Source organism: Polyodon spathula, chromosome 15 (genome assembly GCF_017654505.1).
Source record: "Polyodon spathula isolate WHYD16114869_AA chromosome 15, ASM1765450v1, whole genome shotgun sequence".
NCBI classification, from domain to species: Eukaryota; Metazoa; Chordata; class Actinopteri; order Acipenseriformes; family Polyodontidae; genus Polyodon; species Polyodon spathula.
Window position 1 is genome coordinate 35,206,616 of NC_054548.1, and position 144,179 is coordinate 35,350,794.

Below are 144,179 nucleotides of genomic sequence, written 5' to 3' on the forward strand. Positions count from 1 at the left end.
CCCTCATTATCAGACCCAGGTAGTTGTAACAGGTGCTATGCGCTAAGGGGGTGTCCCAGAGTGAAGTGGTACCTGTTTCCCTGAGAGCTGGCTTTCCTCTGGAATACCCTAACCCTGGTCTTGTCCAGGGTTTTTTTTTTATTTTTTATTTAGTAAGTGGCAACAGTAATATCATTTTGTCCCAATTTTGAATAGCCAGCTCACTGCTGCCATCCCCGGCTGACTCCGAAGTGGTGAAGACAAACACATGCTGTCCTCCGGAGCGTGTGCTGTCAACTATCTGCTTCTTTTCATACTGCAGACCCACCATGCAGCCACCTCGGAGCTACAGCGTCGGAGGACAACTAAGCCTCTGAGGCAGCTTACAGGCAGGCGCCCAGCCAGATTACAGGGGTTGCTGGTGCGCGGTGAGCCTAGCCTACTTAAGATCCCCCCCGCCCCCATTTACAGAGATGCAGTACCTGTTTCCCACTCTTGTTCACTACGCTGCCATAGTGTTTCTCTGTGAAGTGATGGGTGTGTGGTACAAAGGGATCTGTCCAAACATGTGTCTGTCACCCTCTGTGCTGATCCTGGCATTGAGATCTCAACACAGCACAATGCCCCTAGTCTGGAAGTAGGAAATCTCTGTTTTGAGAGCATCCCTCCCTGTGATTCAATTGGTGGCATATAAGCTGCACACAAATATGTGTCTGTTTGAGATAGTAAGATTTATTTATTTATTTATTTTCAATTTTGAGCCATAAATGTGTCTTCCCCTCATAATGAGAGCCCCTTTGTACCACACAGTCTGGGTGAGGCGGAGGGCAGTCTGGAGACAGGTGATGTGTGTGTGAGAGGAAGGGGGGGGGGGGTGGCTGGTAGGCAGGCAGGCATTGTGTCAGGGAAAGGTGGGGCAGGTGTTGTGCAAGTACAGGTAGCAGGTGCTGTGTTGTCCCTCGGGAGGAGTGTGCAATTGGAGCAGCTGGTCTCTCAACCCTTGTAGTTCTCTGTGCACACTCCTCACATCGCTGTGCTGGGCTGTCCTCTGCAGCTCCTTAGTCACACTCCCTTGCTTCGCCCTTGGGGCCTGGCGGTCCTGCTGTAGCTCCCTGACAGTCTCTCAACTCGGACACCGATTTCTGACTATCTTTTGGATCTTGTCTCTGTGCTGGGCCAGAGTTTGTTCTCTGAACTGATGTGTATCACTTCTGGGGATAACGGGAGATGGGGGAGCTATAGATGGGTTGGTGTCTTGCTGTGCTGTCCTCAGGGGCTGTTCCCTGTTCTGCGCCGGCCACTTGGAGCAGTGCTGTAGTGACAGGGTCTGTGGTGTGGGGGGCAGGCTTTTCACTTTTTTTTTTTGCTCTGTTTTTGCTCTTGTTGTGGGCTTTCTAATTTTTTTTTTTTATGCTCACGTAGACCTGTAGGACTAGTGCTTGTTTTCTATGTATATAAGATCCCCCCCACCCCCTGGTTAAACACACTGTGAAACATTTTTTTCAAAATATTTTGGGAACTGGAATCGAACTCCAAAATACCCAGTTCCAGTGATAGATACCCAGTTCAGACATATTTAAAAAATCTCAAATGCACATCATTACTTGTAACAGATACCAACTTTTTTTCCCAAATAATGAATAGACAGATAATGGACTTTGTATCTGTGTCTTTGCCCTCTAACTACCATTTCCTTACAGACTGCAATTAGTCTGCTGAAGTGTCTGTCAAGTCTAAAGGGAGAGTAATTCTGCCAATTACATCTTTGTGGGGGTTTGAACAATAGTGCTAATTAACCATCTGCCGTTTTGCATCTTTCTTTACTAGTGTGGTCAAAGAAGATCCACTGCTGTAGACAGAAGCAGGCAGAGAAATAAACATGACTTAGTTTTCATTTAATTTAACATTTTATTTCCTACAATTTTTTGGAAAGCTCGACTAGTATTTTTATTTAATTTGAAGAGCTGTGTAATTCTGTAATCTTAAATCAGTAGTTAGCAAGGCTGTTTTAAGAACAGTATTCAGTTTTCACATATAAAATGTATCTCTCTCTCTCTCTCTCTCTCTCTCTCTCTCTCTCTCTCTCTCTCTCTCTCTCTCTCTCTCTCTCTCTATATATATATATATATATATATATATATATATATATATAATATATATATATATATATAATATTAAGCCCCGCATATAATATTACTATATATAGTAAGTGCCCATTTTTTCACAAAGCACACTCTCATTGCTCCACACAGTATTACAAGTTCAGTACTGTAGCGCCAGGGCAACCGCAACAATATATCTCCCATGGACTGAGTTGTGGACTAGAGAAGGGGTTGGAACTTTTGTACTGTACCCATAATGTGACCTGTGTTGTGTGAATCTCTTTCGCTGGCTAATTACTCCCCTCTATCCTTGTGCAGCTTGCCTGTCTGTCTGTTTCTATGTGTGTGTGTTATTTTCTGAATTTAAATAGTTTTGGGTTTGATTATTTGAATGAAAATATTTTGTATTCCCAATGATATTTTGCTTTAAGTGTGCTGTGGCTCCTAAAAACACAAAGCATTTCTCTCAAAGCATACCGTTAGTCATAAAATATACTTGCATAAGCAATGAAATAATTGTATATAGTAAAATAACCAACAAGAAATAAGTGCACGTTATATAGAATTTTGATGCATCATGTCCAAAGACCTAATCAGACTCAATAAGTAAAAGAATGCACACTAGATTCTCCAAATAATTACCATGAATGTCAAATAAATGTTTTAAGACAATCTGGACAATGGATCAGGAAGCCATTTTAGACAGACCTCTGGTTTAGCCCCACGACTTCCAGATGTGCTCTGAATAATGAATCTGAATATGATGTGCTCAAATACAGATACAGATAATGGATCCTCTACACACCCCTAATGTTTACTTTTCGTTGCTAGGTGCTATCGTCAACAGAAAGTACCATGTACTTTCAATCTATCTTGCACATCACCAACAAGTTACAGGATCAATAAAAATAATGGCAGCATAAAATAGTGTGAGCAGAAAGATTTTTAAATCTAGGGTAACTAGCCACAGCCTTTACTGTTATTTCTAGGCCTAAATGATACTGTTACTGTCCCGCTGTAGCAGTTGTAGGCTGATGGACTTGTGTAAAGCAATTCAGCTAGTTTGTCATGAGGGATTGATCATTTTGTACAAAAGTCCCTTTTTTATATCTTCGCTGTCACTTACAAAACTTCATTTAAAATTATGTTTATACTTTACGCAAGTCCTCCCGATGTAGACATATTTATATTATTCTAAGTATAACACAGAAGTTTGAATGGTGCTCCGACTGTCACAACACGTCCTTCGAGGCGACCAGCACTCCTGTCCTGTGTCAGTTTAATTCAAGCTTACTGAGATGAATGTTAATTTCAATATTTTGTTTGTAAACCATTTAGGATAACCATGAAATGATGTTATGCAGACCCACGATGTTAAAATTTACAAATACAGATAACATCAGTAGAGATGTATTAGATGATTGTTTTAATGTGCGTTTATTTGGAACAGTGAATAGAATTTTAGTGTAGTGATGTGTTAAGTTAAATTTGTGTTATGAGGTGACAGCCAGTGGTGTCCTAGAGATTAATGTACCTCTTCTAGAGTGTCGCTATCTAATTGCAGTGCTCCTTCAAACCACATAGTTGCATAATATAACACAGTAAGTAGTAGGGGAGCAATAAATAGTGTTGCTGGAGTTCAAGCATTGTTCACTTAATACAGAACAGTGAATAAAGCTAATGCATCTTATTTTATTCTGACCTGATAAAGGAAGAAGAATCACACCAAAGCCAAAACAGAAATTGAATCAAAATCGTCTGGTCAACATCATTCGCAAATTGGATTTTGAGTGCATGATTGCTTTATTCTGTTGGGCCAATTTCAAATGGATGTATTTGTACACATTAAGTGTTTGAGCTTGACTACCTCTAGCAAACTTGAGCTGATACTATTTCTTCTTTCTGTCTAAGTTGATCTATTACTGGCACAAAACATTTTAAAGCACTAGATATTAGTGCTGGGTCCCAGGGGTTGATTTCGCTAATCTTTTACACCAAATTGTTATTGGGTAAAAACACAAATTACAACAGTAAATTATTCAGTAATACCCAGTTTAGACTTAATTACGCCTCGAATACCATATCCATGCTACCATAATAATGTGCGTGAGTTGAGATCATTGGATTGCCACTTCCTTCATTCACAAATATGTTTTTACTTCTTGGTCGTATGAATGGCTAGGTTGTTTGTGGTTTAATAAATTATACAGGCTCATTAACCACTTCAAGTCCAGATGTAAAAATGAAACCCTTTCCCAGGTACCAGATTTTAAAATAATGTTTTCAAACCTGTAATTGCTAAAAATAAAACCCAAACTATGTTTTTCATTAACCCTTTATGCTCATGTGTAAGGCCCGGTGAAAATCACGATTTCACGGGCTGCACGGAAAATGTGAAATTAGCCCAAGACCGTGATTTTTACAATATACTTAAAAATAAAGAAATAAGAAATAAAAATGTCATAATTTGTATTTTATTAAAAAAAAGCACATAAATGAAACTGTACTGCTCTGCTATGTGCCTGCGTGTAATATTTGAATGTTTTAAACCAATTCATTACAGGAAAAATCTTTTGTAGCAAAAGTTCTGCTTTTGTAGATGAGGAAAAAATGTTACAAGAAATAGATGCCTACAATTTTCAGCAATTTAATTTCACGTTTAATACAAAATAAACAAAAACAGAAATAAACACCTAGCTCCCTCGGAGCGTCAGCTACACATGTACGCAGGTCCCTGACTAGCGCGCAGGGCGGCTAAGCCATTTACCTGGCAGAAAAAAACATTTCTCACAGCACTATAACAACATAGGTTTGCACAATACCTTTGTGTAAGATTTAACAACACATAGTCGGGCTCTCCACACAACAGCAGATCTGAATGAACTAACTCTGGGGTTTATGTGCCCCAGAGAAACAGGTACAGTACAGGCAGCTGGCTCTAATTTACAATGATGAGGCCAGCTGCCAAAACAATTAAACAATTAACAAATTAATCACACACATTTGCACGTGTTTTGGCAGGGAGGATTTTAACCCCCTCCCTGCTCTGTTATATAGGGTAATGTGATGGAAAATAAAATAAAAATGTTTTTAAAAAGACCAAATTCCCTTTTGTCTTATTTATTTATTTTAATTATTGATTTTTTAAAAGTATTTTTGTGTAGGACAGCTACTATAAGATTATTACCTTTATTAAGAATGTGCATAAATTAATCAACTAATGCCCATAAATTAACCAATCAAAATGTCTAATCAAGAGACAGCCCTAGTTTTTGCCAATTTCTAAATGCTAAAGATGATAATCATTTCTAAAATTGTGGGCTTTAAAGGGAATTCAAATAAAAACCATCAAAGTATGAGTATTATGATTATTGTGTATGCTTACTGAAGCATTTATACTGCTAAAAAAAATGCAGAACAATTGTGATTCACTGATTTAGTATTCAATCATATGAAGACTTGAAAACTGCGAAGTTCATGAGCAGCACATAGCAGAACTCCCACCCTACTATGTATAGGTCATCTGGTTGACCCTTAGCTGTTGAGACCATAAGTACCACACCATGTATGTGCTCCAGTAGTTAAAAGTTGCACTCCCCTGATGACCATGTCACTCTCACTTAGGACTATGGGATATAGACATTGGTGTCTGTTAAATGTTTTCACATCGCTGTGTTATAAAGATAAATAAATAAATAATTGAAACCTCATTTCACATACACTCAAACAGAAAATATGTAGACTTCATATTTCGAAACTCTTGCCAGATTTTGTCAGAATACTACATGTCTTTTTGGTTTGTTATTTATGTATTTCTTGTTTATTTAATTACATTAAAATTCTATAATGTATTAGTAAAAAAAATAATTTAATAGGTGGGGTCGCACCTGACAAAAGGAGGCCCCAAATAAACAAACTCGGAGAACCTCTGGTTTAGATCAGTTGAATACTAAGCATTAAGGTGCACCATAATTGCAACTAGTGTGCATGTTTATGATTTCCGTCCTTACTATTGCAACTGTATTCATTATCATGTGAAATAGTGGGCATGTTATGGCGACACTGATTTTATTGTGCTACACTATGGTAATAAAAATGGATATGTGATTTAGTATGTAATTCATGATTATGTGTTTAAATGAGGCAGCCCGCTCTGAATAACGAGATGAACTTTGTTCACAACGTATTTACAAAAGGGCAATAATCGTAGTGTGCACCTTAAAGTGAGCGATTAATTTGTTTGTTTAGAAACCAGGCTTTAAGCTCTGATAGGCACACAATATGAAACCTGTTTTTCTGGGCTGAAATCTATCTGGCATCATGGAGGTAAATTTTTGATTTACGGTGCACGCTAGGCTCACTACTTAATGCGCAGGTGTAACGGGGTGCCCACCCCTTATGTATATTTTATGTATGATTATGTTTTTATTTGTATTATTATATTATATTGTACTTGTGTGCCGTACAACATTATTATTTATTATTTTAGACCGGCGAAAAGACGGTCTTGTAAAATGTAGTTGGCTTGGATGGGGTTAAATCCTCACCCCGAGAAGCTTGTGGAAATGTGGCTGGAGACTTAATAAAGTAATTGTTTAATGGGTAATTAAGGCTCCAGCCACAGAATATAAAAGTCCCACTCCAGCTCATTGAGGAGGAGAGAGTTTAGAGGAGTTGAGAGCGAAAGCGAATGCTACCAGTGAGATCCAAAAGGTACCAGTTCTCTAGATCCATTTTTTTTCTGTCAGCCGTAATCACTCCCAGTAATTTTAAATTTCCCACAAACTGCAGCAGTACAGTTTTATGATAATAAAATAAGTCAGGGTTGTCGTGGTTTTTTTAGACTTTTGTAGACTAATCCTTTGGATAAACTTTAGTCTCTACTGGTATAGAATCCTCAAGGGGCTTTACATCGTTTTTATTCGGTACCTGAAATTACTATAAACAGATATGTTGTGCACTGTTGTGTAACATACTAATCATGCATCATAACAAAATGTATTTAGTTTGTTTACTTTGTAATATAAACATTGCACTAAAACAGAAAATGTCAATATAATTTGTATAGCCCTATAGTGATTTTCATGAAAAACAAATCGCAGACTTTTTCAGGTTTCTCTTCTCAAATAAAAGGTATAGTCCATTACAGTTGTTACAAAGCGTGAACTAAAATCATGAAAACATAGTTTACAAATGAGAGGAGGCCATTCAGCTTGTTTGGTTGTTAGTAGCTTATTGATCCCAGAATCTCTTCAAGCAGCTTCTTGAAGGATCCCGGGGTGTCAGCTTCAACAACATTACTGGGGAGTTGGTTCCAGATTCCCATGATTCCACTTGTGACCCCTTGTCCTTATTTCTTTTTTTGTGTCGAAAAATTCCCTTGGGTCGACATTGGCAGGGTTTACATGCAAGTTTTAATCACGCTAATATAGTGCATTCATGACGTGTGACGCACACATGACGCATGATTGTGCCCGTTCCAGAAGTGCACGGCAAAAAAAATGTGTAACTTAAGTGTTATTCCACTTTGGTAAAGCACGGTAGTGTGTGGTAATTAGCCTAATTAGTCCCATAGCAACAAACTTGACAGTTGTATAAAATACTTCATGATAGACTTTCATGAAATACCACGATACCTCTTCCACTTTCCCTATATAAAAGAACGCTCTTCTCTGGGAACATTCTTTCCACCCTGTTATCCTCCTTTATGGCATAAGATTTTGCTTATCCCAATCTTACTAATACAAATCCATCCATTATTATCAATCCGCTTCTCCTGGTGAGGGTCGCAGCTAAATTCTATATAAATTGTATGTAGAGATTTTGATTTATACCAATACAATGATGTCAACAGTTTATAACATTATTCATTTCAGTGTATTATGAATAGGGCTGGGATTTAGTCACGGTGGTTGCAGGCGTCACTGATTCCGTGACTGTTTTGCTGGTGTCCTCGATTTTTGCTGATGTGGGTAACTTGCGGAAATGTTGGTAAATTGTGTTCAATATGTATGTGATTTTATTAGAAAGTGTTTCTCATTAGCATTAAATTTCACATTTAAAAACAATGCATTTATCATTTATTAATTCTAATAAATAATTGCATATTTTGAACTAGCTCCAACACCGTACATGTCCTTTTTTATTTAATTTTTTTGGAGAGGAAAAAAAATCTGAATCAAACTAAACTCGTCGATTAAATACTTCTTGAAAGTTATGTTAACAGTTCATAAATTCAGTGTGTGTACTATACTGTCAGCATTTGCTGCGGGACATACATTGAACAGTTTCCTCTTTTTAATTGAAATTATTGTTCCACTTGTGTTTTAATTGTTGTGCGGTTGCACTTAATTTAATATACATGTCTCTTGTCAGCCCACACCCTCTTTGTGTGATCCTCATGTGTATTTCTCGCCCCCAGTGTGTTACGCCTGCCATCTCTTACCCTTTCCCGTTTGCGTCTTTATTCTCTGCTTAGTTCAGCGGTTATAAATGCTACTGTTAGTTAGTAGTCACTGTTGCAGAGCAAATAAAAAAGCAACAAAGTGAAATTTCATTTGCTTGTCTCATCCTTCTTTGCTGAACCTGTGCGCACCAACTCAGCAATATGCTTTTATTAAAGACAGTTATTTAATTTTTTATCCCCCATGACTTTATTCTCCCTCTGTCATTTTCTCCGTGATTTGCAGTCCAACTTTTCCGTGACAAACTCCTAGCCCTAATTAGGAACGATGCATCAGAACTACTGGATCATTATTACCAGCATTATTATCATAATAATAATAATAATACTATGGAATATGTAGCGTTTTTTCCTCGCAAGATGTTTTAAGCTTCCACCCCTTCTGACAGCACTCAACACCAGGTCCGCTGGACGGATGAGGAAACTCGTTCCCTGCTCCAAATTATTGCGGATCTGGGGGTTGCAGATAAACTGGATCAACCTCGCCAAAGAAATGCCACCATTTTCACCAGTATTACCGGTGCTCTGGCTGAACTTGGTATAAACAGAACGCTCCTGCAGTTGGTGCTACCCACCATGTTTTCCCATTTTATGTGAGGGAAGCTGATACAGTCAACCATACTATGCAACCATATTTATCACTGCGACAGGAAAACTGTGTTTTTGTAGTGATGTGAATGCTTTTGCAAGTTCAAGTTATCCCACTAGAGGTCAGTAGCGCCCTATATACTTACCCTCTCCTAGGATACCGGGGGGGGTTGAGGAAGTCCTTAGTTAGAGAACACTAATGTGTAGGTTTCAACAGAGATTGTTCTAGTAAAAACACTGTGATTAAAGTTATACTCTTGCATCTTGGATCTCGGGTTATTACATATGGCGACGAGGAAATCGGGCAACTTGTCTTAGGTCGTTGAAAACGGAGACAACGAAGGAGAAGAGACATGTGTAGCTGCATAGCTTCGGCCCCACCTGCTAACGTTAGCGAGAGAGTTCACAGACAACGGAACATGGCTGCCACGGTAGGAACAACCGCGCCGTTTGATAGTCAACTACAGACATGGGAGGAATATTGCGAAGTGCTGTTGCATTTTTTTGAAGAAAATGAGATTGACAACAGAAATAAAAAAAAAGGGCGATTCTCTTAAGTTCGGTGGAAAGCCAAACATATAGTCTGATGAGAAATTTAAGCCCAGATAAGCCAGGGGACAAATCATTTGACGATTTAGTTGAACTGTTGAAAATGTACTATAACCCAAAGCCCAGCGAAATAGTTCAACGCTTTAAATTTAACTCGAGAAACAAACAGGCAAATGAGAGTGTGAGAAGCAAATGAGAGAACTGTCTCAACATTGCAACTATGGAGACAGGCTAAAGGAAATGTTACGGGACAGGCTAGTCTGTGGTATAGACGTTGATCGTATTCAGCATAGGCTGTTAGCAGAAACCGAGTTAACATTTGAAAAAGCACTGAAGCTTGCTCAGGCATTGGCGAACAAAGACGTTCAGGATTTACAATGGCAAAGCAAAGGAAGCAATGGTGCTAACTGGAAATATGCTAGCCAGGCTACAGTGCAAAAGCTAAAAACGTGGAGGGAACCACGAACTGGCGGAACTATGAGGGCATGTTATAGATGCGGTGGTGAGCACATGGCGAATGACTGTCGTTTTCTTAAGGAAATGTGTCACAGATGCGGAAAAAAGGGGCACAGGGGCACATCAGGGGCACATCAGGAAAGCGTGCAGGGCGAACTCACCTGTGGAGGAAACCAAACCTAGAGGGGGAGGAAAACAAAAGCAGGGAAAATTGAAAAAAAAACATGGGGCTCATCACATTAGCGAAAATCCTGAAACAGATGCAAGTGACGGTGAAGACGTGTTCATTATGAATAACATAACAGAGACAAGCATTCCCAAGGTAGCGTTTATCACATTACAGTTAAAAGTCAACAAGTCGGATGTGCAATTTGAGGTTGACACAGGGTCCAGTGTTACAATTATGAATGAAACAGAGTACTCAAAACTAAGGAATGGGGCAAAAGTACCTGAGCTAAAGACATGTTCCCTGCATCTCAGAACCTATACAGGCGAAAGAGTGAAAACATTGGTTGCTGCAAACTTAACTGTACAGTACAGAGAGACTGTTAAACAGCTGCCAGTAGTAGTAGTGTCTGGCAAAGAACCAAACCTCCTGGGCCGCGGTTGGATTAAGGAGTTGGAATTAAACTGGGGCACTGTAAACCAGATCGGTAGAGACAAAACAACTCTCCAGGGTGTGTTGAAGAAACATGAAAATGTATTCAAAGAGGAATTGGGGACATCGCGAGGCCCACCGGCTAAAATATATGTTGACAAAATTCAGCAAATTGGACATGAGTCATGCCTATCAACAGGTAATATTGGATGAGGAATCAAAAAAGTACGTAACTATAAACACACACAAAGGGTTATTTACTGTAAACTGTCTTCCATTCGGGGTTTCTTCCAGTCCAACTATCTTTCGAGGAATTATGGAGTGTTTGCTGCAGGGAATTCCCCATGTAGCCATTTACCTGGACGACATCATGGTGACGGGCAAGAATGATCAGGAGCCCCTGCAGATGCTAAGTGAGGTACTTCAGAGAATGGAGGAGGCAGGCCTACAGCTAAAGAAAAGTAAATGTACCTTTCTGGGAAGTGAGGCTGAGTTTCTGGGTCACAAAGTGGATGCTACAGGACTACACCCACTTAAGAACAAGGTACAAGCTATCCAAAATGCACCTGCACCTACCAACATACCAGAGCTTAAGGCTTACTTAGGACTGTTGAACTATTATAACAGGTTTTTACCTATCCTATCAACACTGTTGGCTCCACTGCACAAATTGTTGAGAAAAGACACAAAATGGCAATGGAAAAAAGAGCAGGAGGCTGCTTTTGAGAAATCTAAAAAGCTCATGCAATGCACAGATATACTTGTGCATTACGACAGAGCTGATTCTGTCCTGTGACTCCTCCCCCTACGGGGTAGGCGCAGTACTTTCACACCTCTTGCCGGATGGGTGGGAGAGACCCATAGGTTTTATGTCAAGAACACTCACATCAGCTGAACGAAACTACTCTCAGCTGGATAAACAGGGACTGGCTGTGATTTTCGTGGTGCAAAGGTTTCACAAGTATCTCTATGGTAGAAAGTTCACCAAATGCACAGATCATAAACCGCTTCTTTCACTCTTCAATGAAATGAAGGCTGTTCCACAGATGGTGTCACCGAGGATCCAGAGGTGGGCTGTGACACTGCGGGCGTATGAGTACGTGATAGTCTACAAGGCGGGTAAGGACCACGGCAACGCAGATGCCTTGAGTCGTGTGCCACTGCCGGACACTTCCCAATCCACAGGTCTGGAAGACAGAGTGCTGATGATGGAAGACATAGCGATGGTGACCGCAGAGGAGGTGAGAGTGTGGACAGGTAAAGATTCCATACTGTCTAGGGTGAGAGAGCACGTTTTAAGGGGGTGGCCACAGCAGAGGGAAGGAATAGATTTTACACCTTATTCTGCTAGGAAGACAGAATTGAGTGTGCAAGATGGTTGTGTCTTGTGGGGGGCACGTGTCATCATCCCACAGCGAGGACGACAGGCTGTGTTGGAACAGCTGCATCAGTGCCATCCAGGGGTTTTGCAAATGAAGGCTCTGGGCAGAAGTTATTTCTGGTGGCCCAAACTAGATGAGGAGATAGAGACACGGATAAAGGCATGTAGCAAGTGTCAGGAACACCGGAAAAAAGCGGCCACAGCCGCTCTACATCCCTGGGAGTGGCCAGACAGACCCTGGAAGCGACTATACCTAGATTGTGCAGGACCATTTATGGGGCAGGTGTTTTTGATACTCATAGATGCTCATTCCAAATGGATGGATGTTTACCCGGTAACTTCAGCAACATCAGCTGTTACAATTGACTGTTTGCAAAAAAGTTTTAGCAATCAGGGATTACCAGAAATGGTAGTTTCTGATAACGGCACCTGTTTGTCAGCTAAGAGGTCAAGGAATTCATGAACAAAAATGGCATTGTCCATGTTACATCAGCCCCGTTTCATGCGTCTTCCAATGGTCTCGCAGAACGAGCCATTCGAATATTCAAGACGATGATGAAGAAAGCGGGAGAAGGAAGTATGTCAACTAAAGTGTCAAGGGTACTATTCAACTATAGGTTAACACCTCAAACTACCACAGGACTCTCTCCAGCAGAGATGCTACTAGGGAGGAAACTTCGGTCTACGCTTGATTTAGTGCATCCCGATTTAAAGAGGAAAGTGGAACTTAAGCAGAATAAACAAAAGGAACACCACGACAAGCACACAAAGGGGAGGAGTTTTGGAGACGGAGACTCTGATGACAAGAAACTTCAGTTACGGTCCCAAGTGGATACCAGGAGTCATTGCAACAGTGACTGGTCCTGTATCTTTCAAGGTAATGCTGGGAGATGGCAGAATAGTACGCAGACACATAGATCAGATCCTGTCTAGACAACAGGACAACACCATTGGGTCAGAGGATATTGTGCAGGACACACCTGCAGAGGTTCTACAACCACCAGCTAGAGTAACCATGCCAGATGAACTTGTTCCAAACAATGCGGACACTGTCTCAGAGCAGCTTGCTTTGAAAGCAGAGGAACAAACTGGGAGTTCCCCAAAGGTGGGCAGGGACAATCAAAGCATGGCACAAGCTGTGCGTCGTTCCCAAAGAACTGTCAAAAAGCCTGGTTACCTGAAGGACTTTGACTTGTAAATAATTTTTTTTTTTTTTAAAAAGTTTGAAATTAAATGTTTATGTACAGTTAAGGATGGACTATTGTGTGTAGTTGTTGTTACAGCAATAGTTCAGAGACATCTAGTGTATTAGTGTTACATTTTGTTTATAACTGTGTTTAACTGTTTCCAAATTTTAGAGAAGCTGAAATCTTAAGGGGGGGGGGAGAATTTAGTAATATGAATGCTTATGTATATAATGCAGTTCAAGTTATGCCACTAGAGGTCAGTAGCGCCCTATATACTTACCCTCTCCTAGGATACCGGAGGGGTCGAGGAAGTCCTTAGTTACAGAACACTAATGTGTAGGTTTCAACAGAGATTGTTCTAGTAAAGACACTGTGATTAAAGTTACACTCTTGCATCTTGGATCTCGGGTTATTAGTTTTATATGACACATTTTAAACTTTTATTTTTATTTATTTTTTACCTCAGGTACCATAATTCCAGGTTCGCACGTTCAGGTTCTTCAACATTACTATTGTCACGCTTAAAATACGAGTCCATTTTCTTTGACATTTTTTAGAAAGTGCGAACTGCCTGTTTCATCTTATTTTGGCTTCTGTGCAACACGTGTGTTTACTGCGTGAGAGAGAAAAAGAGAATGAATTGTAACCATTAAGTGTGTGCACCGCTAGAAACTTTTGGCGGGTGAAAAATGCATATTTCTGTAGTTCTGCTGTGTGAACTGTACAAAACTTCAGAAATCTCTTCTACAAGAACACTTTCATTAATTTATGTACTGCCCTTAAAGTAGCACGGCTGTAAAGAAATTCTCTATTTTTGTGAGGTCGTAAATGGCTGTTTCGCCTCAGTTTAGCCCTGCAGTTACCTGTGTTTTGAATGAATTTCCCTGGTCTGTAGTTGCCTCTGCAGCCATCTCTGCCACATATGGTGTCCTTCATGGGATAGTCAATGCCTCCAGAGAGTCAGACCAAGGAAGGACTGTGTTATTATTATGAAATTTAAAATACATATGTATATATATAAATTATAACATTTATTCTCTATTACCGTTGCTCGGCTCTAGAGAACGACTGGTATAAACAGAACGCTCCTGCGAGGACGTGCTACCCCCACGATGGGTTTACAAAAAAAAAAAAAAATACACTCCCTTCGAGCTATACAGTCAACCAACTGATGCAACCATATTTATCACTGCAACAGAAAACTCTTTTTCCTTTTCCCTCCCAAAAAAAAAAAACTTTTTTTTAAATAAAAATTATATTTATATATATATATATATATATATATATATATATATATATATATATATATATATATATATATGTTTGGTGGGAGCAAAAAAGTAAGAAAAATGGGAAAGCACAACCGCAGACAAGAGCAGCAATACCAGCCGCAGCCAAAGTAACAGCAGCCTGGGTGTCAATGCTGTGCTGAGCAGGGGCATTCCAGCATGTACACCACCCCGTTCCCCCCTCTCCACATCTGGCTTCTTCACCTGTGGGATCGTCTGAGACCAGCCACCCAGACAGCTGATGCAACTGTGGGTTTGCACAAACGAAGAATTTCTGCACAAACTGTCAGAAACCGTCTCAGGGAAGCTCATCTGCGTGCTCGTCGTACTCACCAGGGTCTTGGTCTGACTGCAGTTCGTTGTCGTAACCGACTTCAGTGGGCAAATGCTCACCTTCGTTAACCACTGGCATGCTGGAGAAGTGTGCTATTCACGGATGAATCCCGGTTTTAACTGTACTGGGCAGATGGCCGACAACGTGTATGGTGTCATGTGGGCGAGCGGTTTGCTGATGTCAGCGTTATGAACAGAGTGCCCCATGGTGGCGGTGGGGTTATGGTATGGGCAGGCATAAGCTACGGACAATGAACACAATTGCATTTTATCGATGGCAATTTGAATGCACAGAGATACTGTGACGGGATCCTGAGGCCCATTGTCGTGCCATTCATCCGCCGCCATCACCTCATGTTTCAGCATGATAATGCACGGCCCCATGTTGCAAGGATCTGTACACAATTCCTGGAAGCTGAAAATTTCCCAGTTCTTGCATGGCCTGCATACTCACCAGACATGTCATCCATTGAGCATGTTTGGGTGTTCTGGATCGACGTATACGACAGCATGTATCAGTTCCCGCCAATATCCAGCAACTTTGCACAGCCATTGAAGAGGAGTGGGACAACATTCCACAGGCCACAATCAACAGTCTGATCAACTCTATGTGAAGGCGATGTGTGGCTCTGCATGAGGCAAATGGTGGTCACACCAGATACTGACTGGTTTTCTGATCCACGCCCCTACCTTTTTTTTTTTTTTTTTTTTTAAGGTATCTGTGACCAACAGATGCATATCTGTATTGCCAGTCATGTGAAATCCATAGATTAGGGCCTAATGAATTTATTTCAATTGACTGATTTCCTTATATGAACTGTAACTCAGTAAAATCTTTGAAATTGTTGCATGTTTCATTTATATTTTTGTTCAGTGTAGATGTGGAAATCGATTAGAAACAGACCCAAAACTTATCTACCCAAGTGCATCTGGAATACTTAAAGGCAATATATCCAGCAAGTTCGTTGTCATGTTGTTTGTCCCATCCAATAATTTCTTTTATTAGTACCAAGTCAAAACAAAGAAAACATGCCTATTTTGGTTATAAAATTCCAACTGCATTTTAATATGTAAGCAGCAGGTTGTTTGAAGTGAGGTGACTGTGCTAGATCTTACCTGTAGTATTGATTTAACTTGGCTACAACCAACAGGAACACTTTTTGTCTGCGCTGACCTTCCAGTTTGCTTTCTGAAAGTTGTTTATTCTTTGTTCTGTTCAGCAGCCTCTGTAGTATACTTTTCGTTAAGAAAGCTTATTTTCTCCAAAGACATATTACAAGCTGTGCAAAATAATTACCTCCATCTGCATGTACAGTTTCTTTGGGAAATATCTTGACACGATCAATCACCAAAATATACTTTGCTTTTTTTGCTTTGTCATCCATTTCTAGTATTTTACCTCCAATGCTGAAAACTAGATTTTAGCAAACTAAATCAAAACAGTGCAGCGCTGACTTTGTCCCACCCCCTATTGTAGGTCACAGAAAATTCAATGCAGACACACTGATAGACTGATTAAAACATCATTGTTGTTTGAACAGTAAACAAGAACGTTAACCATTTTGAAGAATTTTTTTGTAAATGTTATTTGTCCAAGAAGGATGGTGAAAGAATAAAAATAGCCTATCTACAGAAGGAAAATCCGTAGTTTGCGTCTCTTGCATTATGCAGTATTTCACTTAAACAAGGTTTCTTTTTTTCTATCTCCATACTTGTCCGGTATGCATTGGCTCCTAAAAGAGGTGAATTTCGAGGTGATCCCTCAATTTCACAATTTCCGCGAAATCGTGATTTAGGTAGACCCCTACCTGCATGTCGCCACCCGGGTATGCCTCCCTGACACCGCCCGCAGATGCCTGCATGTCACCTCCCAGGGATGCCTGCCTAACATCACCCGGGGTGGTGTTAAATCCAGCAGCAGCCTTTGAGCTGCCGGAAAGTTGAACTTGCCCGCCGGAAAGGTGGGGGCCATGTGTCACCCTCCACAGCACTTCTAGCACAACGGCGGAACCGGTCCTGCCGTTGGCCAGGGAATTCCCTCCCAGGTTAGAGGGGGGGGGGGGGGGGGGGGGGGGGGGGGTGGGGGGTGGGGGGGTGGGGGGGGGGGGGGGGGGGTGGGGGCCCCGGGGGTCATGAGTGCTGCGCACAAGGGGTGGGGACCCCTTGTGTATATTTATTTTATTTATTATTATTGTTATATTGTATTTGTGTTCAGATGGACAAAAGCCATCCAACATTAATTATGTTTGAAACCGGCAAAAAGCCACAGAATATAAAAGACCCACTTTGTTATTATTGTTTGTTTATTTTGTTTCAGCCAGTGTGACTTTTCTTTTTGTGGTTTTATTTAAATCTTTTATTTGTTTGTCAATAAAAAGCCGAGTGCCATTGTGCTTCATTTTCGGTCCACAGTTACCTGTGTTTTCATTTAATTTCCCTGGCCTGATGTCACCCCTGCAGCCATCTCTGCCACTTCATGTCACAGCTACATTTAGTGACCTTTTGTAAATGAAGTCCATTGAGTTTTATGTATAGATTGTCAAGCTACAAAAGTTAACAGATAATGTCCCTCCCTTTCCCTAAGGGAATTGAGACAGAACAGACAGAAAGCAGGATCTGTTTTATTTTTTATTTTCTCCAGTTTAAGAAATGGCATGATCCCCCTAATCTAATGAACAAAAGAAGGTGGGGCAGTTTCTTTTCAAATCAACAAGATCAACCATCTAACCGAAAGAGCAGCAAAAGCCAGAGAGTTGGACTGTACAGTGTTCAGGGAGGAGTCATCAGAAAACAGCACAAATATTGCTGTCAGAGGTGATCACTCCAAGGATCGCTGCAAGATTTTGGAAAAAGCCTAAAAGATAGAGCGCCAGTAGGAGGCCAACTTGGGGCAGGACCGAAACAGGTTGGGTTCAAATCTGGCTTAATTTTGGATAACCTAACTTTAGACCAATGGAGGCAATGCAGAATTTTAAATTGAATTAGTCCATGCCAAGCGTATGCTGAGGAAGAGTGGATCCGCCTCAGAATAGCGCCCCAATCTGCGTCCGAGAAGAACGTGTTCAAGTCCTGTTCCCACAGGCCTTTCAAGGACACTAGGGAATCAGAATGGAGAGCAGAGCGTTTTGAATATATACTGTCAATAGCACCCTTGCAGTGGGGCTTACTTTGAGACTAGAGTTCACAGGGAATTTAGGTGGACGTAAGGGGAATTGAGACATTTTGTCGCGAAAAAGTGAGTCTGAGGTACTGTATATTATATTTTTGTACAAGCTGATCAAATGAAGCAAAATTGTTATTGATATAAAGATCATTAAAGGAGGTGATACCCCTATTATGCCAAATGCTTTATGCCCGTCTTCCAAAGAGGGAGGGAACAAATGGTTGTTACCTATAACAGCAAGTATTGAGAGAGCATCGAACTTAAAGGCCTGCCTGCACGTTTTTCAAATTCCAAGTGACTGACAGACTGTGGGGGTGATTGTAAACTTGGAGATAGACATTTATAGAGGGAGGGGGAGCATAAAAGGGCTGGTAAGGATGATGCATGGCAAGACAAAACCTCCATGGGTAACCAAGATTGGGCTTCAGGTCCCTGCTGGGAAAGTCACCAGTAGGACATAATCCCGTATGTTGGCTGACCAGTGACAGTATTAAAAATTGGGTAGGGCCATACCTCGTAGCACTTGAGGTCTCTGAAGCAGTGCCTTGCGGATACAGGGAGGCTGCTTGTTCCAGATAAAAGTGGAAACAATTTTATCTAGGGAGGTACAGTATTTCATGTTAAAAGACTGGGATACATTGGATGAGGTATAAAAATTTAGGCAGCACATTCATTTTGATTGTACTAATTTGGCCAGCTACTAAGAGGGGCAATGTAGACCTGCGTAAAAGGTACACTCCAAAAATATATTTTAAAATCATGTGCATTATCAATACCTAAATAAGTAAGCTTCTTTGGGGCAGTTCTAAATGGTAGGTTTTTGAAGGAGCACTGTACTGCTGCAGGGTTAATAAGGAGAAGTTCACTCTTATGAAGACTTAACTTGTAACCAGAACATTTGCCAACATCTTTGAGTAGATTCAGGCTGAGGCTGATCATCCGCCAAAGACTTTATTTTCCTGACACAACCTCCCCCCCCCCCACCCCACCCCATGTCATGCCTACTACACAGAGCAATAGCTATAGGCTTAATAGCAAACAAAAAGGGGAGAGAGGGGGCAACCCTGTCTAGTACCACGAGGAGGGAAGAGAACATAACTTTAATCCATTAAATAGTTTTGGCCAAAACATGTGCATTCACCAAAATATAAGGGTTATCATGAAGTCTACTTATAACTATTTTACATAGCGGCCCCTGGAGTCTGCATTGACCATAGAGACAATAAAGGGTGTAGACAGAGGATTTTTAATTGCTTCAATCAGCAGGAATATGCATCACGGCTACATATAAATGCCTGACCACCCTTGACACTCAAAGGCAAACACTTCATTAAATGTGTCTCCTAGGCTGGTGTGTTTGAGCTACGTAATTGGGCAATACTAAAAAGTTATAACATTTACAACTCAACATAGGGAAATTCTGAAAAATAAATACATTTTAAACTATAATGAAAAAACATCAGAAATTGAGGATGCAAATCAATAATCTTGAGGATCAAATTTTGTTTCCCAAACCTCAATTTTATGAGCTTTTACAGTGACTGAGGCAACATGCTATTTTTATCAATAGTATACCTATCTGTGTACTTGATTGTTTTACGTTTACTCATTCTGTTTTTACAGGCGGCATTTTTGAAACCTTGGAGAATGAGCCTATAAGTCTTGAAGAAATGGCCTTCAAATTTGCTGTCACCAATATAAACAGAAACAGGACATTAATGCCAAATACCACATTAACCTATGACATCCAGAGAATTAACCTCTTTGATAGTTTTGAAGCATCAAGAAGAGGTAAGAATTTTGGAAAATTTGCTTTGGTCCTGTGTATGTATAGTGAGGACATTTGTTTTACACGTGCAAGGAAATCATTTACATAATTAATTATTCCTTTCTAAATGACACATTAATATGGTGTGATTTCTCGTGGTGTGCAGATACTTATATCTCCTTTTAAGAATATTTTTGTTGGCAGATATTAATTGGAATCAAACAAGCCTAAATTATTTTCACAAGAAAAAATACCTTTCTCACCTTTACAATATAGTATCAGTCAAAGGCAATTATAAAATGACAATCATCTCCAATTTAAATGTGGAATCCGAGAAAACCTTTTTTTTTTTAAATAATGCAATATTAAACAATATAAATATAGCCCTTCTGTTACATTTGCTGTGCTCCAGGTGTGCTGCTAGTGGTCATCCCATGATGACTTAAAACATTTATGTGATGTCCCAAAATCTGTTATTTACAGTATAACTTTGAACACAGTTCTGGGTTCTCTTTGGTGGATAAAGCACCAAAAAAGGATAGGTTTAAACAGGATGATACCTTTTGTTTATTTATTTGTTACACATTGTTCTTTTAACAAACAATACACAACAAAAATAAATCCTAGCGCCTGTTTTGGAGCACTGACTAAACTTAACAGGATCCCTAATTTTCAGTCAAATGCTAATCCAGTTTACTGGCTTTAAATATGTTATTCACAAATCACAGATTTAACATACAACATATTCCTTTATATACACAGATCCTTTACCTTCACACATACAGCTACTGTCTTTGAAACCTGTCCTTTTTCATACCTGCATGACTTATATTATTACGAACAGGTGTTAAAGTTTGCCAGTCAATCTGTAGTCTTGGATGGCGATGGCATTCTGGGAGATGTCATTTTTTTGTTAAACAGCAAGAACTACATTTCTTTTTTTATTTTTACCTACATTTTTGTATTTCACATATCTTCTGGGCAGCTTCAGGAACAATATCACATTCCTGATCACTTTGTAAATTTCCATAAATTACACAGATGTTAGATTCAAACTCTTTCCTGGGATTTCAAACTCAAACTCTGAGAAACTCATGAAAACATCCCCGCAATGTGAAAGACTGTGGCAAAATGCCCAACCTCTGGGCTATTTATTTGTGTTGTATGTTTATGTGTAGTGTGTTAATGTTGGTGTATAGTCATTGGTACACGGGATATAAATGGGTCTGTGTAAAACAAGTGTTTAAAGTGTATATTTGTATTTAAGCACGGCAAATTGCACTTTTATTAATTCACAGGCAGTTGTACCGAGACTCCAATTGAATGATCGAGTCTCGGCAGCATGTTTTCACTCACTCGGGGTTGTGTGTTTGGTGAGTGGAGAACGAGATTGGAGACGGAGATAATAATAATCAAAGTAAAGCTCATCGTGTTTGTCTGTTCGTCCGCTGTTTGTTAGTGTCTGTTTCGTGTTGTGTTAATCAGTTTTGTTTGTCTGTTTATTTTGGCCTCAAGTGCCGTGTGCTGTTTTTTGTTTAACATTTTATTTTCTGCTCTGTTTAGTTATTAAATGATGAGCGAAAACAATCGCTCAGCTTCACCAAACTCCACCTCTCTGTTTATTCTGTGTTTATTCCTGGTTCTGGTCTGACGTCACCCACTGCAGCCGTCTTTTGTGACAGAGACGAACATTTTAAGTAGCGAAAACCAAATTCAATTACCAAATGAACACTCAATTAAATCTCGTTATCGAACAAAGTATCAATTAGCAGTAAGAAAATAATCCAGTTTCTTGTGCCTAATGGCACTCGAAAAAAGCTGTTTTTATCAATTCAACACTTACCATTGTTAATCCCATACACAATCCACTTTAATTATTGTTTTAGCATCTGCAAAGATCGAAATACAGTACTAAAGTAAATATTGCATATTTCCTCAGTTGTCCAGGGTGTGAGTTCTCCAGTAGTGCATATCGTAAAAAGTTTAAAAGTAAAATCACAGTACTGTATCTCGTATTTGTAATTCCCCTTAGAAAAGTAATTTTATCACATTTAAGATCAAGACAGTGCAGCCATATTTCTGCTTCTATTCCACATGCCCATGCCATACAGTCAGTTAAAAGGTCAAAGGCTACAGTAACCCCAGGAACAGAGTCAGGTGCAATAGGAACAGCCTCTTGGTCCTTCTTAAAGTTATACAGTTATGGCCAAACATTTTGCATCACCCTAGAATAATCAAATTCAAAATGTCGAATGAAACCTGTTGAATAATATTACATTTTAACATCTTAAATTACATACCGCTTTGTACTTTTCCATATACTTAACAAAAAACTGACAAAAATAGAAAATGTGACTGTAACAGGGCGAGCAGCCCTGCACAGTGTTTATTGTAGAACGGGGTCTTCCCCTCCGCCCCTGTGTTATTTTGTATTTGATTATTATTTTGTATGACGGCGCAGCCGTGCATTTTTGTGTTATTGTTTTAAAAATGTATTTGTTTATAAATGACGGTGAACCGCCGTGCGTTTTGTTTTGCAGCGTGGGTGGGAAACCCCATCCACCTTATTAAAACCCGTGCAGAAGGTGGCCGAATTAATTAAGTGTTAATTTATTGCTAATCTGGAGATGGTCACCTGTATAAATACCTGCAGCTCTCTCCATGTTAAGCGTGTGTGTTCAGAAATGGAGAACGGGAGAGCGAGAGGCGAGAGAGAGAGATATTTAAAAAAGAAAATAAGGATCAGTGAAGGCAGTTGCTCAGCCTGACCTTAGCGTTTATTTTTGGGTTCATGATTTATTCTGTACGAGTCCGGTGTGGAACGCAAATAAAAACTTTGAGTTCCAAATTGTTTTTATTTCTGCTATGCAAAGCAAGTGTTTATAACGCTCGTTACACACTTTTTCAAATTTTTTTTTTTTTTTTTTTTTTTTTTTTTTAATTAATTATAAAATAAACGGCGCACGCCACGCGCATGCGCCACTGCACCATACATTTTGGTAATGCTTTCTTCTGGTCTGGGTCCCCGCAAAGCCATTAACTGCCACAGTGACATTTTGAAATCAAACAGAAAAAAACATGATTTCCAAAATGACATCTGTGACAAGATAGCGTCACGGCCCAAGCTGTTACCGACAGGAATGAGAGACTCAGCGATAGAAGTTGCAGTTTAACCCAAGATCAGGCGTTTTTTGGCTGTGTTTGACTTTCTTCCTGTAAAAATGGGGAACATTATAAAGTACTTCAGAAAACTGCTCTCTTTATTTCAACACGATTTTAGTTTTTTTACTATTAAAAATGTTAGGTATTTTTTTCTATTATGTATTCTGGTTTGTATTTTCCAAGAGATACATGTGTAGAAATGTGTTATTCTATGACCTGAGACCTAACAATACTCCCTGAAAGTTTTGTGAAACGTGTTTGAATGTTTCTGGTTCAAAATTGCTCACTTAAACCCATTGAATTTTATTTTATTTTTTTTTTTTTTTTACACATTTTTAGCTGACTGACTTTTTATCTTTTGAAATTAATAAAACAAAATCTATTTTTTTTTTTTTTTTTTTTTTTTTTAAATATTATTCAGTAGATTTTGGCGTTATGGCCTACTTTCATGTTTTATAATCTATAAGATATTGATTCTTCTTGGGATGTGACTCCCTTCCAAAATGTCTAAAACAGATTTTTTTATACCCGAAAGTAGGGCACTAAAATTAGTTAACTCGTAAACGAGTTTTTTGTTTGCTCAAAAACAAACACACACACACATGTGGGTGTGTGTATTATATATATATATATATATATATATATATATATATATATTATATATAATATAGGTTCTTAGATTTCTATATATATATCCCAGTATATTTATAAAGAAATAATTCTTTATAAGCAATAATGGACACTACTTCATTATTTTCTCAAAATAAATATTTGAAAATAAAATAGTTCTTCATTCCATTATTATCAGTAATAATGAAAAAAAAATGTTGTAAAAAATATATATTAAAACACATGAGATAGAATGAATAAATGTCCTAATTTATAATTGTGACAGGATAGCCAAAGTGTGGAGTCGCAGAGATGGAAGGTGCAACAAATAAAATACTTTTAATTAAATAGTAAACACAAACAAAAACGTACAATGGCCAAATAAACAGAACAAACACAAAACACTGTTAACAATAAATTCTAAACACAAAATACACACACTCTCACACACAGGTACTCACTCTCTCACACAGGTCTTCTCACTCTCACAAACACACATTAGCTAACACTCCCAACCACTCCCTTTTATACAGGTGCTGCAACTAATTGGGCAATTCGCACCTCATCAGCTGTAGCACCTTTCACACATTCCTCACACAAACTCATTCACTTAGATCCACACAGCAGACTCACATCCACTCTAAACACCACAAAACACAAAGACAGGCTGCACCCTGTCACAATAATACATTAGATATACAGTGTTTTTACATTTCTAAAAGTAATTTTCTCAGAGTTCCCCTTCAGCTGTTTTGGAAACCAAGGTGAATTAAGAGTTTGAATATGCAAAGGAGAAAGATACAAGCCAAACTGTACCATCCCAACGACGAAGCATCAGGAAACACCTTATCTATGGATGCTTTTCTGCCAAAAGCACATGATCTCTACACATTTTACTCAAGAAGACAGCTATGACCAAGGACGTACCTGAAAACACTTCAAGACCACCTCCTCCCTACAGCTCAGAACCATTTTCCCAGAACCGTGAGTTCTGCTTCCAAGATGACAGAGCCCCTTGACTTTGAGCCAAATAAGTGAAAAAACGGTTGAAGACAACCGTATCATGCCACTTCAATTTTGGCCTGGAAATTCGCCAGATCTCAGTTCTATGTAGAATATTTGGGGTCTGACAGAACAGGAAATTTGTCAAGAACAGGAAAAAAGTCAACCATGCAACCAAAATAAACTGGAATCAAGTGTAAAGGCTGCATGGAGGAATCTAAAGGATAACTCGACCCCACAACGCCTCATCGAGTCCGTGCCTGAGAGGACTAAGGAAGTCTTAAAACACAGCGGAATGTATTGCAAATACTAAGTACTGCTATTATGGCTTCCCGGTAGACTTTTGCAATATCATTTTGTGGTTACATGAAGATGAATAAAATATCTAAATGATGTCTGTCTTAAAATTCTTGAGAGATGCAAACCTTTTAGCCATAGCTGTACAATGCAAACATTTCTTCATCCAAAGTCTTTGCATGTCTTGTGATGAAGAGAAGTTATGTCACCTCTCCTATTTCATCCGTGCCTCTGATCAAGTTAAACTTTGACGATAGGGTACAGTTTTGCATTTGCAAGCACACCATTGAAGAGCACATGATAAAGAGCACTGTGGATAAGAGGTCATGGATTTCCAGAAGCTGGAGAAAATAAAATGTTCCATTTGTGGATCTACTCAAAAGTTTTATACAGTATGGCAGCCCATCATTATTTACTTTGACACGCTGTCCCTCGACTCCACAATTTAATTATTTATATTCTGTTTCTGTCCTTTTCTCCTTTCCACTTTCCTTTATTTAATTTTACTATTGCTGAGCTTGTGTATGCTGTATGTCTCTTGTTACTATGAAAATGATAAAGTATTTATATATAATTTCAGCTTAAGTTTACAGAATTTTGTCCTACATTCTTTACTATCCTTCAGACAGAACTCTGTGAAATATTAAACTAAAGTTTTTTTTTCTTTTTCTGTTTTTATTCCTGTACTTAAATTATTTCATTATAGTATTACAGTTTGCCCCCCACCCCCCTCAGTTTTCTGTAAGGTTTGGTTAAGTATCCCTGCAATTAGCTATTGGCCCTGCTGATCACAAAATATTGATAATGAATTATTGATTCACTAACAAGAAAACTAAAACAAGGAGATGAGGAAATTTAAGAAAATTAGGACTCTGTCCACCCCTCCCATTACAATAAGCAAGCATGTACAGGACAACACACGATCTTGCAATAAAAAGATGAGTCACGAAAAAGATATGCAACACTAACATTCAATGAAAAAAACAATTGAAAACAAACAAGCAAAAAAAAAAAAAACCTGGAGTGAGGTATGTGGAATTTAATAATCCGCTCTGTCCTGTACTTTACACAAATACATATCGTAAATGCTTAAGAACTCCCCTGCTCTTATTTTCATCTGACTGTGCATTGTACAACACCACCTAGAGAACTCTCATGTGTGGTACTCACTGAAGCCATATAAATGACCCTGGTTCAATGATGTTGAACCTGAGAAAAGCAGAAGTACTAATATAAAGTAGATCTACAAACCATTCATAAGATCTACTGCTGTTCATATTCTCACCAATGGTGGGATTGAATCATACGGAATTATACCCATAGGCTGTCGCAGAAATGAAGCATCTATCAGAAGCAAGCAAGCCACAAAGAAAGAAATACTCTGTCCTATATCCCTACTGGTAGGGGCAGCTAACTCAACAACAGCTAACTCAATAGCAACAGGAGCTAACTCAACAACAACAGCTAACTCAACAAAAAAAGCAGCTAACTCAACAACATGAATTGTTATATTCAAAGTCGATATCCAATATTCTATAGTAAAATGTGTATCTGTTAAATAAACATGGAATGAATAGTTATTACTATTTGTAAAATAATAAAAACATTTAGTTTTGTTCTTTCTTGCCAAGTACTTCAGTTGACTATTGTCTCTCTATCTCTCTCTCTCACACACACAGCGCTGCTCATCTGAACACTACACACCACTGAAATTCATTGTAAGTGCTTAATTGGTAGGTTAGTAATTAGCAATTAAATGTTCTTGTATAATCTAATTCTGAAATATCACAACGGGGGTGTTAACAGGATGGCGAGTGGTGCAATAAACAAGTGAAGGTCTAGACAAAAGTTCACTCCCAAAAATGTCCATGTTTTATTTTGCAAAACAAAATAATAAACCAGCAATGGTATAGGGGGAGGAGGCTGGGCACGGCAGGTTTTACAGTCCTGAAAAAAAATCACACTACTAAACCACAATCCTCAGTGCACGAAACTGCTCCTTTTCTCCAGGATTGCGGTGAGTGCTGATGCTGTGCTGTGAGGGACATGCTCTGGGTATAGTGCTGGTTCCCTGGCTGCAGCTCCTGACTCTTACTCCTCTATCAAAACACAAACAACAACAAAACACAGGCTGCAGCTGGATTTCGTCAGTAGCGTAAGGCCCAGTACTGAGGTAGCTGCTTCCCCTTTGTACCCAAAAACTCCTCCCTGCAATCAATCTATTGCCATGGTTTCTCCAATAGAGGGCCGCCCCGCAGTTGTTTGCAAGGGAGTCCTTCCAGGTACGTGCAACTACGCGCCCCTCCTAACATGGTCACCTTCCAGTTTCCACCTACCGACAAGACAGTCCATCTGAAGGAAGCATACCATCAACCTTACACAGCGCCTTTTCTGGTTGGGAGGGAGATTTACAGTTTGAATTTTTCCTCTCTCTCACAGGGGGTTATAGGTACTCGTGTTTCGTAATTCCCCTCGTCGTTATTAGAGACAATGTCTTGTCGTATCATTATTCTTAATTCTTAATGGACTTAATGGATTAAGTGTCTTAATGGACACTTTTACTGCCAAACTTAGACCATAAACTGACAATATGTTGCAAAACTAGCAAATGGTAGTGACATACAGGTGGCTATTCCATAGACCTAATTTAGGAGCTGCCTCTGTGCACACTGGGAAGTGTATTTCTTAGTCAGGTGTAATCAGAGGTTACCTCTTGCCCAGGACTACAATCCTACAATTCACTGTACAGATATAACATGCATATCAAAGGGATAAAAGGTTAAAATATGAGTACTTTTAGTTAATTTGATCACAATAGGTTATATAGTAAACCGCACTGTATGATTGTTATTGATTGGTACTGAATAATTGTGTAGCTATTATTCCATTTAATTAATACCTGCCAACTTCTTAAAGGGAATTACTAACAGCACACCCCTAGTTATTTAAATTGTATACTTGTTTTAAGAATATGTTTTCCAATGGAAATTCACTATACATTACAATTGACGGTTTTGAGTTTAATTTTAGTTAATTAATTTTGCTTTACGGGATGCATGCTTAATAATGTAATCCATGATTAGAAACTTTATATACTGTAGATTTTAATGCTTTTTATACTTTCTCCCCCTTTTTCTTAAGCTTGTGACCAGCTTGCTCTTGGTGTAGCTGCTGTGTTTGGTCCATCTCACAGCTCATCTGTAAGTGCAGTGCAGTCTATCTGTAATGCATTAGAAGTACCTCATATCCAGACCCGGTGGAAACATCCTGCAGTGGATAACAAAGACACATTTTACATCAATCTCTACCCAGATTATGTTTCCATCAGCAGAGCTATTTTGGACATTGTGCAATATTACAAATGGAAAACAGTTACAGTGGTATATGAAGACAGCACAGGTATGTTACAATTTTTTTTTTAATTTAGTTTGGGTTAAAAATCTCTCTTATAAGCAAGGCCCTGTGAAAACCGCGATTTCACGGGCTGCGCGGAAATCGTGAAATTAGCACAATACTGAGATTTTTACAGTATTCTTAAGAAATAAACATAATTTCATAATTTTGTATTTCATACAAAAAAAAAATCACGTTAACGAAACTGTACAGCTCTGCTATGTGCTTGCGTGTACTATTCGCCGTGCACACAGTGCTGTGCAGTGATTGTCATGTGATCAGTCTAAGCGGGAAATTAAAATACGACACAATGTAAACAAGAAAATGGATGTCTCTAAAAAGGCGAAAAATTAGTCTGCAGCAGTTCACGTAAAGCAGTATCCAGCAATAGTTTTACACAGCGATGGAGGTAAGCTCTTCTGTACATCCTGCAACATTACTGTAGATCACTACCAAAACTCGTCTGTTGACAGGCATTTAGATTCACTGAAAAGAGAAAGGCGGAAATCCAGAGCAGTACTCTGACTGCTTTACTTGCAAAGAAACAAAAAACGGTGACTTCCATATTCCAAAAGTCCACTTAATAAATTTTGACCTGACAGAGGAGTTTGTTTGGGCAAATATCCCTTTTGAAAAATTGGACAACCAAAAGTCACGGAAATTCTTCAGACAGAGAGTAACAAGTGGTGGAGTGATTCCTTCATCAGCCCAGCTGAGACGTGAATACTTACCTAAAGTTGCCGAGCATCACAAGCAGGAGATTATGGAATTGGTAAAACAGTCTGGTTGCTTGTCTGCAGTCACTGACGAGTCGACTGATGCCCAGGATCAGTATGGCTTACACATTTTATTTGTTTTGCAAGACCTAAATGGTGAACATTCACCTGACGTACAGAACTGAAAGCTGTCCTTGGATACACTTTACCTACAGGCTATTAATTATAGCACTGTTTCACAAGCTATTGTAAAGGGCTTGAGTAACTTTGATGTTAATGTTGAGGTCAGTGCATTTAACTGTATATTTGCGTTTTGTAAAAAAAAAAAAAAAAAAAAAACCAATAATCTGTACATTTATATTTCTGTGCACATTCCGCGAAATACGATACTTTACCTGTGACAATACCATGAATTTTAAAGAAAATTTCCACAAATTCTATTCCGAACCCGACCTTGTTTTAAAAGCCCAACGGTTGTGTCAGCAGAGAGCAGGAGAGATTTTAATTTAATTTTAAATATGTTTCTGAAATTGGAGGGTAGTGGTCTGATGTATTGTTGTGTTCAATAAAAAAATTGCATACTTGCTAGTCAGTTTTTAGTTTAATAAGTAGATGCTGCTGCATATGCAGTATATTACATGCTGAGTGAGACTTGCATGGTGATTTTTCACATGGCTTTTGAATAGTGTTACTGCTACTGCTTGCCTCTGAGTTTTCTTTGTTTTGTTCCCTGACTAAATAAATATCACAGTATATTTGCCAATGTTTCTGTAATTCTTAGTGACAGAGATGAAAAAAAAAACTGATTGAGATCTTAAAATAGATAATGGTTACTATTAAGGCATATTAATATTAATAGGTCATTGTGGAAGGGTGTGGGTATTCACTGACACGGGAGACAGAACGGTGTACTTGGAAGCACCGCACAGGTGTCCGGTTTTATTTTCTTGGTGCAATGCTTTATTTTAGCCTGTAGAGGGTGCTGCTGTCCGTAGCCTGGATACTGCCAACAGTAAACAGGACCACGGGTTTACCAATCCAGGTACAGGGTCCAGTGCCCATGCAAGTGCCGAAATAATAAAGAAAACAAAAGGCGAAAGAAAAAGGGAAAATAAAACACAGTAGTAAAACTATAAAACAAAAGTGCTACACTCGTCAGTGTCACCCCAACCATCGCTATCCGCACGGCTCAGGTCTCCGTCCTACACTATTGTGTTCCCTCCACATACACACGTTCGGGGTCTGCCCAGGAATTCCCTGGTCTCCACACTCTTTCTCTTTTTAACCTATTCATGGTTCTCAGGTTTGTTTATTTGTTTTTATTTCACCGACCGTGCTTGGTCCGGCAGCCGAGCCTCCGCCAGCTGGCTCGTTTCGTCTTAATGGGGGCAGCCGGAGGGAACACAGAATGTAATCTTCATAGGGCCAGCAATCCCCCAAAGCTCACATCTCAGCCACTTGGAGACAGGGAGAGCCACACACCCTCTCTCCCACCTCTCTGTGTCACTGCCATGACCGACAGGCGAATATTGCAAGGCTGCTGCCGTCCTCCTGCAGCACTATGAATGCTCCGGAGAGTCAGCACAGATCTCCCCTGTTACAGTCAGGTAAGTAAGTTTGTCTGTGATGACATAGCTGTAAGACAATTATTACCGCACGGTCATGTGATCTTGTTCAGCCAAGCGCAGCACTTCATTTATCAAAGCCATTTTATAATAATGCTGTCCCGACACCAAACTTACACAGAAAATCACCCATTTTTAAAAAGTGCTGTAAAAACTACCAGACAGAAACAGAAAACTTGTAGAAAAAGTTCAGCTTACCAGTCAGACCTGAAATCCAAAATGGAAGGCAAATTGATTGAACTTAACCCCACTTTTGGAGCTGCACGAAATAGGGGCTTATAATGAAAAAAAAAACATTGCAACCTTAACTGTGGCAGGACTACTGTCCTGCCGTTATATACAGTATATATTCAATTTATTGTGCTATTAGAGGAAAAACACCCCATAGAAGGATATTAACAACTGCGTGCTTGACAGTAGGAATGGTGTTCTTTTCTTTGTACGCCTTGCCAGACTTTCTTCAAACGTAATGACCATCACCGTGACCAAATAGCTTGATTTTTGTTAAATCACTCCACAAAACCTTTGAACTGAACTCATATCCATCATTCAAATGCTGTTTTGCAAACTTTAAGCGATTGTCCTTGCGACATATTCCTAAGAGTAGCTTTTTCCTTGGCCTGCAACCATGGAGACCTTCACCATGCAATACATGACCTATGGTTGAAATGGAAACCCCAGTCCCACTTGTAGCCAGTTCACTCTGAGTATCTGGCAGCCAATCTCGGATTGCTATTAACCTTCCTCAGAATTCTTTTACTTGTTCTTGTTGAAAGAAACTTCTTTCTTCCAGACCGAGGGAGTGTTGTGACAGTACCATGAGTCTTGTACTTCTTGATAACAGAAACAATAGTTGAAATTGGGATACTCAAATACTTGGAAATCTTCATGTATCCTTCTCCAGCTCTATGACAATAAATAATTTTCTGCCTCTTCAGATAGCTCTTTACTTTTTTCCATATTCGCTGATTGGTAATGACAGCAATCATCCCATGCCGAACCCTTTTATACACTCTAAGAATGTTTACCTACAATCCAGAATTTTCTAGACTTTTCTAGAATTAGGTGCTGTATTATCATATTGAAATTTCTAGCACCTTTCTGGACAATACTATCATAGCATCAAAGGGTATGAATACTTTTGAATTAGCATTTTTTAAGTTTTGCAAAAAAAATTCTGAAATCTATTTCTTGTAACTTTTTTCCTCATCCACAAAAGCAAAAACTTTGCTACAAAAGATTTTTCCTAAAATTATTTGTTTTCAAGCAATTTTTATAAGTTATAAACTTTTGATTACAACTGTGTGTGCGTGTGCGTGTGTGTGCGTGTATATGTAATTATTATAAAAGGTGCTATTTTCTGAGCAGTCCTGTATTGTGGTGCATGAGCTGAAATACAGAGTATCAGCACAGCCAGCACAGATGTTCTACTTTTGGCACAACAGTCAGAAGTGTAAAGGCGGAGTCAAATATCTTTGTATGTAGAATATCGTTAGGTTATTACCATAACCCTGGTTAAGTGAAAAAGAATGACAACCATTATCGAATGGGAAGAGCCCTCTCTGACTGTCAATCACTCAGCATATATAAAAAAGCTGCCCTATCAGGGCCCTGCTGTGAGGAGGAAGTCCCTCCCACCTTCTGCTGAAGAGGGTCCTCCTCACAGTAGTATATCACCATTTTTTTCTAAATCAGAGGTCAGCTGGGGACACGACCTCGAAAGGTAATGGTTGTCATTCTTTTTCAGGGAACCATGGTTATGGTAATATTCCCCTTCAGTGGAATGACAACCATTACTGAGTGGGAAGCTGTACCAAAGCTGTTGTGGCTCCAAGTTACCGACAATACAGCCTTGCGGCAATAGCCACAGAGCCCTCATGACACCTAAGGGCATGCCAGCTGCAACACCCTAGAGCCCAGAGAGGGGGGCCCGTTCGGTTTGCAAAATCAAGGCGGTAAAAACGCGCAAATGTCTGACAACCTGTCCATGTAGCAGCATTGCAAAGCTCATCCAAGGAGGCGCCATGAAGGAAAGCCCACAAAGTTGCCTGGCGCCTGGTAGAATGGGCCGTAATGTCACCCAGTAAGGGATAGTCCGTCTGTTCATACACCAAGCGTATAGCATCTGCCACCCAGTGCTCTAGACGTTGCTTCGATAGGGCCTGACCTCTAGCGCGGGACCCATAGCAGACAAACAGCTGATTGGACTGTCTCCACGATGCCGTCCTATTCAGGTAAAAGCGCATAGCCCAGACCGTGCAAAGCATGTGCTGTCTACAGTCCTCCTCTGACTCATGCGGTGGAGGTGTGAAAGTTTCCAAAACCACTGGTTGGTTAATATGGAATGATGAGACCACCTTTGGCAAAAAGGATGGATTTGTTCTTAATGTTACCCGCGAGTCATTTCCAGTGAAAGCCATGCATGTGTCATCGATGGACAGCGCATGAAGCTCACTTACTTGTCTGGCAGATGTAATGGCTATTAAAAATGCCACCTTCAAGGAAACAGGGTGCAGCTCTGCTGACGCCATGGGCTCAAAAGGGGTCCCATAAGGACCCGCAATACCAGTTAAAGATCCCACCTGGGGACCATGCTTTTCATGGGAGGACGAAGCCTCCGAGCCCCTTTAAGAAATTACATTGCCAGGAACTGTGCCCCAGGGGACACAGAGTCAATTTTGTCGTGGCACACCGATATTGCTGCCAGGTATACCTTCAGAGTGGACGCAGATTTTCCCACATCAAATAGGTGTTGTAAGAAGTTTAATATTGTCTCAATAAGCCAGGTCAACAGATCATGACCTTCAGCAATGCACATGTTTTGGAAAACTTTCCATTTATATGAATACTGAGCTCTAGTGCTAGACCCTTAGCCGACTGTAATGTCTCTACCACTGCATCTGGTAAACCTCGTCTGGATAGACGGCTCCGTTCAATGGCCAGACCCAGAGTTGGAGCTGGGCTGGGTCCGGCTGCCATAATAGTCCCTCCGGTTTGCTCAGGAGGTCCTTGTATAGCGGGAGCTGCCACGGTTAACCCGACAACATGTTGGAGAGGAGAGCAAACTAGGGGTGCCTTGGCCATCTGGGTGCAACCAGCAGAACCTGTGCTCTCTCCACCCTGATCCTCTCTAGTGTCAGGGGTATTAATGGTAGCGGAGGGAATGCATACAAGAGCCCCTGTGGCCAGGGGTGAGCTAGCACGTCTTCTCCCAGGGGGCCCCTGTCTCTCTCCATAGAGAACCATAGGGGGCAATGAGTGGACTCGGTTGTGGCAAAGAGGTCGATTCGTGTAGTACGAAACCTCTCCCAAATCTGTTTCACCACATGAGGATTGCCGGGACGGAGCCACCACTCCAGTGTCTTCCGGCATTGTCTGGACACTCGCACCAGCCGGTACCGATCTCGAACCGGGTGCACCTTGAGTGTATTTACCCAGGCTTGAAGCGAGCGCATTCTCAGCAACCCTAGTGGAAGGAATGGCAGCAGCCAGCAGCCCCAACAACCTTTGATATGTTCTGACCTGTGAAGAGCATCCTCTCTGAATTGAGAAAATGTGACTTCCAACGATCGAATCCTGTCTTCCGTCAGTGAGGCAAGTATCCTCACAGAGTTCAGTTTGATACCCAGGAACACTGTGGACTGAGACGGTACGTATTTGCTCTTCTGTTGAAGTATGGAGAGCCTTAACTTCGTCACATGATCTATGACCTGCCTGGTGTCCGCCTCGGCACGTGCTTTGGAACGAGTGCAAACTAGCCAATCATCCAGATAGTTAAGGATCTGAATACCTCGCAGCCTGAGTGGAGCCAGTGCTGTATTCATGCACTTTGAAAATGTGGGGGCACCAGTGAGAGGCCAAATGGCAGCAAACAGAATTTATACTCGTTGCCTTGAAAGGCAAAGTGCAGATATTTTCTGTGCGCAGGACGGATTGGGACATTGAAGTAGGTGTCTTGCAGGTCGATCGATGTGAACCAATCGCCCGACTGGACAGACTGTTGAGCTTCCTTTGTTTGTGGAACATGTTGAGGACCCTGAGGTCCAGAATAGGTCTGAAACCGTCGTCCCTCTTGGGTACCAGGAAGTACCTGGAGTAGAAGCCGCTGAGGGCATCGCTTGGGTTTACCAAGTTCACAGCGCTCTTCTGTTGAAGATTGGCGATCTCCTGTTGAAGGTGAGTCGCGCTCGCTGGTTTAACGGTGGTAAGGAGCTCATTGTCGATAGCACCTAGGAGTCCTGGGTGCATCCTTGCCATTGGTCATGTCCGTTGGTCAGTCCGGTTGTGAGGGGGGTTGGTGGCAGCCGGGGCCCCTCAGGGGTGGTGTCCCTTGGGCTTGGGAGGGGCCGGGTCTTTCTTAGGCCCCTGCCTCGGTCTTCAGCCGGAGAACCGGTTACCCCTAGCCGGTGGTGGTCCCTTGCCTCCCACTCTTCCTCTGCCTGCTTGTTTGTTCTGGGGTGGGGTGCTGCGTTCAGGCCCAGTTGCCCCTGCAGGCTGTCAAGGCCCACCTTGGGCACTGGAGGTAGGCAAGAAGGTGCGAGAATTTCGAAGCGACCTCCGTGGCCTTGTGGGACCTCTCAAGGCTCACATCAATGGTCGTTCCGAATGTCTGCCCTGGTGTAATGGGTGTATCTAATAGCGCTACCTTCTCGGTCGCCTTTGAGCAGCTACCAGCTCCGCTTGAGAACTGTCTGATACCTGACCTAACTCCGCCATTAGGTTGGTCAATGCCCTTGTTACCGCCATTAGCTCCCCTGTGTCCGTCTCTTTTGCCCGCTCCTGCAGCCTCTCAGCCAACTGTGTCTGGTACAAGACCAGTATAAACATGGCATTAGCCACCCTGGTTGATAGTGCCGCTGACAAATATGCCTTTTTTAGGATGGCGTCAGTTGTTCTACACAGCTTCTACACGAGCCCGCAAGGTCACCCTACAGCACCACAACAGCTCAAACAACGGCAACAAAGAACTACATGAGGTAGTGAAAAGGAGAGAGTAATGGCTGCTTGCCAATCTCCACAAGGGGTCGAAACCAGCTCTAATCAGCAAACTGACACAAGACTAAGGCAAGAGCACTCTCAATAAACGCTCGAAAGCGTAATTTTACCATGTAATGATATAATTTGAAGGTTTAAACCAACAAATCAGACAAATTCGGACAAAGAAAGCACGAGGCAATCTGTGACCTGTCTCAGTGAAGTGAGAGAGAAAATGGCGATATGCTACTTTGAGGACAACCCTCTCAGCAGGAGGTGGGAGGGACTTCCTCCTCACAGCAGGGCCCTGATAGGGCAGCTTTTTTATATATGCTCAGTGAACAGCATATTAGGAATATGAAAAGGAATATTCCACCTCTGCCTATTCAGAATAGTAGAGGTGGCATATTCCACGGAATTCTAGTATGCAGAATACTAGTGGGATATAAAGCCGTGTAAACGGCATATTCCAACCTAAGCGTAACCCACAACAAACACGCGCAATAACAAATACAACAGTAAATGACGGTGTCACAGGAAATAAATTAGCTTTTGCCTTTTTGACCCTCTCTACGCATGCGCGCGAATATTAGCGGTTAAAGGAAAGATTAAGCCGTCGAGTTTTTCTGTCTGTGAGCTTTAATTAATAAGTCTGTTGTTGCGGTCTTTCCAATGAGTCTAGTTAATTGTTTTACTTTTAAAAATGTTGTCAGGATCTTTATTAAAAGCTACATTATATGTGGTAAAAACCGAAACACGTTGTTGTAATATTAATAACACGTTTTTCATATTATTATTTAATAATAGGTTAACTTTAGGCTACGTAGTTTACAAATATTACATTTAATTGCTGGCAACTTTATATTATAGGTTTTCTTCGTGCATGTACTTTGCAGTATATTTGCAAAAGAGAAATAAATACAATGCATGCATTATTTTGTATATGGGTTATGACATAAGCAGAAATAATTTATCATTTGTTGTGCAATTTATTTTTATGTGCAATTATATTTGTGTTTAAAATGTAATAATAACAGTTTCTAATACAACATATTATGTATTATTTAATAATAGTTGTTAAGTTTAATTCCCAATTTACAAAGATGTTGCAAACTCATCAGAGTTGTTATTTTAAATTTGTAATTGGCACGGATATTTATATTAGATTTTCTTCGTACAAATAATACAGCGAAAGAGAAATAAATACATGTATAATTTGTATGTGTTGACATACTGTATCAGAAACCATATGCATTTGTCTTGGGATTTATTTTGATGTGCAATTATATACTGCGGTCAAGCTATCAACCAGTTTTGAAATGCCGGTCAAGCTATCAGACACTTATCTTGTATAGATAGTTTCCCTGTTTCAAGCAGTGAAATTCTTCACTCCGAGAGATTTAGAACTGCACTGGAACAAAATGTGCAATGAAAATGAAATTCCCATGTAATATTTAAGAAGTATGAAAGAAATCTCACTAATAGCTTATTGTAACACAGTCAATGGACAATTCCATGTTGTTTAAATTATTGATAACAGACATTTTTGCTGCTTACTATTAAAATGTATATGACCAAAAACGTGTTTCACATAATAATCTACAAGTAAAAAGTCCAACCTTTGATATGATGTTTTAGCTTTCTTGAAATATATAACGACTGGTGTGTGGGGACTTTCATTGTAGAAGTGAGGATGGGTGATTTGCACAGGGTACTACATTACATAGGAGAATTATTAGTACAGTATTTGGTGCTGTGCGAGTACATCCACCATGTCAACTAGGATTACAGATGTTCATATAAATATTGTAACTGCACTTTAGGACGGTATGTATAGGAAGCTAATCGTTTTATGCTTTTCTCAAATTATGTTTACACCTTAAAAACACCATCATTCATTAAAAATGTGTATGTTTTCTATATAACAGGTTTAGACTTGATTACAGCGTCAAAAACATTATTGTCTACATGAAGAAATGTGTTTGTACCCACTTTCCCACTCAATTTATTGAAAAGATTCAAAGTCACCAAGCAATTTACCATCTAAATAATACAACTTTATTAAAGTGAGCCTATGTAAACACTTATTAAACATTGATTTGCTGGACAGTGTATGACATTGTCCACAAACAACATTTTTGAAAGGAAATACACATTTGGCAAGTAGTGATTTTAACTATGCACAGACATAAATTATACCTACAAAAAAACTAAAACACGGTGAGCAATTTCCTGAAGATGAAATGTATTTATAATACAAATTAAACGTAAATATACATTACAATAAATGCCACCTTTTTAAACACAAATTACTGTCTGCAATGCAATACCTGTTTTCATTTCTCAAAAAATACAAATGGTGTCTTGTCACTTTGGATGACTCTCCACAGAGAACTTTGCCTTTTAAGTTCTACGATTTATGCATACGTAGAAAGGCTCAAAAAGGCAAACGCTAACGTATTTCCCAGCTAACTTATTTCTTGTGACACCAGCACGTGCAAGAAAACAGCTACTTTTGGTCTGTTGAGGAAACATCAGTTTTATTAAGTATTTTAAAGTTGTAAAACACCTTGATGGCAAGAAACAGATATGTGCAGAAGTGTTTAAAAGGCTGGTAGAAAAATTCATGAAGGGGGATTTGAGAGAACCGGATCAAGTTCGTCATCGATGTGAAGTTTTAAAAGCACAGCACTATAAAGCAAATTTTTTTTTTTTTTTTTTAAAGTGAGGTGGATCTATCAATTTTTCCTTAATTCAACCTTATGAATGACATACTGGGTAATCACCCTTTGTCTTCACCAACCTGGTGTAGCATGCGAAAGTGCACCCCTTCAGTGCAGCAGTGTGCCTTTAACATGTGCACGTCATGCAATGCAAAGGGAGATGGAAAAAAAAAACTTGTTTAACATTTTAAAACTAGGAGAACAAACAAGCACATACTGTACATTTTCCTCTTTGCAAGCTTTTCACACATCTGTACTTTTACTGTAGGTGTGTTTATTCACTCAACTTGAAAATTGATGATAAGTGTATAAAAAAAAAACGTTTTATAAAGCGTAGCTCTGCACATAACTAGTAAGTAGCAAAAATTACAACACAAACATTTAAGATTTATTTATTATGTAAGGGGTGCACTATCACTGCTGTCTTGGTCACTGATGCTCCTGCCAAACGCACCCGAACAATCACCCCTCTTTCAAAGTCACTGAGGTCTCTTCTTGCAGCCATGTTAGCCATAATTATAGGCAGCCAGGCCTGTCTAGCATTTTTATACATGACCCTAAGCATGCTGGGATGTTAATTGCTTAATTAATGCATGAGCCACACCTGTGTGGAAACCTTTGCTTTCAATATACTTGGTGTCCCTCATTTACAATGTTAAAAATACAGTGTACGATGACAAACCAACAAACTGATTTTTCTGTCCCTAACCTATATATACTGCATCAAAAAATTAACTATATATATATAATAATGGGCAAAATAACAGATACTCAAACACTAATAAAGCAAAAACAAAACTCACAAAAATAAAGTTTCCAGGCGGGGCAATGCCTTCACTGGAATTGGAAGCCCTTGCTTTCAATATACTTGGTGTCCCTCATTTACCCAGGTGTTTCAATTTTTTTGTCCACTACCTATATATATATATATATATATATATATATATATATATATATATATATATATATATATATATATATAGACACACACACACACACACACAGTATTTGTTTTCTTTATTTATTATGGCTATTCTACAATACATTTGTTTACTGTAGGCTCTGTTGATGATATGCTTGGCTAAACAGGGGCAACTCATCTTCAGTCTGTCTCCTTGTTATATTAATAAATACATAAGCGGGCATGTCTGCATGAACACACTGCACTGAATTCCACACGCATCCATAATCTCAAAATATCAGATTCCGTATATGAAAAAACAAATAACAGAAATATACGTCCACACCGGCAGTTCTTTACAATGAACAAGCTAATCTACTACAATCAGCACTCTTTTGGATTGCAGTGGGAAGCAAGGTGCGAATGCGTTCATAGCAAAAAAGGAATATTCAGTTTACCATGGAAGCGCGGAATACGTAAGGAATAAGAGAATTCCGCCTGCATGTACTGAGCATTCACAATATTCTAGTATTCTGAATACCTAATATTATCAGTTTAATTTGTGAGGTAAGTCACAATGGTAAATTATTAAAATATTTTGAAATTACCTAAAAAATAAAAGTATAATTTCTACCATATTGCAGTAATAAATATCAGGAGTAATCACATATTAAAGAAAGAAGAGAAACACTCATTTGTACAGTTGAATGATTGTTATTTATTTCAGGCTTAAGTTATGCATTGGTTTCTTATGCATCATATCTTTTAACAGTAATTTATAAATTCTCCTAATGAACAAATATGAACATGGAAATTTTTGCCAACTATTATAGTTCATGCAATGTTTGTTATTTGACTATTTGTCCCAGCACTGAGTTAAATCTGAACTTATTAACATAATTCAATATTGGACCTAGCTTTGTGAATGGAAAGGTGTGCCTTTCGGAACAATGTCTTGCTTTAAGGTGAGGATGAAAAAAATACAAATATTCAACTCTGCGAACTGGGCATATACTGTAGACTGTAAAAAAAAAAAAAAATCATACCCAAGTTAGAAAGAGAGCTGGCACATATGGGACTAGAGGCTTTGTTGTATCAATAGCAACTTTATATTGAAATTTATAATAATGTGTCGTTTTGTAATGTGATACTTTGTAACAACTGTAGGTCGCTCTGGATAAGGGCATCTGCGAATAAATAAATAATAATAAATAGTAAATAACAATAATACTATGCTTTAAGGTAATACAGCGTAACTTGAATGAACATAGCCAGGAAGTCATTTTCAAAAGTTAAGTTGATACATTTCTATGTGTGTGCTGTCCATTTATATACAATGTTTACAGGCAATATGTTTTATATACTTATAAGTTCAATGTAATTATCTTCTCAGATGCAAGCATTATGGATGTGAAGGTTTTAAATTCAGATTTTGAGTTGGCAGCTTCAAACTTGAAATGTTCATGTGCAAAACCAGAAGATCTGTAAAACATCTGCTAGTTTTGGCCACTCCCCTTTCAGTGGTACCATGTCTACTTCAAGTGGACCCTGCCTTGCCCCTTACTGAGGTATAGGTGCCTTGACTTATTGTCATCTACTCCGTAAGAAACACCTATAACAGAAGTGTCAACTAACCAGACGGGTGCATCAGTAGGTCAACAAAACAATTAAAAACAATACAAAATAAGATAACTATGCAAAACCCTACAAATTCAAACATGTTCCACAGTAAATCTGCATACCAACTTTAAAGTATGACAAACAACATAGGCAGACTAAGCTTACGAGGTATGATTTCACTGTTATTTTATCCCTCAAAAAATCAGACTTCACTGTGATGTTGGTCAGAGCATGACGTGTGCTACAATTAGCCTTTTAAGTAAATGAAGCTATAGTAAAAAAAAAAAAAAAAAAAAAAAAAAAGAGTTCTAAAAAAAATACCATGCCCTTGCTCTCTGCTTTTCTATGGGCACACTAGACATTTAGATTGACCGTTTTGCATTTGAATGGTCATAAATATTCTTTTACTTGCTGTACTTGTCCTGATGCTTTACAGGCCTGCTTCACCCATATTTTCCAGTGCAAGCATTATTAGTGATGCATCTTTGTCCTTGGTATACACGTTCTACAGTTAAGTGGTTGCAGTTAAACTGCCATTAAGGATAGGTTATTGTTTTCATTAGTGGCAGCTACATCGAATGTTAGCAGTTTCCTCAGAGGGAATTTACATTTAAGTTTAATTATGTATTGCAATTGTATAATTGTGGGTTAATTTACCTGTGTCTGAGTATACGTGCATTTTGGTAATGCACACCCCCATATCTTGGGATGCAAGAGGCACAAGAGCCTGCTGTTAAATCTAGGTTACATAGTATAATTATAAAATCAAAGACAAAGTATCTGAACATTTATGTTCTTTACAGAAATGTTGATCATTGTTATTGAGAAAGACTGGGCTTAGAGTCTTGTGCAGGTCAGATTTAAGACCAAACCCGCAACCCTCTGCAGCACCATCTTACCCACGACCCCGACCCGCTTTAATATGACCTGCAACCAGACCCAAACCTGCAAGTGTTTGTCCTTTATCTGTGTTGACTGACTGACTGACTCTCTCACGCTCTCACATTCACAAACAGGTATATCTACCATTCTCCACAGATTTTAGGCTATACAGCATGGTAGTTCGCACTAGTGGTCTGGATATATTTTAACCTTATAACATATTAACTATCTACTTACTTTACTATAAATACCTGTATATTATTTTCATGCCACCGGTTGAACGGGAGCCACATCTGTGCTTTCGCAGAGATGTAACATTATTTTCTTTCGCTAGGATTCAAAAAAATATTCTGATTTACCTCTGAAAGTATTATCCGCTACATAATAATATTATTAACCTCGTCCACAGACATTTTTGTATCACCAAGCAGATATGATAAGTATCTTAAGACATATCCAACAAGCGGCAATACAAACAGAGAATATTGCTTAGTCAGCTGACTCCTCCCTACTCCTGCTTTAGTGCTTGGAGTACCAGTACATTTACATTCTGATATGTTATTTGGGAGAGGGTTACAGATGAGTACGCTGAAAGGACAGAAAACATTTTTTGTGATTCAAACATACCAACTCGAGCCCGACCCACTTTTGCGGGTCATCTGAGGGTACCCCAACGCAGTGCAGGACTCTAACTGGGCTCCATTCACAAAGATTTAACTTTAAATAATGTTACGAGTTGCTATGAAAACATATTTGAAGTTTGATTCATGAAATGTTCTCATGCTTATTTAAAACAATCCATTTCAATAAACGACAACATTCATGAACATCAGCATTTATTTAGAAAAAAAAAATTGGAAAAATAACTTAACAGTTTGTCAATTAGGCCTATATGTAAACTGAAAAGACATGAGGCCTTGTTTTGGATTTTGCCTTTCAGGGTTAATTCGCCTGCAGGAGCTTATCAAAGCACCATCCAGATATAATATCAAAATTAAAATCCGGCAACTCCCCACAGTGAGTAAGGATGCCAGACCTCTATTGAAAGAGATGAAGAAGGGCAAGGAGTTCTTTGTAATATTCGACTGCACACACCAAACAACTGCAGAGGTTCTTAAGCAGGTGAGTGGCAGTAACTGTTTTTGTCAATTGGTATGAGTCTTTACTTGCATGCACTTCACATAGGAATCTTTTTTTTCTGGTAGATGAATTTGTTATTGTAGAGCTCAATTTAGAAAAGACAAAGGGGGGCAGTCTTTTTTATGATGTATTAAGACATTATGGCACTAAAGATCAGAGCAGTGCAGGAAGCTGTGTTAAGGGACCCAAAGTAAGAATAGAGGGGCTTTGCACAGATATGTATATGTTACATTGACTTACATTGGAATTAATATAAATGTATAAATAAGTTTGAGAATTCCTGGTAAATGAAATGTGAAACACTGCTTGTTACATACAGTGGTTTGCAGAAGTATTCACCCTCTACCAATAATGTCACATTTTGTTGAATTACAAAATAAGGAAGCACAGTTTTTCAAACTAACTTTTTTTATTCAAAGCTGTAGTGGTTAAATTGAACACTGTTATATAAGGAGGAGGTTAAATGTCAGCAAAACTTGCAAAGAATGTACAAAATGAAATTTATTGGTTGCATAAGTATTCAGCCCCTTAAGTCAGTACGTGGTAGAAGCACCTTTTGCAGCAATTACTGCTATGAGTCTTTTTGGATAGGTCTCTACTAGCTTTGCACAGTAGGATGGTGACATTTTTGTCCATTCTTCATGGGAAAATTGCTCCAGTTCTGGCAAGTTTGTTGGGGATCATTGTGGATGGACTGCAAACTTCAAGTCTCGCCATAAATTTTCGATTAGATCAAGTCAGGACTTTGGCTGGGCCACTCAAGAACATTAATTCTCTTCTTGTTCAACCACTACAGTGTAGCTTTGGCTTTGTGCTTTGGGTCATTGTCCTGCTGAAATGTGAATTTCCTCCCCAGTTGGCTGACTCAAACAAGTTTTCCTCAAGGATTCACCTGTATTTTGCACCATCCATTCTCCCCTCTATCCTGACAACCTTCCCCGTCCCTGCTGAAGAGAAGCATTCCAATAACATGATGTTGCCACCACCATGCTTGACAGTTGGGATGGTGCTGACTGGGTGATGTGCAGTGTTGGGCTTGCACCAGACGTAACGCTTGGAATTTAGACCGAAAAGTTCAATTTTTGTCTCGTCTGACCACAAAACCTTTTTCCACATGTCTGCAGTATTATTTACATGCTTTTTTGTAAACTCCATACATGTTTTAAGATGAGGCATTCTGAGTAATGGCTTCTTTCTTGCCACCTGTCCATACAGACCAGATGTGCTTATTTTGATGTGTGAACACTGACTCCCATCTCAGACACACACTTTGCAAGGTCATTGTTGGTTTTAGGGTGACATCCCAAACCAATTTCCTGCTTGCCTGGCTGCTCAGTTTGGGAGAGCGACCTAATCTGGGTAGTGTCTGGGTGATGGACTTCACTGTGCTGAGAGGGATAATCAGCGCCTTTTGAAATTTTGTTTTACCCTTCTGCTGCCCTATGCCTCTCAACCACTTTATCCCTGACTTATTTTAAAAGCTCCTTGGTCTTCAGGTTGCTTTGTTGGATCATTATATGAGTTGCAGCTTGAAAGTCTTTATATACCTGAGGGAAATTATGTACAAGTTAAACCACTTTGAGTACACATAGGCTGAAGCCATTTCACTAATTGTGTGACCTTTCAAACAAATCATTTGCACCTGACTTGCTTTAGTTGAATACTTTTGCAACTGAGATTAATCTCTTTGTTTATTTTGATTTAATCTCTGTAATTATATTCTATACACATTTTTTAACTTTATCAATGTGGAGTAGTTTGTGTAGATTCTACATGTAAAGTCTAATTTGAAAGCGTTGTAGAGTACGCTCAGGTGCCAACAAAATGTGAAAACTTTGCAGGGTTGGGGGTGAATACTTCTGCAAACCACTGTATTTCAGTTAGGAACTCAAAGAATAGTTTGAGACTCAAGCCCTTTATGTAGGGTAATAAATGGCTTGGAACAGTATGTGTTATATTCCAGAAATTATGGTAAATAACTACAGTGTACATTTACATTTTCTTGACCAAAAATAGCTCAATGCAATGCAGCAGTAAATCAAAGCCCTTTAATCAAACACTATCCATGTTACTGAATTCTGCTGAGTCAACGCCCAGGGGCCGTAAAGTTGTTGTTGAGGCAAAAGTGTGTGGGGGGGGCGTTGGCTCAGGCAGTAGTGAAATGAATTCTTCTTCAGACACTGTCTAGTTCTGTAGATTCAGAGATGCCAAGGTTTGATGATCTCAAAGAGTGAAGGTGTATATCACTGATGAAAATGCACATGAGATGACAAAACCAGGACAGTTTTAAACTGAGCTGTTTACTACTATTAAACCAAATAGAGATAATGTACAAACATTCAATAGTACTGAACCGATTAAAAGTAGTACTTAACTGTCTATTATTGGATTTTGCAATGCCCAACCCCCCCCCCCCCGATCTATATCTCCAGTTATTGTAGTTACATTGTGTGCTTGCTTAAGAAGTTCAACTACAACAGTGAATTAGTACTTTTGAAGTTCAGTGGCTGTTTTACTTTAATCACACATACAATATTACATTTTATATGAAAAAATAGTTTATGCAAATAAAATATAACAAAATATATACTACTACTGTGACTACTACTAATAATAATAGAAAAAATAATAATGATGGAAAGATTGGTGCAAATGTGTATTAATTAGACTTGGTATGGAAAGTCAAATGGCAGTTTGTAGATGGACAGAAGTAAAACTATACTGCCTGTCTGTTGCCTCTCTCTGTCTTATAAGCCCAGGCTGGATCCACTGGATCATTCTGTAAGTATATAGGGAGACGAGACCCAACTCCGTACTGTTATGTTGTATTTTGGAGAGTTTGTATTCATTGCCTGTTGTCTATTTGTAGATCCTTTCCATGGGGATGATGACTGAATACTATCACTACTTTTTTACCACACTGGTAAGGCATTATGTTACTGTTTTATAAAGAAAAAAAAGGTCCTTTTGAATCATTACATCAGGGCTGTATTTTTTCAGGGTAAAAAATAACTTACTTCACAGCATTTTGACGGTCTAAAAATAAGTAGTTTACGCTTAAACATATTTATTAAAGCAGAAAAAGTAGCATTGTCGCATTCAAAATTATTATACAACAAATGTGCCTAAATATTTAAATGCTTACCTGAAAAGCAGTACATTGTAGAATATTTTCTTTTTTATGTCCACCTTGGAAATAAATTAAAACAAACAAATGTTGTTTATTGTTATAAAAGTACAGTAATCCCTCGCCAACCACAGGGTTACGTTCTTGAAAACCCCCATGGTTGGCAAAACTGCGGTTGGTAAATACTAGAGCTTATGGGAAAATAAGCGGTTAGGTTCTCCACGGCCGAGGTTACACTTATCAAAACCTATCTAAGTTGCATTTTCCTTCACTAAACACAAATGACAAACACAGTAACATAAAAGCAATGCAAATGCTATAACATACTGGGTAATGTAACATGTAAAAAGTAATACAATTATAACATAATAAAGAGAATCCTTGAATCCTTAGAGTTGAAGGCCAGGGTGTTGTTGACTCGTGATAGTTACGCTAAGTTAACAAGGAACAATGAGACCGCGTGCGCACACTACTATGACTAGTACATGAGACAAAGCTAGAGATGATGCTAGTACTGGTAGGGGAGATGCTGACGAGATGGGAGCGCGGAAGAATACACAGGGTGCCGCGGAAGCAAATGTGGATGTGTCATATGTTTCCGTGCAAAACCGCATATACACAAATCTATGTGCGTGTATACATTAATTCCGCGGTTGGTAAATATGCGGTTGGTGAAGGATTGATATACTTATTTAAAACAGGTCTAGAAAAATGTGTCTTTTCAATGTGTGTTGCCCGAGCAGTAATGTAATTACAGTAGATGCTATCTTCGATTTTTGAAAATGTTAGAAAATCTGCATTATTTCTTTATAATTGCTATTTAAGTTTTGCTTTAGTGTTCTTGATTTATTTCAGCCTGCCACAGGGAAGTAGTTCAGAGCAGTCATGAACAGCAACTTAACAGCACCTATCTATGATCAGCACTATTTCATTTCTGAGAGAGGGATGTGTCACACAGTTCAGTGGCAGACAGACAGGCATGCTTTCAGTGTGCACAGCCTTTACTTTTGCTGGATGATAACATGTTTTACAGCACGAGAAACTGACTACTTTTAAAATGGGACATATACAGAGAACCGCCAACAATAAAATAAAATAAAACAAGGCAAAATGTTGCATTATTTCTGCAGGAGCCCCTCTCCACAGCAAAGGAAAACACTGGCAACTTTAAATGCAAAGGCTTTAATAAGCATAAGCATTGCTCAATGTCTTAGTTGCAGCACGTCAAATCAGAAAAAATAGGATTCAGTACTATTTATTGACACCCTGGTGCTGCTCCCGCATCGCCTGTGGTGTGAACGATACTTATCAAAAGTATAAGCTTTTTTCATTTTGACCCATCGCTTCACAGTTCCGCTTGCCGCATCGTGTCTGGTAGGTAGCAGCCTTTAGGGTGTGATAGTGAATATTTCTATATTCATCATGTAATGCTGCCGAGTGAGACCGATAGCCCGAAAAAAAAGGTCTGTATCTGAGCAATACACATAGCCCCTGTACAAAAGAGATAATACGGGCACAAGCAAAGATAGCTTCTTCCTCATCCAGCGCTCAAAGAATACTACAGAGATTTGCAGAGCTTTTTGAGATGTTATAGTAATAAAATAATGAGTTGGATCGCATTATTGAGTAGTTCAGTAATAAAACAAGTGATCAGGAGAGGATTTATCAGTATGCACGTCTATGAAGAGATAGGAATGAGGCAAGGCAGGAGCAGGGTACTGATGGGAGGGAGGAGGCTGGGGAGGTTGGGGATGAGGAGGAGGATGACTTGGCTTCCCTGTCACAGCGGCAGCCAGTGTCTGCAGAGGCTGGGGAGCCTCTGAATGTGATGGAGCTGCCAACACCACAGCCGAGGCTGAAGAGATTCAGTTGTGGTCTTTCACCAAACGAAGTTACTAGAAAAGAAACTAAAAAGAAAATAATGAAGAAGCTGCAGATCTGCCTAACAGCGAGCAGGGAACGGAGCAGAGCCCCAAGCCTGGGCTGGAGGGGAGCCTGCCTCAGGCAGGGTTGTCTATCCCTCCTGACATGGAGGGAGAGGGGAGTGGCATGGAGACGGGCTGTGGACCGGCGCTGTGCAGCTCTCTTCTCTCTCTGAATCCCAGCAGGCAGAGGCAGTGGTGGTGGCTGTGTATGTGCTGAGAGGAGAGCGGAGCAGAGCCATAGAGACAGTGAGGATGGAGAAGGAGAAATGGAGAGGGAGCTGTCTGACTCCTCGCTCATCTCTGACATCCTGATACAACCGAAAACCATTTTTTTTAACTTGAAAAAATTAAAATCCAAAAATAAAAAAGAGGGATTGAAATTGAAAACTTCTTCCGAGATTTGCGATTATGCCTCCACTCAGTGCACATCGTCACTCAAAACGCAACATTAAAAGAATTTGACCAGCAAAAAATGGCCTTAAGAAATATGCTCAAGTGATTAAGAAAAAAGATTGATAATGTTGCTAAATGTTAAGTTTAAATAGATACCTCTTATAATAATTTTTGTATCGTCGCTTGTTTTACTTTGTCAGTTTTTTTAGCTAGTATGGAAAAGTGCGTTTTTATTTCTTTTAACGTGAATGACCGCAGCTGTGTGAGTTTTTAGAGCAGAAGCGGACAGGGGTAGCATTAACACAGGATATGCAGTCAGACAGGGAGAATGAGGTGGTGTGGCTGGCAGAGTGGAGGGGCAGAGCAGGAATTAGCAATATTATTTAAGCCCAGCCTAGGAGCAATGATTTTAGACATTGAAGAGATTGAAAAGAGTTTATTAAAAGTGAGGGCAAGGTTGAGTGACATTTTATATGTTTTTATTATTATATTTATGCACCAAATAAGGGGAGGGAATTAATCTTAATTTTTACCAAACTAATGCAAGCTCTTTTAAGTATTGATAATGATGATGTGGTGGTAGTGGGGGAGATTTTAACTGCACCATTGATTTTAACATGGATAGGAACAATGAGGAACCCAGTCCCCAATGCTCGAGTGAATTAGCTGCAGATTTTTTCAGTTCAGTGGCCTGGTTGATGTCTGGAGGTGACTGCGCCCTAATGCAAGACAATGCACCTGGTCTCATTGTCGCTCACAACAAATATATAGAGCAAGGTTAGACCGCTTCTACATGTCACACGCTCATCTGAATACATAAGAATAAGAAAAACTGCACTATAAAAATATGAGGCAGTGGTGGGACATCAGAAAAACACAGATTAAAAACTTTTGCCAGCAATACACACTCAACTCAACTGGGTCACTGAACCCAGTTTAACTAAAAATGAAAAACACTGTAAAATTATTAATGGAATAAAATGTTGCAAACAAGGGTTGTTAATTGCTGTGTTTACAGTTTTTTTACAGCGTAGAAATACTTCAAAATAAGTTATTTTAGTAATCACCACGTTTTCAAGAAGTGCTTACCACCAATTAATGGGTTATTTAACATAAGACAGTGTTGTTCTGTGTTATTAATTTGAACAAAAGTTAAAGAGCAAGTAGCGGGGTTTCGAAAAATATACTCCCCACGTGCTGCTACAACTGTTTAAATAATGTACCTGTATATTTTTTTTCTTTTCATTAACATCCTGACAAGTTTTTACACTTAGAACTTTAATTAAAGTCTATTTCAAAGCTATTTTCAAATGAGGGCAAATGGTTCTGAAGCCTTAATTAACCCAGCTAATCAGAGGCCAAACCTCATGCAAAAGTAACTCCCAATGATAAAGCTTTGGACAGCCTCAAGCTCTTGTGCTAGTAAATGCCCATACCAGGTTTCATTAAGTGAATGAGCAATTCTCAAGATATACTGTATCTATGCTGAAAGCCTAACCTGGATCTAGCCGAGTAATGGGTAGTATGGCATTTCTTGATTTCTGTGACTTCAAGCTGCATCATTGAAGTTAATTTAATTGTCATGTTTTATGGCGTTTAATGGATTTTGTGGCGGATCTTAAACCATAACATTTTTTTAAACACTTTTTGTAACGAATTTATGATAGTTTTTTGACTTTATTGTACAGATGAGACAGTTGCTATAGCATTGTGATCAATGTAAAAGCAAAAAATAAAACTGAAATGACATGCACTCTTGCATAACCCCTTGCAAATGACTTATTTAGAAAGTAAGTGGAGCACAAGGAATTTAGCTTTAAAAAGCCACTGTCAAGAAGCAAGTCAAATAGCTTTTGCAATAGTTTACAATCTTGCTTCATTAGTTTTTTATTCTATAGTAAGATTGTATTGCAAACAGGCATTTAGGCCATATATATTTATACTGTGTTTTTATGTTATACAGGACCTGTTTGCTTTGGATCTTGAACCCTACCGATACAGTGGAGTCAACATTACTGGATTTCGACTTCTCAACATCGACAATGCGCATGTGGCTTCAGTTGTAGATAAATGGTCGATGGAACGTCTCCAAGCACCTCCCAAACCTGAAACTGGCTTATTAGACGGCATTATGACAGTAAGTAAGAATTGGCAAATATCATCGGGGGAATAAGGGCACCAGTTTACAATTTCAAGAATTTACTTTACACAGGAAATACTAATTGTCATTATCTTACTTTGGTGTACCTCCATCCCAAAAAATAACCCATCATCCTATTGCCGATAATTTAAAAGGGTTTGAAAACATTTTTGTTCCTGTTGTTAACAAGTCCTTTTAACATTTAGTTGTACAGTTTTAATTTAGTTAAAAAGCTTAATTTTTGTATGTTTTGAATGTATTTGTTAAATAATCATTAAATTACTTTTTGAATACATAAAATGTATTGTATGACACAGATTTAACCATGTCAGCTTCCTGGAACCGAGAACCCATCAGTGTGACGACTCTGAGTCCAAATAAGTGAAGATCAGAGTACTGTTATGATCTGATGGTACAAACCTTGGCCTCTCCCCTCTGCCAAGCCAGTGAACCACATTGGGTACCAGTGGATATGTTGAAACAGTGTATGATTGTTTTATGATGAAGTATTATATAATGGAATCTAAAAACGTACTGCTCCTTTAAATCGTTAAACTTTAGTAGTTTGTCCTGTTTGAACCAGTTATTGTGTTGTGATTAAAAGTTTTTAAACACCCAAAACCTGGAAAATTCTTGCTAACCTTTTTTTCATAGTTACCCAAATACAGCATGCTGAAAGTATTTTCAGACTTAACTGACAAGCAAATTGAGTAGTTATAAGAGCTATGGTCTTCATTTGAATTAGTTTTTTGTTCACTTTGCTTTTCAGACAGAAGCTGCCCTAATGTATGACGCTGTGTACATGGTAGCTATGGCTTCACAGCGTTCCTCCCAAATGACAGTCAGCTCTTTGCAGTGTCATAGACACAAACCTTGGCGCTTCGGACCAAGATTCATGAACCTATTTAGAGAGGCAAGTAATGTATTTTTGTGAATCTCAAACATTTATTCAAGCAAAAATAGATGTCAATCGGAAAAATAGGAATTATTTTGGTTCATAAAACATAACGTTGTGCATTTGAACATGTTGCATATAAATACAGTGCTCACCCATTATAACGCGCCTCGTTATAGTGTGGAATCAGTTATAACACGGTAGGGTCATGGCTCCCATTTGCTCCGTAATGCCATTACAGTAGCCCTTTTATACTCGTTATAAGGTGGAACACAAATAGCATGGTCTTGTAACTATGGCTCCCCATTATAGTGTTATAAAGGGTGAGCACTGTATTAGATAGCCTGATAAGAAATCCATTGCAACTGCTTAAACGTGTCTGTTCTTTTTTTTTGAACTGTGGTCAAGATGTTTACCAAACACCTGCTAGTTCAAGGAACAATTCATTTGGAACCAAATAGACTTTAAAAATTATTTATTAAACTTTTTACTCCAGATAAAAATGTGTGCTATATTACATGAAGGCAAACATTTTAATGATACTAAATAAATAGCTATAAGTTATAGGGGGCTGCAGGGGCAAAATACTGCATTCTGATAAAAGAAATTGCTTTGCACATCCTACTAATTGTAAAAAACTGCAGATTTTCTAAAACAGTTAATGTACTGTACATACAGAGGGAGGCTTTGTTGATGCTGCCGTCTAAACTTCATCAAAACGAGTATTGATTAGAGGAACAAATGAGTACAGCCAGCGAGATGTAATGTTTTGCCCAGGAGAAAGCTGTCTGTTGTTTGTGACATCAGTTGCAATTAAAATAGATAAAATTGGCTTTGGAGCACTGTGAGTGGTGAAGCGCTGATGCGTGGATTTATTAAATAAAATAATTAAACAAAAACAAAACACTTTCACAAAACACAAACGACACGTTGGCCAAAATAAACAGACAGTACATTTAAAAAAGTAACGTGCTGGTTCATAGCCAGCATGAGTAGCAATTGTTTGTATTCTTACTTTGTATAGGCCTCTCTCTCTTGGGTCTGTGACAATTCATCAGGGACAATTCATCACCAACAATTCATCACCAGCAGTTCATTACCAGCGACAGTTCATCATGGAGGGTACATTATCATATCACAGCTGTTTAAAACGCTACAGGTGAAAATGACCGGTGCAGTAGTTTGAAATTTCAGTGCTTCTAGTGTTAAAATAAAGGTTTGAAAAGCAAACTTGTTATTTTTGTTTAGTTTTTTTGCTTGTTTGTTTGTTTGTTAGTTGGGTGGTCACAAACTAGTAAAAGTTAGTATATTTTGGGTTTCATTTATGTAATTTGTAAGTGAATATGTACTGTATCTGTTATTTATGATTTATTATAGCTCTTTGTTTTTAACACAGTTTTTATGATACATTGTGGCCATAATCGGTGAGTTCTTGTCCATGATGAATTGTCGCTGGTGATTAATTGTTGGTGATAAATTGTTGGTGATGAAAAGTGTTTGACAAATTGACGATTCTGCAAGTGAAGTGATTTGGCAGGGAAGGTAATTAACCCTTCCCTGCCAACCTAAAACAACAGTGTCCAAACACATACATTTTAAATAATAACAACACATAACACAAATGCAAAATAATACATATAAACACAAGGGCAGGGTGTACATCGTCACAAACACCCACAAGTGAGCAATAATGTGAAACAGACTTTACATACATTTCAACAGAGACAAAATAAACATAAACCAAAACAACTCTAATATAAATATAGAAATAAAATAGCACTTTGTATCCCATACTCCTCCGCACAAAGTCTGATGTGGTTATTGAAAATCACCCAAAAAAAAGAGATATATATGAGAATAGCCAAATATAGTGGAAAAAGCGCACTACTTTGGTGTAGTTTTCTCCCCCAAAAACATCTTCTGTTGTTGGTTTAATAAAAAAAGGGTTTGAAACATTTTCATACCTGTCATTAACAAGTCACAACATTTGGCACTTCAGATCAAGATTCATGAACTTGTTTAAAGAGGCAAGTGATGTATTGAAGTTCAAACATTTGTTCAAGCAAAAATAGAGGCTAATAGGAAAGCAGGATTTATTTTTTGTTCAGACAGCATGGCGTATAGCTTGTGCATTTGAATGTGTTGCATGTAAATATTGAATAGCCTGACAAGAGCGCTCTCTGAGGATCTTTCATTGTTTTAACCAGCCCTCTATTAAAAATGTTTTATTCAACCCCCTTTAGTGACTATAATAACAACTGTAATTTGGAAACTGCAGTTACAATAGTACAAATAATTAAGTAAGAGGTTGCTGTAAATCTTTTTTTTCTTTTTTATATACATTTATTTCCCTTAAGTAAAAGCTTTTAACATTGTCATGTTAAAGCAGTTAACAGCTAGTAAAATTTAGTACGGTAGTCAATTGAACCAATTCAATGCATAGTAGATGGGGAGAAAAGATTCAGTGGGCAGATTTCTCAATGCTTTTTGCTTTCTGAAAGTGAAAAAAAAAACAAAAAAAACAATTACAATTTGAAAACTAAAAGGGAACAACTTCAAACACTTTCAAGCCCCTACATTAATTGTACACGTACAGCATATGATCTGTAGGAAAATGCATCATTCTGATTGTCAGCTGTTGCATTTAAGATTTATATTATTGTTTTGTCATAGCATGTTTATTTTCTTACTATTGTCTTTAGATACTTTTTTTTTTTTTTATTGTTTTTACTCAGGCACAGTGGGATGGATTGACCGGACATATCACCATTAATAAATCAGACGGTCTGAGGAAAGATTTTGATTTGGAAATAATCAGTCTTAATGAAGAAGGGATGGAAAAGGTGAAGACTAATCCAATGCTTTATTTTATTTTGTGATCAGCAAGATATGCTCGAGATATATATATATATATATAAAAGGTTTATTATGGTGAAGTACTTCAGGAATTGACTACAATAGTAGAAAGTGACAGCTTTACACAATAAGATTTCTTAAAACGTGTGCTTCATACACATGCTTCTTTTCTTCCTTTTGTTCTATTTATATGTATTTTATTTCTGTTTCACAAGCTTGCTGGTAATCCCACTCACCGTCTAAATAAAGTATGGAAAAAGGTTTGTAGCACAACAAAATCGGTCGCCAAACCCTGTTGTGTTTCTTGTTTTCATCATTGTTAGTCATATGTTAGTAAGGCATCTTATCCCTCAGTGTTCCTCTCTTACATGTACTACTCTAAAAGACCACTGACAGTTGTTGTCTCTCTAAATGTGTTGTACACTGTTACTGTTTCTTGCATACGTCTTTCTTTGTACTTACTGTACAAGAACATCATCTTTTGTATGTACAAAATTTCTTTTCGGTTTCACTCCAAGGTACTGTGGCTATCTTGAAAAGGTCTTGCTCTTAGATATTATTTCTTAAATGTTGACTCCTGATTAGATATAACTTTCCATATAAAATTCATTTTATCTTCTGTGCACTGTTCTTTGTCGGAAAGCAGACTTTTGTTACATTTCCCAAAGGTACCCTTTGAAACATGCTCGCCAGGGATTCATTTACCAGGGGATCAGACTCAATTAAAGCTATTGTGAGTCCCTGTTAACATACAGTTGTGCATGACTGTGAGTCCTTGTTTGAAACCACCTGGTGGTGATTTTATTAAAGGTTTCTCCATAAAGAGAGAACCTTAGCAACAGGTAATGAATGACACATAAAACATGAAAGAACAAAGAGAAAGCGCCTGGTCTCTTATACTCAAAAGATTAAATAATTCTTTTTATATGCCATTCATAGAAAATAAATTGCAAAAGTGCATCCCTTTTCATTGCTAGTGTTATTATTTCCAGAGGACTAAAGTGGAGGCACCAGTAGCATCAGTAAACACATTTTGTGCAGAAGAGAATGACACTGCATGCAATTGTTTGCTTTTAGTAAAATTAGAAAAAGTAATTAATAGACTTGAGCAAAATAGTAGAACCTTGTGTATTTTTTATTGAGAGAATTTTTCTTTCTATTTGTATTTGTTGTAAATCCCTTTTTTAATATAAAATTTATATTTTCTTTAGATTGGAATTTGGAATTCAAATGGTGGCCTTAACCTGACTGATAGCAACAAAGAGAAAACAGCTAATGTTACAGACTCGATGGCAAATAGAACACTTATTGTAACTACTATTCTGGTAAGTGTGGCAGAAAATGTAATATAAGAAATATTAATAAAATTAGCTTTCTTGATTGTTAACTTGTTGTTAATAGATAGTCTATTATAATTTATTTACAGGAAGACCCATATGTAATGTATAAGAAATCAGACAAACCATTGTATGGAAATGACCGATTTGAGGGATACTGTCTGGATTTGTTGAAGGAGCTTTCGAACATTCTTGGTTTTACTTATGAGGTGAATCTTGTATCAGATGGTAAATATGGAGCCCAGAACGACAAGGGTGAATGGAATGGAATGGTCAGAGAACTTATAGATCACGTAAGTAAGCTCATTGTATATGCAAGAAATAACTCACGACAGGGTGTGCGGTAAAACAATTCTATTGTATTTGCTTTGTCGAGTTTAATCGAAGATTACATCAATTCACTGCCAATATGAGACGCATTTCTAAGAAGACATTTTAGTCATTGATTTCATATCAAAAGGATAAAGGAAAGTAGTAAGACAAATAGTCATACAAACTATAAATGGAATGGCTTTCGTTTTTAGTTCAGCTTAGTCACAGTAGGGTTTATAATAAGTCACACTGCCAGATTGTTATTGATTGGTACTCAATGATTGTGTAAACAAGAGCAATCCAGGAAATATGTGGTTTCGTGTAAAGTAATTAACATGCTTTGTTGCATTAAATTAATACCTAACAACTTAAACTTTCTTAAAACGAATACTGTAAAACAGAATTTATTTGCGGCAACTTAATTTTGCTAATGGCCTTCAAGGTCAATTTTTGCTGCAATAAATGTTCACATGTACGGCACATGCATGAATAATATATTTCACATCACATTAATTTTGTGGATTTTTAATAAAGGTGAAATTAGCAATCATTTCTTGCTCGCAAAATGTTCTTATTTTACAGTATCTCGGAAAATATGAGTATTGGCACACCCCTAGTTATTTCTAAGTAAAGATGAAGCTATTTCCCTCCTGTGCAATTTAATAGACTTTACTTTCACTAATATGTTGTTTCTGTTGTTGTTGTCATCCATTTTGCATGTTATGGACAGGTAAATATGATTTCAATGGGGAGCTATTCAACTGTAGTCTCATACCCAAGGTAGTTTTTGTACTGTAGGAAAGTCTTTAAATAAGAATGCACTGTATTAACAGGGTATAATAGCATAACCAATATGCAATATCCAGCTCAGCCCATGTATTAATTTGCATTGGAAAAGCAACCCTTTCACATGAAAACAGAACAAGAAGATATAAAGATATATAAACATTAAATCTAATATCTAATGCATCGCCATTCATTACATAAGTGTAACATTTGCTGATTTGAAATATTTACAGGTCAAATGTAAAGAAGTATTTTGGTTTTATAAGTAATATATTCTCTTAAATTAACAGAAAGCTGACCTGGCTGTGGCTCCTTTAACCATAACCTATGTGAGGGAGAAGATGATTGACTTTTCCAAGCCTTTCTTGACCCTGGGGATCAGTATTTTGTACCGAAAACCAAATGGCACAAACCCTGGTGTATTCTCCTTCTTAAATCCTCTCTCTCCTGATATCTGGATGTATGTTCTACTGGCCTGCCTTGGTGTCAGCTGTGTGCTGTTTGTCATAGCAAGGTAAGGCACTGTTAAAGTGCTGGAGGAAAGAGAATGCTTGCTATTACACTTTTTTGGGACAGGTTACCATTGTACTATAAACATAAGTAAACTGCAGTGGCCTATGACTATTGCATTGTAACGTTACGGTTCTACTGTACATGGAAGAGGAGCATTTATATCGGTAGACATGCAAGTGAAGAGAAGGACAGAAAAACATAGGTAATCAGTATTGGTTTCATGTAATGAAAAAATCAAATTTATAACTAGTCTTTTTCTAAACATTTTAAATTATGTTTTTGTTAGTCAGTTGGTTGAAATATTTAAATGTTATACTTAGTTGACCAGCTTAAGATGGCTTCTAAACAGCGTGACCGGGAGTTCCCAGGGGGCGGCGCACAATTGGCAGAGCACCGCCTGGGTAGGGAGGGCAATCCACGGTTCACCGCGCACCAGCGATCCCTCTGGCTCATAGGTCTGTGTTGTCTTCCGGCATTATAGGTCTGGTAGCTTCGCTGTGGATCTGCAGTATGAAAAATGACTGCTTGGCAGGACCACGTTTCAGAGGACTCGTGTTTCAGCCTCTGTTTCCTGAGTAGCCGGGGCATTGAACCGGGATTAAAAATAACACAAATAATTGCCGATTCCAAATTGGGGAGAAAACGAGGGTAAAAAAATCATTGGCAATGACTACATTTTAGAAAAAAAAAAAAAAAAAGATGGCTTCTAAACATGGACCGGTTTAGTTATAGGGTCTGTCTCTGCTACTCCATTGGGTTAAGTTCAGTCACTTATGAGACCTGGAACATGTATACTATAAAAAGCATTACATTAATATCTACCATTAATGGAACTTGGAATGTTGTTGCAAATTAAATGTAGATATAATGAAATGGTTAAACTTGCCTATTAAAGTATTGTGCCTGACATAAGTAAATGTAGACTGTTTCTGGTTTGGTTTAAACATCAACTGAAAAAGTGATATTTATATGGCCAAGTATCTGTTAGTCAGCTGTCTAAAAATAAACCGTGAATTTACCACAGCGAAGGAATAAAATATTTGATATAGACCTATTTTGTTGCATTGTTCTCCTACATAATTTCAGTTTGTTTTTCATAAACTTTGCTGGAGCCCTGTGCTTTAACATGATGTTTACAGTTTTGTTTTTGTTAATTATCACAGGTTTACACCTTATGAGTGGTATAACCCCCACCCATGCAACCCTGACTCGGACGTGGTGGAAAACAATTTTACTTTGCTAAATAGTTTCTGGTTTGGAGTTGGAGCTCTCATGCAGCAAGGTACACAGGTCACATATCAATATTGCACACATCCCACAGTCTGCTGAGATCTTCTGTGCTGGTAAACTCCATCTTCACTAAATATACTGTCTACTGTAAAACCTGACCAGTGCTTCCTTTGTAAATTAACTGTATCAGCATGTGATAATTCGACCAGTGTGTTTTGGGACTGAAATTTGAATAATGACAAATATATTAATTAATACACATATTTTCACAATTAGAATATTGCCATTAATGTTTTATTCCATTTATGATTTAAATCACATTTTGATTTAGAAGGGTTGATAAGGTGAATACATAAATATATATTCTTTCCTTTGGACCATTAGTTGTGTGCTGTCAACACAAACTTTACATGTAGCTGAAAGCTCCTAATCATCAGTTACATGGAACGGTGTAACAGTGGTTATTACATCCACAGGAACACAAGTACAGCACAGTGTAACAGTGGTTATTACATCCACAGGAACACAAGTACAGCACAGTGTAACAGTGGTTATTACATCCACAGGAACACAAGTACAGCACGGTGTAACAATGGTTATTACATCCACAGGAACACAAGTACAGCACAGTGTAACAGTGGTTATTACATCCACAGGAACACAAGTACAGCACAGTGTAACAGTGGTTATTACATCCACAGGAACACAAGTACAGCACGGTGTAACAATGGTTATTACATCCACAGGAACACAAGAACAGCACAGTGTAACAGTGGTTATTACATCCACAGGAACACAAGTACAGCACAGTGTAACAATGGTTATTACATCCACAGGAACACAAGTACAGCACAGTGTAACAATGGTTATTACATCCACAGGAACACAAGTACAGCACAGTGTAACAATGGTTATTACATCCACAGGAACACAAGTACAGCACAGTGTAACAATGGTTATTACATCCACAGGAACACAAGTACAGCACAGTGTAACAGTGGTTATTACATCCACAGGAACACAAGTACAGCACAGTGTAACAATGGTTATTACATCCACAGGAACACAAGTACAGCACAGTGTAACAGTGGTTATTACATCCACAGGAACACAAGTACAGCACAGTGTAACAGTGGTTATTACATCCACAGGAACACAAGTACAGCACAGTGTAACAGTGGTTATTACATCCACAGGAACACAAGTACAGCACAGTGTAACAATGGTTATTACATCCACAGGAACACAAGTACAGCACAGTGTAACAATGGTTATTACATCCACAGGAACACAAGTACAGCACGGTGTAACAGTGGTTATTACATCCACAGGAACACAAGTACAGCACGGTGTAACAGTGGTTATTACATCCACAGGAACACAAGTACAGCACGGTGTAACAATGGTTATTACATCCACAGGAACACAAGTACAGCACAGTGTAACAAGTGGTTATTACATCCACAGGAACACAAGTACAGCACAGTGTAACAGTGGTTATTACATCCACAGGAACACAAGTACAGCACAGTGTAACAGTGGTTATTACATCCACAGGAACACAAGTACAGCACAGTGTAACAGTGGTTATTACATCCACAGGAACACAAGTACAGCACAGTGTAACAATGGTTATTACATCCACAGGAACACAAGTACAGCACAGTGTAACAGTGGTTATTACATCCACAGGAACACAAGTACAGCACAGTGTAACAGTGGTTATTACATCCACAGGAACACAAGTACAGCACGGTGTAACAGTGGTTATTACATCCACAGGAACACAAGTACAGCACAGTGTAACAGTGGTTATTACATCCACAGGAACACAAGTACAGCACGGTGTAACAGTGGTTATTACATCCACAGGAACACAAGTACAGCACGGTGTAACAGTGGTTATTACATCCACAGGAACACAAGTACAGCACGGTGTAACAGTGGTTATTACATCCACAGGAACACAAGTACAGCACAGTGTAACAGTGGTTATTACATCCACAGGAACACAAGTACAGCACAGTGTAACAATGGTTATTACATCCACAGGAACACAAGTACAGCACAGTGTAACAGTGGTTATTACATCCACAGGAACACAAGTACAGCACAGTGTAACAGTGGTTATTACATCCACAGGAACACAAGTACAGCACAGTGTAACAATGGTTATTACATCCACAGGAACACAAGTACAGCACAGTGTAACAGTGGTTATTACATCCACAGGAACACAAGTACAGCACGGTGTAACAATGGTTATTACATCCACAGGAACACAAGTACAGCACAGTGTAACAGTGGTTATTACATCCACAGGAACACAAGTACAGCACGGTGTAACAATGGTTATTACATCCACAGGAACACAAGAACAGCACAGTGTAACAATGGTTATTACATCCACAGGAACACAAGTACAGCACAGTGTAACAGTGGTTATTACATCCACAGGAACACAAGTACAGCACAGTGTAACAGTGGTTATTACATCCACAGGAACACAAGTACAGCACAGTGTAACAATGGTTATTACATCCACAGGAACACAAGTACAGCACAGTGTAACAATGGTTATTACATCCACAGGAACACAAGTACAGCACAGTGTAACAATGGTTATTACATCCACAGGAACACAAGTACAGCACAGTGTAACAGTGGTTATTACATCCACAGGAACACAAGTACAGCACAGTGTAACAGTGGTTATTACATCCACAGGAACACAAGTACAGCACGGTGTAACAATGGTTATTACATCCACAGGAACACAAGTACAGCACAGTGTAACAGTGGTTATTACATCCACAGGAACACAAGTACAGCACGGTGTAACAAGTGGTTATTACATCCACAGGAACACAAGTACAGCACAGTGTAACAGTGGTTATTACATCCACAGGAACACAAGTACAGCACAGTGTAACAGTGGTTATTACATCCACAGGAACACAAGTACAGCACAGTGTAACAGTGGTTATTACATCCACAGGAACACAAGTACAGCACAGTGTAACAGTGGTTATTACATCCACAGGAACACAAGTACAGCACAGTGTAACAATGGTTATTACATCCACAGGAACACAAGTACAGCACAGTGTAACAATGGTTATTACATCCACAGGAACACAAGTACAGCACAGTGTAACAATGGTTATTACATCCACAGGAACACAAGTACAGCACAGTGTAACAATGGTTATTACATCCACAGGAACACAAGTACAGCACAGTGTAACAATGGTTATTACATCCATAGGAACACAAGTACAGTATGTGAACTGCAGTTTTGTTTTTTTTTGTAGCCAGGTTGGCATTTTAGAAGTGAAAAAGCATGACTCTAAGAACAGTATTGCCAATCTCCACTCATGCAAGAGTTCACTGATTTCTGTTATTAAACATACTTCTATGTGCAAAAGAAATCACCACTGTTGCTAGTAATCACATTACTTGCATTGTTGTAATGTGTGCTGTAGTTCGCATTATAAACAAGTACCCAGTAAAACCCAGTAGTAGCCAATTTTACAATATCAGCCAGGTGTGTGTTTGTGTGGCTGGCTCATGTGTGAATGCTCTGAGAGCTGATTGTGACCATAGCTCCTGGTAAATATCCTGCCGACTGGAGTTTACCGCCATCCACAGCAAGCAGTGGGATGCAGTGTCTGCTAGTTACCACTACCTTGGGTACATGACAGTCAGCCCCAATCAGATTCTGCTTGTCTTGGCACAGAACAATAAGCATTTGTGAGCAGATAAATGTTTATTCGTACAAAGTCAGGTTATTGGTGAACATAAGTGCACTGTCTTATCTCTTTAGAAACTAATTTAGGAAAGGATTAGCTAATTAATACTAACCCATTCAACCGTAGCTGTGTTTTCTTTCTTTTGTGTTAGAAAATCTTGTGGTCGTGTTGTGTAGAATTTGGAGCCTTTTTTGTTTAAAATTAATTGTGGTGATCAGACTTTCTCTTTTCTACAGACCGTGAGCAAAGTCTGGATCAGGCTTGGCTGTCATGTCTGCCATAAGGCACTAATGAGACGCCAGCAAGTACTGTCTCTGACCCAGATTTTTGCTAGTTGCACATTGTTCTATCGAATGGTATATTTTGGGTTTGTAACATCGTTTGCATCATTCAGTATTGTCTCTGATTTTAGTCTTTTTCAGTATGTACCATTCTTCACACTATCTAAAGTGTGACATAAAATTAAGATCTGCTATGGTTACATATTGAGGGAAAATTGGCAAATGTTAAATACAGTGTATATACCCACGTTTTATAAAGAAGCAAAAACAGTAGGAGCACTCATTTCATGCTTCATTTCAGGACTATTATTGTCATTTTTATGTTGTGTGCTTTCCCTTATCTATACATTCAACAAAGACATGTATTGTGTACCTTGATAGTAAATTAAACATTTATAAAGAAAGCATGTTCCATTTTAAGAAATGGATGAAGATTAAAGACTAAAACATTATTTCATAAATCAAGAAATTCTGCTGTAACTGTGTTAAAAATAACCAAATATTAAAGATGATGATGATGATTTAAATCCAGAGCCATTTAACATTAGGGGTGTGCCGAGTACTTGGATAATACCGGTAGGTATTACAATTATGAGCATTTTTCAGAAGTATAAAGCCTTTAACCCTTTGCGGTCCATTAGGTATGATCAAAATCATACCTAACCATCATAACAATACAATTCTGTAAAACTTCACGAGGAGACTATAGATTAACTTTAAAATGTATGATATACTATTATATAATTGAAAAAAATATACTGTATATTAAAATAATCCAGATACACTCACAGTCTCATCCAAAACTTACATTTGGTTGCCTTTTATAGAGATACTGGATCAAACTTTTTATGATCTAGTTGTGAAGGCAATTTTTTTTTAAACTGTACTGCGGGACGTTTTCAATCTAGCATGTTGATAACAAGAACTCCTCTAAACAGCACCAGTCAGCTCAAAAGATTTCCTATTGAGAGAAGATTTGTCTGATATGAAATCTTCTGATCCAGAAGATAGTGTTTAAAGATTTCTACAATTAATTTAATTCAGGAAGAGAAACTTTTTCTCCAAAAGACAATTGTTTTAAAAGGCTATCTGCCCAATACTGCAGTACACTGATGAAGACAGAAAGCTAAAATGCTTGCTTATTGGACTAAGACGGTTTTTATTAACTTATGTTTAGATTTTTTTGATTGAATGTGATCTAATAACTCAGCTAAAGTAATAAAAGTAACTGAACAAAATAAATAAATAAATTGCAATTCAATTTTAGGTCACATTTTTAATATCAATTATCTGAGACCTAATATTGTGTTATAGCCAAGATAGTCATTTATATCTGTATTAATTTTGTACACTTTCATACAATGTGTCAAACATATTTCATTTTTACTCTGTGAACATACATGGCTTAGACTAGTGTGTTTCTATGTAAGTTTTCGCCACTGTCCTTTTGTTAAAATGTCACAGTACAGTAATTCTCTAACCGGTTGTTGTTGCTGCTGTTGTAACAGGAACAGAACTGATGCCCAAAGCACTTTCCACAAGAATAGTTGGTGGAATCTGGTGGTTTTTTACTTTAATAATCATATCATCCTACACTGCTAACCTGGCTGCCTTCTTGACTGTTGAGAGAATGGATTCACCAATTGATTCTGCAGACGATCTAGCCAAACAAACTAAAATTGAATATGGGGCTGTCAGAGACGGATCAACCATGACATTTTTTAAGGTACAGTATTGTTCTTTATGCTTGTTTAGACGAAGCTTTTTTTTTTCTGGGCCTTTTCCACTGTAGTACAAATGTATGTGTGATATTTGCTATAAATTCACTAAACTAACGCACACATATTGCATTTCCACTGGTTCCTGAAAGGCTGGTGTGTGTTAAAAGCATGCTTGCGCTGTACATTTACAAAGCAGTACCTTCCCCTTTTGTATCACAGTAGATTTGTTGCAAAAAGCCCCCCCCCCCACAAATTCCAACACATTCAGCACTGCATATTCATTTCTGACACAGATTAATCATCATGACAGGTTCTTGTTTAATTGTACTGCACATTTTATCAAACACCTGTGAAGTGGGTCAGTTGATACTGTGCAAGATTACTTTTTTACACTTGTGACCAGTAAATGTTTTCCATTTTCACATAATTGAAATCTAACAAGGCCAAGTGCATCAGTTAGATCATCAACATTCCAAATATAATCTGGATGTGCGTTCCAGTGTAAAGGAGTGTGGATGTAAACAGGATGTGAGTGGTGCGGTAATAAATCCAATGCCCAGACAGGATTCTCCCAAAAATGTCCATGTTTATTTTTACAATAAAATAATAACAGTCCGCCCCTCTACCAACTATGGTATCGGGGAGAAACACTGCAGGTTTCAGTCCTGATAAATAATAGACACTCCTTAACCACAATCCTCCGTGCACGAAACTGTGCTCTTTTCATCCAGGGATTGGGGTTGCATGTTCGGTGCTGTGCTGTGCTGTGAGGGATGTGCTCTGGGGTTTGTGCTGGCTCTGTGGCTGCAGCTCCCAATTCTCACTCCTCCTCTAGAAAAGACACAAAACATGAGACAGACAATAACACATGTATATTCACTCCGGCTGTCAATTCAGCACAAGGGGGAGTACTGATGTAGCCTTTGTACCCAGAAACTCCTCCCTGCAAAAAACCTGTCACCATGGTTTCTCCACTGCAGGGCCGCCCCGCAGCTGCTTGCAATAAAGTCCTTTCATGTATGTGCAACTACACACTCCCCCCCTAATATGGTCACCTTCTGGTTTCCGCTTACCGTTAAAGCGGTCCATCTAGGAGGAAGCATACCACTACCCTTACAGATGGGAGCATGATTACAAAAATTTAAGGTGATAAAGAAGAGAGAGCCAGAGGGAGCACACTAAATATCAGAAAGCTCAAGCCAAAATTCACGTCTGTACTCCCTCTCACTTGCTGATTCCGCTCCCTATCTATCCCTGCCTCCATTTCCCTACTTCCAACTCCCTCCACACTGCCCCCAGCCAATGAAAAATGGTTAACGTGAACCATTTTACTCTGGAGGGGACTTGCTGTGAGACAAACCACCTCGCGAACAGGAATAATGAACCGCAGATTGAACAACATGCATGCATATAATCTAGTAGCCCATTGTGGCACAGTGGTTGCAGTGACATTACGGTCCCAGGAAGAAGCAATACAAAACAAAGAAGGATAGCATGCGCAAACAGTGCTGCTGAGCTTATATTTTAATTGAATGAAAAAATTAAGATTTAAACAAACAAAGACACAAAGCAAAAAGGTGTGCTGGCCAAACAAATAAATAATAACAGTAACAAGTTTCGTGCTGGTTAACAAACCAGCATGTCTAGCAATTGTTATTTCTGATTTTCCCAACTTAGACTCACGTCTCACCTGTGACACTCTCCGCCTGATAAGCCTTGAGTGCGTCTTTTATAGTCTGGCTGGAGCCTTAATTACCTCATTTGATACAATAATTACCCTAAGGCTCCAGCCACATTCCCACAAGGGTATTAGGGAGATGTGGCTGATGTGTAATATTCTGGAAAAAGCGACCAGAGGTTTTGTCGTTTTATTCTTATTATTGTATTTACAGTATAATCGTAAATCTCGAAAAACTACTCACTTCTAAATCTTTTATAGTCATCTTTGCATTACTTTAGTATAAATACATGTTAATTTGGGTTCATGTGTTGTTTTTTTCTGACTTTATGTGATCGAGATTTACGATTATACTGTATTTATGTGAACGAAAAGACACACATTTGCCCATTTTCCCATTGGAAATAGTGATATTTTGAAATATCACTGTCCTGGTCCCAAAAGCAAAGTTTGTGGGGAATAATAGCCATTTTCTATAAGTTTGAAGCATAAGCAATTAGGAAATAACACTTACTACCCAGGAACAAAAAAAAAAAAAAAAAAATTGTTACACAGTATAATAATAATAATAATAATAAACAGAGGGGTAGGCACTTTGCCACACCCATATATTCAGTGTTTAGGTTTCTAATTAGCGTACAGATTGTCACCAACTATAACATCACCCACTTACATCTGCTCCTACACTCGCACACTTCAGTCTCACGGCGTCTTCAATTGTTACCTGTGATGCCTCTGCAGTTACATGATGGCATAGAAAAACCTGTGGCTTTTGATTCACGCGCCCTCACTCGCCTACAAAAGTAACATCGGAGGCCAAGAGGGAAGCTTTGGAATGCATTTGGGCATGTGAGCGCTGAGATCTCTACCTCCTGTGGTAGAGCCTTCACGCTGCAGACAGACCACTAAGTTCTCACAGCACTACTTGCCACTAACGGCTCGGGACATAAACCTCTACGGTTATTCAGGTGGGCATACCGTTTAAACCAGTACAGTTTCACCTAGAATTCATGCCTGGACGTCAGAACGCAGTGGCTGATCTGTCAAGAGCAATAACACCAATGACCTGTCAGGAGGTGAGTGGTGTGGGTGACAAAGTGAATGTCCAAACATTCTTATAATTACGAAAATAGTCATTTTAATTTATAATAATGGCTACACTGTGTTATTATTTTGTGAAACCATTTTGCTTGGGACTGAAAACCCACTGTTTTTAACATGCTGAAAATCATGTTACAACTGAGTGGTTGGAACAGGGTGTGATCACATTATCCCCTAGAGAAGGACAGTGTGTGTGAATTGTGAATGTAGCAGTTTTTAAGTTGATGTAAGATTATCCCAGTAATACAACGTTTTGTCCACTAGACATCTATCATAAAATATTTTAGTATATTTGAGTAGTTTTATATTTATAGAGCTCTAAAGTCACTACATATCACAAAAGACAATAAAACCCTTCGCATTAACCCTTTCAGGAACAAGCATTTTTCAGTGAGATGCTCTTCCTATAGAACATTAAGGTACTTCGGAAACCATATAAACCATACAAATATATTTTAAATGTAAAGTATTTTTTATTATGTACACCACTAGAATGAGATGCAAGCAAAGACACACACACACACACGCAACCGTCTTTTTAAATGGTAGATCTGTAACTGGCATTTCTTGACTAAACATTCTCAAGGAAACCAGGGCCCAAATCAAAACAACAGCATTTTAAAGTTGTTATTAAACATGTTTTGGTGGCAGTATTGTTTCAACCACTGAAGTGCAGCTATGTTTCAAACTGTTGGCGAAGGAGATATTTTTATGTCTAGTAGACGTTCACTATGTAGCTATGTATAATGTCCATTGTATTCTCTTTCATCACGACTTGACTTAAGCTAATATTAACTGTCAATTAAACTTTAAGTGGAATTCACCTATTTACACAATGCATATGATGTTAAATAATGTGTCTACAATATTTGCTAATACTGAAAATACAATCAAGCTTACGTTTTAGTGAAACCACTGAACTTGTGTCTACACTTGATAAGTACAGGTAAGTAATGCAAAATAATGTATAGAAACGCACTGGCTAATGCGTGCATCTGTTTTTGAAAGTCAAGGTAAAAGGTAATCGATCACTTACAGAATACATACAGCATAAACATTTACAAATCCCCTTCCCCCACTTGCACAGCTGATGACTTCATAGTCCTTCAGGTTTCTCATTGATCCATTCTCGTAACCCTTTGAGTAGTACGAATGTACCGGTACGTTCACTGCTCTCTGGTCCCCAACTTTCAACTTGAATTACTGTGTACATAACCTCTAATCACATAATAGTATAACACTAGGTTTCTGTAACACCTTTTATTGGTCTCTTACACCCCCTGCCAGATATTGACTGAATTACATATAATAAACCCAGTCACAAAAATGTCAACAGTGTTTGCAAGCCAGCAAAAATTGCTCTGTGAGAAAGAAGTATTAGTAATAATACTGAATTCAGATTCTGATTTAAATTCAAATACAGTGCTTTGCAGAAGTATTCACCCCCTATCAATAATGTCACATTTTGTTGAATTACAAATAGTGTGCACAGTTTTTCAAACAAACTTTTGTTATTCAAAGCTGTAGTTAAACTGAACACTGTTATATGAGGAGGAGGTTAAATGTCAGCAAAAGTTGCAAAGAAAAAGTACAAAATGAAATATACTGGTTGCATAAGTATTCAGCCCCTTAAGTCAGTACTTGGTAGAAGCACCTTTTGCAGCAATTACTGAAACGAGTCCTTTTGAATAGGTCTCTACTAGTTTTGCACAGTAGAATGGCGACATTTTTGTCCATTCTTCATGGGAAAATTGCTACACCTGATAAGTTTGTTGGGGATCGTCGATGGACTACAATCTTCAAGTCTCGCCTTAAATTTTCAATTGGGTTCAAGTCAGGACTTTAACTGGGCCACTCAAGAACATTAACTCTCTTCTTGTTCAACCACTCCAGTATGGCTTTGGCTTTGTGCTTTGGGTCATTGTCCTGCTGAAATGTGAATTTCCTCCCCAGTTTCAGAGTCTTGGCTGACTCAAACAAATTTTCCTCAAGGATTTGCCTGTACTTTGCACCTTCCATTCTCCGCTCTTTCCTGACAAGCTTCCCAGTCCCTGCTGAAGAGAAGCCTCCCCATAACATGATGCTGCCGCCACCATGGTTGACAGTTGGGATGGTGTTGACTGGGTGGTGTGCAGTGTTGGGCTTGCGCTAGATGTAACGCTTGGAATTTAGACCGAAAAGTTCAATTTTTGTCTCGCCTGACCACAAAACCTTTTTCCACATGTCTGCAGTATCACAGTATCACATGCTTTTTCGCAAACTCCATATTTGATTAAGATGAGGTTATTGTTGGCTTCAGAGTGACATCCTGAACCAGTTTCCTGCTTGTCCGACTGCTCAGTTTGGGAGAGCGACCTGATCTGGATAGTGTCTGGGTGGTATGATGCATGTTCCACTTGTTAATGATTCACTGTCCTGAGAGGAATAATAAGCACCTTTGAAATGTTCTTGTACCCTTCTCCTTCTCTATGCCTCTCTACCACTTTATCCTTGACTTGTTTCGAAAGCCTTTTGGTCTTCATGGTTGCTTTGTTGAATCACTGTGTGAGTTGCAGCTTGGAAGTCTTTATATACCTGAGGGAAATGATCTACATGTTAAATCACTTTGAGTACACACAGGCTGAAACAATTTCACTAATTTTGTGACCTTTCAAACAACTCATTTTCACCTGACTTGCTTTAGGGCTGCAGTAGCAAAGGGGTTGAATACTTTTGCAACTGAGATTAATCTGTTTCTCTCTGTAAATCTTATTTATATTCTATATACATTTTTTAACTTTATCAATGTGGAGTAGTTTGTGTAGATTCTACATGTAAAGTCTAATTTGAAAGCGTTGTGGATTACACTTACGTGCCAACAAAATGTGAAAACGTTGCGGGGGGTGAATACTTCTGTAAATCACTGTACATACAATTCTTCCACTGAATCGGATGTCAGCGAGTGTGTCAGTGAAGACATAAGCGAAGAATATTTACCATCAACATCAAGTGACAGTGAAGAGGCGGTGCCAAGCTTTGTGCGTTGCTCCATGTTTCAAGGAGTATCATACGCTGAAGCATTAGACACTGTCACTCCCTCCGCCCCCACAACCTGTTCACCTGGATATGACTTATTCATGTCTCTCTCTCGCTCCTTCTCTCTAGTTCAGCCTTTTTTTTTTAGGACGTGTTGTTGTGGTTGTTCCGCCCCGTTGTTTATTGCCTACCTGTTATTTTTTAGTCAAAACCTTTCCCTACGACTATGTCACTCTGTTTTCCCTTGATATGCTTGATTGCATATCCATTTTAGGCATTATTACACAGATTGGAAATTAAAGTCATCCACATTGTTCAAAATTATTCCTTTCTTATAGAAATCGAAAATTTCTACGTTTGAAAAAATGTGGGCCTTTATGAGTAGCAGACAACAGACGGCCTTGGTAAAGAATAATGATGAAGGAATTCAACGAGTACTGACTACTGACTATGCGCTGCTGATGGAGTCTACCAGCCTCGAGTTTGTCACTCAGAGAAACTGCAACCTTACACAGATTGGAGGGCTCATTGACTCAAAGGGTTATGGAGTTGGGACACCCATTGGTAAGGAATCTTATACTAATCTGCAAATAACAGCAGTACAAACCTGTACAGTTTTTACAATTGCAAAAGAAACTAACATGTAGTAGCACTTGCATATCCCAGGTGCCTAGGATATATTTGAGGTGCATGTATGTAGTGTATATGACACTAGATAAGCGTAATGGCAAACTGAAGAAGGCACTAGCCAAAATGTTTGTCTACTTGACTTAATTTCTTATAGTTTTACTTTAGAATTTAGTTTGAGAGTAATCTGTGGCTATAAGGTAGCACCGGTCCATGTCACATTTATATGTATACTGTACATATTGTGGAGGAAAACATATCTACATTTCTATGATACTGACAGCTCAAATTTTGTATTTACATATTTGGTGGGGATGTTTAGAGGAATACTGTCGTTTAAAGCTACATGGTTAATTAACACCATTAAGACAGAGTCCAATCTCACAGGCCAGGTGAAGGACTGACCCTCAGAATTAATTGTGCTTCGACAAGTGGTAGGCACAGCATTTGGGTACTTCTGCGACAGGGTCTTTTTGTATAGCACTGTACTCGACCTGTTGTAATGACAAGACTCTGGTATGAAGTTAGGTCTGTGAGGTGATACCCAAGTTATTTGTATATTAATATAATGCTCTTGCTAGCAAATATCTTAAAACAGATTATGTGACATAGTGGGGGACTATAAAAAGAGAATGACATTGCAAACCTGCATCCTGTGACACAAGTTTTGGCCATTCTAGCTACAATAAACAACATAATATCTCAAATGTGTTTCTTCTTTCTTCATAAGGTTCCCCTTACAGGGATAAAGTCACTATTGCAATCCTACAGTTACAAGAGGAAGGCAAATTGCATATGATGAAGGAGAAATGGTGGCGTGGTAATGGTTGCCCTGAAGAAGACAGCAAAGAAGCAAGTGCTTTGGGAGTGGAAAACATTGGAGGGATTTTTATTGTACTTGCAGCAGGACTTGTGCTTTCTGTCTTTGTAGCCATTGGAGAGTTTATATATAAATCCAGGAAAAATAATGACATAGAACAGGTGAGTGTGGGCCAGTGTGCATGGCACAACAGATACTAACATTTAATTGCACTGGCTTTATGAAACGGCAGTAATCACATTAATAACATATTTCTATAAAAACACTAAAATATGTACACAATATGTATATAATATTGTATGTAACAGTACAGTCAAATTTCAGTGGATAATGTTTTTAATATATTTATACAATATATGGATGTTTAATTTGTCATGCAAAATTTGGTGTCTGATTGATTGCATCCATTAAACACATAGGGCAGGATTTTCGAAAGGTTGTGAATCAAAACTCCGGTGTTAATCAATAAATCAGTATGTAGCATTGATTTTGGCATTTTCAAGTGGTCCTCATGCCTATCTCGTTATTAAATAATCGTGCTAATGTGGTTTCTGAAATTGTTGATTTGCGAAGTAATGTTAATATCTTAACGAGTAGTGCTTCTTGCGACTATTTATTTTGTTTGTCAGAATTTAAAAGGAAATCTATTAATTGGCATAATTTATCAGGAGTTAATTTGCACTTGGAAAAGGAGGGTTTTAATTAACAAAAAAGTATATAACTCACCTTGAAACAGTATTTAAGTTTTTTGGTGTTAAAAAAATAAAATAACCAAACTACAGTATGGATTTGCTTGGAGTTGCAGCAGCAGTCGCAGCCAATGTAATTTTAAAGTTTGAGTGCGAGCCTGAGTGACAGACCCCAGCTGCTGCGCCAGTGATACAGAGAGAGGGGGTACAGGACCGGGGTTATTTCCTTAGATTTACCAGGTGACGATCTAAAAACTCATTTGTGTCTGGATAGGGCATTTTGTCGAATTGCCTATGAAAAGGGGCTGTGCCCTACCCCTGCATATGAAGGTGTTTGCTTGGCAGCATTGTCCTTCTATGTCTCTGGGTTATTTCAAAGTGGCACGGATGACTTGATAAAGAGGATTAATGATTATATCAGTATCCCACTTAATCAGGAGCAGCTACAAAACATGAAAAGAATTTTATGACATTGCTGGATTTCCCAGAGTAATGGAAGCCATTGATTGCACACATGTTACACTCAAATCCCTGCAGTACCATGCAAATACACATGTGTCCGGGAAAGGGTTCTATTCACTAAACCTGCAGGCAGGGATGTAGTGCTATATTTAGAAGTGAAGGGTTGCTATTAAGTTCCCCCCCCCCCCCCCCCCCCCCCCCCCCCCCCCCCCCCCCCCCCCCCCCCCCCGATCCCATCAACACTACCACACCCCCTACCGTCCCAGTTTCCCCACACTTACAGAACCTCAGTTTATCACTCTACAGTAGTTACATAACTTGAACTTGCAAGTTGCAGTGGTGAATGTATAATGAGTTTTATCTCTAACTTTAGCTCTACTAACAAATGATGCACAGTAATATCGCACTGTTTGAGTGGGGGACTACAAAGTGAAATAACATCACTTATACAATTATGCACGACCTTCATGCAACTTATTAACTTAAACATAAAAATAAGGATTAAATCTTGAAATTATTATTATTATTATTATTATTATTATTATTATTATTATTATTACTATCCGTAACATTCCCCCCGTATATTGAATGGTTTGATCCAGAATTGGCTCGCCTCACTGTCCTCCTGTTGCAGCCACTAATGAGATTGATTTGAAAGAGAAGTGCATCCGTTTGCAAAAAGAGATTTGTGTAAGGTCACAGACAGGTACCCTTTATTTGTTTGTTGCGGTTGAGTTTTATCTTTTAAATCAATGTGTAACTTATTTTATCTACTTGACTTCTGATATATGGGTCTAAAAATAAGAATTGTTCCAGTTATTACATCTAATTGTAAAACGCTGAGACCTTAGCAAGCGTTGATACAGGCCCCTCCACCTCTCTTACTCATTAAAGGGTACATCAGCTCTACATGAAAGATAAAACATAAACTATCCCACCTTGCTGCTCCCAATGTATTTGGTCATTGTATAATAATCCCTATGCGCCCAAACATGTTCATATTGCCACACAGCTATGTCCAAAATCACTGTTCTCAAGCTGAGCCACAAAACATGACTTCCGCATGTACCCTCACATGTGCTCTGAAACATACCGGTGCATGACCAATTTGATGTATTATTATGATTAATGTTGCATTCAATAAAAAAAGGCTGTGCTGTGTAAATGGTTACAGGGAAAAGAAAACAAAGACTTAATCAACTAATCAGAGAGCTCATAACTCACCACGTGCTCATCTATGCTTAGTTATGGTATCCAACTGCCATAACCTCTGACAAACAAATACCATATTGACAGTTTCACAATGTTACGGAATCCGTTTTTGTTAGTTGGCGGTGAACAATGGTGAAAAGGAGTGCCTGGGCACTTGCAACGGCGACGCAAGGTAAATGGAAAGTTTGGAAGGGGGAATATATTGTATTCCTTCCCAAAGCCAATGACTAACTTTGAAAAATGTGTGCTTTGGATCAACCGCAAGATCACCTGGGCATAAAATGCCTCGGTAAAGACACCTACGTCTGCTTCAAGGTATGAAGCCCAAAATGGACAATGTGTGGTGAACCTTTTAAAAGATATTTAAACTGTCAAGACTTTATTGTTTTCCTAAACCCTGGAGTGTTGTTTTAATGCTGTATGTCTGGATATCGCTGTTCACCACTTTAAATAAAGACATTGCAGTTTTTGCATTTGTGGACTCTTGTGGACTCTGGACCTGCTTTATGGACTCGGTCTTCAAAGGCTCCTATTTTCAAAGTTTAGTAACTGTTAATAATTTAAAATATATCTCAGAAACTGTCTGGAAAAAACTGTGGAGACAATAATACAATTTAAAAAGAAAATAGTTCACACACAGTTTAAACCAAAATTTGTCAAAAGGGAGTTCAACACAGATTAATTAAAATAAAATAAATAATGAACTTCTACATCATTCTGGTTCTTTTAGACACTGCGAACAAACAGCACATTTGTATTTTGGAATAAAAATGTAGTTAAAGAACATTTTTGGAAACAGTCTGTCACACTTTGACCGTAGATTAGATTAGGATTAATTTGTTAGAATACTAAATAAATACATTAATCCGCTGTTGCCAACAACTGTAACAATATAACTGACAACGACAATACTCTTTGTCATTCAGGAAACACTCCCCTATGTTTGAACACCCCTGCTTTATCTAATACATTTGGGAATACTCTTACCTCGTTTTCCATGCTCTCTGAGACTTCCCTTCTATTTTGACAGCATGGATGTACCCCTCAACAGTGTACTGAAGCCCGTTTTTGTTGACTGCAGAATCAGATTTTGTCAGTTTTCCAAAAGGACGCTGTAATGTTATGTTTTAATTCGCAAAGTCGAACACTTGAATTTAGCGTAGCTGTCATTATATCTCGGTAGCTTGGCCGACATAGCAACAGTATCTAGGGCGGGACATGTGGGCACGGCTAAAGTCGTATTTGCAAACGGTCAATTATAGCAGCACTGTGTTATTTCAATATACATCCCCAAAGTCTTAGATATAGCTCCAGCTGATTCTGACTGTTAGCAGAATGGATACATATCAAATAAACAGCAAAAGAGATCCGGGAACTATGTATTTCCTTTCGGAATGAGGTCTCTGAGGAGGATCCAACATTAAATAAATAATGTATTTTATCATCCTTTGTATTTGGTTTTCATTTGCATTTCCTGACACAACACATGCACAATCATCTACACACCGTTGAGTGGGAAAGTCGAATTCAGCCACAAATTCCAGCTCCCTATCAGTTTCTGAACAATTTTGATGTTGAAATATTGTCTGGCATTATTTCGGATGTTCCCTGTGTACAGTCACACTGTTTCTGAGGAAAATTTGAATTTCAACTGTTAATGACACAACTTCGATACGGCAGTGGAACGATATGTTTTTTTTTTTTTTTCTGTTTATAGATTTTTGCTTGCCATTACAGTTGCCAATTGAGCTTGAGTTTTTAAACATTGCTTTCATTTTTTGAGAGTTGCGAGTTATGTGAGTGACTGGTGTCAATGTATATGCACATCATTAGAATTTTAGAATCATCCTATTGCCACCAGTTCAACTAAGAAAAAGTAGAACTACTAAAAAAAAAAAAAGGAATGTGTATAAACACCCCCACTCACTCCCCTCCCTCTGAAATGGATTGGGCTTGTTTGGGCTTGTTTTGAAAGGCAGTGCCGCTTTTTTTTTCTCGTGAGACTTGGTAACACTGCTTGCCATTGTAACTGTGTCTGTTTGGGTGTTTTTGTTATCAGACACCTTGGGGTACACAGAAATAAAAAAAACACCCAAACAGACACAGTTACAATGGCAAGCAAAAAATCTACAAATGGAATGAAAAGCATGCTGCTCCACTGCCAAGGCCTAATTGAAGCCACAAACATTATTATAATGGAACCTTACACCATATAGTAAATTATGCATCATGTGCGCTTTCATTGTTAAATATAGAACTTGTGTCATTAACAGTTTAAATTAAAATCACATTTGCTAGTTTATTTGATACTGTCCATTCTGCTAACATTTTCAATCAGCTGTAGCTATATCTAAGACTTTGGGGACGTATATTGAAATAACACTATAATTGCGGGCAGGTCCCTTCATTAGTTGGAAATGAGAACAACTCCGTCTTGGGTTTTCTTTTCCCCACAACCACTTACACAGCACAGACTTTTTTTTTTTTAATTGAATGCAACATTAATCATAATAACACATCAAAATACAACATGTGTGAAAGATGTCAACTACGCAAAACGAAAGCAGATACAAGTTCCTTCCTTATGGACAATTTAACATAGGCTAGTGTGTTTCCACACAGAGGTAATATCACTTATACAACACTTCATTGTTTTAACCTTTTGTAACTTTACGGAACGTTTGTTGTATTGCTAAAGTGATATACCATTATTTGCACCCAGTGTAATGTTACTACAATGAAATTACCAATGCAACTGTAGCCTAGCAAATAAAAACCTAAGAGTAAATAAGGAAATGTTGGTATAGAAAAAGGCATACTATTACAATGAAGTTTCCTTACAGGTGATTGCGAATTTGCAATCCATCCTTGTTAGGGAGTTCTATTGTAATTTTAAAAGCTTCATAAATATATAATGAAGTGTTACAATCATGGTATACATGTATATTAACTAACAACTACAAACATAAATGACATTTCAGACGTATTTATCTATAGCCTACAATTGTACATACTAAAATACATACACAAATAAATTCAAACCAAGCCTACATAGCCCCATCCCATAAAAAGGTATTTTTTTTTTCTTTTTAACCAAAAGGAGATTGAAAAATATACATTAAAAGAGTTGTATGTAATACACTATGGAAAAATGTCCACTGAATGAGGGTAAATGACTAGTGGGATTTAATTATGAATGAATTTTTTTTTACATATTAAACAGACAATCGTAAACAGCATTTTATATGTGAAGTGTTCTAAATAAATGTATGACAAAATGCACATTTTTAAATTAAGTTTACAAGTTATACACAAAATCGATATTCCCGTTATTTTTTATTTCCATTTGGCTGCTGCTCGTAGTGGGGAGAGCTGTCTCCCTGTACGCCAGTAGCTTCCATAACAGTGAATTCTACTTCTTGTTAACATGCAATTTGATTAACAAGTTCCCCTTCTCTAGTCACTGAGACAGGAAGTAATGTAGGTGACTTGCGACAATTAAGCTTTTTAACAAGAAATGCGTTTATGAACAACCTCATCAACTCAATTTCAAAGCATTAGCAGATTAATTTCATTAACAAATTTCTTTTGAAAATCACGTTACTAAAGCTGTCGTTACTATACCATGAGCTTTATACAGTAACACTGTTTTTTGAAAATCCTGCCCATACTATTTTATAACAATATATTTCTTTTTTATTAAAAAGGTGAAAAATGGCATCACCAGAAATGCTATTTTGTGAGAGGATTCTTATTTTGTTTCTCATAGTCATATCAACATTATCAGCACACCCCTAATATATTGGGTTAGTAAAATGTTCAAGAACACTGTTAGAAATAACAGAAATACTAACAAGGTTTTATGCATTTGTTCTGTGACTCTGAACAGGCTTTGATTGAACTTGCTTATTTTTGCTGATTGCTCAAAATGCTGTATTTGCATCTACACTTGAGTTAAAGCAAAGGCAGCTTGTAAGCTTATTGCTTTGTCGTGTAGTGAATGTCTATGTTGGAAATGCATTTTTTTCTGTTAATATTTTCATTTACTTTTTCTATGTGACACATGATGCATGTTTTTCATTTTCTTATTTTGCTATGGCTCCTTTTCTGTTGTTTATTCTGCATGCAAGGCCTTTTGTTTCTTTTATAGATTGCAGTGCAAGCAAACACATCCCTCCAATTCCACCTCTGGAACACTTATCAACGGAGTTAGAGTGTGGGAAGCTAATCTGGGAAGAACTGGGGATGGGAACTCGGCAATCAATTCACATTGTGTAGTCATAAAAGTGTGAGGTGTGTCTGTCTACACCCTGCAGACGGGTTATACGTTGTATCAAGACAAGGGTTGAGGACCTGCAAAGTAGATGATATGTAGTTGATATTACAATAAAAACGCAAGCCTCACATAGGAGTAACACAATATTTTTTGATTCTGGTTTTGTTACAAACGATGCTAGTCTGTGGTCAGGCTTCCATACAGTAACCATTTTGTATGTCAACCTCCTTTGCTCTGTTTATATTATATTCTAAATCAGTTATAATTCTAATGGTTCCAAATATATAGGTAAGGTTACTTAACTGGTATTAACTGGTGAAAACTGCATTATATTTTTATTCATCTGTGTTTTTAAAATATACTTTACTTAAAAAGTTACTCTCAACAGTGTGTTGGTCTGTCTTTTTTTACTTGACTAACTCCCCTGTATTATAAAAAAGATATTGCTGCTCTAGAAAGAGTGCAAAGAAGAGCGACCAGAATTATTCCGGGCTTAAAAGGCATGTCATATGCAGACAGGCTAAAAGAATTGAATCTGTTCAGTCTTGAACAAAGAAGACTACGTGGCGACCTAATTCAAGCATTCAAAATTCTAAAAGGTATTGACAGTGTCGACCCAAGGGACTTTTTCAGCCTGAAAAAAGAAACAAGGACCAGGGGTCACAAATGGAGATTAGAAAAAGGGGCATTCAGAACAGACACTTTTTTACACAGAGAAGGAGGGTCTGGAATCACTTGAAGCTGACACCCTTTTAGAACTTGATGAGATTTTGGGATTGCTACTGAGGGCCTCCTCTCTGGAATCAACTCCCCAGTAATGTTGTCTCAGTTTATATGCACAAACCAAAGCGAAGGAACAGATTACGATTCTCCATCTCCTTTTATGTCACAACTGTCACACACCCCTTGGTAAATCCTTCAAGCCTCTCCAAGCTGTGGCTGCCACGTCGTTTCCCTTCTGGGTCAATGTATTATTGCAATGGAGTCTTGCCTCCTTCCAGGCTGGCCGACTTTTGGGATCACCAGCCCATAAGCTACTAGTGCCCTCACAACCAAGAACGTATTTCTGCAAGATGGGCAGTTAATGGCCTCCTCTCTGCTTTGTAAACTTTGCTTATGGTTCTTATGTAAACTTTCTTATGTTCTTATGTACAGTATATACTTCAATATTCACAGAGGCAGTTTCTGCAGCAAACATTATTATGTATAATGTAAGAATCTTTAAAAGCACTTCCCTGCTGCTTCACAAAGTTCTTTGGAAACGTTTTAATCTTTACAACAGTCTACAACAGTCTGGCAATCATCTTCCATAAAGAAAAAGATACTACCAGTAACCAGGATACTGTCCCCTATGGACTGGACATGCATTTTAAACTTACAAACTAGAAAGTATACCTTAAGAACCACTTATCCAAACTAAACAGATAGAGATTTTAAAGCACCAGTTATTGTCAGTATCAGACTTGTAAAAGCACCTGACTGTACACATGTATTTTATTTACTAAGGAAGTAGGTCATGGTGATCTTTTTCATGCAGCTGCTGTTCATGACAGTGGATCTCTAATATTACTGATACACTACAAATAATATTGTTTTGAAAGTCAGATTTCTAGCAATTTAGAGATTGGTTTACCCCCTTGTTGCAACAGTGTAAAATTCAAACTAAGACTACAAGGCAGAGAATTCCAGATACTGTACTAATTTACACTACAAAAAGTAACCCTCAAAGGTCTGTTGTAATCTGGCAACACCAGTAGCTCATGTTTGTATTGCTGGAGATGAAATAGCTCCCACCCTTTTCAACCCTTAGTTATAACCTATTGCATTGAATCAGTTTCAAAATGTTCAATTCTCAAAGAACATTGGTACCGTACAGTGTGAGCTGTCATTATTCATCAGCATGGTGCCAAGCCACATGGTACAGGAAAAACAAAGAAAATATGTTTTAAAAAGGACACAAAATAATTACATAACCCTATTTGCAACAACAGTGTAAACTTAAAGATGAAAATAAGTAAACATTTGAAACAAAGGATTCAAAGTACATGTACTTATTAGCCGTCCCCATCCCCTTGTGATCATAATCTTGTGGTTCTTTGCTTGATTTTTTAAAAACTTTAATTATGCTAGTTATAGGTAAGAAAACAGAATGTAAAGCTAATATAATACAGTAGTGGGGTGAGAAGCTTGAACCCACCCTTAATAAACTACTATACACAATCAAAAGCACTTTTGTCATAACTCAGTATTTCCAGGAAATCAACATGTTGCTTATTTAACTACACTGTTTCCTTCAAGGCTACATATAATTCAAATGTTATTTATGTCATATGGCACAGGAACCCCAAATTTTACAGTGCTTGTCCTTGCAACCACAGGTGCATATATATTTACCATAACAAAACATTCATTTATTTTAGTTAATATCATGTTGAAAACAAAATAATGTTAACCACTACAAATGACTTACCAATATTAATCAACAAAATAAGGAAACATATATATTTTTTTTAGACTGTAGTCTAAAAATATGTGGTGATATGATTATATCATATAACTACATATTGATTAGATAGCTTTATAGCCTAAACCCTCTTCCAAGAAGACCAGTAAGCAGGTAAGAGTGTTTTAATTGCATGCATCTTGTGCTCAAAGGAAGACAAACTGCAGGAAGCCTTATCCCTTCAATGGTAACACTTATGTACTATACGCTTTTGAAAAGCAAATTTCCCTATGCTTTGTCACATGAATTTACTTGGGCTTGAAGCTGATATTTTCAGGTGGGGATCTCTCTGCTCTTCAATCAATGCTGGATAAGATTGCTGCTGAAAACTCATGATTAGCTCCAACTCTGCATTATTTTTGGGGCTAAATATTAGTACATCAACTCCTTAATGTATTTCAGTATTGAGAAAGCTTTCACAAGTCGTACATGACAAAATTCATTATTGCACCTACGCATCTACTGATGATATCAAATTCTCTAAATCGTTTTCCAAATGTGTTTTTATATATTATATATATATAATAAACTAAAGCACCGCATTCCTTACATCTATAATCATTTACGCCATTCTTTTTGACAGTGTGTTTATTTTAGTGCTGTAATGGAGGAGCTTGGCGTCTCACTTAAGTGTCACACAACTATAAAGAAAAGGTCCAAATTCAAAGGGAAAACAGGATTTGCAAGCATTCTAATGTGCCACCCTAAAAGGGTACTGAGAAAAGAAACCACGGCATAAAGGAATATTGCATCAACTTCCTCCTTCCTTAATAGTGTTTTTATTAAATGTAATTTTTTGTATAAAGCTGCCTATGAATACACAGGTAAAGCATGATGTATTCTACACCATTTTAACTTTCTAGAATAGTTCTGTTATATTGAATTAAATGCCTATCCTTGTTAAAGTAAAACTAAATATATGTTTTGAATAACACCCTGCCCAACCCATCATGTATACATCCTGTACTTTCTAGTGTTGTGCCTATGTTTGAAATAAAATGTTTACAGTTTTTTTTTTTCCACAGCTGTTTTCTTTATTTTTTGTTATTAATACGTATCAATGCCGATAATAATTCAAATGGTTCCATACATTGCAATTGGCTTATAAAGTAAAATTTCCATTTTCAACAGATTGCAATGTTGAAAGTATTTAAGGCCATACCAAAACTAACGTAGATGGATGTGACACAAATATGTTTGATTTCAGATTTGTTTGTGTTACAGCACACATGAACTCATTTCAGGGGGCAGGAGCCTGGGCTATGAGAATAATTGTTAGTAAAGAAAACGTAAAAGGGGTTGTCTTGTTCGATGAAAAGAAGCTTGGCACAGCGTCCCTCGAGGAAGAAGTAGATAGCGGATGCAAACGTGAATCCGTCGAGGATGGAATAGATAGCGGATGCTAACCTGAAATAAAGGATAGAATAAGTTAGAAGCAGAGAGTGTCCCTGAGGGATCTGAAAGGAGGTAACAAATAGAAAGGTTAGTTGGGACATTGAGCTCTAAGCACATAGTAGGCCAAGTCCGGAGTGGATACTAGGAAGAAAGAACTGAGCTTGTGTTTGAAGTAAGGAATAGTGCATAAGCTGCGGAAAGATAGGTGTGGCCGGGGGAACCCGCTGACTCATACGATGAGAACCCCCCTTATCTGAAGGCAGAGGTGACATAGCCTGACCCGAGGTCAGGGGAGTGAGAGCACTTGCCCCCCAAAAGAAGGACCTCCGGCAACATAGAAGTTCCCCAAAATCGTGCGACGAAACAAGTTAGAACATAAGAACATAAGAACATAAGAAAGTTTACAAACGAGAGGAGGCCATTCGGCCCATCTTGCTCGTTTGGTTGTTAGTAGCTTATTGATCCCAAAATCTCATCAAGCAGCTTCTTGAAGGATCCCAGCTGGTGTCAGCTTCAACAACATTACTGGGGAGTTGATTCCAGACCCTCACAATTCTCTGTGTAAAAAAATGCCTCCTATTTTCTGTTCTGAATGCCCCTTTGTCTAAATTCCATTTGTGACCCCTGGTCCTTGTTTCTTTTTTCAGGCTGAAAAAGTCCCTTGGGTCGACACTGTCAATACCTTCTAGAATTTTGAATGCTTGAATTAGGTCGCCACGTAGTCTTCTTTGTTCAAGACTGAACAGATTCAATTCTTTTAGCCTGTCTGCATATGACATGCCTTTTAAGCCTGGAATAATTCTGGTCGTTCTTCTTTGCACTCTTTCTAGAGCAGCAATATCTTTTTTATAGCGAGGTGACCAGAACTGCACACAATATTCAAGATGAGGTCTTACTAGTGCATTGTACAGTTTTAACATTACTTCCCTTGATTTAAATTCAACACTTTTCACAATGTATCCGAGCATCTTGTTAGCCTTTTTTATAGCTTCCCCACATTGTCTAGATGAAGACATTTCTGAGTCAACAAAAACTCCTAGGTCTTTTTCATAGATTCCTTCTCCAATTTCAGTATCTCCCATATGATATTTATAATGTACATTTTTATTTCCTGCGTGCAGTACCTTACACTTTTCTCTATTAAATGTCATTTGCCATGTGTCTGCCCAGTTCTGAATCTTGTCTAGATCATTTTGAATGACCTTTGCTGCTGTAACAGTGTTTGCCACTCCCCCTACTTTTGTGTCGTTTGGAGCAGGTCACCATGAGTGGAGCTCCTGCTTATCCCATTGCAAAAGATTAAAAAACAGTGGTTTAAAGTTTTATTTTGGAAATCTTTTGATTCTTTTCATTTATTTAAAGTAGTGGTGCACCTTTTAGTTAAATAATTTTAATTTTTGAACGGTTCTTTTCTTTAAAATAAGTCTTTGTTTGTTTTGGTTTGTTTGTCTCCCTGCACTTGCATTGTAAGTGCAGGGGGGTGGCCATTTTGGATTTTTTCTTTTTGATTGATTTTTATTTTTCCTTCTTTGAATTTTAACTTTGCTTTCTCACTTTTATTTTAGGTGCTTTTTTGATTTTATAATTAAGAGCACATTATCTAGTTTATTTTAAAATTATTTTTGCTTTGAAAAACTGTTTTTGACTTTGTTTTAAAAATCGTTTTGTTTTAAAAATCCCCTGCTCTTGCCTTGGGCAGAGTAGGGGAAGGGCAGGCACTTTTGTCTGCCCTGTTTCTTATTCTTTTATATTTTTTAGTTGAAGGTTTTTATTTTTAAAAGAAAACCTTTAACTGGATTTATTTTGATTATTATTATTGTTTTCATTTTATCTCGTTTTATTTCCTTTGGGGGGGAATAAAACGGGATAAGATAAACAATTAAAAAAAAAAAAAAAAAAAAAAATCCTTTCTTTGGTTTTTTTATTTTTCATTTTTGTTTGTGCCCCTGTGCTATTGGAGTGCAGGGGTGCATGTGTGTGTTTGTTTGTTTATTTTAAAAAAAAAAAATCTAAAAATTAGTTTGTTTGATTTTTGAAAAATAAATAAATAAATAAATACTTTTTGATTTTTTGTTTGCCCTTGCACTATTGGAGTGCAGGGGTGTGTGTGTATTTTTGTTTTTGTTATAAAAAACAAAATGAAATAATTTTTTGAAAAATAAAGAAAAAACTTTAGTTCCTTTTTTTCCTATTTTGTTTTGCGCACCCCTGCACTATTAAAGTGCAGGGGTGAGTCTGTCTGTTTCGTTTTGTTTTTGTTTAAATAAATAAATAAAAATAAAAAATTTAAAAATGAGCGGGCAAGCTCAAGAAGCCCCGATAAAGTGGGCAAAGGTGGCTGCAGCGGAAGCTGCAGCACCTTTTAAGAACATTACCAGGAGGCACGGAGTAAGGTGCCTCCTGAAGGACTCCCTCTCGATTGAGGGCTTTGTCAAGGCCATGGCCAAGGTGGTGGGGCCATCGGCGATCGTGGCGGCCTCTAAAATGTACGGGAAAGCCGTATTTTTCTTAAAATCGGAGGCCGCCGCGAACACGGCAATCGAGAGGGGTCTCGCGGTGGCGGGGATTTTTATCCCCGTCGAACCGCTCGCGGGCCTGGGCACTAGGGTCGTCCTTTCAAACGTGCCACCTTTCTTGAAGGACGACCTGCTCAGGCCCCATTTGCAAGCCTTGGGGGAGATAAAGACATCAATCCACCCCCTCCCCCTAGGCTGCAAAGACCAGCTCCTCCGCCACATATTATCTTTCCGCCGCCAGGTGACCATTCAACTGGCGGGTCAGGACGTGGCGGAGGGCAGCTTCGTGGTCCCCTTCGAGGGGACCAATTATGTCATCTTTTACTCATCGGAGGAGGTGCGGTGCTACCACTGCAAGGAGCTGGGGCACCAGAAGAAGAGGTGCCCCAAGCTCCAGCAGGGCGCAAAGCCACCCGCGCCCCTCCGAGTCCACCTCGCCCCCGGGGCCCTCAAAGAGGCCCGCGGAGGGGGGCAAGACAACACCCGCCCCCCTCCCGGTAACATCAAAGGGGGGGAAGGGGGAGGAGGCCCCCGAGGCGGCCGGACCCTCCGCGCCTACCGTAAGCGCGCCGGGGGAGAAAGCCGCCGGGTGGACCGTGGTCGCCGGCCGGGTCCGCCGGGGAGGCCAAGCGGGGGGAGACGAAACCGTCGTCGTCTGGCGGCGGGTCAGGGGGCGCTCCCGAAAAGGAGACTCCCTCGCCGGAACCCCCTGCGAGGCAAGGCGGCAAAGCCGCCCGTAAAATAAAACATCTCCTCCCCGAGCGGGTGGAGAGAAACGCCACCGACTTCCCCCAGCATAAGGGGGAAGAGGAAAGCACAAGCCCTCTTCCCCACCTGTGCACATAAGTGCACTAAAACCGGTCTCTTGGCGAGGGTCCCCGGGGGGACGAAAGAAAGCCCCCCGAAACCCAAACGCCCGCCTCGGCGTCCCCCCTCCACCGGCAACAGGGGCCTCGGCCCTCGTCATGTCAAAGAGGGGGAGAAACATCCACCTGCCGAGGCGGTCCGGGGCTCCGCCGAAGAAGCGGAGCCCATGGAGGAAGCCACCGCCGAGAGACCGGAAGAAGCCCTCGAGACGGTTCCCCTCCCCGCGCTGCAAGAGACCGCGGACGTCAGCCCCGACTCCATCGACGAGGGGCCAGCCGCGGCGGGGAGCGCCTAGGGGGCGAAGGAGGGCTCCTCCGCGGAGCGGCTGCCTCGGGCGCCGTCCTCCTCCGACCGCGACACGGGCCCAGAACCCGGTGTTGCCGAAGAGGGGGCGGCCGAACCAACCCCCGAGGCAGAAGCGGGCTCCGCGGAAATGCGGGAGACCCCAGCCGAGGAGCCGGAGGGGGGTGAAGAACCACCCCTTCCGGAGAAAGATCCGCCCCGGGTTCCTCGCTCTGGCGGGGAGGCGGTCTCGGCCCCCGTGGCTGAGCCGGCTCCCAAGGAGCCCATCCGGGAGACCCCCGCCGAGGGGCCGGAGGGGGGGCGAGGAAACGCCCCTCCCGGAAAAAGACCCGCCTCGTCCTGCCGACTCCGGCGAGGAGATGGACTCTGGCCCCGAGGCGGAAACGGGCCCCGGGGAGCCCGCGAAAGAGACCCCCGCCGAGGGGCCGGAGGGGGGCGAGGAAACGCCCCTCCCAGAGAAAGAACCAAAACTGCCTCGGGCGTCCCTTTCTTGCGGGGACGAGAGCTCCGGCTGGGCATGCGGCGCGGGCTCGGAGGCTCTGTCCGCCTCTTCTCTGAACATCCCTGCGGCGGAGCTCCTGGACTTCTTGGAGGCCACCACCCACCGCAGGGATAAGGTTCAGATGGCCCTGGACAAATGGGGGGATTTCGAGAGAGTCCTAAACTCTGTGAGATCCTTCCTCAGGGCCGGCCACGCCAGCAAGACTTCGGGCACGTGCGTGCACATCCGTGCCCGAAAGCTGCACGACCAGCTGGTGAACTTCGGGAGATCTCAGGGTCTCCCGTGAGTGTCGCCAGCCGCTCCTGACAGAAGACCATGTATGCCATCAGTACCGTCAATGTTAACGGGTGCAAGGACCATTTCCGCAGGGCCCAGGTAATCTCCTACCTGAAAAAGGGAGGTTACTCTGTGTGCTTCCTGCAGGAAACCCACTTGACACCGCAGGCCGAGGCCAACTGGCTGCTAGAGTGGGGGGGGAGAGTGTCGTTTAGCCACCTCACCGAGTCATCTTGTGGGGTGGCGACGCTCTTCTCCGGGTCCTTCGTTCCGACGGTACTCGATGTGGTCAACGTCGTGCCGGGCCGTCTCTTACACCACCGGATCCGGGACGGGGACGCTACCGTTCACCTCTTGAACGTGTACGCTCCGTCCACGGGTCCGGCGAGGGTTCAATTCTTCCGCCAGATGTCCGCCCACCTGAACACCATCGGCGCCGACGAGCTCGTGGTCCTCGGGGGGGACTTCAACTGCACCCTCGAGGCCGCGGACCGGGTGGGGCGGGAACCCTACCCGCTCTCGTCGGCGGCCCTGAGAGAGCTGATCGCTCGGCTCTCTCTGGTGGACATCTGGCGGTGGCAACACCCGGACGCCTCGGCCTTCACCTACACCCGGGTGAGGGAGGGGCGGGTGTCCCAGTCCCGGATCGACAGGTTCTACGTCTCGCGGAACCACGCTCACTGCGTTCGCTCCTCCGACATCAGGCCGGCGCCGTTCACGGACCACAACCTGGTGGTCGTGACGGTGGCCGTGGCGCCAGCTAGGCACGCCGCTGCCTACTGGCACTTCAACAACAGCCTGTTGGAGGACGAGCGCTTTGAGCGGTCTTTCCGGGACTTTTGGACGGTCTGGCACGGCAGGCGATCTCGCTTCCCCACGTGGCGTCAGTGGTGGGACGTGGGGAAAGCGCAGATCAAGATCCTCTGTCAGGAGTACACGAGGGGCGCGAGCAGGCGGAGGGACTCGCGGATCGAGCGGCTGGAAAGGGAGCTGCTCGGTCTGGAGAGCCGCCTGGCTCGCGGGGACCAACTCGAGCAGAGCGCGTACGAGGAGAAGAAGAGCACCCTGCGGGACCTGCGGCTCCAGCGGTCCCGGGGGGCGTTTGTGCGCTCGCGGGTCCAGTTCCTTCGGGAGATGGACCGCAGCACACACTTCTTCTACGCGTTGGAGAAAAAGAAGGGAGACCGTAAAAACATCACCTGCCTCCTGGCGGAGGACGGCTCCCTTCTGACGGATCCGGAGAGCGTGAACGAGAGGGCCAGGGCCTTCTACTCTGCCCTCTTCTCTCCGGATCCCGTCGACTCCGACGCGTGCAGGGTTCTGTGGGACGGGCTTCCCACGGTCAGCGGGGGCGTGCGGGACGAGTTCGAGGGCCACCTGACCCTGGCCGAGCTCACCGACGCCCTCAGTCAGATGCCCTACAACAAATCGCCGGGCATCGACGGGCTGACCGTGGAGTTCTACAAGAAGTTTTGGGACTTGCTGGGGCCCGCCTTTGCGCGGGTCCTGGCGGAAGCCTACGAGACCGGGGAGATGCCCCTTTCGATGAGGCGGGCTGTTATCACGCTCCTGCCCAAGAAAGGGGATCTGCGCAGCCTCAAGAACTGGCGCCCGGTCTCGCTGCTATGCACGGACTACAAAATCGTGGCCAAGGCCGCCTCCCTGAGGCTCAAGTCCGTGCTGGCAGACGTGATCCACCCCGACCAGTCCTACACGGTCCCGAACCGGACGATTTTCGACAACATCTTCCTGGTTCGGGACCTCCTGCACTACTGCAGGAGGACCGGTCGGTCGGTCGCCTTCCTCTCCCTGGATCAGGAGAAGGCGTTCGACCGGGTGGATCACGAATATCTCTTCGGAACCCTGCGAGCATTCGGATTCGGGCCGCGCTTCGTGGGCCTGTTCCGGATGCTGTACGCCTCTGCCGAGTGCTTGATCAAAGTCAACTGGTCCCTGACCGCGCCCCTCGCTTTCAGGAGAGGAGTACGTCAGGGCTGCCCTCTGTCCGGACAACTGTACGCGCTGTGCATCGAGCCCTTCCTCTGCCTCCTTCGCGGGAGGCTCACGGGGTTGGCGCTCGGCGCGCCGGACACGAGGGTGGTCCTGTCGGCTTACGCCGACGACGTGCTCCTGGTGGCCTCGGATCCGGCTGATCTGGAGAGGATGCGGAGCTGCCAGAGCGTCTACTCTGCCGCGTCCTCTGCCAGGATCAACTGGACCAAATGCTCCGGGTTACTGGTGGGTCCCTGGCGGGCGGACTCCCTCCCTGCCGCGCTCCAGCAGTTCCAGTGGAGCGCGGACAGCTTCAAATACCTGGGAGTCCACCTGAGCCCCGCGGAGGCCTTGGTCGCCGCCAACTGGACGGAGTTGGAGGACAAGGTGGCTGCGCGACTGAGGTCGTGGTCGGGTCTGCTCAAACTGCTTTCCTTCAGGGGAAGGGCTCTGGTCATTAACCAACTGGTGGCGTCGATGCTTTGGCATCGACTCACCGTCCTGAGCCCGCCCCCTGAGTTTGTGGCCAGGGTCCAGAGGAAGCTGACGGACTTCTTCTGGGCCGGAAAGCACTGGGTCTCTGCGGCGGTTCTGAGCCTCCCTCTCGCCGAGGGGGGGCAAGGGTTGGTGTGCATCAGGAGCCAGGTGCACACCTTCCGCCTCCAGACCCTGCAGAGATACCTGTACGCAGACCCGGCCCCGCAGTGGTGCATGCTGGCGTCCCTCCTTTTGCGCCAACTGCACGACCTGGGCTACGACCGGCAGCTCTTCTGGATCGACCTGCGGGGAATCCGTCTCCCCGAGCTGCCGGTCTTCTACCAGGACCTGCTCAGGACCCGGAGCATGTTTTCCGTCGGCCGAGACGCCGTGCCGACCGAGGGCCAAGGACTCCTGCTGGAGCCCCTGCTGCACAACCCCCACCTAGGTGCGCAGGCGTTGGAGTCCCCCTCGGTGCGGCGCGCGCTGATCTCGGCCAAGGTGACCAGAGTCTGGGATCTCCTGGATCGCGAACGCTCGGCGTGGCTGACGCCCGAGGCGCTCGTCGCCAGGGCGGCTCGGGTGTCCGTCCGGACGGCCGGCCAAGCGATCCGGGAGTGCAAAGCAGCGTTGCACCCAGACTCTGTCAGGTATCTCGAGGGGGTTCTCAGAACCGGCGAGCCATCTACCCCCACCCCCCCGACCCCCGGCTCTCCGGTCCTGCTGATCGAACCCAAGGCCCGAGCCTCCCCTCGGCCCCCCCTCGAGAACAACCTGAGCAGGATCTCGCAGTTCTCCTCGACCCCCTTGCCATCGGCGTCGAGGAGGACCCTGTACGCGATGACGCTCCACACCCTCCATTTCCCCGCCCTCGTCTCCCGCCGAGACACCGCTTGGCGGGAGACCCTCTCCGACCGCCGGAGGGCGTCGGTCCCCAGTGGGAGGCCCTTTACTCCCCGCAGGTCTCCAGGGGAGCTGGGGACCTGGGCTGGAGGGTCCTGCACGGTGCGCTCGCGTCAGGAGAGATCCTGCGTCACTTTACCGACTCGGACGCCGCATGCCCTTTCTGCGGTCAGTCCGAGTCGGTGGCTCATATTTATTTTTTATGCGCCAGGCTGCAGCCGTTCTTCCTGCTGCTGAAGAACCTCTTGCTGCAGTTCTGGCTGCACTTTTCACCCACCCTCCTCATCTTCGGGCACCCTGCTCGTGGCTCCAGCAAAAAGAGAGACCTCCTCGTCAATCTGCTCCTGGCTCTTGCTAAACTGGCCATTTACAAGACCAGGAAGCGTAAGATGAGCGGGGAAGGTCTCTTTGACTGCGGGGCCATGTTCAGGGCCCTCCTCCGTTCCCGGCTTCATTTAGAGCACGCCCACGCGGAGTCTGCTGGCGACATGGCATCGTTTGTCGACCAGTGGACCCTAGGGGGCGTGCTCTGTACCACCTCCCCTTTTACAATTATTATTTAATTTACAGTCCTTTTTCTGGTTTTTCTTTTAATTAGTTAAATGCCTAGTCCCTTTAACACTTCTGCCTCAGTTATGCTAAAGTTATTTAAAACTGGATAGGAACTGGATGACATGTGGGGCATGTTGTCAGTATCTTCCTTTGTAAAAACTTGTGAAAAGTAATCATTTAATATATTTGCTATTTTTTTTCTTCATCTATGATTTTGCCATTTGTATCTCTTAAACATTTAATCTCCTCTTTGAATGTTCTCTTGCTGTTGTAATATTGGAAAAACATTTTGGAATTGGTTTTAGCCCCCTTAGCAATGTTCATTTCTATTTCTCTCTTGGCCTTTCTAACTTCCTTTTTGACTTGCGTTTGCAATTCTGTGTACTCTTTCTGCATACTTTCTTTTTGGTCCTTTTTTAATGCTCTGTAAAGTGCCTTTTTTCGCTGAATATTTTTTTTTAATTGATCTATTAAACCATTTTGGCAATTTAGTTTTACATTTAGATTTGTCTACTTTAGGGATATAATTGTTTTGCGCCTCTAGTACTACATTTTTGAAGAACAACCATCCTTCTTCTGTGGGTGTTTTCTCTATTTTACTCCAATCTACTTCTGTTAGTCTCTGTTTCATACCTTCATAGTTTGCTTTTCTAAAATTGTAAACCTTAGCTTTAGTCATTACTTTTGGGGATTTAAAAAACACTTCAAATGAGACCATGTTGTGGTCTGAGTTTGCCAGTGGTTCTCTGACCTCTGTTTTAGTTATTCTATCTTCGTTATTTGAAAAGACTAAATCAAGGCATGCCTCCCCTCTAGTCGGTGCCTTGACAAATTGTGTTAGGAAGCAGTCATTTGTCATTTCCACCATTTCTATTTCATCCTTCGTGCTACCCACCGGGTTTTCCCATTTTATTTGGGGGAAGTTGAAATCCCCCATTAGTATGGCTTCTCCTTTGCTACACGCATTTCTAATGTCATTGTATAACAGATTATTGTGCTCACTGTCTGAATCTGGCGGTCTATAGCATGCTCCTATTATTATGCCCTTTGAATTTTTGTCCGTTATTCTGACCCATATTGATTCGGTTTTATTTTCTTTGTCCAGGTTTAACACCTGGGCTTCAAGACTGTTTCTTATGTATAGCGCTACCCCTCCTCCTCTGCTGTCCTGCCTGTCTTTCCTATACAGTGTATACCCACAAATATTATATTCGTCCCCATCACTCTCAGACAACCAATGTTTCTGTAACACCTTTCACATCATAGTTACCTGTTAGTGCAGTAGCTTCAAGTTCTAGAATTTTGTTTCTGATACTTCTAGCATTTAGATAAATACATTTAATGGTTGTCTTACCTGAGTTGTTGTTCTTGTTTTGATGCGGTCTCCCTTCTGTTTTTTTGTTGATTTCTCCCCCCTTCCTTTCTAGTTTAAATGCTTCCGAACCTGCTCAAGGATCTTTTCTCCGAGTAGACTGGTTCCCTTGTTATTTAAATGCAGTCCATCCCGTCTATACAGATAGTCCTTGTTGTAGAATGTAGTCCAATGATCAAGATAGGTGAAGCCTTCCCATGTGCACCACATCTTCAGCCATGCGTTTTGATTAATTATTTCCAGCTGTCCATATGGTCCTTTGCAAGGTGCCGGTAGTATACCAGAAAATACCACAGTTTTGGTTTTCTCTTTTAATTTCCTTCCTAGCTCTCTGAATTTGTTTTGCAGGGATTTTGGTCTGTCTCTTCCAATGTTGTTTGTACCGATGTGGACGACTACTACCGGGTCGTCTCCTGTTCGTTCTAGGAGCCTGTCCACGTTCTCAGTGATGTGCTTGACCGAGGCTCCCAGAAGGCAGCACACTGTTGTAGTAAGGGGGTCCAAACTGCGAATTGAACTTGCTGTGTTTCTCAATATGGAGTCCCCAACAATCATGACCTCCCTTCTTTTTGCTGTCTGGTCACCACTGTCAATGGGATCCTGGATGTTGTTCCTTTCATTCTCTTGTTGTTGGTTCTGCTCATCAAAATTATGAAGTGACTCAAATCTGTTGGTTGTTTTGATTTCTGGTGGTTGTGTTTGACGAAGTTTCTTTTTTTCCCTGCTTCTGCCATACCTGAACCCAGCTGTTCTGACCTTCTATCTCCCTGGTGGCTTTCAGTCTGTTAGGGGTGATGCAGACTTCCATGAATTGTGGGTGTGCCAGTTCCTCAAGATCCTGTTGCTGTCTCACTTCTTCCAGCTCCATTTCTAGCATACTTACTAGTTTATGCAAATCCTGGATCGCGCAGCACTTTACGCACACTTGGTTTAGCTCCGCTGGGTTTTCTCGGATTTCCCACATCAAGCAGGTGTCACAGATTACTGGCTTGAAGACCATGTTGAGGGTTTTTTTTTTTTTTAAGTTTAGTTTCTTCTGCAGCTGTCAACCTGCTTTCAAACTGCTTCTAAACTGCTCTGTACTTTTCCACGCCTGTACTTCTCCCACTCGCTGTCACTTCCACTCGCTGTCGCTGGGATGACTGCCTCGTTTAACTGCGTTGTTCTGCTGTGCTGTTGGCTCCTCCCCTCGCCCGTGTCTCAGAACGGTGCTGAATTTGAATCAACTGCTCCGAGTTTCAGCTTGTTTGTTATCAGAAAAACATACGCGGCTGTTTGACTTTGAGCTGCTGCTGCTGTGTTTCCCCAATGTCCTCTGTTTTCTGATTAAAGCAATTCAAGATGCAATTTCTCCTTTCTGTTTCTAAACTGCTCTGTACTTTTCCACGCCTGTACTTCTCCCACTCGCTGTCGCTGGGAAGACTGCCTCATTTAACTGCGTTGTTCTGCTGTGCTGTTGGCTCCTCCCCTCGCCCGTGTCTCAGAACGGCGCTGAATTTGAATCAGCTGCTCCGAGTTTCAGCTTGTTTGTTATCAGAAAAGCACACGCGGCTGTTTGACTTTGAGCTGCTGCTGCTGCTGTGTTTCCCCAATGTCCTCTGTTTTCTGATTAAAGCAATTCAAGATGCAATTTCTCCTTTCTGTTTCTAAACTGCTCTGTACTTTTCCACGCCTGTACTTCTCCCACTCGCTGTCGCTGGGAAGACTGCCTCGTTTAACTGCGTTGTTCTGCTGTGCTGTTGGCTCCTCCCCTCGCCCGTGTCTCAGAACGGTGCTGAATTTGAATCAGCTGCTCTGAGTTTCAGCTTGTTTGTTATCAGAAAAACACACGCTGCTGTTTGACTTTGAGCTACTGCTGTGTTTCCCCAATGTCCACTGTTTCCTGATTAAAGCAATTCAAGATGCAATTTCTCCTTTCTGCTTCTAAAATGGTCTGTACTTTTCCATGCCTGTACTTCTCCCACTCACTGTCGCTTCCACGTGTAATAAAAAACACTTGAGACAACAAAAAAAGAGGGTTAGATAGATGTATGGATTATGTGTATTTATAACTATACCTATATCTCTCACTCAGTGGAGAGGAACAACCGCCTTGTGGGAGGAACCCTCTGGTTTTCTCGGCAAAGACATAGCCCCCACTCCAGGCAAGCTAGCTACGCTTTGTTGAGCTGTGCGAATGTCATAAATGGATAAGCAAATATATACGTTGATTGCTGATGAAGACCAGCATCCCAGACTCTTTATTAGGTGTTAGTTGACTCTGGCCTTGGTTGCTGATGTTGCTGCCCCAATCCTGGGGGTGTAGAACTGGGGCGGAAGGCCTGCTTTGGAGGTCAGGGAAGCCAGATAGGAAGAGAACCAATGTATTGATACTACTGTACAGGAAGAATTCATGAACATAGGATCTGATGGAAGGAGGGGTTTTCTACGATCGAGGTACCTAGACATGGCGCTGTAAGGGCAGAGGAGAGTTAATCTTTGGCAGTTGTATGAACTGGCCTTGATGAAGTTGATCTGTCTTCGAGGTGCAAAGTAGGAAGATGAAGTTGAATTCAGAAACGAGTGAGAGGTCGCAGGAACGAATGCCAATGGAGGGAAAACTGGTGATTGATGGGACTGTGAATTCTGCACATCTGAGAAATCTGAACAAAGCAGTTAGACACATTGTCTCCACTGAAAGGGGTGAAGCAGCATTTTTGAAGGATTGAATAAAATGTCTGCAGATATCGGTAGCCGTGATGGGGAAGCTGGGGGTATGCTTTTGATGATTCCTCTTAGTGTCAGATAAACTTCTGGAATAGACAACAATGTAGGGTCAGAAACCATGGATCACTCTATGGGTCCATGTGACGAAGTGCCCTCCCCTGTGTGTATTTTCTGTTATATTTTGCGTGGGGTGTGTTAAATATTGGTGTATAGTCATTGGTACACACGGGATATAAACGGGTCTGTGTAACACAAGTGATTAAAATGTATATTTGTATTTAGGCACGAGGATTGCACAACACTTCACGTGCAAGTAAAATGTAATATGTGAGCATGGGGAATTGCACTTTATTAATTCACGTGCAGTTGTACCGCGACTCCAATTGAATGATTGATTACCAGTCGAGTCTCGGTACAGCTGCATAAAAGCAACACGTTTTCACATACTCTGGGTTGTGTGCAGTGAGTGGAGAACGGGATAGGAGACGGAGGTAATAATTGTGATCATAAATCATATAAGTAAAATATCTGCTCATCGTGTTTTGTTTAGTGTTAGTCCGTTTTGTTTGTCTGTTTATTTTGACGAATGTGCCGTGACCTGTTTTTGTTTGTTGCAACCGTCTATTTTCTGTCTGTCTGTTCATTCATTAAATGCTGAGCGAGACCATTCGCTCAGCTCCACTAAACTCCACCTCTCTCTTTGTTTATTTTCCTGTTTCTGGTTGGACATCCCCCACTCCGCCCGTCTTTGTGAATAGAAAATCAATCCTATTTTTCATTCAACCCTATGCACATCATCAATTAAGGTTGTGGATTTCAGTGTCTCATAATTTCATTATTCAGGCATGCCACATTACAGGCACCCACAGTAATGCTGCTGATGCTTTATTTCACCTTCAGATCTCCAGGTTCTGTCAATTGATCCAAGCAGCAGCTCCAGTCCCATTGCAGGTCCCACAATGCCAGCCCTATCCAAGCTTCTTCAATCCATCAGAAACTACATGGTCTCAGCTCTAGCTCCATCCACAAAATCATCTTACACCACAGGCTGGAACTGCCATTCAGTTATCTGCACTCAAAATCGGATTCTTCCTATTCCGTTCAATCAAAACTGGATCCTTGCTTTCATATCCATGCAAGGCACTCTGTCTATCTGGCTCCAGAAACAATCAAATCATACATCTTTGGGATCCAGCATCACTATTGCCTAATGGCAGTTTCTGACCCTACATTGTTGTTAATGTATTTACAAGAGAACATTTCGGACAATAAAGACTTCCAAAAATTGTGATGGATAAACAACTATATATATATATTTCACATGAGCTGCACTCTATATTCCATATTTGTTATAATACTCGCCTGATAATCGTAACATTTTAGTTCTCTGCTCAGTTGATCTCCAAATCTGAGCGGCTATAGAATGCTTCCAAGTCACGGACAAGCTCTGCACTTGTCGTGCCGTATTTTGCATGCCATGCACGCGCACAGCCTTTTCCTGCGCTATAGTTTTTATGAAGCTGTGAATCCCGAACTTTACCGCGAGGTCTCCGCTGTCACCGGAGTTTGCGAGTAGTGTAGGGAGTTGTTTCAAGCTGTATTCTCAACAAGCAGTATAGAGGAGCAAAGAGTGCATGAGGAACACAGGTACACTAAACACAGCACCTAATTTGAATTAGTCCAGAAGTACACAAAACAGTTTTAGTCCAGCACAGAATCAAAAAGAAAGGACAACTACAAACTTTGCTTGCCTGCGCTGTCAGCAGAGGTTGCAAGTAGTGTAGGGAGATGGAGTTGTTTCAAGCTGTAGTCTCAGCAAGCAGTATAAATGAAAGTTCTACCCTGAGGGACGATGCATATTGTAGTTGAAATGCCTGAGCAAGGATAAGTTTGCATTTTCTGATGGTAGTTGCTATTTGGAATTGATTAATGAGATATCGAATATGGTCCAGTTTTTCAGGAGGCTTCAAACTTAATGGTGTCCATGGTGATGCTCAGAAATTCCAGAGAGTGTACTGTGCTGATGGTTTTCTCTTTAGAAAGAAAATAGTGTTCTCAATTTTGTGATTGCTTCTGCTGGGGTTCTGATGAAGGAGAGATGGGATGCGGCAGCCGAAGGTGAGTTGTGGGGCGAAATAAAACTTTCCTACCCAGCAGATTCCGAACAAGTGGCGTAGAGAAGGATGTACAGGCATAATTGAAGGCGTCAGATATATCTGCTTTGGCTAGCCAGGACCAGTGACCTGCTGATTTGATTAAACTATGGCATCTGAAATTTTTATGTATTGCAGAGAAAATTGATCAAGGGGTATGAGCGAATTTATGCTTTTGGTACAGCATCCTTTTGGTGCAGAGAGATCAATGATTAGCCATTTTTTCCTTATATACTCTGGGTGGCGATGCCAATGGAGTTAATTCTGAAAGACGGAAAGGGGGACGGGTGGTGGCTGAGAATGGTCCTGCCAAGAACCATTTGTTCATCTCTGATTGAGTAAGAGTGCAGTCCGATTGAGGGTCCGCGGTTGCCGGGTGGAGGTTACTGCAGTTATAGGATGATGTTGGGATTCTTGTCAGGCAGGTGCTGCAGACCATCGATGAGGTAACTTATGAAGAGCTGATCGGGGTGATGTTGGAGGGCTTCAATCAGGGCTGGGATGTTTACTGGAGTAGAAACTGTAAGTAGATATGAGAGTTATTAATTAGGTGCAGCTGGGCAGACAGATTGAGAGTGAGCGTCGCAGCAGTAACTGCATACAATGGTTTGCAGAAGTATTCACCCCATATCAGTAATGTCACATTTTGTTGAATTACAAATAATGTGTGCACAGTTTTTCAAACAAACTTTTTTTTATTCAAAGCTGTAGTGGTTAAACTGAACACTGTTATATGAGGAGGAAGTTAAATGTCAGCAAAACTTGCAAAGAAAACATACAAAATGAAATGCACTAGTTGCATAAGTATTCAGACCCTTAACCCTTTGCGGTCCTATATCAGACCAGGTCCGACGTTACAATTTTCCCTTTACAGTCCGATGTCGGACCCTGTCCGACATCATCTAAAAAATGTAAAGCACAGGTCTCTGGTCGTTTTTCTCTAGAAAAAGCGGAGAAAACCTTTCAATGGCCGAGTGAGACCAATGGGAGCCGAATGAAGCCAAAAAAGGGAGTGAAGTCTAAAAAAATAAATAAAATAGGGGCATATCTGAGCAATACACATAGCCCCTGCACCACAGAGATAACACCAACACAAACAAAGAAGATAGCTGCTTTCGCATCCAGCGCTCAAAGAATATCACAGACATTTGCAGAGCTTTTTGAGATGTTATTGTAATAAAATAATGACTTGGATCACATTATTGAGGGGTTTGGTGATAAAATGAGTGATCAGGAGAGGATTTATCAATATGCACATCGATAGAGGTATGTGAAAAATACAGCGAAAAAGGGGTGGAGCTTGGCTGGAGATGCAATACGGATGTACTGATTTGCCATGCAGTGCCTTTAAACCTGTTTTACTCAGAAAAAAATATTTTAAATAGCACATGTAAAATAAGCAGCGCGTGTGAAAATAAATTGTACCTGACGCTCCCGACAAGCACTGAATGGACTGCAAAGGTTTAACCCTTTGCTGCCTAATCAGAATTGCCATATTTGGACATGCACATGTTGTGTTTTATTGCTTGTGTTTGGTAACCTTAAATCGGAATTTAAAACCCATATATTAATAGAAAGGTCTGAAGTAGCTGTTTCCAATGATATAATTTGTTAACTAATGGAATATAAAAATATAACTACGTAAGCCACGCCCCATAAAAAATCGAATTCTATGGATATTTGTGGCAAAGTGGCTAGTGGAGGGGAACAGGTGTAGCGGTGATGCGATGCAGGAGTGACAGGCAGACAACAGTTTCCAGTGACAAGGTGCTTTTATTTATAATCCAGGTCTGGTGACCGTAAAATAATAAATCCCCGGCTATACACAACAATGTGTAAAGCACGGGGATAGCAATAATACAGACACAGTCCCGAACAAAACGAACACACGGTCACCAGTCCTGGGTGAGTGCAGACGTGCTTGTGGTGGGTGAAGACACTGTATTTCGTGACGGTTCCGTGCAGTGGTGATCCGGATTGTGCTGACCCTGGTCGACAGCTCCGGATAGGTGAGTTAACTGTCTGGTGGTGCAAAACGCAGACAATTACAAACAAACACAACAAAACACAACACGTAATTCTCTTTACAACGAGAGCTCCTCTCTCGATCCTTCTCTCTCCAAGCGTTAACCCAAACGAAGGAAAAGACCAGCGTTACCCTGGCCCCTATATGTAATCCCGCATGATATCTAGATAAACGGTTGCAGCTGCCTTATTACTTGCAGCTGCCTCTCGTTTACCTTTCAAATCAATACGGTCTTACAACAGAGTCGCGCTTCTTTCCAGGCTGACCCACTTCCCTGACCCGGAAACGAACTGTCAGGCCAGCCCTTCCAGATACTTCTCCTCCCGTTCTTTAGCGCCCTCACAGGTTGGGAGGAAGATTCATCACCAGAACTCATCTTTCCGTCACATATCCCACCGCTCAGAGTGGAGCCGAAGGAACACTCGGCTAAATCTACCTTCCCCATTACTCCCCCCTCCCGGGAAAAATAATCCGCATTTTGGTGGTCTTTCCCCGCACGGTGTACCATGTGGTACATGAAGGGCTGCAATGCCAGATACCACCGAGTTATCCGGGCATTGCTGTCCTTCATTGTGCTTAACCACTTGAGTGGGGCGTGGTCTGTGACCAGATCGAATGAGTGTCCCAGCAGGTAGTATCGTAAAGAGTGAGTAGCCCATTTAATGGCCAAACACTCTTTTTCGACTACGGAGTAGTTGCGTTCCCGAGGTAACATTTTTTTACTGAGGTATAATATCGGGTGCTCTACTCCAGCTACTTTTTGGGACAAGACTGCACCCAAACCTACATTCGATGCGTCGGTGTGGAGGATGAATCTCTTGGTGAAATCTGGAGTAATAAGAGTGGGGGCCTGGCAAAGTGTACGCTTAATAGTATCAAACGCTCCCTGACACTCAGCTGACCATTTAATTAAATTTGGAGCACTCTTTTTGGTGAGGTCGACTAACGGGTTAACCACTGTGGCGTACTCGGGGATGAAGCGGCGGTAATAACCGGCTAAGCCCAGTAGTGACCTCACCTGAGTCTTGGTTTTGGGGATCGCTGCATCAACCAAAGCCTGGATTTTGGTGACTACAGGTCTCACCCTTCCATTCCCCATTAAAAATCCCAAATATTGAGTCTCTGTTTTGGCAAACGCACATTTCCTCAAGTTAGCTGTCAGCCGGGCTGCCCTTAGAGACTGAAGAACGGCTGCAACCCTAGCCAAATGCTCTCGCCAGGTGGAGCTGTATATCACCACGTCATCAATATACGCTGCTGCATATTCATGATGTGGGCGTAAAACCTGATCCATCAGTCTCTGAAAGGCAGCGGGCGCACCATGTAGCCCAAACGGCATGGTTTTAAAGTGGAACAGCCCTTCTGGTGTTGAAAATGCGGTTTTCTCTCTGGAGCTGCGGGTTAAAGGGATTTGCCAGTATCCCTTCGTCAGGTCCAGAGTGGAAATAAACCTCGCTTTTCCCAGTCTGTCTAAAAGTTCGTCGACCCGAGGCATGGGATATGCATCGAACTTAGCAATAGCGTTCACCTTTCTGAAATCCACACAGAAGCGGTTGGTGCCGTCTTTCTTAGCCACTATGACGATCGGACTGCACCACTCGCTCCTGGAAGGCTCAATCACCCCAAGCTCGAGCATATCCCATACCTCTTTGCGAACGCCACTTCGTCGACTTTCCGGGATCCGGTACGGTCTCTCTCGCACTGTGACACCTGGTGGAGAGATAATGTCATATTCAACTAAGTTTGTCCTGCCGGGCACGTCAGAAAAAACATCGCTGAACTCCTCAATAAGCTTACGCAGCTCTCTTTGCTGATCCGGAACCAATTGTTCCCCCATAGAAATCGCTCTTGTGCTCGGGGTCTCTGAACAGGGACCTAAATCATCCTCCATATTGCCTGGGGCTATAAATAAGACCTCCCTTGCCTGCCAGGGCTTTAATAAATTGACATGATAAATTTCACGTTCATTTCGGCGATCGGGCTGTCTAATTTCATAATTTACTTTCCCTATAGCCCGAATCACCTCATACGGCCCCTGCCATTTAGCACACAGTTTCGATTCAGATGAGGGAAGTAGCAGCATTACCTTGTCCCCTGGTCGAAAGGTTCGAATCCGTGCATTTTTGTTGTAATGCTGCTGTTGTCGGTGCTGAGCCGATCTGAGGTTGTCTTGGGCCAAACGACCGACCAAATCCAGCCGATCTCGTAGTAGGAGCACATACTTCACTACATTTTTAGACGAGCCTTTGTGCTCCTCCCACCCCTCCCTCAGCAGGTCGAGAATGCCGCGAGGCTGCCGGCCGTACAGGAGCTCAAAGGGGGAGAACCCCGTTGAACTCTGCGGCACTTCTCTCACCGCAAAAAGGAGGTAGGGAAGAAGCGATGCCCAATGTTTCTGCTCCTGTGTTACAAATCGCCTCAGCATCGACTTTAAGGTCTGATTAAAACGTTCAACCAAACCGTCCGATTGTGGATGATAAACGGACGTCCTGATGGGACGTATTTTTAATATTTTGTACACCTGCTGTAACGTATTGGACAAAAAATTGGTTCCGTGATCCGTCAAAATCTCCTTGGGGATCCCTACTCTAGCCATAATCTGCGCTAACTCGGTGGCTATTGCAGCTGCACTAGTGGACCTCAATGGAACTGCCTCTGGGTATCGCGTTGCATAATCCACCACTACTAATATATGCGTATACCCAGAGTCAGAAGGTAGCAACGGGCCCATTATGTCCATTGCAATGCGCTCGAACGGAGTGGAAATAATCGGCAGTGGGACCAAAGGAGCGGGGCGCACTCGACCTGGCGCTACTCGCTGGCAGTCTGGGCATGTGGCTACATATTTCGACACATCAGTATGAAGACCGAGCCAATAGAATCGAGCCAATATTCGCTCCCTCGTCTTCTCGGCTCCGAGGTGCCCCGCAAAAGGGATATCATGCGCCAGCCTCATGACCTCGGTCCGACAAGACGGGGGAACCAATAATTGTGTTACAGGCTGTCCTGTGCCCGCGGCTAGGTTTACCCTATATAGTAATTGCCCCTTTATACTGAAATGTGGATATACTAGCGGCCCAGCGCCATCAACATCCTTACCTTCAATGGACCGGACCTGCCCCCAAGCGTGCACCAGTGACGGGTCGTTCTTTTGGCCCCACACTAGGTCCGCGCTTGAGTACCACGGGTCCGGTATATTGAGAGGGGCTGGAATAACCTCTGCCCTAGTCGGCCCAGTAACCTCGCTCTCTCGGTCGCACTGCGTTCCCACTCCCTTCGACTGGCGTTTGTTACCATTACAGCACTCTCCCACCAGACCCCAGCCTTGTCTCAAAAGACGCTCCCTCCCATTTCGCGGTCCGTCTCTCCTTATTTGTTTTTCTAGGACGGAACAGAGGGGAAAACATTTCAGGATGAAAAGGAAACACATCACCAATCCGTTCCTTTTTCCCTTTTTCTGCCACGTTTACGTGTGTGGCTGAGACTGCCATTATTTGCACCAATTCTTTGAATTTTGGCCAGTCTCGGCCCAGAATAACTGGGTGCGGCAACCTTTCCGCCACCCCGACTACAAGGTGACGTTTTATCGGTCCTACCGATAAATATACTTTTAGGGTGGGGTATGCCGCCGTGTCTCCATGGATACAGGAGATGGCCACCTGACCTTGTGGCCGCCACGACATACCGCCCAAGAGAGCTGTCCTGATCAAGGTCTGCTCACACCCTGTGTCCACTAACGCGTGGGTTTTCACATTCCCTAAAACCACGTCAATCAGACAGGGCCCCTCCCAACCGTTTTCCCCCTGCTTACCCGTTCCAGGTGTCCAGTTGCATGCAGCCACGTCACACTCCATAGCAGCGGGGCATGACCTGGCCCTATGTCCTGGCTGGTTACACCTAAAACAGAGTGGAGGGACAGAGGGGGCATAGGTTAAATATCTGTCCCGCTGCTGGTAGGGCAACGGGGCAGGGGCAACACCTCTACCCCAGCTGGGGGCCATCCTCGGTCTCCATGGGGGGGAGGCAAGGGGGCCCAACGGGGTCGGCGGTCTGGGAGGTCTGGGTGCCGGGACCGAGGGTGATGGTGGTGGTGTTGGAGGAGAGGGAGGGAGAGGTTGGTTCCTGAGCAGGGCAGGGGCTGACAGGATCCCGACCCGGGCTGACGTCAAAGAGTCCTCAAAATCTTCGGCCAATTTGACCGCCTCCTCCAGGGTGTCAGGGTTGTGGCGCCGTACCCACGCCTGAGTTTCGGCGCCGACCACATGGCAGAATTGTTCCACCACAATGGCTTCCCCCATTTGTTGAGCGGTCTTCTTCTCTGGGGTCAGCCAATGGACCATGTGGTCGCACAACCGCTGTGCCACCACCCTGGGGCGTGTCTCCGGGGCTCTCCGGTACTCGCGGAACCGCGTCCGGTGGGTCTCCGCGGTGATGTTGAGACGACGGAGGATAGCCTGCTTGACTAGGTCATAGTCAGTGGCGTACTGGTCGCTCAGGGCTTGGTAAGCTGCCTGCGCTTCCCCGATCAGGCAAGGTCCTAGCTGGCTTGCCCAGAACTCCCGAGGCCATCCCGCCGCGGTTGCCAGCCGCTCGAACGCCACCAAAAATGCCTCCGGATCATCCTCCGCCGTCATTTTCATGGCCCGTGCCTTCGGGGCCGACATCAATGATGTTCCGGTAGGGGTCGCTCCTGCAGCAACGATCAGCCCTACCCGTTCAATGAGCGCCGTATAGCGCTCCTCCCTCCGTCTCTCCTCTGCATCCCGTCTGGTCTCCAGTGCCTGCAGCAACTCCGCCAGCGCGTTGCGGTCCATAATCCCGTGTTCTGACACCACGTGTGGCAAAGTGGCTAGTGGAGGGGAACAGGTATAGCGGTGATGCGATGCAGGAGTGACAGGCAGACAACAGTTTCCAGTGACAAGGTGCTTTTATTTATAATCCAGGTCTGGTGACCGTTAAATAATAAATCCCCGGCTATACACAACAATGTGTAAAGCACGGGGATAGCAATAACACAGACACAGTCCCGAACAAAACGAACACACGGTCACCAGTCCTGGGTGAGTGCAGACGTGCTTGTGGTGGGTGAAGACACTGTATTTCGTGACGGTTCCGTGCAGTGGTGATCCGGATTGTGCTGACCCTGGTCGACAGCTCCGGACAGGTGAGTTAACTGTCTGGTGGTGCAAAACGCAGACAATTACAAACAAACACAACAAAACACAACACGTAATTCTCTTTACAACGAGAGCTCCTCTCTCGCTCCTTCTCTCTCCAAGCGTTAACCCAAACGAAGGAAAAGACCAGCGTTACCCTGGCCCCTATATGTAATCCCGCATGATATCTAGGTAAACGGTTGCAGCTGCCTTATTACTTGCAGCTGCCTCTCGTTTATCTCTCAAATCAATACGGTCTTACAACAGAGTCGCGCTTCCCTCCAGGCTGACCCACTTCCCTGACCCGGAAACGAACTGTCAGGCCAGCCCTTCCAGATACTTCTCCTCCCGTTCTTTAGCGCCCTCACAGGTTGGGAGGAAGATTTATCACCAGAACTCATCTTTCCGTCACATATTACAGTTGCGAAATTGAGGATTTCAAATAAAAATACAGTTTTCAAATATTTTTTTACCGTTTACAAGCTACAAGGGTTTGTCCAAACCATTGTCTGTATGTAAAAATGCCCCAAACTGTGCCATTTTATGAAAGTTGAAAGGACTAAGCAAAATATCACAAGTACTTTGTCAAGTCTTTTATTTAGTCATTTACTAAAGTACATGAAAAGCACATTCTTTTTATTTTAAGCCTACACTGTAAAATAAATAAGCATGCAGCAAACACTAATCGTATTACTATATTATTATATGAAAACGTTATAGAAAAAAGTTCAATACAACCACAAATAGTAAAAACATGTATGAAAACAAGCTATTTTATGTAAAGCAGAATAACCTAAATTACATGCTGTGACCACAGCAAGTAAAAAACAAAGACAAAGTATATATTCAGCAGAATAAAAAAAACAGTCGATAGAAAAAAAAAAACTATATGATGATAAAGCAATACATGTAATACAGAGTAAATACAAAGCAATTTTGCATGTAAAATGCAAGTTATTGCTGTCAGTGCAAGCAAATAATGTACCGTCATTGTCAAACATAGGTGGTAATTCCGTTTTCTATATAAAAAAAAGAAAACACACACACATACATCTATATCTATATAAAACACAAAAACATTTAATATTACATATTGAATCAAAAAACTTATTGAATTACTCTCAAGGTCATTGTTGGCTTCAGACTGACATCCCAAACCAGTTTCCTGCTTACCCGGCTGTTCAGTTTGGGAGGGCAACCTGATCTGGGTAGTGTCAGGGTGGTATGATGCATCTTCCATTTCTTAATGATGGACTTCACTATGCTGAGAGCACTTTTTAAATTTGTTTGTACCCTTCTCCTGCTTTGTGCTTCTCTACCACTTTATCACTGACTTGTTTTGAAAGCTCCTTGGTCTTCATGGTTGCTTTGTTGGATCACTATGTGAGTTGCAGCTTGAAAGTCTTTATATACCTGAGGGAAATTATCTACAAGTTAAACCACTTTGAGTACACACAGACTGAAACCATTTCACTAATTGTGTGACCTTTCAAACAAATCATTTGCACCAGAGCTGATTTAGGGCTGCAGAAGCAAAGGGGTTCGATACTTATGCAATTGAAATTAATCTGTTTTTCTCTGTAAATCTTACTTATTTATATTCTAGATACATTTTTTAACTTTATCAATGTGGAGTAGTTTGTGTAGATTCTACATGTAAAGTCTAATTTGAAAGCAAGCTCATGTGCCAACAATGTGCAAACTTTGCAGGGGAGTGAATGCTTCTGCAAACCACTGTATTCCTGCAGTATTTAGAAGAGCAGACAGATGCATTGAAATCATTTCATATTTGCTTGGATCCGGCAAACTTGATGTTGTGGATGTATTTATCTGTATTCCTACAGGAAGACGGTGGAGCTGATGCATGGGATGAAGCCGAAAATGGAGCTGATAATCTGTTCCTGAAGTGAGGTGGAGTGGAAACGGCCGCTCTGGTAGAGGTAGATGCTATGGCAGTTTTTGGACACAAGAATGTAGAGTGAGCTGTAGAAGCACACGCTGTGCAGGCATTTGCTCTTAGCCCTCTGAACCCTGTTGAATAGATCAGGATCAGAGGCAGCCTAGTCGATTACTATGTTGTCTGATGCTAGAATGTAAGCTGCTTTGGCTGCAAAGGCTTTGTAATACTCCTATAACATTGTGCCTCCGTATCTGACTGACAATTCTGTAACATAGAATATATAATGATACAATTCCAAGCGGCGATGTAGAGAAACATTGTATATTAAAGTCCCTATAGTAACTATTCAACCACCTTGGACGTTTTCACAGTTTGTTGTGTTACAACCTGAAATCTTGATGCATTTAAATGGGATTTTTTTTTCTTTTGATTTAGACAACCTGCTCAACACTGAAGAGGCAAGAGAATTTTTATTGTGAAACAACAGTTAATGAAAAATAATAAAACAAAACTGAAATGCCTTGGTTAGAAACTTGGTAGAACCACCTTTGGCAGAAATTACAACTGTGAGTCTTTTGGGGTAAGTCTTTACCAGGTTTGCACATCTGGTTCATGCAATATTCGCCCATTCTCCTTGGGGTAAGTCTTTACCAGGTTTGCACATCTGGATCATGCAATATCTGCCCATTCTTCTTGGCAAAATTGTTCAAGCTCTGTCAAGTTGGATGGGGATCGTTGGTGGACAGCAATCTTCAAGTCTTGCCACAAATTCTCAATTGGATTCAAGTCTGGGCTTTGCAGTAGGGATGGTGTTACCTGGGTGATGTGCTGTGTTGGGTTTGCGCCAGACATAATACTTTGCATTTAGGCCAAATAGTTCAAGTTTTGTTTCATAGGACACAGAATTTTTGTTTCATTCTGCCACATCTTTTCAGAGTCTCCCACATGCCTTTTTGAAAATTCCAGGCATGATTTTGCATGGGCTTTTTTCGGAAGTGGCTTCCTTCTTGCCACTCTTCCATACAGGTCAGATTTGTGGAGTACCTGAGCTATTGTTGACACATGGACAGTTTCTCCCATCTCAGCCATGGGACGCTGTAGGATCTGCTGGATGGGATCTGCCTCAGCTGTATTTCTAGGTTGCTGTGCTGCAGCTGCGAGAGGAGAGGATGCGAGCTGAGCTGGTGAGGAGGGGTGTCTACGGCTAGGAGGAAGGAACACTGGTGTAGCAGAAATGTAAGTACAGTACATAATGAAAAGAGCCAAGCGATCGCTTCCTGAGGGAATGGTTATGTTGTTTTCATGCAGAATTTTCAGGAGTTTGGCAAGTGGCCAATCTCTTTTCATTATGTACTGGGATTAATGAAAAATGAAACTCTTCTATTTTTAGACCGTTTTTTTTTTTTTATTTAATTTTGCTGTACAACAATACTTACATATAATAGAAACATCTTTGTTGCAAGTGTAAACTGCACTGTAGCCACCTGTAAATAAAACACACAATAAAGAACAATCACAGTACTGAGGAACAATGATCTCAATATAGTTTTCAATCCTTAAAGGACTCCTGAATGTGTTTGAATTCACTGCCGCAAAAGCCGTGATGTTGGCTCTCGATGCAAGTGAAAGTGGTTTAAACAGAAGATTTTCTGCACAATCAATCATCAATTCATCAAAATTTTCTGCATAATCTGTCATCAATTCATGCAAAAACAGCACTATTGCTGTGTTTTCCACCATCTTGAAAGTATCTTTTCATAACACACTGTTCAATAACAGCTAACTTATGTTACGTAGCTCCACGGCAGAGCGCTCTGCCTATTGAACGCAGCCCAGTACTTACGTTACTGTTTGAAATCTGAGCCATCAGCCCTTGATGTATCAATTTCTAAAAATGAGGAGCTGTCAAATGAGATCAAAGTTTTAAAGCTCAAGCTAGAAGAGATAGCCCTGTGTCAAAGTTTTGGTCTCCAAAGGTTTGCAGGCTCCTACCACTCCATCCAATTGTAAACATGGTTAGTATTATTGACTTAATGTAAGCAAAATCTATTTTATATTAATTTAGAGTTTATACATTTATATAATGTAGTGCATGTTCTTGATCAAGCATACTTATATGCACATATTTGTATACTGGCCATTAGCTATTTAACTTTGTAGCATGCAAATATTTACAAATGCTCACAGTAGATTCTTTTTAATGATAATGTCGTGGAATTGTACAATTTTGTATTCACTGTTATTCTTATATACAAAACAGATGTGCAAGCTACAAGAACTTGAACTCTGAACTGTACACCCTACTATTAAACTGTGCGGCTTCTCGTTCTTCTTCAAGGATTTAAAACAATGAGCCCTTTTCCTGATTTCTGCTGTCATCTTGTCTTTGTTTGACAGTAACAAAAAAAGGAATTTGATGAGTTTGGAGAGTATTTTAATAATAATAATAATAATAATAATAATAATAATAATAATAATAATAATAATTTTATATAGCGCAATTGATATAGCATATCTCAAAGTTCTTTACAATATAAAACAAAACAACCCTCAGAAATAATCACAGCAGACTTTGCATGTTAAAACGCAGCACACATACAAGTTCAACAAATGCATAATTATGTAGGCTGGAATGCCAATTTTAAAATGTCAACGTTTTCAGAGTTTTTGATTGCCTGTGGGAGAGTGTTAAATAGCCTGCAGATCGTTAACTTTGTTATAAACACAGTTTGCACCACATACAAATAATGACAGACAAAAAGAAACAAATGCTAATTGAAACTGTTTAAAATTCAGTCAAACAATGGTAAATTAAATAATAAAAAATGTAAAAGAAAAAAAAAATTAAATAAATACATCAACAAACAGTGGCACGGGAACAATGTTTAATATGGGGGTATGGGAAGCCATTGAACAAAACCGTAACCTCTGTATATGATGGAAGCCATGCAATGCCAGGAGGTGCCGCACCCACAGCACCCCTAGTTCCAGCGCCCCTGTCAACAAAAATGTAATGACTTCCCATAGTCACAGATGGTGCTGGAGATACAACTTGAACCCATTTTCTAACTTGCTTGATGGAGCTTTGCACGAGGCTGTTGAAATCCTGTGCACGCCGTTTATTGTTAACGTCGGAAGGTCTTGAAGACATCTCGTATATAAGAGGTCCATTGTAATATCTCATGATAAATTTGAACTTACTGGCAAAAATAAAAGATGGAAAGATTGATTTTTTAGAAGCTCAGAACAGTGATTTTCAGTACTGGGGTTTTACTAGGAGATTCTTACTTTATGTGAGGATTGCATTGTGAAAGTGGTTTACTTATTCATTTAATTTTCATAACTATATACAGCTATAGCCAAAGGTTTAGCATCACCATATAGAATTAATTAATTTTGCTCATAAAGTCAAATTAAACCTGCTGAATAATGTTATGTCAACATATTGAATTACCTACCGCTTTGTTACATAAAGGATAAAATGTGAGCAGTTTGAGTTGGTTTGGCCCGACAGTGTCACTGTCAGATTGTTATTGATTGGTATTCTATAATTGTGTAGACAAGGGCAAATAAGGGAAATCTTTTTCAATAGCTTTTATTCCATTTTAATTAATTCCTAACATGTGAAAGGGAGTTACTTGGAAAATCCAAGGACCTGCACACAAATGATACATATCCTGTCTATCAAAATATTAGTTGGTAATAGCTATGAAATGACAGTTTTGTTCATAAATATAAAATAAACACCTATCCAACACCCTCTGACTTGCCATTCCCCATTTACATTTCCATAACCTGGATTTTCAGAGGATTAAGGATTGATTCCAAAGGTTAGTCTTAATTTTATATAAATATATAAAATGCATACACCTTTTTTAGACAAAGCAGCCTATATCATTAAAGAAGAGATACAAATTCAAATTTGTGCAAATCATTAACTGTAATCTTACGCAATGCTCTATAAATATAAATATACGTTTGTGACAGAAATACAATGATTCTTGGTTGTAAATCTCCCTCACAACCTGTGAGGGCACTAAGTAGTTCTTTGGATGGGCGGGTCTGACAGTTTTTTCCCAGGGTTCAGGGAAGTCGGCCAACCTGGACGGAGGCAAGACTCAGTTGCAATAATGGAAGGGAAACGACGTGGCAGCCACAGATTGGAGAGGCAATTACACTCATTTACCAAGGGATCATGTGTGACAGCATAAAAGGAGATGGAGAATCGTAATCTGTTCCTTTGCTTTGGTTTGTGCATATAAACTGAGAAGGACTGTGAGAGACCCCCTGTACGAGAAAGCAGTATCGTCTGTGTGTAATCATCTTGTTTGTTACACCACATTAGACAGCTAACACGATTCCAGAGCTGTTGCCATGGGCCAGAACTAAAGCCGGAATAGCACCACTACTGTCACAGCTTTAAGAACATAAGAACATAAGAAAGTTTACAAACGAGAGGAGGCCATTCGGCCCATCTTGCTCGTTTGGTTGTTAGTAGCTTATTGATCCCAAAATCTCATCAAGCAGCTTCTTGAAGGATCCCAGGGTGTCAGCTTCAACAACATTACTGGGGAGTTGATTCCAGACCCTCACAATTCTCTGTGTAAAAAAGTGTCTCCTATTTTCTGTTCTGAATGCCCCTTTTTCTAAACTCCATTTGTGACCCCTGGTCCTTGTTTCTTTTTTCAGGCTGAAAAAGTCCCTTGGGTCGACACTGTCAATACCTTTTAGAATTTTGAATGCTTGAATTAGGTCGCCACGTAGTCTTCTTTGTTCAAGACTGAACAGATTCAATTCTTTTAGCCTGTCTGCATATGACATGCCTTTTAAGCCCGGAATAATTCTGGTCGCTCTTCTTTGCACTCTTTCTAGAGCAGCAATATCTTTTTTATAGCGAGGTAACCAGAACTGAACACAATATTCAAGATGAGGTCTTACTAGTGCATTGTACAGCTTTAACATTACTTCCCTTGATTTAAATTCAACACTTTTCACAATGTATCCGAGCATCTTGTTAGCCTTTTTTATAGCTTCCCCACATTGTCTAGATGAAGACATTTCTGGGTCAACAAAAACTCCTAGGTCTTTTTCATAGATTCCTTCTCCAATTTCAATATCTCCCATATGATATCTATAATGTACATTTTTATTTCCTGCGTGCAGTACCTTACACTTTTCTCTATTAAATGTCATTTGCCATGTGTCTGCCCAGTTCTGAATCTTGTCTAGATCATTTTGAATGACCTTTGCTGCTGCAACAGTGTTTGCCACTCCTCCTACTTTTGTGTCGTCTGCAAATTTAACAAGTTTGCTTACTATACCAGAATCTAAATCATTAATGTAGATTAGGAATAGCAGAGGACCTAATACTGATCCCTGTGGTACACCGCTGGTTACCACACTCCATTCTGAGGTTTTTCCTCTAATCAGTACTTTCTGTTTTCTACATGTTAACCACTCCCTAATCCATGTACATGTGTTTCCTTGAATCCCAACTGCGTTCAGTTTGAGAATTAATCTTTTGTGCGGGACTTTGTCAAAAGCTTTCTGGAAATCTAAATAAACCATGTCATATGCTTTGCAATTATCCATTATGGATGTTGCATCCTCAAAAAAATCAAGCAAGTTAGTTAGACACGATCTCCCTTTCCTAAAACCATGTTGACTGTCTCCCAGTACCCTGTTACCATATAGGTAATTTTCCATTTTGGATCTTATTATAGTTTCCATAAGTTTGCATATAATAGAAGTCAGGCTTACTGGTCTGTAGTTACCTGGTTCAGTTTTGTTTCCCTTTTTGTGGATCGGTATTACGTTTGCAATTTTCCAGTCTGTCGGTACCACCCCTGTGTCAAGAGACTGCTGCATGATCTTGGTTAGTGGTTTGTAAATTACTTCTTTCATTTCTTTGAGTACTACTGGGAGGATCTCATCCGGCCCAGGGGATTTGTTTATTTTAAGAGCTCCTAGTCCCTTTAACACTTCTGCCTCAGTTATGCTAAGGTTATTTAAAACTGGACAGGAACTGGATGACATGTGGGGCATGTTGTCAGTATCTTCCTTTGTAAAAACTTGTGAAAAGTAATCATTTAACATATTTGCTATTTTTTTTTCTTCATCTACGATTTTGCCATTTGTATCTCTTAAACATTTAATCTCCTCTTTGAATGTTCTCTTGCTGTTGTAATATTGGAAAAACATTTTGGAATTGGTTTTAGCTCCCTTAGCAATGTTCATTTCTATTTCTCTCTTGGCCTTTCTAACTTCCTTTTTGACTTGCGTTTGCAGTTCTGTGTACTCTTTCTGCGTATTTTCTTTTTGGTCCCTTTTTAATGCTCTGTAAAGTGCCTTTTTTCGCTGAATATTTTTTTTAATTGATCTATTAAACCATTTTGGCAATTTAGTTTTACATTTAGATTTGTCTACTTTAGGGATATAATTGTTTTGTGCCTCTAGTACTACATTTTTGAAGAACAACCATCCTTCTTCTGTGGGTGTTTTCTCTATTTTACTCCAATCTACTTGTTAGTCTCTGTTTCATACCTTCATAGTTTGCTTTTCTAAAATTGTAAACCTTAACCTGTATCATCCACCATGAGCACTAGTGCACTCACCCAGGACTGGTGACGGTGTGTGTATAATTGTGGGGTGGATAGATTGTTGGGTTATTGTTATTGTTTGGGTCTGCAAACCCATTATTGTTTATTATTGTTGTTATCGGTCACCAGACTTGGATACAGAAAAAACAAAACAATAAAAGTATTATTTTCCAAACTGGATTAAACCTCTCTGTTGGTTTGATTACCGCACTGCACCACCCCTGCACCTGCATCCACTCAGCCACTTTGTCACAACTTTTAAGCAGGGAAGCACATCAACACCATTTCTTATCAAGAGAAATGGTTTGACCCAATTATATTTAGAAGATCTCATGTGAGTTATTCTGCTGTTGCCTATTTTATTTACCCTCTCCACCTCCCATTCTGCACCTCTCAGCTTCTGCCCTGGACAAAGGTGTGCCTCCTCCATGTTAAACTTACATTTCCATGACTATTTGGTATTTTACCATGGTTTAAATGTATGGCCTGTATATGGTTTTTAAATGTATCTTCCCAGTGCTCATGATCTACCTTGCTAAGTTTGGAGTCATGCTTCTCTCCTTACCATTATGGCTCTACAGCTAAAATTTTAGGATTGAGACATAATCAAAGAAACTACAAAATGATTGAAAAAGTCTGCCGGAAGCCATAATAGTAATACAATATTTTATGTTTCATATTTCATGTACTGCTCGCTCGAGGGTTTTAGAGAGGAACGGGTTGAGAAGAGAATAGGACGGTAGTTCTCCAGGGATGGTTTTCTTAAGATGGGGGGTCCAGAGCCCACGTGGTGGGCTTATAGCTCTGGAGCAAGGAGCAGAGATCGGAGTTCTAGAGGGGTGAAAGGAGAAGGGTAGAATAGTAGGGGTTGCAGAATGAGTGAGCAGAGGGCAGGGTATGGGTGGGGAAGGAAGCGAGGCAGTGAAGAGTTTCCGGATGTCTGCAATTTTGGAGAAGGAGGCAAAGTCATCAGCCGAGATGGAGGAGGGTGCAGGAGGGGGTGGAGGCTAAGAAGGGAGGAGTGACAGAAGGCGAAGGAGTGAAGGGGAAATGTAGGGGTTCCCCAATGTATCTTCCCAGTGCTCATGATCTACCTTGCTAAGTTTGGAGTCATGCTTCTCTCCTTACCATTATGGCTCTACAGCTAAAATTTTAGGATTGAGACATAATCAAAGAAACTACAAAATGATTGAAAAAGTCTGCCGGAAGCCATAATAGTAATACAATATTTTATGTTTCATATTTCATGTACTGCTCGCTCGAGGGTTTTAGAGAGGAACGGGAAGAGGGGATAGGACGGTAGTTCTCCAGGGATGGTTTTTTTAAGATGGGGGTGATGCAAGGGAGGTGGCTTATAGCTCTGGAGCAAGGAGCAGAGATCGGAGTTCTAGAGGGGTGAAAGGAGAAGGGTATCAAATAGTAGGGTTGCAGAATGAGGTGAGCCGAGGGCAGGGTTATGGGTGTGGAAGGAACGAGGCAGTGAAGACGTTTTCCGGATGTCTGCAATTTTGGAGAGGAGGCAAGTGCATCATCCGAGATGAGAGGAGGGTCAGGAGGGGGTGGAGGCAAGAAGGAGGAGTGTCAGAAGGCGAAGGGAGTGAAGGGAATGTATCTTCCCAGTGCTCATGATCTACCTTGCTAAGTTTGGAGTCATGCTTCTCTCCTTACCATTATGGCTCTACAGCTAAAATTTTAGGATTGAGACATAATCAAAGAAACTACAAAATGATTGAAAAAGTCTGCCGGAAGCCATAATAGTAATACAATATTTTATGTTTCATATTTCATGTACTGCTCGCTCGAGGGTTTTAGAGAGGAACGGGAAGAGGGGAATAGGACGGTAGTTCTCCAGGGATGGTTTTTTTAAGATGGGGGTGATGCAAGCTTGTTTGAAGGCAGAGGGGAAACAGCCAGAGAGCAGAGAGGTGTTGATAAGAGAGAAAGTAAAAGGGAGTAGAGGAGGGGCAGTAGCCTAGAAGAGGTGAGGGGGGAGGGGGTCCAGAGCCCACGTGGTGGGCTTATAGCTCTGGAGCAAGGAGCAGAGATCGGAGTTCTAGAGGGGTGAAAGGAGAAGGGTAGAATAGTAGGGGTTGCAGAATGAGTGAGCAGAGGGCAGGGTATGGGTGGGGAAGGAAGCGAGGCAGTGAAGAGTTTCCGGATGTCTGCAATTTTGGAGAAGGAGGCAAAGTCATCAGCCGAGATGGAGGAGGGTGCAGGAGGGGGTGGAGGCTAAGAAGGGAGGAGTGACAGAAGGCGAAGGAGTGAAGGGGAAGAAATCCAGCAGAGTGTTTAGGGTTATAGAGGTGGATGTTGAAGTCACCTAATAGAACAACATGGGTGGAGGGAGAAGGGATGGAGGAGAGGAGGAAGTCAAGCTTATCAGGAAAGTAATTAAGGGATCCAGGAGGGCGGTAGAGAACAATGAGGAGGAGGTGACAAGGGGAGGTGATTTCAACAGCATGAAACTCAAAGGTGCTAACAGAGAGAGAGGAGAGAGCAAGGGGGACAGAAAAGAACAGAAGTCCTGTTCTCCCACCCCATCCAAAGGGGCAAGGAGAGTGAGAGGACAGAGAGAGAGGAAAGAGCAGCTGGAGCGAGAGCTAGTCAAGAGAGAGGTAGGAGGCAAAGGCAGAGATGAAGTCAGCTTTGTTGGAAGCCGAGCAACAATTCCAGAGAGAGGGAGGTGGTAGCAGAGGAAAGAGGGAGAGGCAGGAAGATGAGGAGTTTGATTTGCAGCAGTAGGGAAGTTACAGGTCAAGAGTGAGAGGAGAGGATTACAGGAATATTAAAGATAGTCAGGGAGGAAGCTGTAGAGGAGAGGAAAAAGATATGGGTATGGGAGAAGGGGATGTCGAGAGGAAGGCAAAACAGACAGATACAGGAGGAGCGAGAGCAGTAAATAATAAAGAGAAAAGAAAGAAATGTATGTAAACCTGGTTTGGAGTTGGAGCCTTTAGTTTGATGCTTGGATAGAAGATTCTGCAGCTGGTCCATGTTGGCCTGTCCTCTTGTGGACTTTTGTGGACTAGCACAGTGTAGACTACCGACCCTTTGGTGATGAGGCCCTTCGGTGTGCTGGTGCACTAGGTTAGCATCAGTGCTTATATAATGAGCGTCAGTGATTATATAATGCCCTACAGGTTGAGAGCTGGGTGCTGTAGATAATTGGTTCCAAATTATTCAAAATCCAGTCAGCTGTGCCCTGTGCAAGTTGCTAGATTGTTACACCAACACAACTTGCTCATTGCCATTGAATCTTGTTGTCCTGGTCTCTAAATTATTATTATTTTTTGCCCTTCAATGGTCTAAGATCATGTGAATTGTAGATGGGGGGCTCATGTCTAGTGTGACCGTGGTAATGAAATACACCAAACAAACATCACTCTACTTGATGTCAGAAAGCCAACTAATTGTGTAATGACTAAGACATATATTTTTAAGTATAACACTTACAGTGCCCTATACTTGGTTGTAGTTCTATTTGGGAGAGCTGCACACAGGCCAAACAGTAGAGGAATGACCGCCAGACACAGAAGCTCCAGTCCCAAAATGTGTTTTTAAAACAGATCAAAGTGTATTCTGCCCCCGCAAAAGAGTCCCCTTCTTAAGCTTAACAGATAGATAAACTCTTTCCAGTAACTGTAGTATTGAATGATGCTTTATTGACACCAGTTTGTAGGTACAGTGTTAGGAACTGAGTAAAACTGAAATAAAATACAGAAAACAACCGTAAGTACGGGTATGCTGAATACTATGCTTAATTCTCACTAATAGCACAGCATGTATTTTTAGGTATGGTATAATATTATCATAAACTCAGAAATATGCTGCCGTATGCAAAATAATTCCCCAAACATGGCAAAATCAATTACATAGAACAGATATCTCCGACCATGCAACTATCAAGAAAATACGTAAATCTATCACGCAAACGATCATCCATATAAAATATCATCATGAATTGAAAGGTGAGTATGTTATTATTGATTTTACTTACAGACAATGCTTCTACAAATAATTGCAAGAAGGATGGAGTTCGATGATATCTGCAGCTCCACAGAATGACTTTCACCGTTGCTAACAAGGATTCTTCTTTACAGGAAATAGGAACTTAAGCAAACAACAGACCTTATCAGTAAACAGCGCCATCTAGTGGCCAAATGGAATTGACTTAAAAAATGAACTCAAACCAGCTAAAGGGTCCAGAACAAAGTGCAATAAAAATATTGAGTCATACAAAAATATCCTCAATGCCTGTTGTTTCAAAATCACCTGAAGGTTTCCCCTTTTTGTAATCAACCAATAATTCTCACCCACTAGAGGTCAAAATTAACAGCACCAAACAACATTCAGCACTGGATACACCACTACCTAGTTCGTGTCACAAAGACTGCTGTAGTGGGTGACGTCAGACCAGAACCAGGAACCAACAAATAAACAACAGAGAGGTGGAGTTTGGTGAAGCTGAGGACTTGGATGCGCTCAGCATTTAATAAATGAACAAACAGAAAATAAAAGGTTGCAAGACAAACAAAACACAAGACACGGCACTGGTAGCCAAAACAAAGAGATGAAACAAAATGGACTAACACTAAACAAACAGTGGACTAACAGACAAACAAACAAGTGAGTTCAAGACAGTTCTAATTACGTTATTTTACTTTGTTTACTCTCCTTCTCCACACCCGTTCTCCACTCACCAAACACACAACCCTGAGTGAGTGAAAACATGCTGCTTTTATCCAGCTGTTCTGAGACTCAAATGCTAATCAATCATTTAATTGGAGTCTCGGTATAAATGCATGTGAATTAATAAAGTGCAATTCCCTGTGCTCACATATTACTACATTTTACCTGCACGTGAAGTGCTGTGCAATCCTCATGCCTAAATACAAGTATACAGTTTAAACCACTCGTGTTACACAGACCCATTTATATCCCGTGTACCAATGACTACACACCAACAATAACACAATACACTTAACATGTAACACAAATAAATAGCCCAGTGGCGGGGCACTTTGCCACACTTCACCAATTAAAATAAAAGACAATTAAAATATACACAGTTAAAACAAACTAAGTGAGACTTCTTGCTGAGTTATGGCTTCTTGTCTCCTCTAGGGATATAAATCAGGTTTGTCTCCCCCACTCAAAGGCCCTGAGGTCCGTTGGCAACAGGTAACTCCAACGTGGTCATGCACTGGTAGACTTCCTCTACAAAAACAAACTGATTAAAAAACATTCCCCCTTTTGTTCCTACTCATTTTTTTTTACTTTGCCCACATTAGAAACCAGTAGTACTCAGCCCACTCAAGTTTCCTTTTCTTGCCGGTACAAATAGGAAGTAAAAAGAAGCCACTAAATAACACAGGCGATTTAAAATCGTCACTGAAACATTAGAATATATATGTTTAAGAACCATTACTATACAAAGACTGCTTAAGACCCTCAGTAAAACAATGAAGCATAAAAAAAATCCCCTTTCTAGGTGAGAATCAAGCTACCTTGTACACACCCCATAACACCACAGCTACTTATCTTTATCAACTGGAATCTGTGGTACTGGTTACTCCACGTTTCCCCCTTTCTCCATCAGCAACGTCCCTGGCCTGGTTCTTGTGTTAAGGATTTGCTTGCCAGCTTCTGACCTATGCTTTGCACCGTCTCCTCTCTCCCTCTTTGTCTTTCTTCTCTCTCTCTTGTATCCACGGCACCCTTCAATTGTTGCCTACGCCACTGCCTGCAAAGAAACCCTTCCTCTAACATAGATTAATAAATCGTGCAAACCATAATAAGCAACACAATTAATAACAATTATCAGAGCATAATTTTTGTGATAAAATAGAAATCATAATAATTTTATTTAGTCACCGTGTGACAATTGCAAATCAAAAAGACTTGCTGTGATCTAATCCTGTAAATCTGATTCACTATTAATGATGAGATTAGGACAGTTGTAAAATATTGTTGACATCCAATATTTTGGACAATTTAATGCAGCTGTTCCGAAGAGGACATTTTCATGATGTTTCAATGGCTATGTTTACAATGACTTTTGGCACCCAGAATAGAAAGTTATTTTTCTGAAGTTTTGGTGACATTATACAGTCAACCATATTATACTTTCCAGGAAATGCATGTTCCAAACGTGGAAAGCCTGGAGAGGGTAGGCCAGTGCCTGTTTGCTATGATTAACAGAATTCCATGGGTCAAAATGCATCACTATCAAGTGACAACATTAAAAATCATCATCTTACTAAGATAGACATACACTTCTGTATCTCTTGTAATCCTCTTGAAAGTCTTGTTCCGACAAATGCACAAATAACACAAGGGTCCATTTATTTTTCATTGTTAACATCTTGACTTTTCCCACTTCTAACTTTGAAGTCTGTTTCAAAGCTATTTTTTTCAAAATGTCTGCTTTAGTGCACTGATAGCGTAAGGCAGGAGTGTCCAACCTTTTCTTGGGCATGAGACACTTTTAAATTTAAAAGTGTAATACGTGAGCAATTCACTAGATTTCACCATAAGGCTTGTACAATACTGTGACAGAGACAGAATGATTCTTGGTGATAAATCTCCCTCCTGACCTGTGAGTGCCCTGGACTGGATGGGCAGACAGTTAATTCCCAGAGTTGGACGGAAGCCGGCTATGTAGAAAGGGGGCGGAGCTATGGTACACTAAATCATCGACCCGGAAGGCAAACGATGTGGCAGCCACAGATTGGAGGAGCAGTTGTACTCATTAACCAAGGGGTCATGATTGACGGCACAAAAGGGGAAGTAGCGAAGTGATTTGTTCCTTTGTATGATTAATGCTAAACTGGAAGGAAAACCTGCATTGTTATCATGATTATTTTGCTTGTTTTTTGTCATGTCTTATTATTCTTGTTTGTTGTTATTACATGGCTAACATGATCCGGAGCTGTCGCCAAAGGCCAGCACTTACCCGGATAACACTGCACTATTGTTCACGATTAACTGTATTTTCACCATGAGCACTATAGCACTTACTGTGGACTTGTGATTGTGTGTGTGTTACGTGTGGATGTTGAAGATCAGGAATATTATTATTATTTCGAGACCAACCTGTGGATTAAAACAGAGCAATACACGTTGCTGTATTGCCTGTTCACATTATTATTTTCTGTCTTTTGTCATCAGAAGATTGGAATATACAAATAAAACATCATTGCACCTGGATTGTCATTGTCTCTCTGTTTATTGATCAACACAGCACTCTTGCATCAGCACTCTGTTAACCACTTTGCCACACATACCCATATGTTGCCATATTTAGGATGTAAAATAACACACACAGCAGGGCAGTGAGGGAAACGGCTTGACCTGGTTGGCTCTAAGAACAGCACGAGTACTATCCAGTCAACTCTTGCGAAGTAAGTTTATGAAGGTTTTTATATTTGATTAGTTTTTTTTACTAAGTATCCTATTAAAATAAATAATAGCCCCACACCGCCTTTTTATGCTGCCATATATATATATATATATATAGTCAATAGTAAACTTAACATATTGTTGGTGAAGACTGTATTGTAGCAATTACAGGTGCTGTTGTCGGTCTATCAAACAAAGGAGTCAGGCAGACACCAAATAGTTGTTTTACTGAATGTTTATTGCCAGAACGGCGTCAACAGCACTCACTGCCCACAATCTCACTCATACAGCCATCAAACATTTGGTTAGTCTGCTGATTTAAGTGGTATCTTTCTTTACTGTTGAAAGTGAAGTGCTTTCCCATTTGACACACAGACATACATGCTCAAGAATGACGACTGTCTGTATAAGTAATTATAAAACTGTTTGAACACTTGCTTTCTACCTGCTAATAACTGGCTGTTGAAATCCTGAACACAGGTCATATGATCCCGGTTGTGATCTTCATATAAGAAAGAACATAAGAACATAAGAAAGTTTACAAACGAGAGGAGGCCATTCGGCCCATCTTGCTCGTTTGGTTGTTAGTAGCTTATTGATCCCAAAATCTCATCAAGCAGCTTCTTGAAGGATCCCAGGGTGTCAGCTTCAACAACATTACTGGGGAGTTGATTCCAGACCCTCACAATTCTCTGTGTAAAAAAGTGTTTCCTATTTTCTGTTCTGAATGCCCCTTTTTCTAAACTCCATTTGTGACCCCTGGTCCTTGTTTCTTTTTTCAGGCTGAAAAAGTCCCTTGGGTCGACACTGTCAATACCTTTTAGAATTTTGAATGCTTGAATTAGGTCGCCACGTAGTCTTCTTTGTTCAAGACTGAACAGATTCAATTCTTTTAGCCTGTCTGTATATGACATGCCTTTTAAGCCCGGAATAATTCTGGTCGCTCTTCTTTGCACTCTTTCTAGAGCAGCAATATCTTTTTTATAGGGAGGTGACCAGAACTGAACACAATATTCAAGATGAGGTCTTACTAGTGCATTGTACAGTTTTAACATTACTTCCCTTGATTTAAATTCAACACTTTTCACAATGTATCCGAGCATCTTGTTAGCCTTTTTTATAGCTTCCCCACATTGTCTAGGTGAAGACATTTCTGAGTCAACAAAAACTCCTAGGTCTTTTTCATAGATTCCTTCTCCAATTTCAATATCTCCCATATGATATTTATAATGTACATTTTTATTTCCTGCGTGCAGTACCTTACACTTTTCTCTATTAAATGTCATTTGCCATGTGTCTGCCCAGTTCTGAATCTTGTCTAGATCATTTTGAATGACCTTTGCTGCTGCAACAGTGTTTGCCACTCCTCCTACTTTTGTGTCATCTGCAAATTTAACAAGTTTGCTTACTATACCAGAATCTAAATCATTAATGTAGATTAGGAATAGCAGAGGACCTAATACTGATCCCTGTGGTACACCGCTGGTTACCACACTCCATTCTGAGGTTTTTCCTCTAATCAGTACTTTCTGTTTTCTACATGTTAACCACTCCCTAATCCATGTACATGTGTTTCCTTGAATCCCAACTGCGTTCAGTTTGAGAATTAATCTTTTGTGCGGGACTTTGTCAAAAGCTTTCTGGAAATCTAAATAAACCATGTCATATGCTTTGCAATTATCCATTATCGATGTTGCATCCTCAAAAAAATCAAGCAAGTTAGTTAGGCACGATCTCCCTTTCCTAAAACCATGTTGACTGTCTCCCAGTACCCTGTTACCATATAGGTAATTTTCCATTTTGGATCTTATTATAGTTTCCATAAGTTTGCATATAATAGAAGTCAGGCTTACTGGTCTGTAGTTACCTGGTTCAGTTTTGTTTCCCTTTTTGTGGATCGGTATTACGTTTGCAATTTTCCAGTCTGTCGGTACCACCCCTGTGTCAAGAGACTGCTGCATGATCTTGGTTAGCGGTTTGTAAATTACTTCTTTCATTTCTTTGAGTACTACTGGGAGGATCTCATCTGGCCCAGGGGATTTGTTTATTTTAAGAGCTCCTAGTCCCTTTAACACTTCTGCCTCAGTTATGCTAAAGTTATTTAAAACTGGATAGGAACTGGATGACATGTGGGGCATGTTGTCAGTATCTTCCTTTGTAAAAACTTGTGAAAAGTAATCATTTAATATATTTGCTATTTTTTTTTCTTCATCTATGATTTTGCCATTTGTATCTCTTAAACATTTAATCTCCTCTTTGAATGTTCTCTTGCTGTTGTAATATTGGAAAAACATTTTGGAATTGGTTTTAGCTCCCTTAGCAATGTTCATTTCTATTTCTCTCTTGGCCTTTCTAACTTCCTTTTTGACTTGCGTTTGCAGTTCTGTGTACTCTTTCTGCGTACTTTCTTTTTGGTCCTTTTTTAATGCTCTGTAAAGTGCCTTTTTTCGCTGAATATTTTTTTTAATTGATCTATTAAACCATTTTGGCAATTTAGTTTTACATTTAGATTTGTCTACTTTAGGGATATAATTGTTTTGTGCCTCTAGTACTACATTTTTGAAGAACAACCATCCTTCTTCTGTGGGTGTTTTCTCTATTTTACTCCAATCTACTTCTGTTAGTCTCTGTTTCATACCTTCATAGTTTGCTTTTCTAAAATTGTAAACCTTAGCTTTAGTCATTTCTTTTGGGGTTTTAAAAAACACTTCAAATGAGACCATGTTGTGGTCTGAGTTTGCCAGTGGTTCTCTGACCTCTGTTTTAGTTATTCTATCTTCGTTGTTGAAAGACTAAATCAAGGCTGCTCCCTCTAGTTGGTGGCCTTCACAATTGTGTTAGGAAGATCTTCGTTATTTGAAAAGACTAAATCAAGGCATGCCTCCCCTCTAGTGGGTGCCTTCACAAATTGTGTTAGGAAGCAGTCATTTGTCATTTCCACCATTTCTATTTCATCCTTCGCGCTACCCATCGGGTTTTCCCATTTTATTTGGGGGAAGTTGAAATCCCCCATTAGTATGGCTTCTCCTTTGCTACACACATTTCTAATGTCATTGTATAACAGATTATTGTGCTCACCGTCTGAATCTGGCGGTCTATAGCATGCTCCTATTATTATGCCTTTTGAATTTTTGTCCGTTATTCTGACCCATATTGATTCGGTTTTATTTTCTTTGTCCAGGTTTAACACCTGGGCTTCAAGACTGTTTCTTATGTATAGCGCTACCCCTCCTCCTCTTCTGTCCTGCCTGTCTTTCCTATACAGTGTATACCCACAAATATTAAATTCGTCCCCATCACTCTCAGACAACCACGTTTCTGTAACACCTATCACATCATAGTTACCTGTTAGTGCAGTAGCTTCAAGTTCTAGAATTTTGTTTCTGATACTTCCAGCATTTAGATAAATACATTTAATGGTTGTCTTACCCGAGTTGTTGTTCTTGTTTTGATGCGGTCTCCCTTCTGTTTTTTTGTTGATTTCTCCCCCCTTCCTTTCTAGTTTAAATGCTTCCGAACCTGCTCGAGGATCTTTTCTCCGAGTAGACTAGTTCCCTTGTTATTTAAATGCAGTCCATCCCGTCTATACAGATAGTCCTTGTTGTAGAATGTGGTCCAATGATCAAGATAGGTGAAGCCTTCCCGTGTGCACCACGTCTTCAGCCATGCGTTTTGATTAATTATTTCCAGCTGTCCATATGGTCCTTTGCAAGGTGCGGGTAGTATACCAGAAAATACCAGTTTTGGTTTTCTCTTTTAATTTCCTTCCTAGCTCTCTGAATTTGTTTTGCAGGGATTTTGGTCTGTCTCTTCCAATGTTGTTTGTACCAATGTGGACGACTACTACCAGGTCGTCTCCTGTTCGTTCTAGGAGCCTGTCCACGTTCTCAGTGATGTGCTTGACCGAGGCTCCCGGAAGGCAGCACACTGTTGTAGTAAGGGGGTTCAAACTGCGAATTGAACTTGCTGTGTTTCTCAATATGGAGTCCCCAACAATCATGACCTCCCTTCTTTTTGCTGTCTGGTCACCACTGTCAATAGGGTCCTGGATGTTGTTCCTTTCATTCTCTTGTTGTTGGTTCTGTATATACATACAGTGGGCTTGCACCTTTAACAATTATTAATGAATACTTACTTGAAAATAAATACTCACTTTCTCCAAAACATTACTAAACAAAATACTTCAGACTGCTGTTGAACATTTATTTTATTTCCTGCGAACTGTAGATAAACGATAAGTTAATCTGTCTTCTAGTCTTTTTTCTGATCTTTCTGAATCCCGTTTCTTGGACATTGTGTGTTATGACCTTTCAACTCTGTTTTTTTTTTTTTTATGTACTGTAGGCTAATCAGAAACAATCAAAATATATAAGCAGCTCGTTCTTATTGGGTTTATAACATGGCTTGGAAAAATAAAACCTCTGTAAAAAACAGCACCACATCACCATATATATATATATATATATATATATATATATATATATATATATATATATATATATATATACACATACACATACAGTCCACCTGAAAAAAATAGAAATAAAATAAGTGCACCAGCAACCATCAAGACTAGACACATAACAGTAGATGAACAGCTAAATGAAATAGAAGAAAACAAAGATTGAAAAAACATTTTAAAAAAACCTACAGTATGGGCTGCTAATGTACTTAAAAACTGGTTTAAAGAAAATAATATGGACATTCATTTTAAGAAAATAAGTAAAAAAGAAACTATCAGATTCAGCATCCATGGCAGCTGCTCCCCTTACTCCCTAAGTATCATTAGAAGCTCCACCCATCATCAGCTGATGTTCAGTCCTCTAGTTTCTTGTGAGATGCCACTTTCGATGCAGAAATTCACAAAAAATGGACATGTGCAATTTAGTTTTAATAAGCGAACAATAATTCAATTCAGTTTGTGACTATATTACACTGCAGTTCTATACACAACAAAAGTTTCTGGTTTTGTCTTAATTTAAAATGTTTTTTTTTAACTATTTAAATTATTTTTTATCCTCCAAATGACAGTTACCTGTGCGGTGCCAAAGATATATACCACTTCTCACGCCTCAGGCCTTTGTACCACTCAAGGCATTGTATATATCATGGGAACTGCACGGCCCGACCCATATATATATATATATATATATATATATATATATATGCACTTTTAATCACATTTTTAAACAACAACAGAATACAACTTTAATTAAAGATATGTTTAAGAAAATAACAAGTCCCCCTTTAAATAAACATACCAAGAAAGGACCATCCCAGCCCTTTTCCTATTCCAAGTTGCTCTTTATTATAATAGGATGGATAGAAAGGTTTTTTGCTTAGCTTGGATGTTTTATGACCACTTTAAATATATTGATTTCAGTAGCGATACCAAGTACAAGGTATTCAATGCTCAATTTACTTACTGTTTGCATTGTCAAAAAACATATTTTTTTTCCAATTAACTTTATACATGCCAACTGGATTTTGTTCATATTTCATGTAAACACAGCAGACATCCATTAATTTGTGCAGATAGGGATCAAAGTGTGGCAGAATAAGTGAAAAACACAAATTAGTATGCATAACAGTCTATCCCTGTGCCAACAGCCAAATAAGTTACATTACCTACTAGTATATTATATCCGTCCTTCAGCGGCGAAGGGAGCTGGTTTAAAAAAGTCACTAGTCGTGCTTTGAGTTTTTAAACACACACAAGACACACACACGATCACAAGTCCACAGTGAGTGCTAACGTGCAAGTGGTGAAATTCAATTTATAGTGTTGTCTGGGTTTGGTGCTGGCCTTAAGCGGCAGTTTCGGATCATGTTAGCCATCTAACAAGAACAAACAAGTATAATTAGACATGACAAGCAAACAAACACTAAACACTCACAGTATATTTTTGGTTCTCCTTTTGGTTCGCTCGCAACCATAACAAGGGAACAGATCGCTTAGCCAGGTCCTCTTTTCTACTGTCAGTCACACCCCCTTGGTTAGCGAGTGTAATCGCTTCTCCTCCAATCTGCAGTTGCCACATCGTTTCCCTTCTGGGGCGATGACTTGGTGTATTGTAGCTCCACCCCCTTTCTAGATGGCTGACTTCCGCCTTTCCCGGAATGAATTGTCAGACCATACAGTCCGGGGCACTCTGTTCCCTTTATACAGCGCCCTCACAGGTTGGGAGAGAGATTTATAACCAAGATTAATTTTTCCTCTGTCACAATACCATAAGTACATAAAAATATGAAAATGTTACAGTACTTACTGTGGCACCATATGACCAATGTCTCAAACTGCTCTACTGCTGTAAAGTAGTTCCCACTTCATTACCACTGAAGATAAGGTATGGGATATTCAACTGTTAGTTATGTGATTCTGGGGTCCAATAGACTCCAACGCTGAATAAGATAAACTTAACAGTATATCGTACATTTCCTAAAATACAGCTATTACAGTATTTGCTGGTAAAATACGTTACTCTAAATATGTGATAATATTCTGGGTCTGATAATGCAAACTCATCCAGTATCATGTTGTTTTTGCATGGGCGTCTCAATTTAATTGTTTGATTTGTAGAAAAGTTGCTTTTAGATGTAGGTTTTCTTTTGCTTCTGATTTAATGTTTTATAAAAATTATTTAATCGGTCTGCATTTTACACATACATTTTTCCATATTACTAGAGAACCACTTGTTCAATTGTAATGAATCTTGGTTAAGGCCTTTAGCACACATTATTGAGTATATCTTAATATGGAGAATTTGAATTTATGTAGAGGCTGTCTGTTGTTCATCTGTCTATATGTCATATTTCAATGTTTAGATGTGCATGCCATGAATGTAGGTCAGTTTTTACATGGTGCTAATAGCAATGTTTGCATGTACAGCCGGAGCAGGGGTAAATGTCACTGGCATGCTGCTTTTATTTATTTTCTCACAATCTCACAGTGTCCACAGCTAAGTGACCAGTTATGGTGTATAAGAGTCAAATGTGAGGGGCATAGGCATATAACTACATCATGTCAATTGGAGATTACAAAATACCAGTTACAAAAATAAATAAACAGAATAACAAAGCACTGTATTATTTGCTAAAAAAAACTACTACTATACTACTATTATTATTATTATTATTATATTATTATTATTATTATTATTATTATTATTAATAATAATAAACAGGGATATATTTTCTAATCAAAGACTATTAATGTAGCATGTCCAGGTCCTGTTGTTGGTGAGGGGTATTTCAGCCCCTATTGTACATTGTTTGACTAGGATCTTCTGCATAATTTTTTCATAGTACAGTTGTTGCTTTTATACTGTTTCTTTATAACATCATCCCTTTTTTAGGATATCTTGAAACAACACAATATAATGTCATACAAACTCACTATGTAAGTTACAAAGCTTTCAGTATTTTCAGCTTCTTTGTTTATGGTGAATTGGTTGTATTTTATCAGTTATTTTTGAAGGCTTATTTTGTATTAAAAAATGTATTGTGTACCGCTATGCATACATTTTAAAAGTATGTATTCATTGTTACTCAACTTATCTGCATTTTTAAAATGTTTCCGGGTAGGAAAAAAAACTGAACCATAGGTCTGCTCCACCTGCTGCACGTGTGTGAGTACCAAAAGAAACTGAACCACAGGTCTGCTCCACCCGGCTGTGCGTGTGAGTACCTAAAAAAACCTGAACCACAGGTCTGCTCCACCCGCTGCGCATATGAGTACCAAAAAAACTGAACCATAGATCTGCACCACCCGGCTACACATATGAGTACCTAAAAAAACCTGAACCACAGGTCTGCTCCACCCGCTGCACATATGAGTACCAAAAAAAACCTGAACCACAGGTCTGCTCCACCTGATGCGCATATGAGTACCAAAAAAACTGAAATATGCATTACAGTAAACTCCATTTTTTTTTTTTTTTTTTTTTGGCATGAAAAGTTATTATTTGCAGAATAATTGTTCATTATATTCTTCCATGTAGTTCATTTTCTTGGTTGTTGCTTATTAGTTATTTCTTGAAATTAATAAATGGTTTTTGGGTATATCATCTTGGCCAGCGTTGGATAGTATTCCACATCACATTAAAACAGCTTGGCATAAATAGCACTTGTTGCACAGAACTACAAGTACCAGGTTATTTAATCAGTACATTAGCAATTAGGGGGCTATTTCATTATTATGGCCCAGGCTATTTGTTATCATTTTGTGGTTGATAAACTAGCTTCATCAACAGAAGTGTATATATTTAATTGAAATATGATGGTCTTTATGGAAATCTGTTAAAAGGTTTAAACTCCCAGGGTACCGTACTTTATATGAAAAACTGTGAGTGCAGGAACGCGTTTAGTATTACACAAAAAGCTTTGCTGCATGCATATGTCTAATGAACAGGGTTAATTAGTATCTTAACAGAGTGTACGCAGCATGATTACTGCTGTGCTCTACAGCTCTTAGGGTTGCTTGTATACACAGATAAATCATGCTGACCAAAGTTGGTAATCAGGCAAAAAGACTGTGGTAATCAATTTGAAATACAATTTTTCTTTAAATGAAAAAGAAAAAAAAAGAAAAGAAAAAAAACATTTTGCTAAATGAGCCTTTTGCAAATCTCTGTTCTTTATACTTTGAGTTTTGTGTGCACCAGAGGACAAGAATGGTCACACTTACTTTCCCTCCAGTTGTGAGAGAGGGAAGATATCCCTAGACATCGTTGCTAGACATTCATAGACACTTCTATATCAACTAATCTTTTTGGAGTGATGGAGCTTTTGTTTTGGAGAGAACAAGCTACTGTAAAATCCAGTTATCCTAGTTTCCTGTCTAGGCAACATCAGTATTCCTTTGCAATTCAGTGAGGTCACTGGAACTCCCGCATATGACAGCATTCTAATTATTAAACCTTTTTATTTCCTCTCCCAGCAGGGCTAACTTACTGTATCTAACATCATCCCATCAATTAACATTGTTGCACAAGGCATAGTGTACTGTATTGGGCCATCTGGACAGTGACAACATTCTCTGTGTTGTGCCTTTCTTTTCTACTGCTCTGATGGCAGGTATTATTTCCTCTGACCAATTGCAGTTTACAAAAAGGGTTATACTGTGCTGTTAGGGAATGCTATAGGATGTAAGGGCACATTCTCATTTGAACAGTTTCTTTATTCAATTGCTGAACAAATGTATCTACTACATTTTCAGTTTTAATAGCTGTGCTAGCGCATTGCTTAACTTGGGCTTTGTTAAGATGGACCGATAGATATATGTATGTATTTATTTAATGTTAATCATTGCAATTCAATAAGTAGTCAGGCTCATTAAATACAATACATATTTAGAGACATATTCCGATGTGGATATAATGGGTTAAACTGCATAGCCCGAAGATATCCCCCCAGACACATTTTGTATTGTCCTTAGTCAGTTTTCAGTTGGCTGAATCCATTACATAAATGTGTAATATATATATATATATATATATATATATATATATATATATAGATATATATTATATATATATATATATATGACAATTAAATAGGAGCTTCTTGAAACCATGGGGAGTCCAGTACATGAATCCAGTTAAAGCTGTTTCCATTGTGAAATATGAATACATAATTGGACCTGCAATGGGCCATATCCACTCGTGGTTGTAACTAATCTTGCAAAGAAACTAACTTGTATATACATTGAAACCTGCAGTGCCAAAATAAGCAGTGTCAATACCGAACTCAATAAGCAGTGCGAATACCGAACTCAATAAGCAGTGCGAATACCGAACTCAATAAGCAGTGTGAATACCGAACTCAATAAGCAGTGCGAATACCGAACTCAATAAGCAGTGCGAATACCGAACTCAATAAGCAGTGCGAATACCGAACTCAATAAGCAGTGCGAATACCGAACTCAATAAGCAGTGCGAATACCGAACTCAATAAGCAGTGTGAATACCGAACTCAATAAGCAGTGTCAATACCGAACTCAATAAGCAGTGTCAATACCGAACTCAATAAGCAGTGTCAATACCGAACTCAATAAGCAGTGCGAATACTGAACTCAATAAGCAGTGCGAATACCGAACTCAATAACACTCAATAAGCAGTGTGAATACTTGTCACAAAGACGGCCGAAGTGGGCAGCGACAGAACCAGGAAAAGGAATGAACACAAAGACAGGTGATGTGAAATGATGATGGAGCTTGCTTGCGCCGGTTTATTGCAAAATAAAAGGGTTTAAACAAACAGAAAACAGGACACGGCACTCTAGTCCAAAACAAAAAGACAAACAAAACGGACTATACAGACAAACACAGTGCACGGACAGACACACTAACAAACACGGTGAGCAGATAAATAAACAAGTATCATGCTGGTCCCACCAGCACGCAATAGCAATTGATATTTACTTCTAATTCTCCCCCTCTCTCTCCCGTTCTCCACTCAACAAACACCCAACCACGAGTGAGTAAAACCTGCATCTATATACATTGTTGTGCTGGGATTCAATTACTAATTAATTATTCACTTGAATCCCAGCACGTGAATTAATTATGTGCAACCTCGTGCTCACATATTAACTACTTTAAATGTAAGTGAAGTGATGTACAATCCCGTGCCTAAATACAAATATACATTTTAAACACTCGTGTTACACAGACCCGTTTATATCCTGTGTACCAATGGCTATACATCAACATTTAACACACCACATGCAACATATAACAAAAAATATACACAGGGGGCAGGCACTTCGTCACAATACCGAACTCAATAAGCAGTGCCAATACCGAACTCAATAAGCAGTGCCAATACCGAACTCAATAAGCAGTGCCAATACCGAACTCAATAAGCAGTGTGAATACTGAACTCAATAAGCAGTGTCAATACCGAACTCAATAAGCAGTGCGAATACCGAACTCAATAAGCAGTGTGAATACTGAACTCAATAAGCAGTGTGAATACTGAACTCAATAAGCAGTGTCAATACCGAACTCAATAAGCAGTGTGAATACCGAACTCAATAAGCAGTGTGAATACTGAACTCAATAAGCAGTGTGAATACCGAACTCAATAAGCAGTGTCAATACCGAACTCAATAACACTCAATAAGCAGTGTCAATACCGAACTCAATAAGCAGTGTCAATACCGAACTCAATAACACTCAATAAGCAGTGTCAATACCGAACTCAATAAGCAGTGCGAATACCGAACTCAATAAGCAGTGTCAATACCGAACTCAATAACACTCAATAAGCAGTGTCAATACCGAACTCAATAAGCAGTGCGAATACTGAACTCAATAAGCAGTGTCAATACCGAACTCAATGCAGTGTCAACACTCAATAAGCAGTGTCAATACCGAACTCAATAAGCAGTGCGAATACCGAACTCAATAAGCAGTGTCAATACCGAACTCAATAACACTCAATAAGCAGTGTGAATACTGAACTCAATAAGCAGTGTGAATACTGAACTCAATAAGCAGTGTCAATACCGAATCAATAACACTCAATAAGCAGTGTGAATACTGAACTCAATAAGCAGTGTGAATAACTCAATAAGCAGTGAATACCGAATAATGAACTCAATAAGCAGTGCGAATACCGAACTCAATAAAGTGCAGAACTCAATAAGCAGCGAATACCGAACTCAATAAGCAGTGTCAATACCGAACTCAATAAGCAGTGTGAATACTGAACTCAATAAGCAGTGTCAATACCGAACTCAATAAGCAGTGTGAATACTGAACTGAATACTGAACTCAATAAGCAGTGTGAATACTGAACTCAATAAGCAGTGTGAATACTGAACTCAATAAGCAGTGTGAATACTGAACTCAATAAGCAGTGTGAATACCGAACTCAATAAGCAGTGTGAATACTCAATAAGCAGTGTGAATACTGAACTCAATAAGCAGTGTGAATACTGAACTCAATAAGCAGTGAACTCAATAAGCAGTGTGAATACTGAACTCAATAAGCAGTGTGAATACCGAACTCAATAAGCAGAATGAACTCAATAAGCAGTGTGAATACCGAACTCAATAAGCAGTGCGAATACTGAACTCAATAAGCAGTGTGAATACCGAACTCAATAAGCAGTGCGAATACCGAACTCAATAAGCAGTGTCAATACCGAACTCAATAAGCAGTGTCAATACCGAACTCAATAAGCAGTCGAATACCGAACTCAATAAGCAGTGAACTCAATACCGAACTCAATAAGCAGTGTGAATACCGAACTCAATAAGCAGTGCGAATACCGAACTCAATAAGCAGTGCGAATACCGAACTCAATAAGCAGTGTGAATACCGAACTCAATAAGCAGTGTCAATACCGAACTCAATAAGCAGTGTGAATACCGAACTCAATAAGCAGTGCGAATACCGAACTCAATAAGCAGTGTGAATACCGAACTCAATAAGCAGTGCGAATACTGAACTCAATAAGCAGTGTGAATACTGAACTCAATAAGCAGTGTGAATACTGAACTCAATAAGCAGTGTGAATACCGAACTCAATAAGCAGTGTGAATACCGAACTCAATAAGCAGTGTGAATACTGAACTCAATAAGCAGTGTGAATACCGAACTCAATAAGCATGAATACTGAACTCAATAAGCAGTGTGAATACCGAACTCAATAAGCAGTGTGAATACTGAACTCAATAAGCAGTGCTGAACTCAATACCGAACTCAATAAGCAGTGTGAATACCGAACTCAATAAGCAGTGTGAATACTGAACTCAATAAGCAGTGTGAATACTGAACTCAATAAGCAGTGTGAATACCGAACTCAATAAGCAGTGCGAATACTGAACTCAATAAGCAGTGTGAATACTGAACTCAATAAGCAGTGTGAATACTGAACTCAATAAGCAGTGTCAATACCGAACTCAATAAGCAGTGTGAATACTGAACTCAATAAGCAGTGTGAATACTGAACTCAATAAGCAGTGTGAATACTGAACTCAATAAGCAGTGTGAATACTGAACTCAATAAGCAGTGTGAATACTGAACTCAATAAGCAGTGTGAATACTGAACTCAATAAGCAGTGTGAATACCGAACTCAATAAGCAGTGTGAATACTGAACTCAATAAGCAGTGTGAATACCGAACTCAATAAGCAGTGCGAATACTGAACTCAATAAGCAGTGCCAATACCGAACTCAATAAGCACTCAATACCGAACTCAATACCGAACTCAATACGAACTCAATAAGCAGTGCCAATACCGAACTCAATAACACTCAATAAGCAGTGTCAATACCGAACTCAATAAGCAGTGTCAATACCGAACTCAATAAGCAGTGCCAATACCGAACTCAATAAGCAGTGCGAATACTGAACTCAATAAGCAGTGTCAATACCGAACTCAATAACACTCAATAAGCAGTGCCAATACCGAACTCAATAAGCAGTGCCAATACCGAACTCAATAAGCAGTGCGAATACCGAACTCAATAAGCAGTGCGAATACCGAACTCAATAAGCAGTGCGAATACCGAACTCAATAAGCAGTGCGAATACCGAACTCAATAAGCAGTGCGAATACCGAACTCAATAAGCAGTGCGAATACCGAACTCAATAAGCAGTGTCAATACCGAACTCAATAAGCAGTGTGAATGCCACAGTGTTTATTCTCGGGTCCATTTACTGAACTCAGGGAGCTGTATGTTCTACTGAAAAACATTCTTTCTATTTAATGTGATTTAACAAAATAAACATTATCATTTTCACATCAAAATGTTTAAAAAACATGTTTACAACTCTTGCGTTATGGTGCATTGCATGTTGTTATTTCCCTTAAAGATTATCACGGTCATTTTGCATTGTATTTTTGCAGCATTCCCATGCTTTTCCCATGATTATACTATGCATTTACCAAAAATATAAAGTGCACTAATACTAAAAATAATTAATTAACTACCACAAAGCAACTGGTACTTTAGACTGGTCACGCTCTCACATTAACAAACTGTCTGTATAAGAATCAATACAGAACAGTAATACAATCACGGTAAAATTCCAAGTTTAAAATAAGCAATTCCTTGTTGTTGCAACAAACTTGAAATACTTACACACCATAAGCAAAAACACATACACGATACACACTGCCCTAACACGGAGCGTGGAGGTTAAGGCTGTTCAGTAATAATTAGAATTTGGTACTTATCGATAAAGAAAACTTCAGCTTTAGAGTCCCAAGATTACAAAATAGCTCTTGGCACAAGCAGAGAGAACGTCTCAGTGCAATTAAACAGAAGCCGGTTCCCTTTCAATTCGAAGATGACCACCAACGCACTCACAGGTTAGATGCAAAAAGAAATGTCTTCCTCAGTATGACGGCTTTAATCCCTCGGTAGGCGTTATCCCAGGAAGGGGCCTATCGGCAGCTCTGGTATAGAAAGCTCAGAAAATACCTACTAATAGGCAGGCATATCCCATACATAATGTTGTTGGCGGTCGTATTCTTTTAGGGAACCAGGGTTACGGTAAGTAACCTAACGTTTTCAAGCACTGGCCATAGAACAAATCCCTAGTCCTCGCATCTCCCACTCCATTCACAAAAACGTCTCTCAGGATGGGTGTTGACTCAGTTTAAATACTTTGTGCCTACAAAGAGGAAACAATTACAACACTTAACAAACAGCATGTATTCTCAATTGGCACTTAAGTTCTAAAGGTATAGTCAGGGCCGGATTTATGCACAGGGCCCAAACTCAATGGGGGCACCAAAACAGTTACGCTGTTTTTTTTTGTTTTTTGTTTTTTGTTTTTTGTTTTTTCTTTTACATGTTGCACCTCAACTGGAAAAAATTTCACTCACTGACATTCAAACCGAGGCATGTGTCCCAAAATCAAATTGTACCTCATGGAAGTCTTAATCCCCTTGCCTGTGCAGATGCAGTTTTTCAAAGATCGCTGGACGTGCACGTGCAATATTCCTGTGCCCGAGCCCCGCTGTGTTCTCAAGCACTGACACTGAGTTCTGCTGCAGCTTGCAACAAATATTGTAAATAAGACAAAACTAATTCTGTGGCAAAATAAAACAACACATTTAACACCACTGATTTTCTAAATATACAGTACATTCAGATCCTGCGTTGCTCAATACACGAATCCCGTTAATATACTTTCTTTCTTTTAAACCACATTTTCATTTTATTACATGTAAATACCATCGGCAGTATTTACATGTATTTACAATGTATTTACATTCTCTGCCCTGGAGAAAAAAGGTATTTTCTAATGAAGAGAATCAAACGCCACACGATCAACAAAAAAACAAGGAAACATTAGTGATGATTTTGCTTGCAGTAAATTGTAACGTATTTGACTACACAACAATGTACAGGCATGCTTATTTTTTACTATTTATTTTCATGGACTGTTGTGGAGCTACCATTAGTGAACAAAACTTCTAGTACCTTCACTGTAGTAACTTCATATGGTGTTCCTTGTTTGTTTGAACTGTTGCCTTTTTATTCAGTAAATTGAGAAAGTCATTGTCGACCCTTGCTGCAGGATTTAACGTAGGCTTCAGTTTTTTTTTCCGGTTTTATTCTGAAATGTATTTAGCACATCCCCTACTGTTTCATTTTCTGTCAGATTAATTCAGTTGTTCATATTCAGTGTATACAGAGGTGTGTGTATGTATGTTTGTGTTGTAGCGTGCACGGGGAATGCAGCAGCAGGGCTGGTAGGTGACGTAATCACTCATGAAGACGTGAGCCTGATATACACTCCCGGTATCGGCGTTATGCTTTAGTGCGAGAGGTTCGGGGCTCGCGCCAGCCCTCCGCCTGTGTGTGGATTGCCCCGCCCTGTATGATGTGCCTGCCTGTGTTAACGGAGATCATTATAGTGTGTGTGGTGGTGGTTGTGGGGGTGGGGGGCCTGCAAGTGTATGCTTGCCTAGGGCCCAGTGATGGGTTAATCCGGCCCTGGGTCTGGTATGTATTTAATAGAAATGGGTTCAACACTTTCACTATAATGATTAAAAACAGTGCTCTGGAACAAATTGGATAGTGTTGACCTTAATAACAAATAAACTTAGGCTTATTGGAAGACATTTATCCTAAATGTTTGGATTTTGAATTTGCATTTATTGTTAATGTTGAATCTTTTGGAATGTCCATGGATATTTAAATCTGGCTCTAAATTAAAAAAGGGCTTATAAAATAAATTAGATTAAATTAATGCAGGTGTAAAATATGACTGTCATCAAACATGTTTGATAGAGATCCTTTCTAGAGCAGTACTGAAGTTGATCAAGTCCATATCCAACACAGCAGATCTGTATCTGTACATTATTACACCTGTGTCTGATGCAGACCCTTTTTAGTAGGGATGCATCCTTAAAGCTGTACAGCAGTGGTGCCCTGTGCCTAAACCTTTGCAATACTGTGAAAAAATAGTTCCATGTTATTTTGAAAACTGATGCATGATTTGTATATATTTGTCACAGTATGTCAGTATAGACATCCATCCATTATCAGTAACTGCTTTATCCTTTTTACAGGCTCACAGTGAGCCAGAGCCTAACCCAGCAGACAAAGGGCGCAAGGCGGGACCACACCCTGGACGGGATGCCAGTCCACCACAGGGCACCACACACACACCAAGGGCAATTTAGAGTGACCAATCAATCTCAACAGCATGTCTTTGGACTGTGGGAGGAAAATGGAGTACCGCATTGCCTGGGGAGCCACCAGTTACAGGGTACGAGGGAGAAGTGGAGCTCCTGCTGCCTCCTGTATGTCCAGGGGCTCCCCTCCTAAGTTCGCCTCCTGAGGGTCCGCTGCTGCCATCGCCTCCCGAGGGTCCGCTGCTGCCGTTGCCTGGGGTCATCGGCTCTGCTTCGCCTGGGGTTGCCGCCAGCTTTTGGGATGTGCTGGGGCTGGAGGAGGCAGCCCAGAAGCCATTAATGGCTCTGCTGCCAGTCGGTAAGCTGACAGCCTTTCTGCTGTCAGGTAGGGAGCCGCTGGTTTTGAAGATGGGGGAGGAAGTCAGGAGACTACAAGAGAGAGCTGTCAGCTATGAAGAAAGGGGGGGAGGTCAAGAGACCTGCTTCCCCCGCAGCATTTTTGCTGCTGAATAAAGTGTGGCAGGAGCCCCACCAAGGCGAGCTGCCTGCTACGAAGAAGGGGGGAGAGGTCAGGAGACCACCTTCTCGCGCAGCAATTTCGCTGCAGGAGTTCTTGTGGCTGATGTCCCACAGGAGGGAGCTGCCGGCTGTGAAGAAGGGGGGAAAGGTCAGGAGACCACCTTCCTCAGCAGCCTTTCTGCTGTGGGAGTGGACCACCATGCTGTCAGCCGTGGTACTACTGGCAGGGGAGCTGACAGTGTTTTCAGCTATGGGCCCAGTGAAGTCTCCCTTCCCGGCCCAAGACTTTGACCTGGACTGCTGGGTTTTTAAGGGGGGAGGTGGTCTTTGAGGCCATGTGTGCTACGCACAAGGGGGGAGATGTGTGGCAGTGTGGCCGCCCCTGTACATATTTGGTGCATAGTCAATGGTACACAGGATATAAATGGGTCTGTGTAACACAAGTGAATTTAAAATATATATTTGTATTTAGGCATGAGGATTGCACAGCACTTCACGTGCAGGTAAAACATAATAATATGTGCGCACGGAAAATTGCACTAGATTAATTCACGTGCAGTTGTACTGAGACTCCAATTGAATGATTGACTAGCAATCGAGTCTTGGTACAGCTGTATAAAAGCAGCATGTTTTCACTTACTCGGGGTTGGGTGTTTGGGATTGGAGATGGAGGTAATAATAATAATCATAATAATCAGCATAAAAAAACAACAACTCACTGTGTTTGACTGTATAGTCTGTTTTGTTTGTCTCTTTGTTTTGGCTACCAGTGCCGTGTCCTGTGTTTTGTTTGCTTTTTTCAACCTGTTTATTTTGCAATAAACCGGCACAAGCAAGCGCCTTTTTGCACCGTACCTGCAGTGTCTGTCTCTTCTTGCTTCTGGCCTGATGATTTAGACTTTTGATGTGTTATATTACTAGTTAACTGGTAGATAATAAACATTATACTGTTTGATATAAATTGATTTAGGTATGTGTTTGCTGAAATCATATTTTCAACCTATGCTGACATTAATATTGATATGAGCTGTTAATATTGAATATTATTTTTATTTCTTATTAGTTGATGTGCTATCTGAAACTATCCATTCAAGAACAGTAGTTTTTGCATGGAGACTATTGATCTACGTTTGTATGTATGCTACAATTTACTGGAAATAGTTTTATGCCAGTCCTACGCCACAAATAATGAACAATCACCAAATAACTACCCGAGTCATTCCTCATGTGTGGCATAAAACTGCTGCAACCCACAAATCCAGACAGTCACCTCGTTCTATCACATGGTTCAGATTTAGTTTCCTTTAAAAGTTTTATTGTATTAAGTATGATATATAAGGGACTTTTGTTAATTCCTCTGAATAGTCCAGTAAAACACATTTTAAAAGCTTTCCCACCTTATTGAAAGCAGGTAACCAAGCAACAAGCACAATATCACAATTCAATGTCAGAAGTGTGATCTAGTTGGTTTGATTGAAATGGCAATATGAAAGATTTAGGAATGTAAGTAATCTTATGTGGTAGAATATTTGTTTTTCTGTCTGTCCATTGTTCTAAGCAGTCTCTGAACGTTATTCCTAACTTTATCCAATGTTAATAGGTAGAAAAGTTCGACTAAACAATTTAGCAAATAGGCAGTGTGTGTTTTCTGTCAAAAAAACAGCAAATTTATAAAATATAAGGCACTATTGATGTTTAGAAGATTGTGACGTTGTGTTACTGTATTTAGAGTGTTGAGTAGGGCAAATGCAAACGAGATTGTAGCATCTATCACAAATTAAGTTTGTAAAGCACCCCTAATTTTGCATATTAATAATACATTACACTTCTGCTTTCGTGTATTAATTTCATAACCGTATGTTTATTACTATATTCATGAAGCACCTATATAGAGTTCATAATTGATAACTCCAGTCATTTTCAAGCGGTCTTTATGCATATTTCGTTATTAAATAATCATGCTAATGTGATTTCCAAAATTATGTTGATTTGCGAAATAATGCTAATATCTTAACAAGCAGTTTGCACTTAGAAAAGGAGGGTTTTAATTAATGAAAAAGTATATAACTCACCTTGAAACAGTATTTAAGTTTGTTGGTACTAAAAAAAATAGAATAAATAAACTACAGTATGGATTTGCTGGGAGTGGAGGCAGTTACAGCAGCAGTAGCAGTGCAAGCCTGAGATTGACAGAGCCCGGCTGCGATGCAGACGACACAGAGAGAGGATGTACAGGACCGGGGTTCATGTCTTAGATTTACCAGATGATGATCTGCAAACTCGATTCCGTCTGGATGGGACATGGGACCTTTTGAATTGCCTATGAAAGTGCATATGAAAGTGTTGGCTTGGCAGCATTGTCCTTCTATGTCTCTGGGTCATTTCAAAAGGTCACGGGTGACTTGATAAAGAGGATTAACAACTTATCCCACTTAATCAGGAGCAGCTACAAAATATTAAAATAGTTTTATGACATTGCTGGATTTCTCAGAATAATGGGAGCCATTGATTGCACACACGTTGCACACAAATCACCACAGCACCATGCATATGTGAACCGGAAGGGTTACAACATTCACTAAACATTCAGGTGATTTGTGATGCATCCTATAACATGTGAAATGTATGTGCAAATTTCCCTGGCTCCAGTCATGACTCGTACATTTTGATACAATCGACTGTGTTTAATCATTTCAGAGACCCAATACACTAGATGGTATGGTAGTAGGTCAGTATTGCAAGGCTATACCTAGAAAATTAAATATTTGTAGTTATGAAAATATTTTAGCCTGTGATTATGAATTAGATATATCCACTTGCGTTAACCATTTGTAACCTTACGGAATGTTTGTTGTATTGTTAAAATGATTTACCATTATTTGCAGCCAGTGTAATGTTAATGGGACCACGAGGGTGGGGGATGGGGAACCGGCAGGATTCATCTCGCAACAGTGCACCCTACTGGCCGCGCACCGGGCATATTCTAGTCATTGAAATGGCAAGCAATGTGCGGCAATTAACCTTTTTAACGAGAAATTAGTTAAATAACGACCTCATCGACTCAATTTCAAAGCATTATCGGATTGATTTTATTAATAAATTCTGTTTGAGAATCACTTGCTGGACACAAGCTGTCATTACTGTACTGCGAGTTCGATACAATAACGCTGATGTTTGAAAATCCTCCCCTACAGATTTATCTTCTGATAATTATGTAATACTTACTTTGGTAAGTATTGCATATTTGCGATGGAAACATCAACCACACAGTAAAAAAATAGACAGGGATATGAATCTACAAACCTAACTGCCGGTATATCATTGTTAACTTTCTGAAATTTCAAGCCATTCATCAGCTTCTCATAGCAAGCAGTCCCTGTAATATTAAACAAGTAGCAATAAAGACATCATTTTTTAATACTCTGTAATAATAAGAGGATCTTATGGAAGGGACAGATATTTGCCAGTAATTTCATTTGCTTAAGATGCAACAGATCATCATAGAAGATAGAGTGCTCACTAAGAAGCTTCAGCATCTCCTAGAACATCCTTAAATCCAACATGCAATAAAAGAAATGTGAATGGAGTAAGTATCGTTGGGGATCTAGGGTTGTTTTTTTTAATTCTCATTAAATTGAAATCTACTGCTAATGTACAAAAAATATAAGGAAGGCACAAAGTGATTGAAGCTTACAAAATAATTCCATAAGTTACAGGTTGCGCATTGCCATTCATTATATATAATCTCTCAAATGACTTGTTATAGTAAACTTGTATTTTTATTTTAAAATATGACTTGGCTAAAAAAAACTGTAAGCCATGTTTTAATGTAATAATTTCTGCATAATGTGTGTCACAGTTTTTACAATAAATGGCTCACTATTTACATACATATACATCTTTAATATCATACCAATGCTACTTTCCATGTTGAACCAATGTGAAGACTTTTAAAGCTGAAAAACTAGTGAACCATTCAAAGGCAGTTTTGAACAATGTTTTTATATAAATCATTTTTTTATAGTAGTTATAAACCTCCTACAAAGGATTCAAAGATGTTGCTAGTACCTCAAAAGAACCACACTCAATCTTCTACTAAATGAAGTGTAATGATTGTGTGTGCTTTACAAGATTATTGCAAAGGATTTGTTTTTCATTATCCCTGCCCCCCATGTGTCACTGCTTTGAAATAGCAGCTGTTTACTTCTGCATAATAGCAAAGATCTATATGAATACATCTTGAGAGCAGTGTTGCACAATTCTAATTGCAAGTTGATTCCTAATTGTGAAATGCGTTCTGATTTGTTGCTACTTGGCTATGTGAAAAGTCATTGTGGTCAATTCAATTGATTTAAATGTTGATGGACCTAAAAACCACCATTCTTTAAATCATTAAAGCCTCTCTGTTTGCATTTTGTATGTTTCCACAGAAAGAAATACCCTAGAGAAAATCACAGCATGTTAGATGTTTGATTTTCAAAACATAGTGCAGACATTCTGATGTTTCCAGTGGAGGTATATATATATCTACCCATTGTTTAGATCAATTGAATAGACCCCAGTGAATTGTAATTTTTCATATAATTGTAAGAAGAGTACCATTTGATTGGTAGTTGAGGTGGTAACCCATTTTTTGTAATAATGTCCTGTGAGGGGTAGAAACCAAGGGGGGTGAGGAAAGGATATGAGGAGTGTAGGGTTCCTGATAAAATGTCATCAGACAATGAATCCCTTACACAGAACAATAGAGTAAGAAAGAGAAAAAACTATAACTCCCATAAGCCACTGTCACAAAGACGGACGGAGTGGGGGACGTCAGACCAGAAACAGGAACCAGGAAATAAACGACAGAGAGGTGGAGTTGGGTGGAGCTGAGCGCTTGATTGTGCTTAGCATTTAATGAATTAACAGAACAGTCAATAAAAAGGTTGTAACAAACAAACAAAAACTCAGGACACGGCACTGGTAGCCAAAATAAATAGACAAACAAAACGGACTAACACTAAACAAACACGGTGAGCTGATGTTTTTAACTATTAGTACTATTATTATTCTTATTATTCTTATTATTGTTATTACCTTCATCTCCAATACCTTTCTCCACTCACCGAACACACAACATTCAACACAAAATACACACAGGGGCGGGCACTTTGCCACAGCCACTCAGAACCAGGAAGGTAGAGGAGCCAATTAACCTGCAGGCAGGTATAAAAAGGGAGCAGTACAGAAAGACAAGTTAGGTGTCGAAGGAAGTTTTTGCTACACTGGCCTAAATTATACTTACCAAAGGAACAGAGAAGATTGTGTTTGAAAGTAAATATTTTTTAAGTCCGCTTGGTATTCCTCGTGTGTAGTCAAATGCTAAGATACAGAAGAAACATCAGTGGATCCAACTGGAACAGAGTGAATCGTTTCCTATCTTTGGATCACTAAACAACTGGAATTAAAACAGCATCAATTTCAAATACATTGTGTTGGGGCGATTCTGGAATACAGAGGACAACACAGAGCTAGTGTGAGTACAATAATCTTTTATCATTTGAGTTATTTAAAAATATACAGTGTAGAAACAAAAGGTGCAGGTGTACTTAACATGTCTTCTTCTTTGTGGAAGACTGTTAATTTTATGGACTGTGTTACTCAGACTCAGGAGCATTGGACTTCCTGTTGAATATGTAAACAATTGGGCCTAGTGTTTGTTTTACGCTGCATGGAGCAGCACATTGCCTGTGTTTAGTTTGTGTTTGCAAAAGGCATTATTAGTTGTATTTAATTTGAAAGATACATTTTACTCTGCTTACAATCAGAGAAATATTATACTTTTATATTGTGTTGAAAGGCTGATTGTAAGAGCCTGCAAGGACTATAATATTTTACCTGCAATAAAAGGGACACTGCAGACAGAAATAATTACACCAACTCAAAAGAATAAAACCACTGTTTATTTAAGAAACGTGTTCTGCCAACAAATACATTTGTAGCATGCCCAGTGTGGTCACGACTATACATGGGAAATCAACAAGTGGACATCTGTCTGGTGACAAAGAAACAGATAGTGAGGAAACATATTAAAGTTAAATACTGCCCATAACCTGTTGTACTTTCCCAGTCTTGTGAAGCTCTTCCTCTGCAGGACTCCAGAAGGAACAAAGTCCACCCTGTGAACTTACCGTGACAGCACCAGACGATCTATGTGGAAGGAAAACTAAAAGCAACGGAGTTACCAGGACATCAAGGGGAATACAATGGACAGACTTGGAATGGACAGACTTGGAATGTACAGCCCTATCAACATGGAGGTCTTGTGAACCATACCGTGCACCCATATACTGGACTTTGGCCAGCTGTAGTAATTGTACTACCAGTTTGAAGGCAAGGTTCAGAAAAATTAGCTAGGGACAAAAAAAAAGTGACGTTAGAGCCCAGATGGCAGGTTTTCTTTTGTTTATTATTTTGTTTACTTTTCTTCCAAATATAAACATAACTTTTGATTTAGTAATCCAGCTGTTATGTCTCCTCTCTGCAAAGGCAAATTATAAACAATTACACTATGTAACACATTTTTTGTTCCTGGGTAGTAAGTGTTATTTCCTAATTGCTTATGCCTCAAAAGTATAGAAAATGGCTATTATCCCCCACAAACTTTGCTTTTGTGACCAAGACAATGATATTTTGAAATGTACCTATTTCCAATGAGAAAATTAGCAAATTTGTGTCTTTTCATTCACATAAAGTCAGAAAAATACAACATATGAATCCAAATTAACATGTATTTATACTAAAGTAATACTAAAATGACTACAAAAGATTTAGAAGTGAGTAGTTTTTCGAGATTTACGATTATACTGTAAATCACTTTCACGAATCAGCCCCCAAATGTAGTCTCCCATCATGTTCTTGTTATACTGTCCTTGGTAGCGACGTTCAAAGTCCAGTATATCCTGGTGGAAGCGCTCGCCTTGCTCCCCCAAGTACGCTCCCATGTTCTCCTTGAATTTATCAAGATGAGGATATGGACTTTGAGAGACATCCTACAGCCCATTGTGCTGTAGTTCTTCACCAGAGTCTCAACCAGTCTTCATATAGTTTTCGGCCTTGTGATTGCCCAGGAAGCCCCGAACCACTGCGACAAAGCTGTTCCAAGCCGCTTTCTCCTTACTAGTGAGCTTCTTGGGGAATTAATTGCGCTCCAGGATTTTCTTTTTCTGTGGTCCGACAAAGATACCGGCTTTGACCTTTGCCTCAGACAGCTTAGGGAAGAAGTCTTGAAGGTACTTGAAGGCTGCCGACTCCTTATCTAGAGCTCTGACAAATTGTTTCATAAGGCCCAATTTGATGTGCAGTGGTGGCATCAGCACCTTCCGGGGGTCCACCAGTGGCTCCCACTTGACGTTGTTCCTC

At 40.2% G+C, this 144,179-nt stretch overlaps 1 protein-coding gene across 1 annotated transcript; it reads left to right on the forward strand.

Moving 5' to 3' along the window:
- The first annotated feature begins 19,716 nt into the window (after positions 1–19,716).
- On the forward strand, positions 19,717–78,368 carry LOC121327507 (glutamate receptor ionotropic, kainate 1). The gene is made up of 15 exons (XM_041271577.1): positions 19,717–19,879; positions 28,068–28,325; positions 42,701–42,882; positions 45,770–45,823; positions 50,309–50,482; positions 51,255–51,398; positions 54,116–54,223; positions 55,448–55,561; positions 55,663–55,866; positions 56,962–57,185; positions 58,348–58,466; positions 63,956–64,173; positions 70,301–70,526; positions 71,320–71,570; positions 77,923–78,368. The coding sequence occupies exons 1-15, from the start codon at positions 19,759–19,761 to the stop codon at positions 77,983–77,985; spliced, it is 2,460 nt and encodes an 819-aa protein (XP_041127511.1). The 5' UTR covers positions 19,717–19,758; the 3' UTR covers positions 77,986–78,368.
- The last annotated feature ends 65,811 nt before the right edge of the window (positions 78,369–144,179 follow it).

What these genes read in the sequence shown, in the direction of transcription:
- LOC121327507 (XM_041271577.1), top strand. Translation starts at nt 19,759, where the DNA reads ATGGCCTTCAAATTTGCTGTCACCAATATAAACAGAAACAGGACATTA. An exon ending in TCATGAACCTATTTAGAGAG is followed by an intron (nt 51,399 to 54,115) that starts GCAAGTAATGTA and finishes GTTTTTACTCAG; the next exon opens with GCACAGTGGGATGGATTGAC. An exon ending in TGGAGTTGGGACACCCATTG is followed by an intron (nt 70,527 to 71,319) that starts GTAAGGAATCTT and finishes TTTCTTCATAAG; the next exon opens with GTTCCCCTTACAGGGATAAA.